General features: G+C 39.9%; 1 long non-coding RNA gene across 1 annotated transcript; it reads left to right on the top strand.

Moving 5' to 3' along the window:
• Nucleotides 1–1,893: 1,893 nt before the first annotated feature.
• On the top strand, nt 1,894–56,176 carry LOC111772718 (uncharacterized). The gene is made up of 3 exons (XR_011437184.1): nt 1,894–1,946; nt 28,321–28,488; nt 56,027–56,176. It is a non-coding gene; the product is annotated as an uncharacterized lncRNA (long non-coding RNA).
• Nucleotides 56,177–144,179: the final 88,003 nt, after the last annotated feature.

A 144,179-nucleotide genomic window follows, 5' to 3' on the forward strand; every position in this document is an offset into this window, starting at 1 on the left:
TCTGATGAACATAGATGCAAAAATTCTCAGCACAATACTAGCAAACTGAATTCAGTAGAACATTAAAAGGTCCATACGCCATGATCAGTGGAATTTATCCCTTGCATCCCATGCAAGGTTGGTTCAACATATGAAAATCAATAGAAGTGATACTCCACATTAATAGGATGAAGGATAAAAATCATATGATTCTCTCAATAGATGTGGAAAAAGCATTTGACAAAATTCATCACACTTTCACGATAAAAGCTCTCAATAAATTGGGTATAGAAGGAACATACTTCAAAATAATAAAGTTTTATATAAAAAACTCATAGCTAACATCATACTCAGTGGTGGAAAGCTGATAGCTTTTCCTCTGGAACTAGGAACAAGACAAAAGTGCACACTCTCACCATTTCTTTCAACAAAATACTGGAAGTCCAAGCCAGAGCCACTTTGATAGCAAAAACCCAAATAATCTGAAGTAAAATAAATAATCCAATTTATTCAGCAGAGGACTTGAATAGGCATTTTTTTCCAAGAAGATATACAAATGGCCAATAGGTACATGAAAAGATGCTCAATATCACTAATCATTAGGGAAATGCAAATCAAAACCACAATAAGATATCTTCTCACAACTGTTAGAATGGGTATTATCAAAAAGGCAGGAGATAACAAGTGTTCTTGAGGATATAGAGAAAAGGGAAACCTAGTGCATTGTTGGTGGGAATGTAAATTCGTGCAACCATTATGGGAAACAGTATGGAGATTCCACAAAAAATTAAAACTAGAGCTACCATATTATCCAGCAATCCCACTTTTGAGTATATAGCTTAAAGAAATGAAATCACTGTCTTGAAGAGATATCTGTACCCCCATGTTTATTGCAGCATTATTCACAATAACGAATGCATGGAAACAACCTAAGTATCCGTCAACAGATGAATAGATAAAGAAAATGTAAGACACACATATATATATACACAATGAAATATTATGCAACAACATGTGTGGACCTTGAGGGCATTATAAGTCAGGCAGAGAAAGACAATTGCTCTATAATCTCTCTTATACGTGGAATCTAAAAAAAAAAAAAAACAAACCCATAGAAACAGAGAGTAGAATGATGGTTGCTAGGGATTGAGGGGTGGGGAAGTGGGAAGATGTTGGTCAAAGAGTGCAAACTTCCAGTTATAAGATGAAGACATTCTGGGGATCTAATACTCAGCATGATGACTATAATTAACAATGCTGTATTATATACTTGAAAGTTGCTAAGAGAGTAAATCTTAATTGTTCTCACTGCAAAAAAAAATTGTAATCATGTGAAGTGATGGTTGTGTTAAATAGCCTTCTCATGGTAATCATTTCACAATATACATAGTGTCAAATTATCACATTGTACACCTTAAACTTACACAATGTGATATGCCAATCACATCTCAATAAAGCTGGAAAAGAAAACAAAGAATGCAGCCCTGCTGACACCTTGATTTCAGACTTGTAAGACTCAGCAGAGAAATCAGCCGAGCCCACTGGACTTCTGACCTACACAACTGTGAGATAATACATTTGTGTTGCTTTCAGCCACTTAATTTCTGGCCATTTGTTTTGGAAACATTAACCAATATAGGGTCCAAACATGAAAGCAGGAATCACTCTTAGTATTTCAAACAAAACAAACTGTATGCTTAGACACTAGGACCCCCTTATCCACAGTTTTGCATTCCACTGTTTCAGTTAGCTGGGGTCAACCATGGTTTAAAAGTATTAAATGGAAAATTCCAGAAATAAAAAATTTGTGAGTTTTAAATTGTGCACTGTTCTGAGTAGCATGATGAAATCTTGTCCCATCCTGCCCTATCCCGCCCAGAACACTATGTCACAATGCCTATGTCATTCGTCTCACTTCATCTCATCGCATAGGCATTGTATCATCTCACATCACGAGGAGAAGAGGGGTGAGTACAGTTCAATAAGATATTTTGAGAGAGAGAGACCACATTCACATAACTTTTATTACAATATATTGTTATAATTGTTCTATTTTATTATTAGTTATTTGTGTTAATCCCTTACTGTGCCTAATTTATAATTAAACTTTATCATAGGTGTGTATGTATAGGAAAAAAACACAGTGTATATAGGGTTTGGTACTATCCTTGGTTTCAGGCGTCCACTGAGGATCCTGGAACGTATCCCCTGCAGATAAGGGGGGACTACCATACTTGGTTACCCTCTCACTGGAAGAGCTGAAAAGCCAAAGAGGAGACAGTGAGGAAAACTCAGAGATTGGCAATAGCAGGAAACAAGTAGCGCCCGTAGGCTGTAGGAACAAAGGGAGGAGGTTGGAGAACTGGAACCATGGGAAGGATAAACAGATGGAACCTGGAACTAGGGTGCAGATGCCGCTGTTGCCGGAGACATGACATTTGGCAGAGAAAGAGAAAGGTGACTTCCCATTGAACAATCGCACAGAAAGCCAGCTGGCATGGGAACCCTGGAGCTGGAGCCTACACTGGAGAGCAGAGCAAGGGTGGGGTGTGCGGGGGTGAAGTGGGGGTGGGAGACAGAGCTCAAGTCAATAGCTCTAGGATTGAAATAATATCTTCCTGATGGGTAGATGGGATGAAGTTTAATTCTGTATTACAGATCATTTTTTCTTGGTATATTTTAGGGCTACGTTATTAGGTCATAGTAGGTTACAGTTATTATATTTTTGAGGTAAACTAAGACATTCCTATGATGTAGCGATCTTCTTTAATTCTAATATTGCTTTTGGCCTTAAAGTCTATTTTTTCCCTGATATCACAAAAAAGCACTTAAAAAAAAATATTCCTGGTATATAGTTTCCTATCTTTTCCCTTTTAACCTGTGTTATTTGATTTTAGCTGTGCTCATATACAACATTTGGCCAGATTTTTAAAAATTCTTATCTAAAAGGCTTTATATTTTAATTGATGAATATAGTCATTTACACTCATTGTGATTGCTGATGTATTTGGTTTAATTTCTACCTCTTATTTGATATTTTTTATTTGTTCTGCTATTTTTATTTTTTTCTGTCTTGACTTCTTCTGGTTTGAAAGTCTTTCACCTTGTTTCTTTTATTCCTACTTGTTACCCATCATATTTTAACATGCGTATCTAGCTTAAAGCCCAAAATTAATCAAATTTGTCCTGAACATTACAAGGGTGCTAGAGATACCTTAATTCTGATAACCTGCCTCTGACCTTACTTGCTATTATTTTCTAGTATTTTATTTCTATCTTGCTTTTTTATAATCTATTTTAAATATTTGATAACATTTGTAAGCTATTAAGACGGAATAATATACTGAACACCATGACGCCACCACCAAATGCACGGTTTAAGCATTACCCTTAAATTATGTGCTTCTCCTTTATCTCATCCCCCTTCATTCCTTCCTGAGGGGGAAACATTATTTTGAATTTTGTTTTTATTAAATTTCTATTTATTAAAAAATCTGTTTAATTGTAGCAGCAACAGAAAACTTAAATAGGTTAAAGTTGTTAAGCAAATTTTGTTAAACAAGTTTAAGGTGTTTAAGAATGTTATGGTCTCTTATGGGACTTACTTTTTTTAACTCAACCTTACATTTCCAAGAAACATATTGTTGTATGTAGCTGCATTTCATCCCTGTTCACTGCTATATAATATTCAATGGTGTAGAATACCATAATTTTTTATCCATTCCCTTGCTGAATGATATTTTCCCCATTTTTTCTATTATGAACAGTGCTGCTGTGAGTGGAGCCTGCAGATCTATGAAACTCATGATTATCTTTTAAGGCAATTGAGCCTCATTGAGGAACTAGCTAACCAATACAAGTAGAGATATTGCTAAGATAACACACATTGTCTGATGTGCAAGAGAGGAAGTACATTATATGATATTGTAAACAATAGTTCATAATGTAAACATCAAATATGGATTTAACCAAAATTGTGATATAACAGGTATGTTGGGAGGATGGGGATGGAACGCGTGTGTTGATGTGTATGCATATGTGTGTGCGTGTTGCTTACAAGGGTAAAATACCCTTCTTCCAAAATAGGAAATTGTGAAAGAAACTGATAATTGCCCATAAATATATGTTCTTTTCTTCCATAGTAAGAGAATTTTAGCTGATAGCATGGCTGCCCAGGGTAAAGCCCAGAGTTCCCAGCCTCCCTGTGGGAGCCATGACAAAAGTTCTGCACATTGGTATTGATATGTACATTTTCTGGGTTGTGCCCTTAAGGGGAAAGAAATGCTCTTGCCTTTCCCTTCTCCCTGTCTCATTGGATGAAATGTGGTCATGATCGCCAGCCATCTGGGATCAGATGAATAAGGGTCTTTCCAACTTGACGCTCTGCCATTTATAAGAGAAAAATAAGCTGCTATTTTAAGGCACTGCCATTTTAGTCTCTGTCACAGTACCCAAACCTATATCCTAGCTCAGAAACCAAAAGATAATGTCTGAAGCTGAACAAATAAGGAATGAGTGCTATAAGGATGTTATTTAGAAATATTGAATTAAATACCAGAAGAAATAGCTGAAAGACTTGAAAGATGTCGCCACCAGGAATCTTGAATTTATAGAGAAAGGTGGAGTAGGGGACCACTATTTGTCCTTTTAAATTGTATATGCATTATTTCTGTTAAATTACATTAAAAATAAGTCTTTCTCACACACAGACACACACAAATTTATAATTTGTGATTGCTGTCACCTTGAATGAAATATGTGTTCACACAGGAGATTGTGATTTAAGGTATTAGAGAAAACAGATATCAAGAGTCTTATCTGAAACCACACAACCGCTGACAAAAGTTTGATCAATGACATCGCTCTCATATTTGTAATCCCATAGCGTAAATATATTATAAGATTAGAGGATAGTTTCAAAACAACCAAACTCCTACATGACAGTCAAGAAATTTGAAAAGAAAAACAAAAGGACATTTACGCCACATCAGGTGTAAATGAAGCAATTACTGCCAAGGACATTGTAAAGCTGTAAACCCATCTTCCTGAAGTGTGATCATGATTTAAGAAAAATGCATGTGATCCACTTGTGACATGGACTGAAAAATGCTGCACTAGCCTCGGCAATGGCATAAGAGATGATACTGTTAACAAGAGAGTTTGCTGATGTCACTGTTTGCAAATTCCAGGGCTAGTCTTGATTTTACTTAAAAACATGCCTAATGGATCCACAGATTTTTATGAGCTTTTAGATAAAATACACATTTAGGAGTTCAAAAATTATCAAGGCAATGTGGACCAATGAATTGGTATTTGGGTCAGAGAAAGAGAATCTGAGAAACTTGCAATATTAGATTTGGAAGGGCCCCTAGAGGTCATTTCCTGCAACTGTCTCACCTTTTATGAGGAAAGAGAGGTCTAGTGACCTTCCTGAGTGGCCCAGAGACACTCTGTGACTTACAGGCACTTCTTCCAGATGAAGGGAGCAAAACACAGAAGCCACAGAGGGATAAGAGGACAAAGTAAAGAAAGAGGAGAAGACCATACTTGTCTCTCTCTCTCTGTATAGACCCTTGGTCCATGAGTCAGGCTTCATCTTAGATGGGGTTGGACAGAGGGGGTAAGGTGGGGAAGAGGAAGAAGATTGAAATTGGGTGGGAGATTGAAGTTGGGATTTTAAAAAGACTGAGCTGAAAGTGAGCCACAGAGAGCTCAATGTGATTGCTCTTGTAACTGAAAGTGGTTTAAAAGACATGCAGCGCGCTTGAAATGTGCTCTGAGGAAAGAAAGAAGGGAGGTCTAACCGGGAGTGGTTGATTTCAGTGATGGGGCAAAAATAAAATGCCTCCTCATTGTACCTCAATGAGTGAAACCTGTTCAATAGGTGATATTTGTCTACACCCCATCTCACTTGTACACCTCTTGGAGAACACTGAGCAGTTGATCCTGGCTTTCACAGAAATAAGCAGGACAAGAGGAGAGAGAGTAGTAAAGTTGAGTTCAGTTTGCTGGTGTTGAGTTTGAGGGACTCAGGGAACATCCGAGAGCAAGTGATGAGAAGGGAGTGTATTCTGACTTTCTTGTGTAAGTCTGAAGCTTAGGAGAAAGATCTGGAATGGAGATAGAATTTGTGAGACATTACATTTTAGATGGTAATTGAAATAACGAGAAGTGATGATGTTTTCCAGGGAGAAGAGAGAAGGGAAGAGGCTGAAGGTAGAGGCCTGGGGGATACAGACATTCAAAGGACAAGTTGAGAAAGAGGAGCCCACAAAGGGAGATGGGAAGGCGTGGCCAGAGATAGAAGGAAAATTGGAAAAACAAATGTCATGGAAGTTAAGGAAAGAGAGCGTTTTAAGAAGGAGGAGTTGTCAATAATGTCAAATGAAGCAAAGAAGTCAAAACTGAAGGCTAGAACTATCCTTCACACTTAGTAAAACAGAAATCATTTGTAATCTTGGTAAGAGAATTGGAGAGAAGTGATGCGGCTGGAGACATCAATACTGAAGATTATATATATACTTATTCTATGATGAGAGTCTTGCGCAGGTTTGAAGCTGCTAGGAAGGGACTTTAGACAGGAAGAGGTTACATAGAAAGTAAGAAGGATTGTAGGAGATGGTATAAAATCCCTGGAAAGGCAGAATGAGATGGGGTTAGGAGCCCAAGGAAGGGATTGACCTTAAATAGTGGGAGGAACGTCTCTACTTAAAACAGGAAAGGGGGAAAGAATGGGTGTAGAGGTATCATGAATACAGTTTAATAAGCTATTAGAAAAACGGATGCATTGGGGCCTCATTATCAGAGGGATGACATCAATATCAAAGGTGGCAACCCCCATGAACTGTGATCTGGCCCAATATTCCAGGCAATGCTGTGTTCAGTCCCTGGGTGGCACAGCTTAAGTGGGAGATGGACCACCTGGAGGGTGTGGTTAGAGAAGGTAAGCCCTGATGATAGTGGCTGAAAATTATCGAACAACAGGGAAGCATTAGCCTGGAGAAATGCAGACTTGGCAGAGAAGTAATCATGGTCTTTAAATATCTGCAAGAGAGATCAGGTTTATTCTGTTTTGGTATTAGAAGGCAGATGTGGGCAATGAGAGGAAGTGATAGGGGACAAATGTTTTTGATAATATAGTGTGACTTGAATTTAAGTATGGACTGACTTTTGTTAAGGAATATTAGGAAAAGTGGTTCATGGGGAAATAGCTGCCTCACAGAGCTTTCCCAGAGAGTTTAGGACTACATAAATGTTTCATTCAAAAAGTATTGAGTTTTCATCATGTGCCAGATATCCTGGGCTCTGGCCAGACAATCTGAATCAGGCAATTAGCCTGGAATCCAGTGTGGGAAACAGACATATAAAAAGATACTTATAATACAGCCAGCTGCACTTGGCATACCACACATCATTCTAGAAGACAGTCATAGCTATTAATACAATATTAATGTGTTCTATTTATTTATTCATATATTTCATCACAAACACAATTAAGAATCTCATTCTTCTGAGATACAACATTTTATGAGCTCAGTGACAGAACTCTTTAAAGAAAATATAGTTGTCCATAACTAATATTAGGTTTTAAAAGGTAGAAGTAGACACGTCAAAAGTTTCTATTCAGCTCCTAGGAGAGGATCAGAAAGAGCACAGGTGCCCTGTATCCAAAATAATTCACTAAGTTAAAAAGGAGATGGAGTAATGGATGTCTAGAAATGCACAAAGGTTGTCTAAATACTCCCTGACCACCTGTCGCCTATTTGTGTCAATATTTATAAGCTAACAGATGAGGCATTCATGTGATGCCTGCATGTTCATTGGTTAAATGCTTGGGAGAAACCAGGCCCAAGTGGATCAGGGACACTCATGTAAGAGTTTTATGTAATGTATCTGAGTTTAGTGCAGAGACAACAACAGATACCTGTGAACTTGAGATCAGAGTGCAGGGGTTCCTAACCCAGGTGTGGGTGTGGGGTACGGAAGGAAGGGGAGTGGTCATGGGAATTAACAACGGCATGGAATGGAACCAGCCCAATGGATGGAAAGGAGACTCCAGCCAAGGCAGACCACAAAAATAAAGTCACACATGGATGAACTGACGTGGGGTGTGTGTATATGTGTGTATGTGCATGCCCTCACACAATGAGCAGTTCAGAAGTGCTTCAGAGCAAAGATGTGAGGTGGTGCCAGTGGTGGGATAGAGAAAAAGGACTTTTGCTCAAGGCTGAAAAAGTTGAGAGGAGCATGGAGACATCAAAGAGTGCTAGACTGGAATCATGGAGAACAGTGGGAGCCTGTGGCCAGCATCCCGGAAGAGGTACCATGTGCCTGTATTACTGCAATGGGCCCAGCATGGGGGAAGAAGATGCCTTTGAGACATCCCTAAGACTTGGTCTGGAAGTTGATATAGGATTTTCCATCTGCAGTAGAGGAAAGAGCCTTGATCAGAGATTTGGGAAATAAATATGGATACCTATGTCCTCTGCGAGCACGTGTGTGCCTTTGGTAAACCCGTTCTTGTGGTGGGCCTCAGTTTTCACATCTGCAAAATGGGGCAGTGAAAGAGATGATGGCAAAGCTTCCTTCAAGCACAACAGTTCATGATTCTCTTGTTTTCAGGCCAGGATGAGCAGAGAATAATGATGTTGTCATTCATACATTCAAGAAATATTTGAGACTGATGAGGTGGCAGACAGTGTGCTACAATAAGCATTTTCCTTCCTTCAGTGGGGAGGATTAGGTCCTGGTCCCCAGAACAAGTTTGTTGGCCTCCCTGCTGGAGAGGAGATTTTCACCTTCATTCTTATTCTCCTAAGAACCAGGCCCATTAAGCATGATTAAAAACAGGTCTTATCTGGAATTGAAGCTGGTGCTCTGAGATGAAAATCCAAGGTACCGTGGACCAAATTTCTTGTAAGGTTACAAAAACTCGCAGGATGCTGGCCTTGCTCTACATAGGTCTGTGCTCATAGTGAGGTATTAAGACTCATCATTTATCTTCATTGTGGTAATTTGTTCTTTTATTAAAAAATTTTTGGATGTGCACTTTTTACCTTACTTTACTCTTAGAAAGCTGGTAGTTTTGACAAATTCACAAAATGTGTTTCTAATTCCATTCTGTTTCTATGCATTCCAGTAATTCTCACATTATTTCTGGAAGATTAGCAGACACACAGTTGTAGTGACATAATTAGTATTCAGAGGAGATAATAATGTCAAGGGATTTTGTTGCTCTTAGAACCTAAACGAAAATTCAAGGATGGTGAAAGTTGGATTTGTGATAATTTCTTGGCATAAATTGGGCGCTTGTTCAAAAAAGTTTTAATGCCATAAATGAGATTGTTTTATGCAAATGTGTTGGATGAATCACTTAGAAGAAAGTAGATTTTTTTTTCTTTGCTTTATCCATAGCCTCCTATCTGTAAGGGAAAAGCATTGCTCTTTCTGTAGAATTCCCTTTCTGCTATGAAATGGTTAATCCTGAGAACTGTTTCAGGCAATAAAACACTGACTGGAATCTTTCCGACAATACTTTCCTTCTTGATCTTTTTTTATGACTAATTGAAATGAAAGCCTTGGGAAGCTTAATGTTAAGGAAACACTCCGCACTCTGTGATGTGATTCTGTGAAGGGGGTGTCTGTGTGGTGGGGAGCTCTCTGCTCTGGAATTTTAAGTTAGAGACCTAACCAAAGAATCAATATTTCAATTAGATGTTGTAGTGGGTTTGGGATTACTGTTACTGTAGCTGGAAGATTACTCGGTCTTTTCTTGGGAGGGGTCATTACTGTGAGCTGTTTTTTATTTTCTTTTTAATCATAACTCTCAGAGTCTGTTTGCTCTGTCTGCATGAACCACTGAAGTGACTAGCTAGAAAAGAGTGAAAAATGTCCATTATTAGTACTTCCCTAAAGGCTGCTAACAGCATGCTCGTTAGTAGCCGCTTGAGAGAAAACAGCCATTATCTCTTATTTTGTAGAGTCCTGGGAGCAGTGACCCTTTGAGTTGGCAGGACCAGTTCCAAATACTCGTGCTTCACTGGTCACCTGGAGGCGTGGTTAGGGAGGAGGTGATGGGGGACACAGTGTGAGTGGGCCTCCAGGACGCTTCCCCCCCCGCCCCCCCGGATTCAGTCAACCAGAGTAGTTACCTCTTGATCTGTTTTATATATTGTTTTATGTGAAATTTTATTTGAAAAATGATTTTTTTATTCATAAACCATGAGCGAAAATGATGCTAAGTCAACCTTCCTGGGCTTTCTCACAGAGCATCATCCAGTTTCTATTGAACCATTTCTGGGGTAGGGCACTCATGACTTTGTCATTTTATGTAAAATCACCATCGGCACCACCTCCACCAAAATGGTTTACTTCTCAGGATTTGAAATATTTGGACCAAGTTCTTATCACCTGCCTTTGAAAGCTTTACCTCAGGGGGCCGGCCCAGTGGAGCAGTAGTTAAGTTTCTGAGCTCTACTTCAGTGACCTGGGATTCCCTGGTTCAGATCCTGGGTAAGGACCTACATACCACTCATCAAGCCATGCTGAGGCAGCATCCCACATAGAAGAACTAGAAGGACCTACAGCTAGGATATACAACTATGTACTGGGGCTTTGGGGAGAAAAAAAATAAAAAAGAGGAAGATTGGCAACAGATGTTAGCTCAGGGCTAATCTTCCTCACCAAAGAAAAGCATATCTAAGACCACATTGGCCATGACTTAAGGATTAAAAATAAAAAAAAGAAAACTTTACCTCATCAGAACCACATTTTGTCACCGGATGCTATTTCACAGTATGGCCAAGAATAGTTGTTATTACAATCCTGGGAATAAATGGAATGTCTTTCCCTCTTCCTTCTGATTTTCCAAAAGAGACTCAGCAACTCCATGAAGTGAGAATTCTTCCAGTCCTTTTTATCTGTGTTTCTCTCAACACTTGCAGCATTTTAATCTGAAATGTGTACCATATAATGTAGAACATGATCTGAAAGAGATATCCAGAAGTATTTATTCTTATTCAACAATCTTATGTTCCCAAACCATCGACTCCATCAGTACTGGTATTGCACCAGGATAGAGAAAGCAAAGAGTGTTGGCTAAGTTATAGAAAAGCATGTCTTTGTGTATGTTTTTCTTACCAGCTCTTTGAGAGCAGAGATTACATTTTCTCCCACTGTCTATCCGCAGCCTCTAGAGCACTGTGTAGCGCACAATAGGTACTGAACAAATGCAATTTGTTTAATCTGGAATCAGAACACCTGTGTTTGAATCTCTTCCAAGTCATTTACTGGCTGTTTGACCTTCAACAAAGCATTTCACTCCTCTGAGCTTCCACGTCCTCAAATGTAATTTAGTAGGAATAAGAATATTATCTCAGATTGTTGAAAGAATTGAATGAAAGACCATGAAACATTGTCAAAAGCCCGAGTGAAGAAATAAACAAATTATTTGAAGGATTTACAGTCTAAGCATTTATCAAGATATTTAAAACTTTGTCTTAGGATCAGATTAAATCATAAGACAGTCGTATACTTGCAACATATTATTTGGCCCCTCACAGACTCTCCTTTGTTAAATTATTTTTAATTAAAATTTTTAATTATTTCAATGTATACTGAAATAGACTATAACAAACAGTTATGAGGATATTACAATTGTATTTCCTGTAGAAATGTTGACAAGGAAAACATTGTACTGCAATGCTCCTAACTCTGTCTATACTCATTTAATGTTTAGTGCTATAAAAAGATTTAATTCTTTTAAAGGACTGGTATGTTTTGATATTTGAAAATGATATAACTATGTTACCATTTTTCCTTTGGCTGCTGGGAAGCTTAGAGCAAAATCTGAGGCTTAATTAGAGGAAATTCAATCACCAAAAACAACAATAAGGTAATTGATGTGGTCGTTCTTTTTGGCTTGTATTACATAGTCTTGATTTATTTTTTAACTTATACTTTTACCTATCCAGGAGTTGATCCACATTTGTGGGAGATATTTTTAAATTGTTTTATTGAATGTGTTTCTCAATTACTTGTGGAACAATTAACTAGAATGATAAATGAAATAGCTGGATATAAAATTACATTTAGTGAAATTTAAACATCTATGGTTGAAATGGCTAGTCCTGGCTCAACTTCTGAAAAATTCAGAACAAAGTTGACATGGACTCTAACAGATGTCTTATTGTTAGAATCTAGAATGAATTTCTGGCTAGCTATAAGATTGATTGAGTTGGACCAAGGAAAACAATTAGTGATAGATCCATGATTCATTAAAGGAAATTAGGGTGCTCTGCCCGCCTGATGAATTACAACCCACTATCACATTCTTAGAGATTAGGGCTCTAGAATAAGGTGTTAAATGTATGAGCTGTGGCTGGAAGAATGTGTATTTCATTGGCTCAGAGTGACAAAAGTTCAGGTGTCGATAACTTCCTTGTAGTGAGCACTGGGGGAGGAAGGGGAGGTGATATTCCATATCTAACTTCTCTTCCTCTCTAGGGATATTCCCATTATGTGTGTAGGTATGGTGGGATGCACACCTCACTCAACTCTGTGTGAAAGATGAAATCTGGGAGATTCTCATGGCATCTTATACTGGCCTAGGGCATGAGTCCCTGACTTAAGTTGATCTAATTTGAATGCAGTTTGAGACTTCAGTTTTATGATTTTAAGAAAAGAAACTCAGAATTTTTTGGATACTGAAGTATATAGAACTTTCACAGCCACAAAGTCCAGCAGAAAATAAATGTGCATACAAGGAGGTGGGAAGTGCTGAGAGAAAGGCAGAAAGTGAATCTAGAGCCCTGATCCTACAGTACCTGAACCCTAATCCATCTTTGAAATTACTAGTTATTGTTTAAATTGTTAGGTTTTATGTTGTTTGCCATCAAAGCACTCTAACTGGTATAACCCTCACCCCCAGGTATGATAGATCTGTGTATCTATGTATGAAGGTCTAGTAGATGCTGTCAATGGTTTAGAGGCTGTATCATATCCGTTATGCTCTACTGAGGAAATCATGAACATCAATGCTAGAAAATCCATTATAATTAGTATGGGAAAAAAGTGTAAAGTGAAAACAACATAGAGCCCGTGAAAATTATCGTAAGCTAAATAATACATCAAAACTTAGAGGAAGCACAGTTGTTGGAAAATGACTTACCACTGGATCCAAAAGAATATTTTAGGAATCATTTTTGAAATCTCAATAATGTCAAGAGAACATGGCCTCTTTGGGAGAACATAAACTGATATGAAAGCTAATAGGATGAGAAATATCACAGTATAAATTTGAAAGTCAAAAGGGTAAGATGTAGGGGCTGGCGTGGTGGTTTAGCAGTTGGATTCGCATGCTCTGCTTTGGCGGCCTGGGGTTGCCAGTTCGGATCCTGGGTGCAGACTTATGCACTGCTAATCAAGCCATGCTGTGGCAGGCGTCCCACATATAAAGTAGAGGAGGATGGACATGGATGTTAGCTCAGGGCCAATCTTCCTCAGCAAAAAGAGGAGGATTGGCAGCAGATATTAGCTCAGGGCTAATCTTCCTCAAAAAAAGAGAAAAGGATAAGATGTAAAGGCAACAAAATGGAATGAGGAGGTAGCTGAGTGAGGAAAAGGAGGATTGAAAGGAAGCTAATATTTCAATCAGAGTATTAAATCTGTATTTGAGGAAGTAAAGAGTAGATTGATCTTAGGAAATCAAATTAGTTATGTGGAAATTAAACTTCAGATGCATTCTGAGAGAGAGAGAGTGAGAAAGGTTATCTATAAATGGAGGAAAATATTTTTCTCTATTTAGTTAGGTGATAGGTAATTTTTTCTTCTTTTGTTTGTTAGTTTTTAAAAACATGTCTTCTTTAATGGATGCATTAAGTTTGAAAGAAAAAAATTTGCTTTTGAAATTGTGTTTTTAATATATATTCCACTCCTAAGTACCTACTCAACCCAATATCCCTTGGTATACAAAAAAACAAACAAACAAACAAACAAAAAACCCCAGGATAATCTTAATTTGCATAGGAAGGAACAATCAAAAGACTGCTACACCATGGTAATACAGATGTTGAAATTATCTAATAAAACTTTAATGCAACTATTGTAAAAATGCCTCAAGAATAATCACAAACACTGCTAAAATGAATAGAAGTATAGACAGTCTCACCAAAAGTGTAAGGTGAAAAGAAGAAGCAAATGAAAATTTTGGAACTGAGAAGCACAAAAACAAAAGTAAAAAAAATTACCTAGATGGGCTCAATAGCAAAATAAATATAATGGAGGAGAAAGTGAATGAACTTGAAGATAGATCAATAGAAAGTATCCATTCTGAACATTATAGGCGGATAATACGAAAAGATCTACTGTTCCTGTCTTTAGAGTTCAAGGAGGAGAGGAGAAAGAGTACAATGCTGATAAAATGTTTGAAGAAATGTGACTGAAAACTTCCCAAAGTTGACAACAGAAGCAAATCTATACATTTAAAAAGAGTAGTAAAGCCAAAGAGGGTAAACCCAAAGAAATCTATGCCCAGACATATCATAATAAAATTGATGAAAACTAAAAATAGAGAAAAAAAATGGAAAGCAGCTGGAGAAAATGGATACTCTACTTGGGATGAGAACAATGATTCAAACGGTAGCAGATTTCTCATTAGAAACCAGAGGGTCCAGAAGGAAGTGACACAACATTTTTAAACTGCTAAACATAAAATGAAATTCTATATCCAGTGAAAATATCCTTCAGCAATTAAGATGAAATAAAGCCATGCTCAGATGAAGGATGTCTAAAAGAATTTGTTCCCAGCAGAACTGCTTTAAAAGAATTGCTACAGGAAATTTCTTTAGACAGAAAGAAAATGATTGCAGAGAGAAACTTGGAGCATCAGGAATAAAGGAAGTACAACAGAAGTTGAAAATATCTGGGTTTATCTGTAATATTTTTATCTATAATAAAAATTATAGACTATCCTTCTCCTCTTGGGTTATTTGAATTGTTTGTTGGTTTAAAGCAAAAATTATAACACTGTCTGATAGGGTATTCAATGTAAATAGATGTAATACGTAAGCCAACAGCATCATAACAGGAAGAGGGTAAAAGGATTTTTATGGTGGTAAAGTTTATACATTCCACATGAATTGATAAAATATTAATTTCAATTAAACTGTTTAAAGTTAAGTATATATATTGTAATACCTAAAGAAACCTAAAAATGCATACAAAGAGATATTTGAAAACACAATAGATAAATTAAAATAGAATACTAAAAATATTCATATAATCCAAAAGAAGGCAGAAAGTGGGAAATAGAGAAAATGAAAAAGAGGAAAAAAACAGAAACAAATAATAAAATGGAAATATTAAACCCAAACATATAAATACTTGCATTAATTGTAAATGGCCTAAACACACCAAGTAAAAGACAGAGATTGTCAGGATGGATTCAAAAGCAGTAGTCAACTATATGATGTCTATGAGAAACTCACTTTAAATATAATGATATAGATATGCTAAGTGTATGTGGAAAGGAGTATAAGGATGGAAAAATATATACCATGCAAACACTAATCAAAAGTGGAGTAGCTATATTTATATCAAAGTAGACTTTTGAGCAAAGAAAATTTTCAGAGATAAATAAGGACATTACATAATGATAAAAGTGCCAATTTGTCAAGAAGACATAGCAATCTTGAATATGCATGCGTCAAAGAAGAGAGCTTCACAATATGCACAGCAACAATCATCAGAATGGAAAGGAGAAATAGATACTTCTATAGTTATAGTTAGAGACTTAAAAACTCCTTTCTCTATAATTGATATAAGTACAGAGAAAAATTTTCAAGTCTATAGAACTGAACACCAGCACCAACCAACTGGATCTAATTGACATTCATAAAATACTTGACCCAACATCAGCAGCTACACCCTTCTTTCCAATTGCACATGGAATATTCCTCAAGATAGATCATAAGAGCTAAAAGAATTTGAATCTTATGTAGTATTTTCTTGGACCTTGATGAAATTAAAGTAGAAATGAATAACAGAAAGGCAACAGGCAAATCTCCAAAAACTATGGGTCAAAGAGGAAATTTTAAGAGAAATTAGAAAATATATTGCACAGAATGAAAATGAAAACAGAACATATCAAAATTTCTGGGATACAGGTAAGCAGTGCTGAAAGGAAACTTTATAGCATTAAATGCTTTTAGAAAAGTCTTAAGTCAATGATCCAAGCTTCCACCTTAAAAAGAAGGTGGGAGAAGAAGAGAAAAAGAAACACAAACCAAGCAGAAGGAAGGAAATTATAAAGAACAGAAATCAATGAAATCAAAAAGAGAAAAACAGTAGAGAAAATTGACTATATGAGAACTGGTTCATTAAAAATATCATAAAGTTAATATAGCTCAAGCAAGCTTGAAAAAGAGAGACAGAGCGAGAGAGAAATAAATTACCAATACCAGAAAGAAAAAATAGGATATCACTTCGGACTCTGCAGACATTAAAACCACAAACAACTCTATACATATAAATGTGATAATTTAAATGAAATAGATCAATTTTTGAAAACCACAAGTTACTGAAACTCATTCTAATTGAAACAGATAATCTAAATAGCCCTATAACTATTACAGAAATTGAATTCATAGTTAAACATCTTCTGAAATAAAATCTTCAAGCCTGGATGATTTCATTGGCAGATTCTATCAAACATCTAAAGAATAAATAACCCCAATTTTAGACAATCTTTTCCAGAAAATAAAAGATGAGGAAATACTTTCCAACTCATTTTACAAGGCCAACATTACCCTACTACCAAAACCAGACAAACACAATACAAGAAAAGAAAATTACAGCCTAATATTCCTTATGAACCTATCACAAAAACCTTCAACAAAAATATTAGACAATGGAATTCATGACTAAATTGGGTATATCCTGAAAATGTAAAGCTGTTTCAATATTCAAAACTCAATCACTGTAACTATGATGGTTAATTTCACGTGTCAACTTCTTGACTGGACCATGGGTGCCCAGATATTTGGTCAAACTTATTCTCAGTATTTCTGTGAAGGTATTTTTGGATGAGATTAGCAGTTAAATCAGTAGACTGAGTAAAGCAGATTGCTCTCTGTAATGTGAGTGGGCCTCATCCAATCAGTTGAAGGCCTGAGTAGAACAAAAGGTTGGTCCTCTGCTGAATAAGAGAGAATTCTCCTGCCTGATGGTTTTTGATCTGGAACATTTGCTCTTCCTGTCTTATGGCCTTCAAACTGGAACACAAGCTCTTCCTGGTTCTACAGCAGTCTGCCAGCCTTCAGACTCAAGCTGGGACACTGGCTCTGCAGATTTTGGACTTGCTAGCTTCCATAATCACATAAGTCAGTTCCTTATTAAATCTCTTGTTTTATATATATATATGTATATATGATTGGCTCTATTTCTCTGGAGAACCTTGACTAATGCAGTAGTACACTATATTAACAACCTACAGAAGAAAACCACATAATTATATCAATTGATACAGAAAAATCTTTGACAAAATTTAACATCCATCCAAGACAGAAACTCTCAATGAAGACAGAACTTCCTCAAACTGATAATGGGCATCTGCCGAAAGCCTACAGGTAACATTATTATTAGTGGTGAAAGACTGAATGCTTTCTGCCTAAAATGAGGAACAGGCACATATGTCTACACAAACCACTTATATTCAACATTGGACTGAAAATTCTGGCAAGTGCAATAAGGCAAGAAAAAGATGTAAAAGTCGTATAGACTAGGAAGAAATAAATAAGACTATTCTTATAGGTAGATGACATGATTATCTATATAGGAAATCCCAGGAAATATACAAAAACACCTTGATAACTAATAAATGAGTTCAGCAAGTTTGCAAGATATAAGATCAACAGAAGAAAAATTGATCTCATTTCTACACACTAACAATGAACATGTGGAAACGGAAATTTAAAAGGCAATACCATTTACAATTGCTCGAAAGAAAATTAAATACTTAGGGATATACTTAACAAAACATGTACAGAATCTGCCTGCTGAAAACTACAAAATATTGATGAAAGAAATTTTAAAAACCTAAATAAGTGGACACGTTATGTTCATGAATTAGAAGACTTAGCATAGATGTCAATTCTCCCCAAAGTGGTCCATGAAGGCAGTGCAATCCCAATAAAAACCCAAGCAGGATTAATTTATACACACACAAAACCGACTTTAAAAATTATAGCAAAAGAGCAAATGACCTATAATAGCCAAAACAACTTTGGAAACAAAGTTGGAGGAATCACACTACCGAATTTTAAGACTTACTATGAAGCTATAGTAATCCTTGGATGTCGTGGGGTGGAAGGAAATGAGCATCAGTAAAAAGTGAGATGCAAAACAGGTTAAAAAGTCTGAAGATATAGGAAAACTCCATTAAAGAGGTTATGAGCTGAAAGATAAACCTCCCATTCAGATTTTGAATAATTAAAATAATACGTCTTGGTAGAGGATGAGCTTAGTGAACCAGAGAGCTTGAGGACACCCAAGTGGCTGATATGAGTTACTATCTTGATTTGCCTCAGAGTTTTCTTAACTTGTGCCTTAGAGTTGGAGAGAAGTGCAGGATCATGCCCTTGACAAGGTCTGCCTGCTGCCACGTGGCCAAGAGTCCCCATACCCCAAAGGCACACAAAGGCCTATGTCTCTTTCTAGCAGGCCCTGTGATTAATCCACAATCCCATGTGCTGAGAACAACTTCTGCCCACTGCCAGGGACCACCTTCTTCATTAGGTACCAGAGGCACAGTGCCTGGGGCCCGTGACATTGAAAGAAGCCCAAGAAAATGTTCTCATTTCTTTTAAAATCAGAATTTTAAAAATGAGTATAATCTAGCTTGAATAATATTCGTTTTATGCCACTGTGACCATAAAATATAATTTTTAATATTTTTTTCTAGAAGAAGGGGCCCATGAAAGTGATAATATGAAAGTCATAATTTTGCTGTGCTCATTACTAATATTAATCATTTTAGATCCTCCTTATAAGAATAAGCAGGAAGTCAAGAATCACCAAATATTTGCGGAAAGTTGTTAACATAAAAAAGCAAACCAATCTGAAAAAATAGATGGGACATTCCAAGGAAATAGAGTTAATGAAAGAAAAGAATACAGAATTTTGAAAATTCTAATTAATACTTTCAAAGAGATTGGAGAGCATTTCACATATATATAAAAAAAGAAGATTCTCTGAAAGTTAATAATTACTGAGCATTTCATTTTAAGCCTTTTCCATGGCTTACCTTATTTAAGCCACCAAAATTCCTATGGACTAAGTAATATTAGGAGTGTCATTTCACAGAAGAGGAAACTAAAGGGAGTTGGGGTAGGGGAAATGGTTGAATGGGGTCAAAAGGTAAAACAAAACAAAAGAAACCTGTACACAAATTTTTGTAGCAACTTTATTCATAATAGTCAAAAACTGGAAACAACCTAGACGTCCTTCATGAGGAAAAAAAATTGAAAATAAAAAAATGAAAAAAAGGGAAACTAAGGCACAGAGAAGTTAAATAACTTGCCCAAGGTCACAGGGGTTATAAATGGCAGAGACTGAATTTGAAGTGGTTTTTGGAATCTCAAAATAGGATTGCTGAAATAAAAGACCCCATAGATAGGCCTAATAATAAAATGATCACGTACACAGCTGAAGATCATGAAAGACTGAGTGAAGGAATTCTTCCAGAATGAATGGAAAAGGACAGTGATATAAAAAATTTAAGATTGAAGTTAAGAAACACGGGGAATAGAATCAACACAGCCAAGACTGATTCATCAGGAGAGAACAGAAAGGCAGAGCAAGGCGCTCACAGTGGAACGTTTCCCTGAGCTGGAGGGAGACATCCATTTTGATAGCAAGGGCCTCCTCTGAGAAGTCATCTGCCATAGACTAATTGTGGTGAAATTTGGGAGCGCCAAGGAAGAGGAAAAGGCATTATAAGCTTCATGAAAGAAAAATAAAGTTTGCTGCAGTAGTCAGGGTTCTCCAGAAAAGTAGAACCAACAGGATGCGTGTATGTTTGTTCATTCATTCATTCATTCATTCATTCGTTTTAAGGATTGTCATTCGTTTTAAGGATTGTCAGGTCCTGGTGGCATAGTCGTTAAGTTTGCATGCTCTGCTTCAATTGCCTGGGGTTCACCAGTTTGGATCCTGGGCACAGACCCACACACAACTCATCAAGCCATACTCTGGTGGAACCCCACATAGAAGAACTAGAAGGACTTACAATTAGGGTATACAACTATGTACTGGGGCTTTGAGGAGAAAAAGAAAAGAGGAAGATTGGCAACAGATGTTAGCTCAGGGCCAATCTTCCTCACCAAAAAAAAAAAAAAATAACCCTTGTGTCCATTTACTCTTACTCCCTGTTTCCACCCCCGCCCAAGGCACCCACTAATCAAAAAAAAAAAAAAAAAGGATTGGCAGGTCCAAAATCTGCAGGTCAGGCTGGCAGTCTGGAGAGCCATGGAAAGGCTGCAGTTTGAGTCCAAAGGACATCTGCTGACAGAATTCTTTCCCATTTGAGAGAAGTCAGTCTGTTCTATTCAGGCCTTCATCTGATTAGATGAGGCCCATCCACATTAGGGAGGGAAGTGTGCTTTACTCAGAGTCTGATTTTTGTATTCGTCTCAACCAACAAAACACATTCTCAGAAACATCCAGAATGTTTGACCAAATATCTGGGCACCCTGGCCTACCAAGTTCACACATAAAATTAACCATCACAGTTGCTCGCCAAGAAACTAGAGTCAGACTGGAGTTAGATCTGTCATTCACAAAAAAACCAAACATTTAATGTGGAAATTCAAGCATGTATAAAAGTTGACAGAAGAATGTAACAAACCATCAGATACCCATCACTGAGTTTAAACAATTAGGGCCAATCTTGTTTCGTCTAACCCTTCCTCACTTTCTTCTTCTCACCAGCTTATTTTGAAACAAATCTCAGGCATCGTTAGTATTTCATTTGCAAATATTTTGTTATATATCTTGAAAAGATAAGGATGCATTTAAAAAGAAACATCCCTGACTTTAAAAATCAACAATTTCTTAACATCATTAAATATCCAATTGGTGTGCAAATTTCCATGACTGTCTCAAGTTATTTCAGAGTTTAATTGTTTGACTAAGAATCAAATAAGGTCTATATTTTGCAATTTACTAGATGTTTCCTCAGTCTTAATTTACAACTTCTCCTTTCTCTCTCTTCTTTTTCAACTGTAATATATATGGAGAAGAAACTGGGTTGTTTGTTCTGTGGGTTTCCCACTGGCTGGATTTTGCTGATACACTCTGCTGGTATCATTTACCTTGTACCTTGTTCCCTGTGCTTCTTGTAAATTGGCAGTTCGACTTCTTTAGAAGCTTATCAAATTCAGATACAATTTCGGGGCAAGAATTTCTCTTATATTGCATTGTGTCTTTCTATCAGGAGGTGCTGACGTCTGATTCTCATTTCGTGACGTGAGGCAGCCATTGACGGTCAATGTCAAGATCCATTACTTCCTTAGGGTTGTAAAATGGTGATGCTTCAACTCAATCATTCTTTCTTCATTTAATAGCTGCAATATTTGTATAAAAAGAAGTTTCCCCTCATCAACCTTTGGGTTACCTTGAAGTGCAGTGTGTACCAAAAAGACAGGATAAATGCTTCTTTCTTTTATAATTATTAACTTTTAGAGTAAATGGTCTGAGCCCTAGCTACTTTCAATGATGATTAACCAAAGTGTTTTCATTTATTTATTTTTGCTTTCTTTTTAAGCACCATTGTGAACTGATAGATTTTAATATATTGATGTGCTTTAATCCATTGCTTTTAATACTGTTCTTCATGTTCAAGTTATTCCATATTTGGCCAGTAGGAGCCTCTTCAAATCCTTTCAGTAGGACCCTAGTAGTCTTTAATTTCCTCTTTGCTTTCTCATTTGACAAAATGTTTTAAGCTTATCCTTTACATTTCTGTCCCAAACCCGGAGTGGGCAAGCTATTTCTCCAGGCGTTCTTGGTTCCTTTCAGTGGGGAATGGTATTGAGACACCATGATATGCACTATTATTTCTCCTCTCTATTTTTAAAAGCTCTCTTGTCTTTGACATTTGCAACCTTTCTCTCCACTTTGTCATTTATCTTTTGATGTTTGTCTTATGATATTTTGATTCCATAAATATTTTTGTTTTCGTGTAGACCTCTCATTTTAAAGACACTGGCTAAATTGGATCAGTGATTAAAAATACATTGTGAGAAAGTATTTATAACTGAGACTGATATGTCTATCCAAAGTATCATTCAATTTTTGAGGATTAAGATATTTTCTAAAATAAAAAACCCTAGTAAGTTTACCACTTATGCATCTTTTTGAGAAAATACAACAAAACAAATGAAGAAAATTTAAAATGTATTATGGCAAACACCATTAGTTTAACAGCCATTCCTGTTTCTTTCTTGCTAGCAGAATTCAGACTTTTGTCCAAGTACCAGACAGGCATATGTTCGGAGGAGGCTGGCTCCTCTTCAGCCATAAGGAATGCATCATGGTTAGGCTAAGCCAACCCAGTGGTCTTATTCTCCTCACCAGGGATGGGAGAGGGGAATTGTGCTGGGGTGCTCCTGGAAAATGTTATCCTTGAGCCCTATGGGAAGAGACATCTTTTCTGTCCCAGATACTGCTTACCTGCAAGTGACACTGGGAAATGCTGTCACCATTTTAAAACCATAAAGGGACTCATTGGTATGCTGAGCCTGACAGAACAGAAAGATGGAGGACATCTGATGTCTTGAAGACATGGTGGAGCTGCTAAATTAATCAACCCTGGAAGGGCCTATGTCCAGGCTTCTAGCTATAAGATAACAAATGCCCACCACCACTGGCGGGGGGAGGTGGGGTGGAGGGAGTGGGATCTGTTCCCTTTGGTTGAAAGCATCTTGATTGGCACATAAACTCCACAGAAGGGGGGTTGGATGCAACACACTGATGAGAAAAGGAACCAGCTGAACTCATAATTAGGCCTAAATAATTGTTATTAATGAGGCTGAAATTAAAGGGAAAGGATTCCCAGAACATAAGAAGCGTAACGTAAAAAAAAAAGAACAAATCTGAAAGAAGTCAAATTCCAGGTGTTTTCAACAAAACTGGGGGGAACAGTGATACAGAGGAGAAATAAATCTATGCTAAAGATTTTGCCCTCTGGGTAGGATCTGGGAGACTCCAGATCAGCAGTTCTCAACCCAGGATGTACATTAACATTACATGTATGTTAGTCCTGACAGTCAGGCCCCACCTTCTAAGAAGGAAATCTCTGACTGTGGTGGCTGGTTATCATGCATTTTTAAATACTTGTTACCTTACATGCTTTTTAAAACAAGATTAACAAATTTACATCAGACAAATGCTAACAAAATAAAGACTGAGTAACAACCTTAATATCAGTCAAAATAGATTCAAGACCAACAGCGTTAAATGAGACACAGAGGGATCTTTTATTCTGATGTAGCAGGCAAGAACTACTTTACAATATTTGGAGTGTAAGCATTTTTATCAATCCAAATTACTTTAATACTTGTTTTAATCCCAGCCATCTGATGGACAGGAAGACCAGTGGGCTCACTCGGGGAATTGGGGGCCCTCATTAGCGTTTCTGAGAACGTTGGAAGACTGAGCAGCCTACAGAGGATGTCCATCCCACTTTGACTCCAAAGCAAGTAGAGCTTGCCCTCTGTATCTCCTCTCTGCAGTTATTTCTCGCTGCTGTGCAATAAGCACAGGGCCCCCTGTGTCCTCCCAATACCGCTGGACCACCCTGGAGCAGTCTCTCTCATGTAGGCTGCTGCTATATCTCATTGGCCCAGCTACCAGCCAAGCCATGTGGCCTTTTGAAGGAAAGCATCTCTACTTACTCAAGGCTGTACTTTATCCTTTCAGACATATACCTATCCCTTCTGAGGTTGTATGCCCCAAATCTATCCATTTTCCTGATAGGAAACTCAAACAGCAATACTCTATAGCTTTTAATTCATCATAGGAGTAATAGAATTTGCTGCATAAGCAACCACCCCAACTCTTACTGGCTTGAAGCAACATCCATTGGTTGTTGCTCAGGAGTCAAGGAGCTGGGTAATTCTGCTGAACTAGGCCAGGATAGCCTGATCCTGGGCTCACTCAGGTATCTATGGTCAGCTGGAAGATCAGGTGGGGTCGACCTGGTCTAGGATGGTCTCTGTTGGAATGGCTTGGCTGTCCTCCCTGTGGTCCCTCATCCTCCAGCAGGCTGTCTCAGCTTGTTCACGTCATGGTGACAGAGTTCCAGGAGCAACAGGGGAAGTGTGCAAGAGCTCTTGAGGCTTAGGCTTAGAATTGACATAATGCCACTTTGAAACATTCTATTAGTGACAGCAAGTTACGAGATGAGTCCAGATTCCAAGGTTGGGGAAATGGACCCCTCCTCTTGGTGAAAAAATCTGCAATGTCTCATTGCAGAGGTGCCTGGGTATGGGGGTGGCAAGTGGAGAGTGTCAATTTTCATCTTTGGGAGCATCAAGACTTGATTCCATCCCTTTCTTGGACCAGAGTCACCACATTTAGTTGCACAGGTGGCATTTTACACTATTCCAGGGGACAGGATTCACACTGTAATTTTGTTCACACACACACACATACACACACACACGCACATACACTGTTCCCAAGGGCAGCTTAATCTACTATAAAATTGATTCCTGGGACATGAAAACAAAGCCTGCTATTCTAAAACGCAGCTAACAACCCTAACGTATTACAGGTTTAAATATACTGATTCTCCTTAACTTCAGCTGTATTACATGGTGTTATTAAACTTGCTTGGGCAACAGAAAAAACTTACCCTGTTGATCCTTTAAAATAAATATTTATAAGTTCCATTTTCAGAAAGAAATTTTTTTGAATCTCTATTGGTTTGTATTATCTATAGCTAAATGTATTCTGCAGGTAGTTTAACATTAAAATTTCCAACCAATAATCCCCAGGCTTAAATATACATTTCTGGTGAGGTTGTGAGATCATTCATGTAAATGAAGAGCCTTGCTTTGTTGCTTGACTTTCTTATTTCAGTGAAAAAGAAGACTTTCATTAGGGCAGAGTTTTCATTTTGAAAAGATGATTCCATTAAGGTGGTTGCATTGCAGGGAGAGTAGCTGAGTATCTATTTCTGTACATTAAGATCCAAATTCCATGTAAGCTGCCTTCTTGAAACTAACGATGCTATTAATAGGTTCCTCCAGTGTTCTGTTCAGTGAGGAAAGTAGGAGTGAGGCTGCGTCTTTAATTTACTGGGGACTGGAACACCTTACACAACTATTATTTCTGGAAGTAACCTTTACCTTTCTGAATGATCTATTTGTGCAAGATGATGGATGTTACAGGTCTGAGTTACCAGAGGTTAGAAATCATTCATTTCTCTAATATCTCTGGTGGGCTGATTGCAAATGCATTTTTTTTTCAGTTCTTTATTGGATTGAACTTGAGGGTTTGTTAATAATCTCAATTTTTAAAAATACTGCATTGACATTGACTGAATCTCACTGAATATATTTATAGCAAAAACTTGTTAATTTGGCCATATTCGCTAGAAATCTGTGATTATTTGGATGAGGCCTGGGTTGAAGTTCATCCGTTAGCGATATTTGAAAGATGGATTAACAGATCATAAAACGATTTGAACACACATCTCCTAAAGAACAGAATCTGCTCTTAAGTCCTTAGAAACACCTATTTGCCGCCAAACAACATAATCGAAGGTCATCTTCACTGGAGCTGGTGTTTGGGTGTGCTAATTATGAAGCATTCTTGCCTTTTTAATGAGGAAAGCCTTGATATGCTTGAAAGAAATAAACCTACAGTTCTGTAAAAATATTATATGATTTAGATCACTTTGAACAATGGTTTTTGCATCAGGGTCAATTCAGTAAAAATAAAATGTTTCAAGCTATGTTTAATTATTTTCTTTTTATTCAAAATGAGATAAGGTCAATGAGAAAATTGACATTGCTTTTCAGCCATGAAAATATTAATATTAGGGGATTGTGAGAAGTAGCAGTAGGATACGGGTTTCTATCTTTACATTTTGAGACCTTTTAGAGTTTAATGAGGAATGTTTGCGTGTACCACTTCATTTTGTGCTCAAGTAATACCCTGAAGTAAGCGCTCATGTTATAGATGGTGACAGAGAAGCTCTCACCTGTCAAGTTACACGGAGGGATGGCCACAGTGCTGGGGTGAAAATGGCCATGTGTGCCACCAGCTGGGGTAGACCATGCCAGACAGAAGGATGCTTCAGACTCGCGCAATGCAATCCCCAACCTCCCATTCCTTTTTCCCGACCACCGCCGCCTCCAGTCCCAGCTCCACCTGTAAATTCTGTGTGAAACTGAAACGTCCTTTCCCTTCCTGAGCTTCAGGTTCCTCATTCATAAAGGAGATGCTTAGACTTGATCCGTGTTTCCAAAATATCATCCTTCAAGTACCATCTGCACTATTTTGGCCATGGCCATCATCCATAGTATTCTTTGTTTGATATTTCTCTATAACTCAGGGGACTTTGTTTTCCTAAATTTTTTTTTTCAGGGAAGGATTCGCCCTGAGCTAACATCTGTTGCTAATCTTCCTCTTTTCTTCTTTTTCTCCAAAGCCCCAGTGCACAGTTGTATATCCTAGTTGTAAGTCCTTCTAGTTCTTCTCTGTGAGCTCCTGCCACAGCATGGTAACTGACAGACGGGTGATGTGTTTCTGTGACCAGGAAATGAAGCTGGGCCACTGAAGCAGTGAGAGTGCCGAACTTTAGCCACTAGGCCATCAGGGCTGGCTCCTAAATGTATTTAAAAGAAAAAAACCCAAAAATTTTCTATCACTACCTTAAATGGAAAACCAGCATCACTCGCTTAGAAGAAACCAAAAAAATAAATATCATGAAACAAAACAATGACAATCAACCGGCATACACACTATTGTCTGCTTCACGTTCTGCCGCTGAAGCCTATTCTCTTTCTGTTACAAAGGGAGATGGGCAAGTGTTAGAGAGCTGGGAAAGACAGTACCTCAGGGAGACTTTCTGCTTGACATGACCAAGTAATAAAATGGAATTGAAAAGGGAATACTTCTTCCCCTTCGCGATCCAAAGTCACTTAATTCAGTGTCTCTGAAGCACCCAAACATTTTCTCTACCAGCAGTGGGCTGAGTCCTGCACTTTGAGAAACACTTAGACAGCACACAGAGAGATGGGTCTCTCAATGTGCTGAGAGTCTATCATTTATCTAATTTTAAAGATCTAAACGGTAGGAATCCAGCAGGGCCCCATGGCAATCAATGCCTCTCCTTACAGCTGTCAGGTACCGGAGTTCTTTTTCTACTTCAACCCCTCCTGCTGTTCTGGAAGCTCAGGTCATATTAGCCAAGCCTCAGTGCAAACAGAGAACAGCTGTTCACCATTTCCCAAACTGCCCTCTGGTGCTTGAAGATTGTTACCGAGTTACCACTTGGACTTCACTTCTCTAAGCCAAATTCTGTCAGGTCCTTAGCTTTCTCCTCTTCCATTCCATTTTCTAATTATTCTTGTGGCTCTCTGATTTCCAGTAAATTCTACATGTGTCTTTTGGCTTCTTGAATTCTTCCTAGTCTCAGGTCACAGAAACACATCACCCGTCTGTCAGTTACCATGCTGTGGCAGGAGCTCACAGAGAAGAACTAGAAGGACTTACAACTAGGATATACAACTGTGCACTGGGGCTTTGGAGAAAAAGAAGAAAAGAGGAAGATTAGCAACAGATGTAAGAACTTTTTTGGAGGTCTGATATCTAACCCCTGTCTTATTTTGAAGCACATTCCCTAACAGAAGCACTAAAAGGTACGACAGACAACAGCTCCTGTCCCTGGAGTGCATTTGCTTTGCTCTCCCCTGCTCCCAGTTCCCTTCTCTAAATCTCTAGACCAGAGGTGTCAAATAGGCTGCCTGAATGCTGGAGTTGGTATGGTTGGCCTCCAGCCCAATGCTGTTCCAGCGTGGTCCCTGGGCTGGCAGCATCAGTTCACCTGGGAGCTTTTAAAAAGATGCGCATTGTCGGATACCACTGAGACCGACTGAAGCAGAAACTCTTGGGGTGGGACCTTAGAATCTGTGTTTTGACAAGCTCTCTAGTTGATGCTTGGGCTCAATGAAGTTTGAGATTTAGCCGGCCCCACATAATCCTTTAAACCTTTTTGCATAAGGCTCTGATTTTTAAAAATTAGATGATTTACATAATAATACAACCTTCCAGCTTCCCTGGAAGAATCATATTATCTGGAAATGCTGAGCTCCACCTCCCTCCTGGAATCCATGCTGTCAGTGTCTCCACCAGCTCTGCCCTGTGATGTCGCCACGTGGAGGTCCGGTGCCACCTGCCATTTTTCATCATGCCTGCATTATTGTTTTCCCTGTAGGAGAGGTAAGGAGAATATAAAATACTTCTTGTACATGTATTGCTATCAAAAATAGTGAAACTGAAGTTAGACCCAGGGGGCCATGTGAGTTGGTTGAAATGAAAAAGAAAGAGAAGATTTCTTAGTGGAAGTGGTCTGGCTTGTTTTAATCCTCTATGTTGCTGTCCTAGCCCTGGAAACATTTGAATATGTGACTCCTACTCTAGACTCTAGATTTTTAAGATTGGTTTGCCTTTTTCAGCTATAGTTCCCTCTTTTGACTATACATATTGTCTTTCTGACCTCTGAGTCCTGCTCAAACTCTCCTACCTACCCAAGCCCTTGGTCCTGGTCTTCTTCATCTCACTCTGTGCCTCTGCTATCCAACTGTGGCATGGCATCGATGTCACAAGTCACTCTCCAATTTATCAACATCCACTCCGCTTTTAGCCCAGGATGTTGATTTGCTCAGAATGTGCTGTGCCACTTAGTATAGAAGAAAAGCCTGGATTTTGGAGACAGGAGGACTGAGTTTGATTTTGAGCTCTGGACTTACTGGGTTGTTATGAGAATTAAGTGAGAAATACATAGAAAGTCCCTATTATAGTGTCTCACACATAGTAAACACAAAGTAAATGGTATGTATGAATAAGAGTTTGGTACTTGTTTATTTAGTAATGATGATAACTTTGTATTTAGTACTTACATTAGGCCAAGGCTGTGCTAACTAGGCATTAAGGTACAAAGAAGTAGTGAGGGATCTGGCACATACATATTGTCATTAAGCGGTTTGTACAAGGTGCTCTGGGACCGTGGTAGGAGGAAGCTTGATGTAGGGGTGGTGGACCAGACCAATAGCCAAGGCTGAGTAAGAATTTTCTAACCAGAGAGGTGAATAAAGGGCTCAGAAGGGCCATTTTGTCTATAAATAATCAGCGATACGAAAGAACATGGTGTGTTCTATGAATCGTACTGAAAAGAATGATTACTTCCGTGTTCCTGGGGTATAGGGTATGCGGAGGGATGGAGAATATATGAGATCACAAAGGTAGATTAGGGTGAGCTGGGAGGCACTTTCCAAAACTAGAAGAGTTAGGACTTTATCCTGGAGTCAGATTTGTGTTTGGCAAAGGCCGTTCTGGTGGCTGAGTCACCCAGAAAAGCTTCAATTAAATTATACTCCATCGATTATGTGAGGAAGACATAGACACAAAAAAAGAATTTTAGAGAGATTTCCATCCAAAATAACGGACAAAATTTTTTAAAGGACTAAAGAGTCAGATTTGTTGGAAACTTACAGAATTTATTCCTCCTGCATTCCAGTGAGTCAAAGTTTTGCCGCATCAGACTTGCAGCCAAGTCAATACGAAGTTTGTGTGATTGAAACTAAAAATTACCAGCGGTGAGAGTTGCTGTTGCCTTGGCAACACTGACAAAGGTCCAGTGAGGGATTCTGGGTAACAGGCTAGGCTGTAGGTAAATTACTACTTGGTCTACTTTGGGCCAGTAAGTTAACACCACAGAAAAACCTAGCTTGGCATTTCCTGACTTGGAAGTGTTTTAATTCGCTCCTTTCGGCAAAGTATACCCATGGGCTTTGCTCTGGGTTGGCCCTTTGTGAGGCAGATGTGTGATTCGATGGGCTTTGACAGGCCTGCCTAGCCAAAAAAATATCTTGCCAGGCCCAACATTCTCACTCTGAGGGTTTTTCCTATTGGTTAACACATTATTTCCAGAAAGCTCTGTCAAAATGTAGATGCGTTACAGGAGAAATATGACACAAGAGGCAAACAGCAAAGAAAAATGCAGGTAGTGTAACAGAGAGAAACTAGATCAGCACGCAGATGGTCTGGATTCTAGCCCTCAACTAACTCTAACACAGCCTTCTGACCTTGGGCAAGCCAGTTATTATTACTATTATTTTTATTTGAATCTCGGTTTCATCATATACACAGATATATTTGTTTGCCTCCCTTGGGCAGTTTTAAGGGTCAGATGATGTGGGAAAGGTGTTTGGTAACAATAAAGTGCTATACAAAAGATAAGGGGCTGTTATTTTAAAGTTTCTGGGAGTGAGACCTAAGACAGTAATATTTTGAGTGGAGTGAGGAGAGAGGGTACAATGACTATAGCCTGGGAAGCAAGAGTGTGACAGAAGAGAAGGGAGGAAGAGGGGTTCCGAGGAGGTCACAGCACCCCTTCCAAGTTTCACTTTCATAGTACCCCAACCCGTCTCTCTGTGTCTCACCCATCCACCCGACAGGTCACACTGTTTCGTGTTTGGGTTTTACAAAGACTGTTCTCTCTGTCTGGATTTCCCTGCTGCATCTCATCCACCTGAATAATTCTCTCTCTTCTTTTAAGATCCACCCGGACAGGTTAGAAGCTCCACTCCCAGAAATGCACAATACCTTCATGGTACTCATTCCACCATATGGCAATTATCTGTACATATTTGACTTTTCTACTTAGATGGCATTATGGACAGAATTGTGTCTGCTGCAAAATTCGTGTGTTGAAGCCCTAACCCCCAGTGTGACTGTATCTGAGATAGGACCATTAGGGAGGTAATTAAGGTCAAACCAAGGTCATAAGGGTGGGACTCTAATCCAATAGGACTGATGTCCTTGTAAGAAGAGGAAGAGACACCAGGAGCACAGATGCAATCAGGAAGGGTCCATGTGAGGACACAGGTGGCCATCTACAACCTAAGGAGGGAAGCCTTGCCAGACACCAACTGTGCTGGCACCTTGGCCTTTGAATTCCAGCATCCAGAACTGTGAGAAAACAAATTTCTGTTGTTTAAACCGCCCTGTCTGTGGTATTTTGTTATGGCAGACCTAGCAGGCTAAAACAGATGGTAAGCACCTTAAGGGCAAAGACTGTATTTTATTCATTTTTGTACAACCAGGGACTGGTGAACAGTAGATGCTGAGTAAATAATTCTTGAATGGATAAACTAATTAACGTAGCTCACCTGGGCCCCACTGAGAGCTCAGATGAGGCCAGGAGCTAAGACCAGTTGTTTACCCCGTGCCAGTGACCATGACCTTGGAGACCTAGAGAATGGACAATAATAGGAACCTAAGCATAGGTCATACATAAAGCCAGGGCAAGCAGATGTAGAACAAGGGAGATCCACAGCAGGTCACAGGATGACGTCCAGGCTGACCCCAAAATAGATATCAGGGAAGTCCAGTATCAAAGAGTCTGGGGCTGTGGGAATAATCACCTAAACTCTCTAAGAACTCCATCCTCTACTGTATGAAGGTCAAGTTTTTGACTTGGTCATTGAGGCACTTTGTGATATGGCTACAACCTACAGTCTCTGCCCACAACAGCCCTGTGGATAGCACAGTAGGTATTCAGTAGGTATTCTAAAACTCCTCTCTCTCTTTCAGCACATTTTGGCTGCCAAACCTTCTGGACTGTCCACACTCTGTGGCATTAAGAGCTGGAAATGTAACTACTTCTCACTTTTGGTGTCTTACTTAAAATGATTAGATGCTAGATTAAACGTAAGGCAGGTTGTGAAAGCATTTTGCAAACTGTGTGCAGCTATACGAACAAGGGGCTTGCTATCATCAATGCGCCCAAATGCATGTTGGAAATGCTGTGATTCTGGAGGCTCTAACTCCCTTCCTTGCCGCCCAGATTGTTTTGGAAGTGAGGAGGTAGCCTAAGCTGGAGGAGGATTTGGGGCCCACCAATTCAACCTGGGAGACCCCTGCCCCACACTTGTGTCAGTGGTATATACTGGAGATCTGCTGCTCAAGGAGGAATTAAAAACCTCTGAGTTCAATCTCCTAATTTTAGAAAAGCACAAACCACAGCCCGGGGACTTCCTGAAGTCACTTAATGGCATAGAGGGACTAAAAGAGGGTCTTTCGATTTCTAATACTGTGTCATGTTGTCTCTAGACTCCATTGTATCTTCAGAACAAGAGAGAAGCCTGAAACCTCTCATATAAAACAATGGCTGCTTCTGACCTGGCAAAAGATACCCAGGGATAGTGCCACCAATGCTCATGCTTCTTTCCCCTCTTCTCCCCAAGAATAGCAAATATGGAGGTTTGGTCGACAGTGATCCCAAACTCTAGTCCCCTTCTGAGACCTCGGACCCAGGCAGCAAGTGTTCTCAGGCACAGGGAAATGGCCACCTGGAGGGATGCGGTGCGTGGGGCAGACCATGGTCTCTCAGTGTCCAGCCGCCTCACATCATTCCAGGGATAACGCTGAAGGGCCTGCTTCGATTTTCTTAGAGAAGGAGGGCTTTCTCAGTAGCCAGCTATGCTGCAAAGTGCTGTGAAGGGGCAAAGATTATTTCTGCGTAGCCCTCATTCCTCAGTCTTACCCTCTACTAGACACGTGAAGACAACTCATTTTATTACCAGGCAGAATGGAATAAGCATTAAGAGAGGTTCAAGCACAACTCTGTGGAAGAAAAGGAGAAAGAGTAGTTAATTCCTTTACCACTAACAAATGTGTGCTGAGCGTCTGCTCTTGCAGGACACTGAGCTAAGTTCTTCACGCAGGAGGAGCCCAACACAGAACTGTTCACTCGTGATGTGGTTTCTCTCTTTGATTGCTCAGAAGACTAGAGCACTTTATAATTACAGACGAGCCTGTAGATAGATTTATCTTTTTTCTACGTGCCAGTGGCAGTCTTTATAAATTAGGAATGTTCACAACTAAACTTCATAGTCATATAATTCTACATATGTGGCCAGATTTATTCACCAAGTCTCATGTAAAGTAGAAATTACAGATGTGATTTTGTATGTGAACAGCTTTCTCTGGGAATGCTGTGAATTTTGTTTCCAGTAAGAGATGAAGTCTCTTGGAATCATGAAAAGTTAGAGCCCCAGAAACTTAGAAATCATATAAGATAACCCATTCATTGCACAGTTGAGGAAACTGAGAATGAGAGGGTGTTTTTCCTTTAAAACTTGCCCAAGTTCTGTATTTGTTGTTAACTAAAGGAAACTGGTGGATTTCCCTCAGCCATTTTGACCAGCCCTCTTTCTCACCCTCTCCAACTCCAGGAAATGCCCTAGACAGTATTATTATGTAATATTAGTAATAATTAGTAACATTATGATGCATAGGTCAGATTTAAAGGCATTTTAATGAGCACTAGTTCCCCTTTGGGATGGTCTTTATTTTGAATGCTCTTCCTACCTGGAACCAAGAGAACAGGAGAGGACTGGGTCTATTCCTTCTAAGGGGAAGGCCTGGCCATCTCTCTTTATTTGGCAACCTCCTTTACCCCCCTTTCTGGCTTTTTAGCTGATCCCTTCTGTATTAGTTTGCTAAGGCTGCTATCACAGTTTAGCCATACCAGGGTTTAGCCAAACTGGGTGGCTAAACCAAAAGAAATTTATTGTCTCACAGCCCTGGAAGCTAGAAGTCCAAAATCAAAATGTCAGTAGGATTGGTTCCAGCCCTTTCTCTTTGGCCTATAGATGATCGTCTTCTCCCTGTATCTCTTCAAATTGTCTTCCCTTTATATTGTCTCTGTGTCTGAATTTCCCCTTTTTATAAGGACACCATTCATATTGGATTAGGGGCCCTGTCATACTCCAATATGACCTTTCTTTAACTAATTATATCTGCAATGATGCTATTTCTAAATAAGGTCACATTTTGAGGTGCTGGGAGTTAAGACTTCAAAATATGAATTCTAGGGGGGAGATACAGTTCAACCCACCACATCTTACAAGCATCTGTGGAAGCAGTATGGTGGTGACTGGAACCTCTTCTTGCATGGGAAGAAGTGCTCTCATCTCCCATCCCTAAACAGTAGAAATACAAAAAGAAATCAGAAAGGTTTAGGGGAAGAAGCCCTCTTTTCTCTGTCTTGTCTAGGCTGAAGAAGTTTTCCTGAGTCTGTACAGTCTATTCCAGCTTCCAGAGCTAGCCGTCCTACTTAAGGCTTTGACATCAGTGCCTCTGTTATAAATATGGACCCCTCCAGAACCTGAAATGATGATAACCAGCAATTGAGGGCAGGACTCATATATCATCCACTTTTCCACAATTTTTACAAGCCTTGATAATTGGCAAGATCACCTATCCAGTCATCCAAATGATAAAACTTAGAGCTAACCATTCATTCACTCATTCATTCGAAGACTATTTACGTGCAGAGCCAATGAGAGTCCTTGTAGATCCAGTGCCGCTTAAGTCCACTTGATTCTCTTCCCTTCAAATCTCTGCTCCATTCCCATCTCTTTTTCCTCACTGTTATTGCCCTAGTTTTGACTTTCATTAAACTTTTTCTTTATTCCTCCTGCCTATCTTCCCCATTCTAATCCATCATGCAGACTGCCAAGAATTATTCTGTCTAAAGTTGATTCTTTTCAATCACTCCCCAAGTGTACCTGGTAAGTCTGATATGATGGAGAACACACTCCTCAGTGCAGTACCCATGACTCTTCAGAATCTGGCCCATGCCCACCTCTCCAGCTGAACCCTTTATCACACTGTCTAAGTAACTTATATCTGGAGTACACTCACCAACCTGCAGTTCCCGACTCAACAGCTGAGTTCACATCTCCATTTCTGTCCTCATTCTGCAAACTCTGATGGGAATTTCCATTTCCACCTATCTGTGTTGCAAGGTTCATCTCTAGTGTTTCTTCCTTTCTGAAGCCTTTCTTGGCTTCTCCACAAGCAGATTTGACCTGTTTTTTTTTTTTTGGTAGAGAATCTTGTAGAGAGCACATCACCAAGATGTGTAAAACTATTTATTACTCTCACTGTCCATCTCCCCAGCGAATCTAGCCTCTTTTAGAGCAGAGGTTTGTTTTATTTAACTTTGTATTTCTCTCACCCAGCAAAAGACTTCACCCACAGAAGATACTCAGTACATGCGAGTTAAATTAGTTGAGGTGAAATGGATTGAACTGCCCGTATCACACAATCCACAAATTTAGACTGGTCAGACTAATACTCTTCTCCCCTCCTTCTCCGTCCCTCCTCACATGCAGTTTATTCTCCTCTGAGACCCTGGAGTTAGCTTTCAAACACACAAAACTTGATTATCAGACATCTATTCCTTCCTCCTATTGCAATGGTTTTCATTGTATTTAAATTAAAATCTGAACTCCTTATGAGTTAGGATGTTCGTATTTAAACTTTTGCCATTCCAATAGTTGTACATGCACGGCCAGACACAGTCATAAAGGATTATAGAAGTTACAGATGATAATTTGTATGTAACTAGATTTCTCTCTTCAGTGTGGCTTACACAGCCCTATATGAGTTGGTCCACGTCACTTCTTCGACTTCATCTGGGCCACGTGCCCCTTTCCAGCCATGCTGATCTTCTTATTTCTCAAGCACACCAAACCCAATCCCATTTCATGGTATTTTGCATTAGGTGTTTCCTCTGTCAGGAACGGTTCTCCCCCAGTTCTCGCATGAGAGACCCTAATGATTCAGGGCTAAGCACAAATGTCACTTCTGAGGGAAGAATTTCCCAATAAATTTATCCCCACTCCAATCACATTACATTGTTTATTTTTGATACCACTTATCACTATTTATAAACATCTTGTTTATTGTTTCTTTGCATGAGAATATAATAACGCTAGCTAAAACCTATATAGTTCATGTTACCTGCTGTGTATCATCATGTAGTTACCCACTTAATTTTTATAAGAGCTGAAGAGGAAAGAACTACTTTAACCCTGTTTGAAAGATGAAAAGACTAAGGCACAGAGGGGTTAAGTAATTTGCCCAAGGTCTCACAGCTGGTAAGTGAATATGTGACGATCTGAACCCAGGTAGAGGGCTCCAAAGTCAGTTCCCTTAATCACTGTGCTGTGCTCTATGTGTAGACGTGGATCTAAAAGATTTTGTTCACTGCTATGTCCTTCATCCTAAAAATATTGTTTACATCCCTGAGACCTAGAAAATGAATGAATGAATGCAGCATTAAATGTGCCGCCTCTCCTTGTTTCACCAAGCACTGGCACTACAGTTCACTGAATGAATCATAAAGAGGCAGATTCAAATGCTTTTTGGTTTAAGTAAATTATCTTCACCCTAATTCTTTTGGCTACACTTTTCTAGACACAAGTCTAAGATCTCCCCACCCCATAGCAACAACAACAACAACAACAACAACAAAACCTTTGTTTAAACTAGAGTGACGGTGGGAAGGTTTGCCGTATGTATTCCTGGGAAGACATAAAACTTCACTTGCTATGGTCCATAAAGTATCCAGAATAATTCTACGCGTAGTCATTAAAGAACTCTATAAAAGGCACTGAATATTGAGACCACTCAAGCAATCTGATTGCTTAATTAAATCTCTAGAAATGCTCAATATGTGCCAATTGAAACTGTATCGCCCATAAAAAAGAGCTACGTGCTTTCTTTTTTTCTTTTCATCTTTAGTTTATAATAGCAGTAACGACCTTGGCTCTGGGCATTTCCTGGAGATTAATGACTGGCTAGGCTTAATGGTCCTCGACTGCCCCTCCGGTGGACTATCAACTCCTCCCAACTTGTCATTCATTCCCTGAAAAGTACCCCGAGTCTCACTCTGGTTTGCTAAGGAATGTCAGTATTCGTCAAAGCTAGTGGGGAGGGTTTGTGGATTCTAGAAGACTTGGAGACAATATTTACGTCTCTGAAGAAGACAGGTTCCTAACTAACCTCAGAGGTGAACACTGTTACACTCAGCGTACGAGTAGGACCTCGCTTTCCTCCGTTCCACATTTCAGTGTGATGGTTTAAAGGGGCTTACGAGGAATTTCTCTGCTGTTGACGTTTTGTTTTCTTGTCTTCTGTTATATGACTTTCTTAAATCTGGCTGTGGGTATAAAACGCTTTGGAATTGAAGACACAGCTTCTTTTGAAATCAAAGATGGTTATGATTGCGTCTAAGGAGGTAATTCTGAATATAGTACACTACAAGCATGTTTAATTTCCTCTACCCCACCTCGGAGAGGCTGCCACTACTCTGGAAGGACCTATAACTGAGTTGCAATTCAATTTCTGCTTTCTTTGCTTCCTGATTGCCAAACGAGACTTAACAAAACAAAGATCACTCTCCCCAGTTCCAGAATGTCAACCTGGCAAATCCTTAGCTAGTGCTTCCCATCTGTCCACAGACATGTCACAGCTTTGTCAACTCGTGTTATCAGTGTGTCCTTGAACTGCTCTGTCTATTGTAACAATGATATGGGCATGGACCCTTTGAACAGGACTTTGGAATTTACAGAGTGCTGTCTAGGGGCACATGAGTAACCTCCTTTTACACAAGAGGAAGCTAGATGTGAGAGAGAAAGTGAGTTGCCCAAGATCATATATCCTATAAGCAGGGGGGTATTACAGATTTTCTGACTCTAAATTCAGTCTCTTTCTCAGTTGTTTCAATTTCCCATCTTCCAAAGAGAGCTCATCATCCACTTTTTTATCCCTTAAATCATTTCTTTCTTGATGTGTCAGAGCAAGTGAATGGACCTTAAACAGGAGCAGTTGCTACTATGCGTTGAGTGATAATATGGACATACATTTCACAAACACCGTTTCATGTTACCTTCCCAACTCAATGATCCGGGAACTATCACCATAGTACAGAGGAGGAGACTGCGGTTCAGAGAGGTCAAGTATCCTACTGGAGTTCATGCTGTGGTAGATCTGACTCCAAATCCTGTGCCTGTCTGGCTGTACTGCCATACCACTCAAAGGGGACTTGTTTTCTGCAGGACTTTTATGGGTTTGGCAAATTTTTCCTGTTGCACAATATTGAATATGGCTATTCAGTGAGCCAAGAACGATATCTTTGAGAGGTCTAGACAAATAATGCTGCTGACCTCAACAAGATGAAAATATCCCCAGGTGCATGGTAGCCAGAATGGAGATCTCTTTAGAGGTGGTATGGTGTAGACTCTGCCTTGAATAAGACAGAAACATTCTGACAAATAACTTCATGTTTTTTATTTTTCTCAACTTTGACTTCAAGTGATATATATATAAGGAACAGGTGGCTAGTTGTCACATCTCTGGACATATGTCTGTAGATTTTGTGATTGCTATGCTTAAATCTTAGGGGCATATTTTATAGCTTCATGGTGCTATAAGGCACCAGAAAAATCATTTACTTCATCCCTTACATGTTTGGTAGTCAGGAAATTAAAACCCAGGAAGGCTAGATGAGTTGCTCCAAGTCTTGAAGCAAGTACTGGGTTCGTTTTGTTTTCCTGTGGTAAGTGGTTGATGGATGGCATATCTGCTGTGTGCCAGGCGCTATTGTAGAGAGTGGAAACACCGCGAGGAATAAGACTGACCCAGGCCCTGCCCTCAAGGTAGCTTAGGGTCTGGCAGTCAGCGATTTGAATCTTTGTTCTGGCATCATTCTATAATCAACTGAGCATGTTACTCATTCGGGAGCTATGCTCATGTCCTTCCTCATCCCAAATCCTTGCCTGGTCAGGGACCACTATGTTCTTGCACTACAGTACAGGGAATACCGGCTCCACATGTGCTATTCCTAGTAAGGGTTTTCTCCTTTTAACCTGATGAACTGGGGTGCAATAAGAGCAGACCTCAAAGGTGCCTTTCATGTACTTCTAGGCAAAAATCAGGTCTGGGCATGCCTGCCACTTCCTCGTTGCTTTCTTTTCCCTTAGAGCTTGATTCTCGTGCTCATCTTCCGCAGGGGGATGAGAAAGGAAAGGAGTCACTACCTCCTTTGAGGGCTCCACTTCCCCCTACTCCCTCCTCTGCCTGTTTCATCTCTTTCACATGAGTTTCATTCTATGGTGGTCCCACTGGGCCATTTTGTTCTTCAAGTGTCCTTGATAGAGATTAGAGCTCCCCCTTAAGGTTAAGGTGAGGAAGGCGGGGATGTGGTCAAAAGTACCTACCAGTGGAGACTGAAGAAAATCTTGAGAAATAAGATTGCTCTGCTAGTTTTCAGGTTGTTTCTTTTATATGATGTTATTACGTAGCCTCAGGAGAACACAAAATCAAAATCAAACAAAAACAAAATAAAAAAAATCGCTCTTGGAACTATTTGGAACTCTAGAGTCCATGGAAATTTGTTTTCTTAGGAAAGCTTTCTCCTCTGCTTCTTCACTCTGGAGAACTTGATTTGACATCAATATTTAAAATGAAAATAAAGTAGTTCTTAAAAAATGAAGATCACTTAAAACATAGTGCTACTTGAATGTCAAGAAGCCATTATGTTTAATAGCATTTTTTAAACTATTAAAGTTGAGTGGTTACTTTTTATTTTGCATTTAGTCACTCATGGGAGACATTTATTTAGTCTTATATGCTACAAATAGTGATGCTGTTAGTAGAGAAGATTCTCCTTTTGAATAATGGTCTCATTTATATAATATCCCTTAGTATAATATATTCATATCTTACAGAGGAATGAAAATGCACAAACTGTTAAGAGAGTGAAAATACTGTGAAACTTATGCCTTTAAAGCTATGGATTTGTGAAATCAAGAAATGTGATAATTATCTGAGTTGGTCAAATGGCACATGCATATATATATATGTGTATAATCTTCATATATATATATCATATATATATTTCAACCACCTTTGGAGGAAGCGGCAACATCAAAAACAAAAAATAGATCAACTTTTTTTGTCAATAAACTTAGGATACAATACCAGCCAGTCCACTACCATGATACATTCTAAAAGCACAAGGACTGAAAAGAAAAATATGGAACATAAATGAGATAATGTTTTTTACTTCTAAATATTATCTTATGAGGCAATTTCTAAATTGCCATCCTGGTTTACATGGGCAGACTGGTAGTCACTTTTAAAAGGAAGATTTAGTGATTTTGTAGAAAACTTTAACCTTTTTCTTTTGCTTTTTCAGTCTCCTATCATGTGAATGGGCTTCTTGATTATATGAGAACTAAACCAGAGAAACTGTAAATTCTGGGCAAAAATGGCATTATTTTTTTGATCTATGTTTTTTTCTGAGTACAAATCAGATGCAGAATGCATTGAGAGCAAAGTAGGGGACATCGGTGTGTGCCGCAGGGAGCTAAAACCTGTAATTCTTGAGTACATAGCATCTGATCCAGGAGTGTTTGGTTATAAACAAGTGGTTATTCTGGGTTTCCCTGGTCCTGGTTCTCACGTGAGTGATAACCTTTAATGAAAATACCAACTACTTATTGGGTGCCCACCGTATGTCAGGCATTGTGTTCCATACTTACCAATTTTATCAATTAAGATTCTTTTGGGCGTGAGTGACAGAAAATCAAGTTGTGAATCATTCCAGGATTCAAACATTATGACCAGGTGTCAGTTTTTCTCCTTCTTAACTCTGCTTCTTTGATGTCGTTAAATGAAACCATGGAGTTAGAGCAGGGTTTGTCAACCTCAGCACTACTGACATTTTGGGACAGAAAATTCTTTATTGTGGGGGGCCATCCTGGGCATTGTAGAATGTTTAGCAGCATCCCTGGTCTCTATCCACAGGATGAGAATAGCAAAACTCCCACCCCCAGTGTTGTGACAACCAAAATGTTTCCATATATTGCCAAATGTCCTCTGGATGGGGGCGGGGGGCAGGAGAGTGTGGGAGGAGGAGAGCGACTCTCCCCTCTCTCCCCTCCAATAAGAACCACTGGGATAAATGAAGACCGCTGCCAAGTGCTGCAGAAGCCATATCTTTCCAGATTTAAACCTAGCAAAGAAAAGTAAGTATTTCTGCCCAGCACTCCTAGGAAAAACATTCTGAGATTCACTCTTATTGGACCTGCTCAGATGGGTGGCCCACCCTTGAAGCAGTCACCTCTGAAGCCAGCTCTGATTGACGGCCCAGGGTCAGGTGCTCCACCGGGGATGGAGACAGAGTCCCGTTCCCACCATCTGGATGAGAGTTGGATGGGGAGAAAATTCTTGAATGAAAACCAGGGATACAGCTGGAAGAGGAGGAGTGGGAACTACCTGATGCAAAGAGCAAACATCTACTGCAGAAAAATTCTCTCATTTATTTTCACAACAACCCTCCAACGCACAGAGAGAATAAGTAAATTGCCCAAGGACACACAGCTAATGAGTGGTCAGATATAAAATCATTTTATTATCTGATACAAAACAAATGGGTAATGAATAACATTAAAAAAATGTCTGTCTTTCTGCAATGGTAGAATTGTCAAGAGTTAAATTCTTAGTATCCAGGTAGGTTTGCTGTACCTTCCTGATGCTCAGTAATTTGTCAATGCTTTAAAGGATCTGGGTGAAGATAGCTGCTCTCACTAGTCTGACTTAAAAATTAGAATATATTTCTCCCCAATTACAGCATCATAAGTGGTCCAACAATATATTTATAATAAGCTACCTTAGTATTAACACTTGCTTCTGGTTCATCATTAGTTAAGTCGGATTTTTTGCTAACTTAAATAGGAAACCAGCTACAATGGATGAAACTGTTTCTATCAGGAAATGCGTTGTGAAGGCTACAGCGTCGGCTCCCCACTGAACCTCTGCGGCGCGGGCCATTTCTAAGCCAGGGTCTGCCTGGGTTATGAAACTGATGCTGTACTTTTAGGTTATTCATTTCTTCCAGGAGACTTGAAGTATTTGTTCAAAGTTGCAGCCTCCTGGTTGAATTTCCAATAATAATGATGACTACACAAATCCCCATGTTACAGACCAGAAAATGACCCAAATCTAGGAATCTATGAAACAATGGAAACTTGCACACTGAACTTGAGGGATTTACCTGTCACAAGCCATCTATATTCCCATTTTTAATCAAAGGTCTTTGTTAATCATATCTGGACAGGTTATAAGTCACTGTATCTTAAGAGATTTCAACTCAGTATGGAGCTCAGAGTTGATTTACTTACATTAGGTGGGAAGGAAATATGATGGGTTTACTTGTGAAATGCAGTCACTTCATTGTAAAGCTGCCTGAATCCGTGACAGCGGAGCTCGCTGCTTTCTCTAGGGACAGCGTTTAGATGTGTCTCTGGAAGCGTGGCTATTGCTGGAAAATTTTCTTCCTTGTGTCCCACCAATATCTTCAACAATGTAACAAATTCTCCTTAAACGGGCTGCCATTTTGCACTGTTCTCATCTACTTCTCAACTTTGAAGCTACCCTTTTGAGTAACATGATGTTAATTATCTGGGGGGAATCCCGTTGCTTAAATTTAGTGAGTTTAGCTCCCGCAGGGGGCCTCTGGTGAGTTATTCTCTTTAAGATGTGATGTGAGAACGTCTATTTAAAACAAAGCTAAGAGCATTACTGCAGTAATTTTTACTTTTTAATTTCCTTCGGAAACACATTTCTATCAAGACGGTTCAAAAATTGAAGAAAACAGCTGCACAGAATCTTGAGAAAAATAGCTTTCTCTTTCTATAATTTTTGCACTAAGGACCGCACTGAAGGAATTTGAAATCAAAATGATTGACATTACTAAGCTTTTTTTATGCTGCACACACGGTCTTTTTTAAAAAGAGTACTCCGTGCACAAAACATAATTGCTCTCTGCTTCTGCAAAGGTTTCGCTGCAATAGAACTGCATTTTCCTGATATAACTGATTAAAATAAATTAAATGAGCCACTCACTTATTCTTCCAGTTTGCAAACTTTGAAATTTTTAACAGGGTTTTTATACAGGCATACATTGTGCAACTCTACATACTATTTAGTAAAGTGTATTATAAGTGCACTTTTGAAAACCCGGATAACAATGTTCCCAGTAAAGAGAAAAGATGACAAAATGTCTGGCCCAGAGACCATCGGCCCTCTGTTCCTTGGCCATCAAGCAGATGATGTTTCAAGATGGCCTGTTCTTGCCGGCTCTGTCTAGGCTCTCTCTAAGATGGGAGCTGCCTTGGGTGAAATGCTATAGTCCTTCCAACTTTCTGCATCATCATTTGGTCAATGTTAATGAGACAGAAGCCAGGTTCTTGGGCTGGGGTACTTTCTATGTCTTTCATCATCATTAGCTTTACTCTTCTAAAAAAAAAGATATTTGTATATGTATATACACATATATGTATACATATATAGTGTAATATAATGTAGTATAGATACATTATGTTACATTATTTTACATTATGTTACATTATATATACATTACAATATATATTACATTATATTACATTATTAATTACATTATATTATGTATATGTGTGTATATATTATAGAGATGAGCTTGCTTCAAGACTTTTTATAGAGAAATCACAACCAAGCTTTCTTGTGATTTATGCCATTTATGGAAGCATGTATTATTTTAGTGGTAAATCGATGTCACTTGCACTACAGAAAATACATTTGAATTTATATAAATGTTGCAAAATAATAGCTACTTGGCTTAACGTAACTTATTGGGTATCTGGCAGTTGTTTTAAAAAAAAGTTGATGCATTGATCCATGGAAGGACTGCAGAGTGACTATAAACCAAAATACGAAGGAAGAAGAGAGATCAGAAATCGTCGTGGAAGACAGTGTAGCAGAAGAAATATCGAAATAACCTACTCATTTTCAGTTTTCTTTCTAAATGAGACCATACCTCATCGTGTCTGTTGTCACTATGTGTCATAAACCTTAAATATGTGGTTTATTATTATTTTTCTCTGAGAAATTTGGGAGGACTAAAGGAGAACAACTAGAATGTAGTCAAGTCTTTAAACATTCTGATCAGGTTTCCCCCAGAGTCTTGCTGCTGGAAGAATGTCTTATGGGTAAATTTCCACTCTCTCAGCGGGGAGTATTTTGCATGAATCGACTCCCAGGAGAAAATGTTATTCCATAGAACAAAGCCCAGGCAGTGACTCATATTAAACTGACCAGGATGGGGGATGGGAAGCATTGACCTGGAGGGAAGGGAAGGGTAGAGGACACAATTTACTTTCTAAAAACTGACTGCGGCTCTCTGGGAAATGAAAAACCTCTGAAGTCTCTGTGTTTCCCTGTGATGCTTTTATATAAAAAGTATTTGCAACGTGTCATAAGGATTTTCTAGGATGAGATCAAAATTCTCAGTGAAGGGAAGAAAAACCAAGAATCTCTTGTAGAAAAAGTAATGCAACTGTCTTTCTCACCTACCGCTGTTTGTTATAATATCAACCATAATTGATAGGCTGGACAGGGCTAATTTAATGAAGCCATTTACTGTCCACCACCAGAAACAAGACTTAAAAAGATACTGATTTTAAAGGAGGACCATTTCTTGCTTGGATTTGCATGTTTCAATATGACACAACCTGAAAATGGATTCTTCTCACATTAGCTAAAACAACTTGCATCTCAAACACCTCTCTTTTCCACAAGGATAAGAGATTCACAGACCATCACTACCCTAGGTTTCCTATTGTTATAAGGCTGCTTCTTGATGAAATGATACAGTTCCGCAATTTGGTCCTTTTAATTATCTTTTTTATTATTACAACATGCACCAGGGTCCTAAACTTCTGAGGATTTATTGATAAGGGCATCTTCCACCAGTGCTGCCTCATTTTATTGCTGTTTTTGGAATGGTTTCTAACTAATAAAATGTTATCTTATTCATTTTGTTTATGTGTAATAAATCAGAAGCCTTTCCCCTTCTGCTATGCAGACATGGGTGTGCGGAGCGGGGAGATTGTCTTCATGTGTTAAACAGATGACGTCTTTTGCATACAAATAGAAATTAGTACAAGAGCATTTCATTAAGGAAAGTATTGCTGTTTCTGCATGACCTAGGGAAAATTAATATTCTAAATACAAAATCATGTAACTTGGGGTTTTTGCCTCTTTCCAGCAACCGGAGCTGTGAAAAGATGTCTGGAATAAAGCCTAGATTTCTTCACTATTCCTAGGAGCAATATTATTTCCTTGATGAAGGAAATAGATTATGATGTTAAAAAAAAAAAAAAACAGTGTGTGCGGTTTTTAGGTAGCTTTAAATCCTGGATGTTATATTCATTCAACAGATATTTGGTGTCAGACACTGTGATAGGTGCCAAGGTGAACAAGAGACATGGTCTCTGTCCCCAGAGAGCTTATATTTTTATGGAGAAATAGACATCAAATGAATGCTTGTACCAATGAATATGTAATATAGCTGTGTTAAGGATTGGGAAGAAAAAGCTTGTAAGTTGAGAGAGTATTTCACATGAGGGTTCATTCACTCCTTATTTTCTTTAGACTCCTGCTGCCCACTTTCCAGGTGCTGGACCTGGCCCATGGGGTGAAGGGCAGGGATGGAGGCTGACCTGTGCAGACAGTTTCACAGTGCTCTATGATGGAGATGCTGGAGAATTGTGGCTGTGGCTGCACCTCACTGATGGAGTGCGGTGGGTGGTAGTGCTGATAGAAGGCTCCCACTCGGAGGCGCCATTCTTACTGAGTGTTGAAAAGCTTTCCAGGCACAGGATGGCGTGGGAAAAGGAAAGGGGGTGAGCAGAGCCATTTAGAGGGGAGTGAATAGTTGTAGGAGCTGAGGACATGGGACATGCGGTGCTTGGAGGTGAGCCTGGAAAGGCTGGTTGAAGGTGACTGGTGAAGGAGATTGTATGCCTTGCCAAGGCATTTGGACTTTGTTCTGAGAGTTGTGGGGAGCCGTTGTGGGATTTTTAAGAGGAGGGGTTATCGGGGACATAGTCAGTTGCCTACAGAGCATCCGCTCTGCCCATTACCCCTTCTTGAGGTAGGAGTACTTCCTGAGGGTTCCCCAATTTACTTTCAGGTATACACCCATCTCCCAGTAGCCTATATGCTCCAGGGGAAGTTGGACCTACCTCCAGATGCAGGGTTACCCTCCACTCCCCCTTGATACTTTCCTGGACCTGTTTAACTGGGTACTTTGGCCAAAGCCAGTCAACTCACATCTTCACTTTGGCCTGTGTGAGAGGAAGAAATTTTCCTCTAGTCTCCTAAGTTCTTCTGGCTGGTCTAAGAATGCTATTGAGACAGATTAATAGGAGAAAGTAAAACTTCATTTTGTACGTATGGGAACCCCACATACACCAGAGAATCAGAGGCCCTACATACGTGAGAGATTCAGGAACAAAAAGGTAAAGTGAGGTATATATGCCATCTTGAGCTAAGGAATGGGATAGGGGCCTGAGGCGTCTGAGGGGAGGAGGGTAGTTCACAAGACTATAAAAAGAACAGATATTCAGTAATTAGAGATTTGCTCTGCCATCCAGATAAGTCATAAAAACTTATTTCTCGTAATAACTCTTATTATGGGGAAGGCCCCAATTTAAGTTCTTTAAGGGAGAGGGAAAAGCTTCTCTCGAGCCCACACGATCTCGATTGCCTTTAGCTCAAAGTATTTCACATGCCAAAGTGGCCCATCTTGGGGAAGCCTGTTTCTGAACCCCTTCAGGGTATAAGGATTAGTTTAGAAATGGGCGTATGACCATTTCCTGCCAATCAGATGCAAAGAGAGGAGTCTGTAGGGGGATTCTGAAAAAGACATTTCTTCTCTCTTAAGACAGAGCCATTGAAAAGTCTGCCCTTTCTTTCTATGGAAGTTGTGCAGTGCAAATGTGAAGCTGTGATTGCTACAGCCAGCATACTCCCTGGGGCAAAGTCAACCTAGAGATGGAACCCTCACCCCACGTAAGGTGCAGGCTGCACAGGTTTGTTCCTAACTATGCCCCCTACTCCCATGTGATCCTAGGCAAAGTACCTCTCTCAGCCACAGTGCTCACAATGGAGATGATAACAGTCCTTATCTCTTGAGAGTTTGACAGAGTGCTTGGCTCATGGTAAGTGCTTAATAAATATTAGTTATTTTTGTCCATTCATTAAATATTTACTGAGAGCCCACTATGGGCCAAGCACTGTGAGGCACTAAGAATATAAGGTGAGCAAGAAAGACACAATCCTTGCCTTCAAAGACATTAAATGACATGAAGGAGATTATATACAGAACCCAGTGCATTGCTGAAAGAAAGGGGCTGCTCAATAAATTATGGTTATTTATTATTGAGGTATTTCCCTGGCATGAAATTTACTTTGTAATTATTTGGGCATTTTATTTTAGCTGGTGTCATGGGCTGTAGTCATTTTTGTTGCCCAGCTCCTGAACACTTTCCTATTTAAGCAGAAGCCCAAGGAGGGGGCAGGTATTTTCTATCTCCACCCATTAATGACTAGATCATAGACCAAAACATGTGTGACCTATCAGAAGCTTCTGCTCAGGAAGTTTATTTGAAGAAATGATAAAAGAGATAGGAACTATTAGACAGTATTCATGGTAGCTATGCTGGACTCAAGAGTTCACCAGTGTAGGGGTGAGTGCCCAGGGCAACTGGGCTCAGCTGTGTGGTGGGGGGTGGGAGGAATGTGGCCTGTGGTGATGGGGTGGGATCCTGGCTGTACTCAACCTCCTTTAGTACTTCCTGAGCCTAGTTCTTCAGCCTTTGGATCTATTCCTTGAACCTCCCAATACCCTCCTATAAATTCCCTTCCCATTTACATCAATCAAAGTTGACTTCTGTTGTTTGCAACCAATGATCCTGGTAGAACAACAAATGTTAGAATTTCTAAATGAGAAATTTGAGTTTTATACTTTTATGCCATTGGTGGAAAACCTCATGGGCTACCGAAGGTTATTTGTGTTATTAAAAAGTAAACTTGAAAAAAAATCAATATGAAACCCTCTCTCTTACTCTTCCTAAACCATCAAAAGCCAGATATGCAGTGGTGGGTCTACCATATAAAACAACTTTATTCTATATTCCTTGAGCTTGGCTAAAATCCAGACATGATATTACTCAAATAATATTATTTTCAAGGTGTCATCTTATTTCATGGCAATCTTCACGGTATGCGTAACTCAAGAAAATGTTGACTACAAGCCAATCCATGAGGCCAATACTTTAAATCTAAACTCTGTCCCAACTTTTTACTTTGGCTTGCTTTTGCAACACAGTCTCTGTAATAAGTATTGTCTTACTCTTATATAAGGGAATCTTTTTATCAACAATATTTAGATAATTTGGAGTTAAAACATTTTTTTTTTTAATCTGGAAGGTAGTTTTAATAGAGGACTCTATAAGGATAAACCCAGAGTCTTGAGGCTACCTGGTTTTTACGCCACTGCTTTCAAGGAAGATTGGAAGCTTTCATTGCTCTTGGTCTTTTACTGTGCTAAACAATATACACGGCAAGATAGAAACAATGATGAATTTATGGACAGAAATAGATTTGTGACATTAGAGATTATCTAGTCTAGAGAAGTAAAGAGCCTTTCTCGTGCATGCCAAGTTTAATCAATGGGTGGGGATGCATGGAGCGCTGTTGAGAATATTTATGAAGCTGCATCCAAGTTCAGTATGAAAGAACACTATGTCAATGAGTAATGTCTGTCATAGGAGCTGACACGGAGAGTGGTGGTGCATGTGCCAATTATTTGCACTCTGGTCTAGTCTAATCCCTTCATCTCACTGGTGAAGAACAGAAGCCCAGAAAGGGGAGGGGACTCTCCACAGCTTATTAGCTTAAGGTGTTCCTTTTTCAGATAAATGCTTCAATTCCTCAGTGATTTTTTACAGAATGTGATTTCAAGTTCCCAGTCCACACTTTCCTCTGCATACAATCCAGTCTGTTCTGTGAGGATGGCATGGTATCCTGAAACCCATCGGCTGTGCAGTCAAGACACACCTGGGTTTGAATCCTGGCTCGTCTACTCCTTAACACCTTTGAAACTTAGCTTCATCTTAAAACAAGATAATTATTCCACTCCCATTGAGTTTTAAAGATTCATTCATTCATTTCACAAATAGTCCTTGTCCTCTTGCCATGTGCAAGGCATTGAGGACAGAACAGTGAACAAAACAGGCAAAAACCTTTGCCCTCATGGAACTAACTTCCTGGTGAGTTATGTGAGATTTTATTTATGTGTGTGTGCATTGGGTGTGTGTGGTGTGTGTGTCTGTCTCCATGAACACGTATCTGCTACGTAGAAGATGCCTAATAATCACCAGTTCCCTTTCACCCTTTGCTGGCCCTCAACTCTGTGCACTGCTCCAATGTGGTCTGACATGGGCAAAGCAGCTGGGCCTAACAATAAACTTCCTCCTTAGGGACACAAGCTAAATTTGGTTAAGAGGAGCCTAAGTTCACAAGAGCTTTTGGGGGACAACTCTTTTGCTCTGAGTTTCCTTTCTGGCTTGAGTAGGGCATCACTTGCAACCAGGGGTGGCCACTGATCATAGCTTCCCTCTCCCCAAATGGTGAGTCCAGCCAAGTCCTCTCCTGCACAAGCCTTGGACATTAATTTCTCTGTCTCTCCTTCTCCTACTCTCCTCATCCCTCGCCTCTTTCCCACACACGCACAACAAGAGAGGAATGAAACTCATGAAGGACAAAGCCTGTCAGCTCTCAGGAAACAACTTCTCTCTCTCTCTCTTTCATCTGCGGAGGGAAGAAGGACTCTAAAATCTAGCTGCTCACATCCCTTTGTTGAGCTTTAATAGGATTCTATTTGGAACAGAAGTGAGGGTAGCAGCCTCCCATACTCACCTGCCGATCTTATAGCTGTGATTTGCACATCTCCTTCCAATTCCTATCCTGGAAACTTTAGGAAAATCAAAAGTAGCTATTCATCAAGAAAAAACTAGGCAGTTAACAAACATTCAGTTTTGTTGGAAAAAAAGAAACCTAAATACAATGAATGAAAATGTCAAAAGATTTCAGTGGATGATTCCTAGAATCTGGAGAAATACATTTATAGAAACAGTTCTGGCAATGTGACCCAGAATTGGATTTCACTCCTTCCCTCTTAAATTTGATCATTTTCCCCAGGTGGCCCACACTCTTACAACATGAGGAAAAGCTACAAGCCAAGGGAAATTTTTGGTTCCCTCTCTTTCCTACTTGGTTTTGGGTGTGCCATGGAAAACAGTGCTTGTGGAAAATTCTGTTGTGTTCTGTTACCTATGGCTCACAGTCCAAGAGAAACCAACAGGAAATTAGATTTCTATTCAGAGATATGTATAGAATTTTGCTTTTCTCCAGTGCAAAGATAATGATGCTCTTGGTTTAAAAGTTGGAGGAAGTTTTCTGGGCATAATAATTTAGGGGCAGGCATGGTGTCTGGGAGCTGTTTCCACATCTGCTTTTCACTTCTCAGTTGTGTAAACAAAGAAAGTCTTAGGGTAGATACCTCCAACACACACAATATCTTACACATGTGGAAAACTTCGTAAGCTTTCAAAATGTTTCACTGCTATCAGCATATTTTGAACCCTGTAGCAGCCTTGTGAAGCAAGCTGGGCAGAGCTTATTTTTCCTACCTAGTATTTGAGAAAATTGAGACACAGTAGAGAAAAGTATCTAGCTCATGCTCATGGAAAAAGACAGGGCAGGACCAGGGCTAGAACCCACATCTCCTGCACCTAGATCACACCTCATTTGGCCTCTACCTGTTGCTGCTGGCCACACTTGTCAGGAGTCTAGAAGCCACAGAGCTCTTGACAGTTGACTGAACTGCTGGTCCCAGTCTTGGGTAGTTTCCCATCCAGTTGAAGGGCTCAAAATCTGCAACTATTGCAAGTACCTAGAGCTGGGCCAAACATGGACTTTTCTGACTTTTCCCACCCAAGTCCACAAACAAAAGGAGTCATTTGAGCTTTAAGTCACATTGATCACAGAATCATAAGACCTGGCTCTTCCACTCACTAACTGGTGATCTCATGTAAGTCAACTTGTTGGAGCCACAGTTTTATCATACATAAAGTAGAGATGAGAACTGTTTGCCTCATGGAGTTTTCATGATAACTAAGGGAGAAAATTAATGTGAAAGTGCTTTGTAAAGGATAAAGTACTGCATAAATGTAATCTATTCATGTATTACATAGCAGTTACTGTGAGCCAAGCCCTGTTTCAGAAGCTTTACAAATATTAGTTCAAGTAATCTTCACACTAACCCTATGAGGTAAGTTTTATTATTATAATGATCTTCATTTTGCAGATGTGGAAATTGCTTGTCCACATCACACAGTTGGCAAAGGTAGAGCTGGGATGTGAACCCAGGCAATTGGCACCAGACCAGAGTCTCTTTGGTCATGACCCCATGCTGCTGTGATATGTGATTATTAATATTATGAATAGAGATGTGGATAGATTGGTGTTAACTATAAAAGGCACAAACAGATCTCACTTTTTTCTCTTTTAAAGACCTGTGAAAATAAAATTAAATTAATCAAAGAACAAAGCAAGGGATGCTGAGGATAAAAGCAGAAATTAATAAGTTGTGAAAGAAAAAGATGCAGAAATGATAGATACTTCAAGAGCTAGTTCTTTGAAAAGATCCATGAAAGAAGGAAGGTTCTTGAAGTCCAAGAAAGAAAAAGAATAAGCAAAAGCACAACCAGAAACACTGGGAATGATCAAAAATATGATCACAGATAGGAAGGAAGCAACCAACGTGTAAGAGTACATGATCTATAGTTCTATAGCACGACATGGGAAGATGATGTTCCTAGAGCATTTTCCTAAGTTTATTTTGATAATTTAGATTTTCTTAGGAAACTGATCTAGGTACATTTTTTTCGCATTGTGACACAGAACATCGAGCACAATCCTTAGCTGTAAAACTTAAAGAGATTTCCCTGAATGTGAATATATCCACTATCGTCACTATATTTCAACCTGGATCTGGCAATGAGATAAGGAAAAGAAATGAAGCAGAATTTTTGGAGGAGACAAAGCTATTTGTGATGATGTTCTTAATGATGTAAGAATCTCAACCTAAGAACCAAATTAATAAGAATTCAGCATAATAAACATCCAGAATTTAGGTTCCTGCATATTAGCAATAAATAATTTTTAAATGACATGTGAAATAGCACCCAAATCATAATATCAACCAAAATTATAGAATAGTTATGAGTAAATAAGAAATGTACAAGGTATATGAACTAAACTTCAAAACCAGCCTATTAAAAACATTAACACTTTCCCCAGTGTGGCAGCCATAGAGGGTCACCACTCGCCTCTTCCTCAGCTCTTTACATGCTGGAGCCTGCAGCTCCCACACTGCTGGCTCCATTGCAATCTACCACGCAAAGGCCACAGCCCCTGGCTGCTCCCAACCAGGGAGAGAAAGCAGCAGGGCCCTAGATTTAGCACAAGGCTCTTTGCCAGATGCAGGAATGCACTAAAGAGCAGTGCTTGTGTTGAGGCTCCATCAGCCCCACTGAGACTTTCTCAAAGCTACACAGCAGTCACAGGCTTTTTTGTTAACCCATTCCCTCCCTCATCTCCACTTCTCCTTCTTTCTCTGTCTTTTTTATGGGTGTCAGACTTTCATTGGTGTCTGAGGGTGCTTCTGCCTTTTCTTGCTCCTGTATCCTTCACAGGCTTTCCTCCCAATGAATCTCCTGCTGTCTGATTCTCTTAGCATCTGCTTTCAGGAGAACATGGCTCAAAACGACCAAAAATGATATTCCACATCCCCCTTCCCAGCTTTATTTTTTCTGTTTAGCTCTTACTGCTGTCTGACACGGTCTGTCGTACTCATTTATCTTGTTCATTGTCTTTCTCTTCTCTATTTAGAATATGAACTCCAGGGCGGCCCGGTGGCGCAGAGGTTAAGTTTGCATGTTGCCCTTCAGCAGCCTGGGGTTCGTGGCCCAGATCCCGGGTGCAGACATGGCACCACTTAGCAAGCCATGCTGTGGTAGGCGTCCCACATATAAAGTAGAGGAAGATGGGCTTGGATGTTAGCTCAGGGACAGTCTTCCTCAGCAAAAAGAGGAGGATTGGCAGCAGATGTTAGCTCAGGGCTAATCTTCCTCAAAAAAAAAAAAAAACCCCAAAACAACATGAACTCCACTGGCAAGGAATTCTGTTTGCTCTCCATTGTATCCCCAGTGCCTAGAATGATTCCTGGCTCATAGTAAGTGCTCAATAAATATTTGTTGAATGAATTAATGAAGAAAAGGACATAAATAAGGCTTGAATAATGTTCCTGGAAAAGATGAAAAGCCAGGTGGAATTTTTGGAAGTTCAGCTTGAACAATAAGTACTTAAAAATAGGAAAGGAAATGACAAAAAAGAATAGCAATATATGATATGAGATATTGAAGAATATAAATATACAATAAGTAAAGTAGTCAGGTACCAATTTAGACATAGATCAGTTAATAGGACAGAAGTCCAGTCTCAAAGTATTTCTGAGAACTTGGTATATGGATAAACATGGCATTTAAAACTTTTACAGAAAGGAAATATTAGTCAATAAGCATTGTTAGGAAAACCAGCCATCTGGGAAAAAAATAGACCTTAACTTTATGCCATATATAATTTATCTACCATATGGATCAAAGATTTAAGTATAAAAACAAAACCATAAAATACTATAAAAATATGTGAGGATTTATACTTGGAGGATGAAGAAGATATTTTCAACATGTTACTAAAGACAAAAACCTTAAAGAAAAATATTAATAGATTTGATAACCTGACAAAACAAAAAACAATCAACATACCTGTAAAATTAAAAAATGTAACAGTGGAATGTTTCCCACCAAATTGATGCTTGGAAAAAATATATGCCATGCATACAACAAAGGTTAATTCTTAATGAATGTATCATTGTTTCACTAATTAAATTCTTGTATCAGTGTTATCATGTATCAATAATTAAATTCCTAACAAATAGAGGGATCTTAAGAAATCAATAAAGAAATGATGAAAAGATTCACAAAAGAGGAAATACAAATAACCTGTACAATTATTAAAAAATATTTAACTCATAGAATTTCAATTAAAAACCATAGGGCACCATTTTCATCTTTAAAAGATAGAATATTTATATCAAATACAGAAATCATCTATTCTTTATGCCATTGATGATTCTGTCAACAGTCTTTTTATGTGATGATTCAGCACTATATTTTAAAAAATTTTTGGTTTTATATACCATTATATATCGTTGAACTATCACTTTCCCTTCTATGATTGCACCTTAAGGAAATAACCATAAATATCAGCAAAATATAAATAAAAATGTGTTCCTTATAATATTGCTTATAAATTGGAAGTAATTTAAATATTCAACAATAAGAGACTAGCTGAATAAATTATGATGAAATGTAATTCAGCCTTTAATGATTTTTTTAGAATAATGTTTAGTGTCAGAACAATGCTAAAGATTGTATCAATCAGAATAAACTGCAGTGACAGCCCCAAAAGTTTTCAGAGTCTTACACAAAGACACATGTAGAGCTGGTGACTCTCCAGGGCAGCTCCCCTCCATGTGTTGGTTTAGTATTTCAGAGCATTTCCATCTTAATGACACCTTCTTGTCACAGCAGATTTGGAAATTAAATGCTTTCACCTCAAAGTGACATATGTCACTTCAGCTCACATTTTATTTGCCAAAGTCAATGGCCACATGTCAAGCTCAAAGGACAGGGAAGTCAGTCATCTAGTGGGCCTGAGGAAGAGGAGAACTGGATATTGATGAATGGTAGTACTGTTCTCCACAAAGATACATTGTTAAGAATTTAAAGTGATAATACAATTTGTAAAAATCGTTTGTTTCGTGTGTGTCTGTGTAGATAGATAGATGATAGATAGATATAGACAGATGCGTCTATGCATATTTAAATTCAACAAAGAATCTCAGGGTGGCAAGACTATGGAGGATTTTAATTTTCTCCTCTTTTCTTCTTTGTGTTTTCTAAGTTTTCTACAATGAGCGAATTATTGTAAGAAACCAAATTATGACATTAAAAACAAACAATAACAAAGAAACTTGGATTTCTTTTCTTTTCCTTAGTAAACGTACATAATAGGTCTATAAACTGTTTGAAGCCCAGATTTTATGGGTCTTTTAAGAAAATAAAATTCTTTTTTATCCTCTGCCATTTTGGATTACCTCTATCTTTTCAGTACTACTTTGCTCAGATCCTTAAGCAGAAGAAATTGTTAAACTTTTGTTTGAGATGATTGTCTTTAATTTCCATCCCATTCCAATAAGATAGTGCTCAGCTCATGTGATTGAATTCTGATTACAACAGCATTACTCCTCTTAAGGAGACACAAGAAAAGGACAGATGGAGTTAAGTGTATTCTGGTGGCATGTGAGCAATTGTCACTAAAGAGATTTAAGATATGACCTTTTCTCTCTTGTTCTCAGCCACAAGTGTTCTTAAAGGGGCGTGGGGGGAGTGAAGGAAAAAATAGAAAGAGAAAAAGAAGTTTGTGCATTTTGATTATCATAGCTCCTGACCCCATTTTGCTTAACAAAGAATTTTGAAGTTTGAAATGTAACCCTTGTAACCGTATTTCATTCTTGCCCATTAGAATTCATGTGTCTGTGAAAGTGATGGTCCTGCTTGAGTTACGTGTCCTATGACTTCAGCTGAGAGGGCCTCTTCAGAGGCTGCTGGCCATTTCCCTGAGCTTACAGACCTGTTCTGCACTCTGTAAGGATGCTGCCTATTGTATAACATTGAGATTAATGAGTTGAATCTGCCCTTGATGACAGGGTCTCCGGCAAGCATCCAGACAAGACTGCACACAGGACTGGAGAGTAGAAAGCTGACTCTCCAGAGAGATGAATTTGGACTTCACACGTTCTGACGAGATCCTTTCTCTCTTTCAGACTTGGGGATCCAGAAGAGGACTTTATGGTTTGGCAGCTTGCATCTCAGTCACTCCTGGAGAATGTTGCTGATCTGTCTACTGTGAATCTTGACTTGATTAACTTGTTTTCTGAGTCTTTAAAATAAACAATTTTATTTAGTTTACCCAAGCAACGTGTGTGCCTATCAGTCCTTTAGTTTGAGCCAACTATTTACATTTATCAATATGGAGGCCTTGAAGGAACAGAAATCAACTTGAGCTCACTTACACAGAAAAATATTTGCTTTAAGGATATATACAGAGACACCCCAGATCTGTGCTCCAGTTCTGGGATAGAGAATCAGAATGGTGTTTCTTGGGTCAGGGGAATTAGGACCCCATGTCCGATAAACTACAGCCTTGGGACATTGTCATGAATACAGATGTATCCGCTGATACCTCCAAGTGGGTGGTGTGAGGCACTTTTCATGGAAGAGTAATTGCGGATTTCTAGTAAATTATTATACAGTGAGGCATGTTATTGAAAACTTTCTAGAGGTTCCCGTGGTAGGCATACCATGTCCATCAAGGTCTAATTCTTTTTCTATTCCTGGTGCGCAGAGTACTGCATTCCTCAGCTCCCTTGCAGTTAAGTGAGGCCATGTGATTAGTTCTGTGGATGAAGTGAAAGATGTTACTTCTGGGTGGAGGCACTAAAAGGGCCATATGTCATTATCCAGTCTTGCTCTTCCCTACTGAATTAACCAAGGAGGCTGCACAGAATGGTGGCATTTCTAGCAGCCTGGTGCTTGAGGTCACCCCATTGAGAATGACTGCCCTGGATCAGCAGCTGAATTTTCAGGAGTGAGAAATGCAGCTTTGCAGTGTTAAGCCACTCAGATTTTGAGGTTGTTACCACAGCAAAACCAGTCTATTCTGACTGATTTACTCTGTACATTGCTTCAAATCCATCTCTAGGCTGGACCCAAGTCTGGCTTTGTGTCCTCTTTGATCTGGCTCCTAGTTCAGGCCATTGATGAATGTTGACCACTGCTCTAGTTGTCCATTCGACACTGGGTCTTCCAAATCACTCTTACTCACCAAAGGACTATATCCCATCCCTAAGCCCTGTAAACCAAAGAGCTGCTCTGAGGAAGCCATCCACTGTGCCACTCTTCAGATGTGCCCTTTCTCCCTGAAATCTTTATTCTATAAAATGTTTAAGAGAATTGGTTTTGGATTCAGATGAACTTGGGTACAAATGGAGTTTCAACCTTTTCTAGCCAAAAGAATGGAAGAAATAAGAAAGTTGCTTAGTCCCTAAAAGCTTTGTTTCCTTATCTGTAAAATAGAGATGGCAATAGTGTTTACTCAAAGGACTGTTGAGAAGGTAAAATGAGATAGCTACATCATTGAGTTAAGGTGAGGATCAAATAAGACAACTCATATACCACACTTAGCATGGAAAGGTAACTGTTGTTAAAATAGCCTTCCCGTTCCAGGGTCATTAGTCAGACATCCACAGTGTACTTTTACCCATGAAGGAAAGTCTCATTTTGCCCTGGATATTCCTCGTCATATTTCATTTCCATTTTTGAAGTCCTAGAGAACCTATCTTTGAATGGTAACTTTTGTACTTCCTGTCCCATCTAGAAAGACCTCTTCTTCCAAGGAACTTTTGAGTGGCCATCACTCTTATGGAATATACCAGTTTTTAGTGCACATATTAACATTTCAGAAATGTCTTCATTATCAACTAAATTGTTAGCTCCTCAGTAATGGGGCCATGATCTAAAGCCTTTTGTCTCTAGCAGCTAGCGTAATACAGTGTCTTAAAAGAACAAGAGCTCAAATATATTCTGGTTCTGATGATGATGACAATTGCTTTCCCTTGACAGTGACTTTCTAGAGAAGGAGCCTGTGGTTGCTCTCATATTCCTAGGCCTATGTAGTGTCATGATTTCCAAACTTTGATTTTTGGCAGCGGACCCTTTTGGAAACACAATATTACAAAACCCCAGTAGACGTTACAGATCAGAGCTAGCTTCTCTGGCTGAAGTAGGGAGGGAGCCCACAATGGACCACTTTTCATCTCTCCATCCCCTATTGACAGAGCAACAGGAGGCTGGGAGTCAAAAGAGCTGGCACAGAGTCCTCCTCAAAGCTTCGGTAGGTGAAGATCTCGGTCATGTCACTTAAACCCTCGTGATGCTCAGCTGCCTCATCTACAAAACAGAGAATTGTTTGCAAAATGGAGGTGAAGAGACAATACAAAAATATTGGTGTTAATGCTGTTGCTTTATCTTTTACAGTGAGACCAGGTCTCCCCTGTCCTGTATCCTTTGTCCTCAAATGTTTGTAATATGAGAGAGGTCCATGGTCTAGGACTGAGATAACTGTTAGAAGTAAAAATTGACAGTGTCCCGGTAAAAAAAATAAATAAATAAAATCCATAGGGAGGAGGCAGAGGCTCAAAAGAGCTGATTTGGCCTTATGTGTAGGAAAGAGGAGAGGAGTGGACTGGGGACGTCATGTCTAGAAGTCTGGGAATTGGCCTATAAACCTTCCTTCTCTCTCTTCCCCTCTCCCCCTAATGTTCTACCACGTCCTCCTACTCTCCTCATTATGCTTCCTCCCCTCCCATTCTAAAAGGGCTCCCATACTGACCTTAGGGGAAGTACTCATGACTAATGCAGTGGATAATTCCTTGAATACTTCTCAAGGTGTAAATGATCCCATTTCAAGTGTTTTCATATACAGAGAAATACCAAATGCAGGTGTTGTCCTCATCAACGTAGAGCTATCCATGAGGGCAGAATTGTTGAAAGCAACCAATGGAAAGATCACAGGGTTTTGTAAATAGTAAAGTCCAGTGTGAGTGTAAGGTACCATCAAGGAATCTTTGGAAGATCTGAGTTGGCCTTTTCAGTCCCATCTGGTTCACCATGCTTTCTCAGGCTGGGCCCTGAATAATAAGCTAATATCCTTGTCATCTCCTTCAGGGAGGACGTCTGAAGAAAGGCAGAACTCCTCGTTGGTGGCCTAGAGCATTTTCTTCCACTTGCTTTCCTTCACTCTCACAGAGCGGGAAAAGCATGTTCTATCTTATTAGATTTCAGAGGCTTGGACATGGTGCAATATTCCTGATTCAAAACTGTCAGCTAAAAAGAGAGGACTGAAGTCTTGGGTTAATAATTTGAAAAGATATTGAGTGAAGAGGGAAGAAAATTGTTGCAAGGCCTAGAGAAAGATTCTCTGCTCAGAAAGATCTCTGTATTTCTTAACCATTATCCTTATTAAAAAATGCTTTGACTAGGCCTCTTAATATTCTCAGTGGGAAGATCATTGACATGACAGGTATGAATGGAACCAGCTCAGGGTTTTTCTCGGAGTCAGGCAAAGAGAAAGAGGCAGAGAGGGATGGGGGCAAGGACTACCTGCATTTACATTAGGAAGAAAAGTCATTTAAGATCTTGATGTATAAATAAGGGCAAAGGAAATGAATGAAAAATTCACACTAGAGGAAATTTAAATAGTAAATGCACTAGAGAGTGTTCATCTTGTCTTATGTAGCCCACATAGCGGTGGGAATGAAAAGGTTAAACTGCTGTGCAGATGGGGAGGACATTGAATGGTTCTGGGGAAGTGCCCCTGGGATCCACATTTCCACCTAGTTCAGGTTCATCTGAGAGTTGCCTCTTCTATCTTCTTCCTTTGGACCTGGGGCTACTGTCCTCTGGCAACTCCCACTATTTGAAACCAATTTGCCACTTGGAACTCTCCTTCCATTGCAAGTAAACTCTAAATAATTACAGCTCTCATTCTGGGGCAGATATCATGTACCAGGCATTTTTTTTAACCATTTCTGTGTTAATTAAACTTGGCTGCACTTTATGATATAAACCTCCTTCTCCTTCCCCTTCTCCCTCTCCTCCTGCATCTCCTCCTCCTCCATCTTCTTCTTCTAAAGGTCAGTACACTGAGGCATCGAGAGCAAATAGTCTGCCCAGAGTTGTAGAGCTGGGAAGTGCCTGACCTGGGATTCAAAACCAGCCGGGCTGACTTTGGATGCCATACTGTACCTCTGCGTATTCAACCTCTTTTGCCTCCTTATCTTCCTCCATTATGTCCTTCTGGTTTATCAGGGACCAACCTCCAATATTTGTTCTACCTTCCAAGGCAATCAGTTTCAGGAGGGAATGCTTATAGTAAATTTCTTTCTCTAATCAGAATATCACAGATTAACATTTTCAGGCTTTTACTTTCCTCAGTAAGCTTCATTCATTCATTCATTCACTCATGAAGCCTCTTTCTTCCTTCTTAACTGAGTTTTTCCCACTGGCCATAGAACGCCTATTTTGTGAGGTTTTAGTCGGTATCCTCCTGGGACAATAATTCACTGGGCAAACACATCTGAAAATATTAGCATAAAACATGTTTCTACTCGGCAAGATTTCTTGAATCTTTTAGAACATGATTCTCCTAGAGGAGGCTATATCATGCAGTATATCTCAAACTTATCATGAAATCTTTTATGTTATGTTATTTGGTTGTGCGGGAGCTACTGTGTGCAGGATACAACTGAGGACACAACTTTACCTAAATAGCAGCTGGACCTGAGCAGACACTCACTTCCTCTCTGGCTGGAGGCTGAGTTTCCTCCCACATTTCATGTCTCCTGGGGATGCAGGCTTGGGGGAAGCTCTCTGAGCTGCTTCCGGACCATTACTCTTTGCTCTGCATGGAAATAAAAGCCCTCTTCCTTTGAGGCTAATGACATTCATCCATACCACTCGTTACTACTTCTCATTGCCTTTATTTGCTTGCCTCCTGACCTCTTCCCTTGTTCACTCAAGACTTTGGCAATTGCACAGCTGTTTTCCTCTCCACCCCAATTCCCTTCAATTGTCATGGGCAACATCTACGTGGGTAAACCACCCAACAGCCAGACCTTGAAACACCTTTGTTTTTGTGACTCCCCATGATCCTTACTCCCTTTCAAACACCTACACATATGGTTATTGCCAGGAATCCTCCGCTGATAAGAATGTAAACTTCTATATCCCACAATGGTCTAAATTCCCCTCCTTCCGGGTTTCTCCCTTCTTTACAGTGCTTCTGATTCTTCACCACACCAAGACCGCCACGCTCCCAACTTCCCTTTGCCATGTGGCCCATCTCCCTGTTTGCAATGCTTTCCTGTCTTTCCTGCCCAGTTTAGATCCTTTGTGCACAACTCCAACAATGTTGCTGGCATCCTCAAATTTCTCATCTTCTTATTCTTTTGCTAGGCCTTGTACATCTGTGTGGTCATGCTTTCATTCCTGATACCAAATGTCCTCTTCTCAGTCTAGTAACTTCTACTGCTTGGAATAAAGAAGGAAGAGGATGTTTATCATGCTTTATCTCCAAACAGAGTTGCTCTTCTACTTCCTTTTCCAGTCTATACAAGCAATACTGCTTTACTCTCATCTTTCCCTCCTCATCTTCCTCCATTATTGCCTTCCAGGTTTATCAAGGAGCAACCTCCAATATTTGTTTTACCTTCCGATACAATCAGTTTCAGGAGTGAATGTTTATAATAAAATTCTTTCTGTAATCAGAATATCACAGATTAACATTTTCAGGCTTCTACTTCCTTTAGTAAGCTTCATATTTTCAACATCACTTTTCATTACAGTTGTCAATGACTTGAGCCTGTCCCTTCCACAAACGTCCATATTGCAGAACAATTTCTGTTCCTCTTAACACCTTTTGTTGCAAGCCAATTTAGGCCAAATTAGATTTCTTCTGATTTAATTAAAATTCCTGCTGTTCAGAAGACATTTTGTGATGTGCAGCCAGCATACCCTGCAGAAAGCCGTGTGTGTGTGTGTGTAGGGTGCTATCATGATTTATCCCTTCTGGGTGCTAGGCTCTTGACCTAACAAAAATTGTGTAGTGTCCTCCTGGGACTGATATCTGAATACAGCAATACCAGGACAGGTTCTTTACTCCAGGACCTTATAAAGATGATAAATGATTAGCTGAGCAAGCCTAATCCTTTACTATGGAAAGAGAACCACATATAGGTGATTAGACAGAAGTACTTACAACAGTCATGAGCACAAAGATGTCCTAACGTCACTGTGCAGGTCCTCCTCTGTAAGGAACCAGAGGTAACCCTGATCCGGTTGGACCAAGAAAACACCTCTTATCCAGGCCCGGTCTAGCTTTCTTCTGCTGCTTTTTCCTCTCCTCCAGCTGATCTCCAGGTGCGTGCCCTACACCATCTTATCCCACTGATTTTACTCTCAGCCATTACTTCTGTGATTAATCATTCTTCACTTTAAGCAAAGTCTGTATCAAATTATTTTTATTGCAATTCTGCTTGCTTTTGACATGCTCTGTAAAATCTTGGGTGCCTGCTTTTTTGCTAACTCTCGGGAAGGCTTTTGTTTGCTTGCTTGGTGTTGCAAATCTTCTCCATAATCTGTGTGCTGGGTCCTACCCAAGTTCACTGTCATGTGGGGCTGAAGTGGGTGGGCATTTATTCTCATTTGTTGGGTAGGAGAGCTCTTTGAGATGTGAGCTTAGTGGACCCCATATAGTTCAGAGCAAGGAAAGACACTTGCTGAGCAGTAGTACTGTAGCAGACACTGTCAGTGCTCCGCCCATACCTCTCTCCCTCTGCCTGCCTGCCAGTATTGCATCTCTGTGCCTGGGACCTTTGCCTTTCTCCTCCCAAGTGCAACTGTCAGAGTGGGAGACAAGTATGCAGTGTCCAGATAGTTACAACCCCCCAGTAACCCTCAATCAATGACTCTTAGGTGTGGCTGTATAAAGACCCCAGCTCCCTCACTTCTTGAGCAGGATGTTTGCGAGGAGTGCATTTTGCATCACTTGCCAGAGTTTCCCCTGGGATGAAGTTCCACTCACCCACCAGGGTGGCTGGCTTAATAGCACACTTTTTGTCAACTGCCTTCTCTTCTCTGTATTATTTCCCCTGGTCCCCTACTGGGATTCCCAGCACATCCCAAATAAACTGTCTCCCTCAAATCCTTGCCTCAGAGTCTGCTTCTGAGTTGATCAAAATTAAAACAAGCATTATACGTTGTTTGAACAGCAATAACTCAAGGGCATTCCATTTAACCATTTTACACACTCTACTGTGAGCTATACCGGCCAAGGACCTGAATTTCATTTTTCCTTATTGTGATAAAGTAGACATAACATAAAATGCACCATCTTAATCATTTTTAAATGTACGGTCCAATGGTATTAAGTACATTCATATTGTTGCGCAACCAGCACTGCATCCAACTCCAGAGCTCTTTTCTTCTTATAAAACTGAAACTCTCACATTAAACAGTAACTCCTTATGACTCCCTCCCTCAACCCCTGGCAACTGCCATTCTACTTTTTTTTTTTTTTTTTAAATCTCCCTGTTTTGTCCAAGCCTCTGGTAACTACTCTTCTACTCTCTGTTACTATGAGTTCAGCTTTTATTTTTTTAATTCCATGTATAGATGAGATCATAGACATCAAAAATTTAAGTTCTCCATAAAGTAGCTCAAGAACAATTCTACCTAAGGAAGGGCTATGTTTCTCTAGGGGTTTCAGGGTCTGCCCACCCCTCTTAAGTAGGTTTCTCAGGCCATGAAATACACCACTATTCCTGGAATAACAACAGTGGGTTTAATTCTTAGGAGAAAAAGGAAGCCAAGAAGATGATATCCAATGATACTGAGATGATTAGAAGATAGTAGCAGGGTGAACTTTTTGAAATGTGGTTTATTAATGCATTATAAACTTAAAACAATTTATTGAATTATATTCTGAGAAGCCGAAAAGTAAACATGTTCAGTATGATTAGAGCAGCTTCTCACTGGTCCAGAAGAGTGTATTCAAATGCTTCGTGCTAGTAGAGAAAGTCTTCAAATGTAATATGTTAATGCATGCATTCATTTATCTATTCTGCCAAAAATATTATTGGGCACTTACCATGAGGAACATACTGTGTTAAGAATTTGAAATATGGAGATGAAATTTGAGATTCCCTCCTCTCAAGATGCTCAGCATCAAATGTGATACACAAGAAGTAATCAAGTACAGTTGAGAATAGAACGATGTAGGAGAGAAGTAAAGACAGAAGAAGGATCTCCTTCCAGATTGGGTATTTATGTGGGGTTTCCTGGAGCAGTGATGTCCAAGGTCAGTCTTGAAGGACACATGAGAGATAACAGGAAGAAGAGAAGGCAGACACTCCAGGAAGAGGTATCATTTAGAGGAAACACCTGCAGACTGCCTCTTCACGGGGCCTGCAAGGGCTTCTCTAAGGCTGGCTCCTAGGGTATAAGGGTGATGCCTCAGGAAAGATGAGGCTGGAGAATTGGCCAAATAAGTTTGCATGAGATACCAACATGTCCGTGTTTACATGGTAATTCATGGGGAATCAATGAAAAGTTTTAAGCATGGGAAATATATAATCAGAATTTTAGGAAACTATCTCAAGCCATGGTGTGATTTTTTTCACATTTTAAGTTTATTCTTAAGGATAAATATAGTGATAAAGGAATAAAGTCTTCTCATCCACCACGAAGAGGAGCCAGATTGCCCATGTAATGTAAAGTATATTGCTCCAAAGAAAGGCAAAGCCCCATCTCCAAACACTCTCTATCTTGTTCCTTCCACAAAGCCCCCTTGATCTTGGTTTTTCTCAAACAAAGCTAGCTTATTGCACTTGCCGTTCCTTCTTGCTGGAATTTTCTTCCCTCAGATCCTGACAAGGCCAGCACTCCCTATTCATTCAGATCTTCTCCCAGAAAGGCCATCCCTCAATCAGCACCTGCTCCTGCCACTGTCTCCATCCCCTTGTCCTGCTTTGTTTTCTTTGTTGCACTTGCTGCTACCTGATGCCTATCTATGTATTTACCTGTTCATTTTCTCTCTCTCCCATGAGAATGTAAGCTCCATGCAGGTGGGCAGGAGATTTGTATCTTTCATAGCTTTATCTTCAGCTCCTCTAACAGTGCCTGACACTGTTCAATATCTGTTGAATAAATAAGTGAATAAAATCCAAGCTCTTCACAAGCCCAGAGACATGTAACTGACTGAACGGACCTGAAAATTCTGGCAAAATGGGTCGTCATAATTTCATGACTCTTCTTAGAATTAAATTGGCTTGACAATTTTATGTTCATAAAAAATCACTAGCGATTTCCATAACAAAGCCATTTTTCATGGACACATGCTTTTTGCTTGGTCTTGTGGGCTGGTTACAATAAGCATAATTAAAATGATAAATAAGAATGTCATTAACCACATGGGACCCAGAACTCAATCCTAAGGGGATTCCATGGGTTCTGACCCTTGTTTCACTAAAGTTTCACTTAAATGAGGAAGGAAAGTACTTACAAATAATGAATAAGTAGATGTGTGTCCACTGGCTGCTGTTCTCCGTGATTCAAGGCCACAGTTTTTCTGAGATACAGGTCCTTCTGCTCCATGTATCTGAAGGTGATGCTCAGCGTGTTGTTTCCAGAGACCAAAGCTCTTTGCAATTTGTCTCTTGTGAGTGGTTCACTTCCAGCCATAGAACTGGTTCATCTCCTGAGTGCTGACGCCTACAGTGGATGTTGGGAGACAATTTTCAACAGAGCTCTTGCAAGTAGAGGTGTTGATAACCTTTTGTTCAGAACAATCTTTCTGAGTAAATTTGTATAACAAATGGCCTTGGAAGATAGAGATAATGCCTCCCTTTGGAGCAAAGATTGGGCAGGTTTGCTTGCAGCCCCTTTGAAAAGATGGGGTTTCCTAATCTTGCGTTTCCTCTTCTATAATGCAAGCCGCTGTGAATTCAGGTATTGTGTGGCCCTCTTTGTATCTCTCTGGGAGAACTTGGCTTGAGAAACTGATAGATACAATGAAATGCTGATACTTCAGCCATTGCTATTGCTGTCCTTGTCTCTGTCCCAGGAATCTTGTGTCTTTAGCCAAGATCCATCACTGTGGCAGGCTAACTTGTTTACTTGCAGAGAATGTAAAATTTTATACCTTTACAGTCTTTCCAGTTGGCATTTGGTACATTTTTGTTGATTAGGCAGAATCTGTATGATAAAAAAAAGAAAGGCTGGTGACCAGGATGATGAAGTATCTGAAAACCACATCTCATGAAGATGCAAAGAGTTGGGTCTTGAAAGGACCCAAAGAGTTCAGCCTAAGAACAAAAGGCCAAGGGAGGGCATGACAGTGGTCTTCTACTCTTTGAAGAGTAATGTGGAAGAAAGAACGCTCTTTTCCTGGGCTGCTACAAACAATGCTGTCCAAACCAACATGAGGAAGACATATCAAAGCAGATTTCAGCCAATGGGTAAGGAGATATTCCCTTACCTGCAAGGAGCTGCAACTAACACACCTGAACTGATTGGATTTTACCATAAAGATCTAAATTATTTGGCTCAAACTCTAAGTACGCATACTCAATAATGGAATAGCTTTCCTCAATGGGTCCTGTGTTCTTGGATGTAGAAGGTATTTATACACATCTCTGGGATCATGTATGAAGAACCCACTCTTCACTAGATGAGAGATTGTTTCAGATGATGTCTTAGATTTCTTGAATAAGTTCAGATTCTAGAAAGTCTTGGTTATTTTTCTGCTGATGAATCCTTTCTAGACCATAGATCCAGGGGGGTTGGAATGCAGTTTTCTGTGTGGATGGGCCTGGAGCTTTAAGCCACTATATACACTTCTTTCCATACTATTCTGCTGACATCTTATAAAAGCAGAACTCCAGTCTAGAAAAGAACTGGAAACAGGTATGGGAAACCTGAGGCAGGTACAAAGTCACACTGTCTGCTTCACTATTTATTCATTCATTTAATGCATAATTATTTAGCAGGTACTAGACCCTGTACTGGGTATGGAGAATATGGCAAAAAGTCAAACACAGCTCCTTGTCCTTGAAGAATTCACATCCAGTTGGGTACACATATAAGTAAATCAACAATTAGAGCATATTTTCCTTAGTGCTAAGAAAGATGTGTCCCATAAAAGCAGATAGGAGGAGCAGATGAAGCAGCCTTAGGGATAGAAGGAGTTAGGGAAGGCCCCCAGAAGAGACTATACGTGGACTGAATCTTGAGGAACAAAGAAGAATTGAGCAGTTATAGAAGTGAGGCTAGGGTGTAACCTGCAGAAGGAAGAGCATGTCCTGAGGCACAGCATTGTGAAACAGACTGCCATTTCCAAGGAACTAAAAACAGTAGGGTCTGTCCAAAGCAAAGGGTGCACGTGGAAGAATGAACAGGCTAGAGAATTAAGCAGGAGCCAGATCACAAAAGGCCTTGTGGGCCAGAGACCAGTAGACATGAACATGGACAGACATAGCTAGAATTTCCTTTCACAAAGATGACTCTGGCTGCAATGAGCAGGATGGACTGGAGGACGAAAAGACTTAGGGCCAGGAAATCAGTGAGTTGGTGGTTACAGTAATTAATTCAGGAGAGAAATGTTGAAGGTTAAACAACTGTGATTAGGGTACATTCTGATTTACAGGCATAAAAGTCTCCTGGATTTGCCTTAGAAACTTATGTGCCAAGAGTAATTCCAGGGTTCTGAATCTTGGATGCTACAGTCTGCCCAAAGCAGGACTCCATGACAAAATGAGCAGGGGCTGGTCCCACAGGTGGAGGCATCAGGTAAACCGGGTTGAGAGGGCAGGGACCATCCTCTCCCTCCTCATGAGTTTGGGCTTTTCCAGTTCCTCCAAAAGGCATTATGGGCCCTGGGTGCATCCTCCTGTGTCCATGGAGAACATTTGAAGACAGGCTGCAGAAATACTTCTGAAAGGGCAAGGGTTTGGTTGCTAGGAAACCAATGGCCGCTATTAACCACACCTACAGGGCAGCTCCAGATGAAGTCCTTTCTTTTTAGAAAGGAATTTCTAATTCCTCCCTTCAACTGCCAGTGCCTACATATTTAATTTCCTTTTGGGGTACAGCAGCCATCTGGCCCACTAACAAAGGGTTTCTAACTGATTATGCAAAGTGTTCAGAGCTAAAACTTGGCCAGATGTGAGACTTTCTTTTCTTCACCCCTCCTCTGAAATCAGAAAAAAAATTGGGCAGGTTTTATCTTTCTTTCTTTGGGGCTAAGAACAAATAACATTTTGACAGTATCTTTTAAAATTTTCACTTGCATTTCTTTTTCTAAATGAATTTCATTGAGCACTCACAACTTGAAGCAAAGAACTGGACTAAGTATGGAGGTGGATAAGACAAAAATATGGAAATTTCCCCCTAATAGGTCATGATCAGGTTGGAGAGAGATGTCAGGCAGGAAACAAAAGTGGTAAGGGTCAGGCTGGGCTGGCTTTCCTTGTACTCATGTGGTCCAGCGCCAAGCACAACAGCACAGTGCCTTGTCCTTAGTGGGTGCTCAATACAAATTTAGAGCAGAAAACGAATCTCTGTTGAATCAGAGCTCATAGTACCCAATATCCCTTTGCACACACCATGGGTTCCTAACACACTGAACAAATAGTCAAAGCAATTCAACCACAGCCCAATGACATAAGCCCAGGAAAGAAACAGAAACTCAGGAGGGTAACCACATGAGGGAGCACCATGGTGAAGCTCCCAGCTGCGTTCTCACCCCTAGAGCTGTAACCAGGAAGTCAATCAAACCCGGAAAATCATTCTGGGTTGACTCGTGTCCCCTAAAAATTCATATGTGGAAGTCCAAACCCCAAGGACCTCAGAATGTGACCTTATTTGGAGATAAGGTCTTTGAAGAGGCGATTAAGTTAAAATGAGGCTGGTAGGGTGGTGCCCTAATCTAATATGACTGACTGGTGTCCTTTTAAGAAGAGAAAGGACAGCATGGTGCTTGTGCACAGAGAAAAGGCCATGTGAGGACAAGTGAGAAGGCAGCCTTCTGCATGCCAAGGAGAGACGCCTCATAAGACGCCAACCCTGCTGGCACCTTGATCTTGGACTTCTGGCCTCCAGAATGGTGAGAAAATATCTGTTGATTAAACCATCGTCTGCAGTATTCTATTATGGCAGCTGAAGCAACTCCTATAAGAATTCTTATACAGACCATTAAAATCTGGAGAGAAGCACACTTAATCTTATCCTTTTCCTCTTCTAATTGGAAATTAGTGGAAACCGCTTGTAGGGTAAGACTGGTGAGATGTGGGAAGGGAAGGAGTCAGGAAGAGCACTGTGCTCCCATCAAGTGAAGACTCTAGGGTGCCCTGCTGAGTCAGAGTGATGAAGCCAAACGTACGTCCCTTCCTCCCTGGAGTTGCTTACTCTCCCTTACCCTCCAAGTAAGTAAACACCAGAAGAGGACATTTAACATAATCTCAGAAGTGAGAGCAGCCAGGAATTCTAATGGAGCTTTGTCTAATAGAAGTTTGCACATCAGCCAGCTGAGGTCCCTCCCTCTCTATCCCCGCCCCTTCTCCCTGCCCATCACCATTCAAGACCTCAGGATCCGGGAAAGATATACCAAAAGGAACACTCACTAGCCATTCTCAAAGATGACTCTGAGGAAAATAAGTCACTAGTAAAATATCAAAGCAAAGAGAAGTTTTGTCCAGAGCTAGTCAGTAAGAAAAAGATAAATAAAGAACAAAAAAGTGTATGGTAACTATACAAACTACAGAAAAAAAAAGAGAAATAAAAATACGTATAAAACATAGACAGAGAACCCAGTCTGGAAGAAAACATAACCCAAGGAACAGAAGGCAATTCCCCACCAGTGTTTCTAGTTATTGGACAACTAATAAGAGTGTGAATTCAATAAAAACAAGTGCTCAAAGATGAGATGATAAAGCAGTAGAACATGATGGAAAGGGACATTGCAGCCCTAAAGAAGAGAAATGGCTGAATAAAATACTTTCATTACAGAACTAAAAAATAAAACTAGAAAAGTAAGGAAGGGAACAGACATTGCTGAAAATTCAATTACTGAAATGTGAAAATGTGAAAAGAAAATGCAATGAAGGCAGATTACGAAGAGCAAAGAAAGTAATCAGATAGTTGCTAATAGATTGGGAGGGCAGGAAAAGATAAATCTGACATTCATTTGTTACACTTCTGTGTGGATAGGCTCTGTCTTCAATGTGTTTACAGACAATAAACAAACAAACAAGTCAGTATGTCAAAAGGTGATAGGTGCTAAGGAGAAACTGAAAGCAAGGTATAAAGCAGGCGAGTATGGTGGTGGAGGTGTTGCTCAGTGAAGGCCTCTTGCATAGGGTGACCCTAGGGTGAGACCTGAATGAAGACAGGGAACCAACCCCAAGGATATTTAGGGAAAGGGAGCTCTAGGGAGAGAGAAGACAAGTGTGGAGGCCCTAGGGTGAGAGCACGTCTGATATGTTTGGGGAGCAGCAAGGGAGACAGTGGGACTGGAATGGAGTCAGCAATGGGGAGGGTGCCAGGAGATGAGGCCAGAGAAGTGACAGGAGCCAGATTTGCAAGACCTTGTAGGCCATCATGGAGATTTGGGTGTGTATTCCATGGACTGTTTTGAGCAGAGGAAGGACAGGATCACTCTGGCTGATGTCTAGGGAAGAGACTATTGCGGATTGAGCATAAAAGCAGTGACATTAGTTCAGAAGCTATTGTAATAATTGAAACAGAGACGATGGTGGTTAGACCAGGGTAGAAGGGGAGATTGGTAAGAAGTGGTCAGATTCTGCATATATTGAAGGAAGAGATAAAGAATTTGCAGAAGGATCAGATATGGGATATGGAAGCAAGAGAGAAGCCAAGGATAACTCTAAGGTTTTTGGCCTCAACATCTGGAAGGATAAAGTTCCCATTTATGAGATTCAGAAGACTGTGGTAGGAGCAGGTTTGCAGTGGGACCCAGAGTTTTGGATATGTTGGTTTTGGATATGTCAAGTTTGTCTCTTAATTCAAGAGGAGAGACAAGGAGGCGGTTGATATCTAATTCTGGAATTCCAAAGAGAGGTCTGCTTAAAGATATAAATGTGAGAGTTATCAGTGCATAGTTGAAGTCCTTGAGGTGGAGCATACAACAAATAGAACTAAAAAATTATTCAAGGATGTAATGACATAAAAAAATTCATGGCTCTGCAGATTGAGAACTTGCTCTGCTTCAAGAGAATTTGATGCAGAGCGCCTAAGTGGAAAGAGAATGCAACGCCGAGACATGTCCTGCTTCAGTTGTTGAAGTTCAAGAATAAAAAGCGAACTTTTCAGGCATCCAGGAAGAACAGATAAGTCACAGAGGAAGGAGACAGAAGGTTGACCACAGCATTATTCAATAGTCAAAGGTAATAGACCAATGTCTACATTTTCTGGAGTTTGTGATTTGAGAATGTCAGATATAACTAAGATGTTGTTCAAGAGCAAGTCAGTAGGCAGATATTCTTAAATAACTCACATAACTCAGGAAATATTGCACCCATGAGCTCTTACTGGAAAAAAAGTTGCTTGAAAATGAAATCAAGTCACTTAAGAAATGAATCAAAGTACAGAACTCAGGAATGGAGGATGTGGTAAAAACTAGCATTGAGTCAATTTATATATAGACCTGATACTAAATAATGGTGGGAATTATTATTACAAAGCAGAATGCAAATATAAAAACCTTGACAGTGTAAAAATGATGCTCTAACTAACAAAAATCAGGAGGTGGTGGGAGGAAGCAGGAGGGCGCTAATGGCTTTGTCGTCTATGGGAGTCAATCGATGCTGCCTAAAATCGAAACTTGTAGTTTGAAAACATCTAATGCCTCTAATTATGATCTTATTAATTTTATTTCTTAACATGAGAATATTTTTAACTGTCTCTTATGGTAAAGATTCATTTCAGGATTAGCAATTCCTTTCATTTCATTTTAATTACTTTGTTTTGAAAAACAAATAAAATTAAGCACTTTTAATGAAAAATAGTGCTAAGAGTATGATTTTATTTTTAGGAAAACATCTGCCAATCTATCATCTATCTATATTTATGTATAGAAAAACATGTGGAATAATATTGACCTAAAAATATTGATGGCTAGTTTGGGGTGGGATGATTTGAGGTGATATTTTAATTTTTTTGTGTGCTTTTCTGCATTGCTTGAATTCACAATGAACATATATTTTTTTTACAAAAATAATATCGTATATTTCTTTAAGAAAAAAAAAAAGTAACCATGAGAGATTTCTTGCTTGTGGCTGCCAGAATGAGCAAGAAAGGAGATTCTTGTGGGATTGGTCAGTAGGAAGGCTTCTTGGAGGAGTGGATTTAGCATTTTCCAATGGGAAAGAGCTGGACTTGCCTAAGGAAAGGAAGAGTGTATGAAGCTGTGGAATCATATAGTGTATGTGTAGTAAAGGGTTAACTCAGCAGACTCAGGGTGTTCAAATTCTGCATGTTCCAAAGAAAGGACTGGCCCTCGACCGGCTTCTGGGAGATAATCTCTGAATCCTTGGAAGATCCTGCCTAGTAAGAGTGTCTGTGTACCTGGGCCTTGGCCCATACCAGAGAGTTCAAATAGCTTATGTTAACAATGTGATTTATGTTGAACACCTGTTTTTGTTCTGCTGGGCCTATCCTGTATGAGTTCGACCTCTGAGGGGGCCTGAAGACTGAGCAAAGATCAGTCACATGGGTACTCCATGACTGGCATTAGTCTATGTGACTGGCCCCCAGTAAAAACCCTGGACACCAAGGCTTGGGTGAGCTTCTCTGGTTGGCAATAACTTGTACATGTTGTCACACACCATTGCTGGGAAATTTAAGTGCTTTCTGTATGAGTCCACTGAGAGAGGACAACGGGAACATGGCATTGTCTCTCTTGGACTTTACCCTAAGTATCTTTTTCCTTTGGCGATTTTAATCTGTATCCTTTCACTGTAATAAACTATAACCATGAGTAAAACAGCTTTTCCGAGTTCTGTGAGTCCTTCTAGTGAATCATCAAACCTAAGGGTGGTCTTGAGGACCTCCCACAGGACATCCCCCCACCCCCCCGACCCATTACAGATGAGAAACTGAAGCTCAGAGGATTTATGTGACTTGCTCATGATCACACTGCCAGTAAGTAAAAGAGCCAGGACTTAACCCCTGGTCTTCCTGGCTATAAAGCCTTACCTTTTCCCCTACAATAGAGATTTGCAAACTATTTTTGTTTTTAGTACTTTTTAATACTCTGGGATATGTATACATGAAAATTTAACAGAACTCCAAATATACAAGATAATTACTAAAAATATGGTACCTTCTTTGAAATGTAGGTGAAAGGTTTTGAGTTGTATTTCTATTGGGTGGGAAAGTTTGTGTTATATCGTCTGGTCCCACGCACCCACCCCCCCTGGCAGCCAATGAAGCATTATCATGCTAAACTAGACCTCTGGGGATGAGGCTGTAAACCTACACCAGGCATATTTTCTTCCTTTAGACTGACCACCTTCTGTAGCCTTCTCTAACTGCCTAACTCCTTTACTGTCATCTCAGGCTTCATGTGTTCCTGAAAGTTACTCTTTATCCCTCAGGCCATAGTTCAGTGGCCCTCTGTTTGGGATAATTAAATGTTCTGGTTTGCCTGAGGCTGTCCTGTTTTTTAGGACTGCAAGTCCCATGTCCCAGGAAACCCCTTAGTTTCACATAAATTGGGATGGTTGGCTACCTACTTCAGTCTTCTGTCACAGTACCCCTCAAACATGAGTTTTGGGACACTAGTTTTGTCCAGGTGGGCATGAGTCACTTGGGATCTTGTTAAAATACAGACTTTGATTAAGCAGGCCTGGTGGGGCCTGAGATTCTGCATTTCTCACATGTTCCCAGGAGATGCTGCTGCTGGTCCTGCTGGTGGCAGGACCACACTTTGAGTGGTGAGGGATGGAAGCACAGTTTGCTTTCTGTATCTCAGCAATTACTGCAGTGGATTGTAATTTCCTGTTTGTTGGTTTCCTCCATTAACCTGTGAATTCCCCAAGGAAAGAACTGTGTCCTAAGCCTCCGTATTCCTGATCCTAGCAGAGGACCCAGAACAAAGTTGGTGCTCAGAAGATTCCTTTTGGACGTGTAGAGAAGAGAATAAAATTCCATAAGAGGGGCCCAGGATTCATGTCTGAGGATCAGCAAGGACCAGTATGAATCCAATTATCTAAAGACCCTTGTATGGGACCATGAAAGAACCCAATGGCCGGCTAAGGACGGAATTCTTGATCTAGCCTGATGTCTGCCGTGTCCTCACACTGAGTTACACCCTGAAAGACACCACTGGAGCGCATGACCAGGGTCTAGAGGACAAGAGGGAGCACACAGGTCTGAGATGGGATGAGTTAACTTCGTTTGAATGCTCTGAAAAAATGGATGCTAGGAAATGCACCCTGGACTGTGCTATTAAATACACTGGGGCACAAACTGTTTTCTCAAGACCACTCCTCACACTCTGAGATGCTGCTTTGTGGAAAGGAAATGGAGCCTGGGCTATTTTGACTCTGTAATTCCAAACTGGCCCATTAATAAATCCTATATTGTCTTGATGATTTGTGTCAGGTAGAAACCACACAGCCCTTCATGAGATGGCTTATTCTACAGAGGAGGGAAAGGCTCCGAGAAGTTAAGCAACTTGCCTAAGGTCACACAGAGAACAAGTTGTGCCTTTCAATTGCAACACTTCAAATCCCAGATTAAAAAGCCATTGTGTGCCAACCAAGGGGCATGTGCATTGTGTTCCCATTGCGGTATTTTCAGGGTATCTGGGAAATGGCATTGTTCCACTGTAAACAGAACTATCAAAAGCTTAGAAAAATTGAGCTTCACAGAATGCTAAAAGAAATGGCCATTTGGCCAATGACCTCTGAATTGAGCTGATTGAATCTGCGGGGGGCATTGCCTGGAGCCGGCAGGACTGCAGCCTGACATAATTCCTCATCTGTTCAAGGGATAAAGGGAAAAGCAAAATTGCCCCTTATCTGGGAATCCCCCTTATACGGAGGATTTTGACTAGACCTTGATGTTAATTAAATTGTTTCTAGGGCCTAATGTATTATATGTAATGTTTGCTTTCTAATGACCACCAGATGGTTTTCCAGTGCTAATGAGGGGTGTGTAATGATTCCCAGATTCCTAGTAGAAGCTGTAGAAGTCAGCATGCTGTCAACCAAATGGATGCTCTGGGTAGACTTAGCGCTCCCCAGGGCCAGCCACCAAGCCAGGACTTGGGCAGCAATGGGCCTGGGGATTTGCCACACTACTGGTGTTCAAGTTAGGCTCATGGCAAATGAGGGTGTACTCAGATGACACAGACTTCACCATCAGCACGCAGTAGGTAATGGATGGAGCATGCTTGTTGAATTCCTAAAAGGATGTCATAGTTGGAATGGATCTTAGAGTCCAGATTTGCCTATCTTTAATGACTATGAGAATCTCCTTTTATTATTTAAGAAATAATAAAATTATTATTTTTTTACATTATCATTGAAGTCATATCTCTGCAGAAAAAATAGAAGGTATAGAGAAGCAAGAAGAAAAGGAGGAAGAAAGAATGAAACGAAAGAGGCAGAAAAAGAGACAAGAAAAGTAGAATAGGAAAAGAAAGGAAAAAATAGATCAATTTGTCTAAATCTGATTTGGCTGAAACAAGTTCATTCATGAGTCATTTGCCATTTCACATGTTTGTCTTAAATTCAATATCTTTTGTGTCTTTTTGGACCTTACTCTTTGTCCTCCCATCTTTTTGGTGTTTAAGTATTCTTAACAAAAAGGCACTTCTAACTTAAGAGCAATTTTGACTTATTTTCATATATCTAGTTAGGATTTACCAAGATTGCAATGTCTTATAAATAATAAGCATCTGAAAGAGGGGTAATTTTAGCAAACTACTTGTAGATATTTAGAGAACTGGTCCTTAGGAAAATTGATTTTAGATGAAGTGGCTGTTATCAAGCCCATTACCTATGTGACAAATCTCCGTATTTGGTTTCTGTCTGTTCAGTCTTTTTTAATTTTTTTTTAGGACGATCAGCCCTGAGCTAACATCTGAAGCCAATCCTCCTCTTTTTGCTGAGGAAGACTGGCCCTGAGCTAACATCCATGCCCATCTTCCTCTACTTTATATGTGGGATGCCTGCCACAGCATGGCTTGCCAAGTGGTGCATAGGTCCGCACTTGGGATCCGAAACAGCGAGCCCTGGGCCACCAAAGCGGAGTGTGCAAACTTAACCACTGCACCTCTGGGCCGGCCCCTGTCCAGTCTTTTTGACATGGGTTTTCCCATGTCACTGTAGAGTATTGTGTATTTATATATATATATTCACGCCTATATGTATATTCATACATATTAAATGTATGTTACACGCATATTTTATACAGCTATATTTAAACAAACATGAGATTTTAATTTAAAGCCTACTCAACTAAAGGAAACTATATGTCACTAGAAATTCTGTTATAGTGTTACTTTAAATACTTGCGTAGTATTTGAGTCCGCTGATAGGCTCCTGTTGCATATTACAGTTATTTCCAATGTTCTGCTCTTACAAACAGTATGCTCTATTGCTTGTGTTTTTTTTCCCCTTAAAATATATCTCAAGCATCTTTTTGTTTTTAAATTTTTTTCCGTTTTTTTTTTTTTTTGAGGAAGATTAGCCCTGAGCTAACATCCACTGCCAATCCTCCTCCTTTTGCTGAGGACGACTGGCCCTGAGCTAAACATTCATGCCCATCTCTCTCTACTTTATATGTGGGATGCCTGCCACAGCATGGCTTGACAAGCCGTGTGTAGGTCCATGCCCAGGATCTGAACCAGCGAACCCTGGGCCACTGAAGCAGAGCATGCAAACTTAACTGCTGCGCCCCCAGGCTGAGCCCTCAGGCATCTTTTAATGACAGAATGTACAGATGATTCTATTGGACAGTTACATAGTAGTCTACAGAGAGGATGGGCCATAATCTTTTAAATCTATTCCTCATTCCTTGAGATTAAACTTGTGCGCATGCAGAATATTTCCTCAGATTCAATTCCTAGAGGTAGTATGCATATTTTTAAAGCCTGTGACACACATATTCCCACAGTTCCCTCCAGAAAGGTTGTGCCAATTCCTTTTTCCCCCAGTGGGTATGATAATCACATTTTCCTATGTTGTTCTCAACTCTGGGTTGTTCATTCTTTTTTTTCCCCTTTAATTCCAAAACAATACATGCTCATTTTTAAAACAAAACAAAACAACCTAAGAATACAGATTTATAGAGAACAAAAAGGACAAAAGTGCCTTCCTTCCCTGCATTTCTTCCCCTAACTCCCAATCCAATTTCCCTTCCAAGAGGGACTTCTCTTCAAATTTGGCAGACGTGCTTCCACAACATGATCTTAAGCATTTACACTGCAGGTAGCTGATCATGAATCGAATCAGATGATATATATATTCTATTGCTTGCTTTCCTTTCTTCACCTAACAATATATCTCAAACATCTTTCCATGATAGTATGGATCAACGATTCTTTTGAAGAATTACATAATATTTTACAGAATGGATGTGCCACAAGTTGTTAAAACTATTCCTTTAGCGTCCATATATTCATTATTTCTATCATTTAAAAAAGTGGCCAATTTGATAAATAGAAAATTTATGTTACTTTTTTCTTCATGCATATTTCCTTAATTTCCAATTTTGGTAAACATTTCTGATGTACTTATTGACCATTTGTATTTCTCTTGTAAATTGTCAAGTCACATGTTGAGGCAGACATTTCTAATAATATGTTAGACTACTTTTTCTGGATCTTTTGCTTTCTAAGTGGGGCTGAATGGCTGTTTCTTGCCCACTGAATGCGAATGAAGGAAACGTGTATCGCTCCCAGGATGAGGTGGTTAAGAGTGGATGTGCCCCAGAATACAGTGGAGACACGTGTTGGAAGGCCTGGGTTCCTGAGCAACTGTGGAGAGCAGAGGCCCCCTATCGACTCACATCGGACTGTGATAGAAGTGAGGAATAAATTTAGTGTTAAACCACTGAGATGGGGCTTGTTTATTACAGGAACTAGAATTACTTACCCTGAAAAACATACATATGGGCTTTTTCTATTTTCAAAAATTATCCCCGGCCCTCAAATAATAGCAGTTTTATTTTTAGTGTTTAGGAATAAACATGTTTAAATCCAATAGCCTTGGGGGATTTTCACTGCTTTCCCTGCTGAGAACATTTCTCCTACACAGCTGGCTGGCTCCTTTTCATCTCTCAGGTCTCAGTTTAATCATTACTACCTCAGAGAGGCCTCCCCTGACCACCAATCTGAGAAAATCACCTCCCCGTCTTTAGTGTCACTCGTGGAGAGCTGGCCTTCTTCACAGCACTCCCAGCAATTGTTAGCTTTACATTTACCTATGTGCTCACGTCTTTCTCCTGCTCTCCATGGTAAGTCCCTGAAGGAAGGGCTGGTGACTGGGTTGCTCTCCTCTGTGCATCAAGCACTTAGCAGAAGGAATGGGCTACACTAGATGCTCAGTAAACATTTGTTGGGGAATGAAGGATTCACAGCATTCTCGACATACATTCAAAAATAGCACTGCATATAGGCAGACGTCCTCAGAGAATGCTTGGTATACAGATGGACTTATTGATTTCTTACGGTGATTCCATGGCTTCCAGGAATTTTGAGTCCATGGCTAAAGCCATTGATATGATCAGACAAATTCATTTGGCAAATGGCAAAACTGAGACCCAGAAAGAAGTGACTTGTCCAAGGTCACCAAGAGAGTGATTGCTTAGCCAGAACTAGAATCTGATTCTTCTAATATCTACGGTGGTACAGTGCAGTGGTTAAAATGCGCGATATAGACACTTGACTTCAAGCCCCAGCACTGTCATTTACTTCTCATGTGGCCTTAGTAACTTGTCTGGGTCTCTGTCTTTCCTCTTTGTAAAAAGGGGACAATAATACCTCAGCATCATTGAAAAGTTTAAACAGATCATGTATATAAGGTTATCATGATTAAAGGGTTCCTCTCTGAATAAGCGGTCAATAAACAATTATAATGATTATAATGGTTTGTATTAAGAAGACTTGACACATAATTCACTTATTTTCTCATTCATTTATTGACCTGCTTTTGTTTTATTGCCAGATCCTTACTGGGCGCTGGGACACCAAAGATGTCCATTATCTTTGACCTTGAGAGTGTCAGGGTCTAGTGGCCTGAGAAAGACTCCTGAGCAGATGGTTTGACAAAGCAGGATGGATGCTGTATATGGGTATAGGCAAAGGCAGTGCGGGGCTCTGCCTGAGGTGGGACTGTAGGGCAGAGAGAATGTTCCTTGATTTTCTTCTCTAGACAGTAGATACTGTGTCTCTACAAATGAATAGGTGAATAATGTAGGATCAGGAGCACATAAAGGCACAGAGATGTGACAGTGTGATTTGAGGGAACATGGAAATTTGGAGTCTCTAGATACACCTTTATACACATACACACAAACACACACACACACACATGCACACTCCCTCTCTCTTCATATCACTGCTGCAGCTAAGCATTCTCAAACTTGATTGTGCATCAGAGTTACCTGGAAGGCTTGTTAAAACACAGACTGCTGGGCCCACCCCCAGAGTTTCTGGTTCAGTGGGTTGGGTAAGGCTCAAGAATTTTCATTTCTAATAATTCCTGGGCGATGCTGATGTTGTTTGTGAGGAAACCACACTTTGAGAACAACTGGTCTACTACAATGGCTCTCATCCTGGCTGCACGTTAGAATCATCTTGAAAACTTTAAGTAATAGCAACACCAGGACCCCACTTCTCAAATATTTTATTTCATTTGATCTAGGATGGAGCTCAGATGCAGGTAATTTTAAAAAGTTTTCTGGGTGATCCTAATACACATCAAGACTGAGTATTATTGCTCTGCCAGCTCATGGCTTGGCTTCTTTCAGGAAACGCAAGCAAGACAAGATTGGAACCATTGCATAATATTTATTCAACTTGTATCACTTTATTAGTTTGCCCAAACTTCCACCCTCTTTCAGGCTACCGGCCAATATGAGCAGAGTAATGCATTTTCACAAGGTCAAACTGTAATCTCAGGCAAATCATCTCTCTATATCACATCTCAAGAGGTGAAAATGTTAAGTGCACGCGGATGAATCTGATAGGGCTGGGACCTCCCATTGCAGGAGATGTCTGTGTCCTAGAACTCTGGGTGAAGTTATTAGCTCTCTCCTTACAAAGATCAGGATTGGTTCTACAAACTGGGGTGGTATGAAAATTGGGTGCAGGAGACTAGGCACCACCTGATTCTCTGCTCTTCTTTCTCCTAAACTGTAAACACGGAAATGTCAAAGTCACTGCCGGCTCTGCAATTCCTGGATTGTATGTCGAGTTCCTAGTCATGAATGTAGCTACTGGTGCTTGAGTTCCGGCCATGTGTTAGGGCTTGTGTGTGCATTCCTTCATTGAACCTCACGACTCTTTTTTTCTTTTTTTTTTAAAGATTGGCGCCTGGGCTAACATCTGTTGCCAGTATTCTTTTTTTTTTTTTCTCTTCTTCTTCTTCTCCCCAAACCTCTCCAGTACATAGTTGTATATTCTAGTGGTAAGTACTTCTGGTTGTGCTATGTGGGATGCTGCCTCAGCATGGTCTGATGAGCAGCACCACATCCGTGCCCAGGATCTGAACCAGCGAAACCCTGGGTGTTGCGAACTTAACCTCTCGGCCATGGGGCTGGCCTCAATCTCACAACTCTTAAATAGGATATTCTCACTCTTTTTTTCACAGATGAAAAACTGAGGCTCAGATAAATTAAGTATTTTCTAAAGAGTAGTGGTTGCCTAGCTGAGATTCCATCATGCTGCCGGTCAGTGCCTTTACCTTGCTTTTGGCCCAACAACCCCTTAGAACCCCGCCCCCACCTGGTGCCCTATGACAGTGAGCTTAGTTGGACATTGCTGGGCTGCATTAGCAGCTCTGCTTGAGGTTCAAGTCCATGAATTCAATGAGACCTGCCAGCACTGTTATATTTTTCTCTTGAATGTTCAGCTATGTGGGTGTAAGCTTACAGCAGGAAGAACAGTGGATGTAACCAGCACTGGGGTTTTGCCAGGCTTAAGACAATGAAAGGAGCGTGAGTAAGGGAATTGAGGAAATATGCAAGAGGAAGAGTCTGATTATTGGCCATGGTATCGAGCTTAGAGAACCCATTTGTGAGGGTGAAAGAGAATAAAAAAGAGATAGGATCAATGGATTGGAGGTTTCCATAGGGTTGAAGAGTTGTTGGAGTTTGAGTACTAGAGAGAATGATCTGGAAAGTTAGAAGTGGGGGCTGGAGAATGGGATAGAAACATTATGATTGTGGAGAAGGTGCAATTATTGGTAAGGACAGAGTCTCGGAGGGTATAACCAGTGGTATAAAGCATTAGTGGGGGGAATTGATCATCTAAAGAGAGTAGGTCAAGGAATTCAGAGACCAGCCAACTGAAGACTCATATGCAACTGCACCTCTTAAACTTTAGTCTGGAAGGCTTCTCCATCCCTGCGTCTTGCCCACATCTGCTGCAGTACAAGAATTTGCACTCCCAACATGTCCTCGTGGAATCATGATGCTGCTCTCCCAGCACCACACTTTGAGAATTACTGATCTACAATGATATTGAAATCACAAAGAATCATGTCAGGAGTAGAATCTTAACCACCAAGGAATCAGCTAGAGGGCCTTTGCCAGAATATGTTTTTATTACCAAATAGAGGGAAATATGGTATAGGACAATAACTCTCAGCCTTCATTGTGCATCACATTTATCTGGGGAGCTTGTGAAAAATACGAAGTACTGGAGAATCCCAGAGATGCTGAATCCATAGATTTAGGGCGAGATTCAGAAACATGTATTTTAACAAATGCCGAGAGTTTCTAAGTCAAGTGGTCAAAGGACCACACTTTAGAAACACTGGTACAGAGTTAAGTATGCAACTCAGCTGTCTGCCTGGGGCCTATTTATTGACTTCTCTGAGCTGTAGTTTTCTTGTCTGTAAAATGGGAATAAGTAATTGGCCTGCAAAATGGTTGTGAAGATGCAGTGGAATAAATGTGAAAGCCTTTTACAAACATTAACTCTCTATCAACTGTTTACTTTTTATTACTGTAAATAATTATTTCATTGGCAGACCTTTCTCACTCTGTCGAGTGTATCAGTTCTATATGGAGGAGAAGTGAGAAGAAAAAGAGAATTTGCATTTGTCGATTTCCCACTATGTGCAAGGAACTGCACTGGGCATCTTACTTAGGTTTTTTAGGTTTATTCTGACAGCAAACAATTTTCAAGTAAGGAATCTCTTGGGGTTTGTCATGGGAGTAATGACTCAGACTATTCTTCCTTTCGAGTTTTTAACCAATTGAGAAATAAACACAGAAGTCACATAAGAATCAAATGCCTTAATAATGGTAAAATTGGACTAGAAATAGAGGTGAACTTCCTACCCTCTACTGCTATTTCGCACACACACATATACACACACACCTGTGCCAGTTATTTTGCTATTGCTCCTTGGCTCCAAATCCGCCCTTTTATACTCAGCTCTGTGATGCTGGGGCTGGGGCTCTGCATTTCTGCTTAATTGGCTGTTCTCTGTTAGGATCTGCCAATAGGGGGCACTAGAGAGAGAGAGAGTAGGAGGCTGGATGGAAAGGGAGGCAGCTCTCTTAGTTTCCTGTCTTCTTCCTATTCCTGTGATCATCACCCAACCTCGCTTCTTCATCCCAGCAGTGGAGGGGCCTTCCTACAGCATCAGTTGAATCTGGTTTGCAGCTTTTTCAACACTTGCAGAACCAGCCTCATCACCCTCACCCCTCCCCAGAGGCCTGGGTCCCAACTCCATGGGCCCTTCTCCAGCTTCTGTTTTAATAATTCCAATCTCTTCCTCCTGTTCCCCCAGCCCTATGGGTGGTAGCTGCTTCTGGCAGTTACTGTCTCTGCGATACTCTTGAGTTCTCTTTTATGCTTTCAGTTTCCTAGGTAACAACTTTATACCTAGTTAACAATTCTTTATATTAAATTCCCTCTTTTCAAATAACTGGTGTGATTTCTGTCCCCTGAATGCACTTTGACTGATACACACTCTCACACACACATGGCAGAGCAGATAAACAACTGCAGACCTCCTCGCTCTATTCCCTCAATCCCAGGGGTCAAGGCCTGCCCCAGACAGCTCACCACGTGGGGGAAGGAGAGTGTGTGTGTATGGGGACCTTAATCCCTTATTCCAAAGAGGAAGAGGGAGCCAAAAGGAACAGAACTATGCATGCCCAGTTTCCTGTTGAGGACACCATTGATGGTTAAGCCACTCTTCCACTGGTGGATTTTTTCCAACTTTGAAGTCTTCACTCAGTACTATCCTTACCCAGCCTTTCACTACCCTCTCCTCTGGAAATTAATGCAGTGACATAAAAGTCATACTCCTTAGCAAAGACTTACTCAGACTTACTTACCTCATCTACCCAAAACCTCTATGTAAGTGACCAGCTCAGGCTCTGTCTGTCTGATGCAGAGTCCTATTTTTCCCATCACGTGATGTGGCCTTTCTCACCAACCTAACTCATATAAATAGGGCCAGGGACCATGTTTCAACCCACAACTCCATGTTGTTGCTTTGTCCTTAGGCCCAGCTTTTTCAAAGAGAGCTACTTCTGATTATTCAGTGGGAGGGCAGGGGGAGACATTACGCTGGTCATTGAGGTTCTCATCTTTTCCTCTCTTCTTCCCCCACTCTCGACTACACAGACTTAGTTATTCATCCCTATGTGACAGCAGGACTCCATATGTCCCTCTAGGCCTGACTTACATTATTTCCATCTTTGTAAACCTTTTGCCCTACACTCTCAGCCAGTTCAATGCAGTTCAGCATCTGATAGAATCGCTTGTTCACGTATCTTTGCCTCTCACTGGAATGTAATTTCTTCGGGGACAGAGACCACATTTTACTCATCTGTGTATCTCTCCAACCCAAGAGTTCTTAACTAGGGTTGAAATTCACGGGTCTGGGAATTTGACTAGAAACAGAATACGTCTTTATTTTCACTAACCTCTAACAGAAATTTGGCACGTCCTCCAATCTTGAATGTAGGTAACAGCCACGATAGAATCATAGTACCTGTGACTTTGCCACCAACAGAAATCCCAGATGTTTTTATATCACAGTACAGGCTATTGCAGGCATCTCAAAATATCTTAGGCTCATCACCGCTCTGAAACTATGGTAGTTATTAGACTTGCTGCTAGATTGTGTGATGATGTTTAAATAAAGAAACACTTTTATTACTGTGTCACAATTTTTAAAAGGTATTTTGAAAACTGTATTTCAATATAATTGGTTTCCTTTGTAATCCTATATTTTTATTTTCTTCATTTGCACACATTATTCTAAAAAAGGAATCCATAGACTTCACCAAACTGACAAAAAAATTCCTGTCTTAGCATCTAACTCAGTGTCTTGTTCCAAGTTTGGTGAATGAAATATATGGCGAAATGAAAGAATTAGATTAAGTAATTTTTGTCTCAAGAGAGAATATTTGGTCCAAATTAATACATAATGCTGGCATAACAGAAATAACTTGGCAAATAAATCCATTTAAATTCATAGGTATTACAGTATATCAAAACAAATTCTAATGAATTAAAGAGTTAAATATATAGTAAAAATTAATTAGATTTATTTATTTGTTGACTATTTATTGGATGCTTGCTACACGCCAGACACAGTTCTAAGCAATAGGATACAGCAATAAATAGAAACAAATTCTTAGTCACAATTGGTGCTAGAATAATTGGACAAGCAGACAATGGACCCCAATCCATATCTTGTACCATATACAATAATTAACCCCAAATGGATGATACTCGTAAAATTAAATCCTAAATGTATAAACTTTGAAAAGAACACATGGTAGAAAGTCTTTATAACCTTAGGTTAGGCAAAGATTCATTAGATACAACACTAAAACAATCCATAAAAAAATTGAATAATTGGACTTTATCAAAGTTAAGAACTTCTGCTCTTAGACAGTCACTATTAAGAGAATAAGAGACAAGCCCCAGACTGGGAGAATATTTGCAAATCATATATTTGATAAAATATGTGTCTAGAATATATAAAGAGCTCTCAAAACTCATAATAATAAGGAAATAAACATCCTAATAAAAATTGGCATGCATTTAAACAGATATCTCATCAAAGAACATAATTGGATGGGAAATATGTTCATAAAAGAGGCTTAGCATAATCTGTCATTAGGGAAATGGAAATTAAAACCATGACAAAATACCGCCACTTGCCTATTGAAATAGCAAACAGAAGAAAACAAAACAGAACAAACCAAACTCTGATAAGTGACAACTGATAATACCAAGTGCTGGCGAGGATGTGGAGCAACTGGAACTCTCATACATTGCTACTGAGAGTGCAAAATAGTCCAGCAATTCTGGAAAGCAATTTGACACTTTCTTACATAATTAAACATATGCTTAATATATGATTTAGCAATCTCACTCCTAGGTATTTACCAAAGAGAAATGAAAGCGTATGTTTTTGTTTTCACAAAACAATGTGTAGGCAAATATTCACCCAGCTTTATTTATCATAGCCAAAAACTGAAAACAACCCAAACGTTCTTAAACCAATGAATGAATAAACAAACTGTGGTATAATCTGTACAACGTCTTACTTCTTAGCATTAAAAAAGGAACAAATTACCTATACATGCAACAACACGGATGAATCTCCAATGTCTTATGTTATGTGAAAGAAGACGTAAAGGCTACCGGCTACATGACTGCGTTTTTATCCTAATTCTGGAAAAGGTAAAACTAGAGGTACAGAAAATGGGTCGGTGGTTGCCAGGGACTGGTGGAGGGAGAGGGGCTGGCTACAAAGGGGCGCAGGGAGGTTTGTTGGGCGATGGAACTGTTTTATATCTTGAATGTGGTAGTGGTCACATGACTATGCATTTGTCAAAACTCGTTGAAGGCTGTACTAAAAAAGATAAATTTTGCTGTATGTAAATTACACTTTAATAAAAAATTAAAAAATTTAGGCAAAAAACAAAACAAACAACTTCCCAGCTCTTGTGGGGATTACAGATTTAAAATACATCCACAAATAGACAGAAGTCAGTTGATGCTCAGGACTACGAAGAACAGAGGAGCACGAGGGCATGAGGGCTGAGGGGACGCGTGTGTCAGTTCGTAGAGGCTGGTTGGGGAGGCCTCTCTGATAATTTAAGTCTAGAACAAGGACTTGGACAGAGTTAATTGTACTTTAACAATTTTGGAAAGAGAGAAGAGAATATTTGTTAAACCTCTGCAACGGTGATGATTTTCTAAACTCTATAACGGCAGAAAAAATGAAAAAGATAAGTAGATTTTTCTTTCCAGTATTTAAGAAATTCTGGAAAAGCAATCCCTTAAAATGTTGTAGAAGATAATATCTGGAGCAGTTGGAGCAGAGGCATAGTGAATGATTTAGATTCTGGCCTGAGAGTGGGTCTTAAGCAGAAGATGAACGGCCATGAGGATGAAGAGGAGGGGGCTGTAGGGACGAAGAGCACCAAGATGGAATCTTTGGAAGGTCCTCTGCTGTGCCCTCACCCAGGGATGTGGCCCCCAGGCACAGGGCCCGCCATCAGAGCCTCTGCACCCTCCTCTCTCTGATTCGAGTTCAGGAGGTTAAACGAGTAATTTCTTTTTGCAGGTGCTGTGATCAGGTGTTCTTGTTCTATATATAAAACGCTGGTGCTCATGTGCAGATATCCAGAAAGCTCAATTAATCCCAAACATCCCTTCCCACAGAGATATCCCAAAATAAAATCTTCAGCACATTTAAAGTGGCTTAACTGTTTCCTTGTCTTAATGACTGAACTGAAGTTTATGAAGGGTTTTTATGAGGAGGATGCTGAGCTTTACTCCCCAGGTTCATGGGCAGCTGAGCAAGAAGACAGGAGCTCAAATTAAAGCTGGAGAGTTTGTGGTTGGACAAAAAGAACTTCTTAACCCACTGAGAGATTAAATGTGAGAACTGGCTATATGGAGCAATAAGGGAAGTTCTATCTCTACTGATATTCAAGGAGAAAGGGGTCATGGCAATTGTCTCATTGACATTTGTTGATGGGGCAGAAAATATATTATATTAATCTTTAAGCCTATATATCTAGCAAAGTATTTGGTGCATAGTAGACAAACCTGCTTGAAAAATAGATAAAAGAATAAGTGAATAAGTGAACGAACTAGTGAACTAATGCCAATGATGTGGTAGATATAAACAATAATAAGATTTGATCATTCCCTACAGCATTTACCTCAGGGTTTTGGGGACAGACTAACGCTGCATGACAGTCACAAAGCCTTAGAGGCATAGAGCAGTAGATGTTTAATTCTGCTAAAGAATTAGTGGGTTAGCTAAGTGGTTTGGCTGATTCTGCCCTGGGCCTTTGCTGGGACTACCAAGATAATTCAACTCTGCTCCATGAGGTCTCTCATCCGCCGTCCGCCATGCTCATTCCTGTGGCAGACTCAAGGGTCAAAAGAGCAGAAGTAAGCAAGAACTCCATCTCTTCTGCCACATTCTACTGGCCAAAGTAAATACAAATCTAGTCCAGATTTAAGGTGTTGGGAAATAGACTCTGCCTCTTGATGAGAGGGGCCACTGAGTCACATTGCAAAGCTTGGATTGGGGTGAGGGGTGGGTTAACAAGTTGGGGACATTTTTTGCAATCGCTCTGCAGCATCTTCTTTCTAGCCACTCTCTACTAAGAAACGGACAAACAGGGGCCAGCCCAGTGATGTAGTGGTTAAATTCACATGCTCCGCTTTGGGAACCTGGGGTTCATGGGTTCAGATCCCCGGCATGGATCTATACACTGTTCATCAAGCCATGCTGTGGTGGCATGCCAGGTACAAAATAGAGGAAGATTGGCACAGATATTAGCTCAGGGACAATCTTCCTCAAGCAAAAAGAGGAAAATTGGCAATGGATGTTAGCTCAGGGCCAATCTTCCTCACCAAAACAAAAGTAAAAAAGACCATAACAGAAATTTTAAATGTAATGGGGCATATATAAGGGCATAATTACATTGAGTTAAGAAGGAAATTCACATAGGAGAATGGACTGTGCCTTAAAAGATAAATATGTTTTGCAAAGTAGAGATGAGTCACAGACATTTCAGACAAAGGAATGAACAGGGACATAGGCACAAAGATGGAAAAAAACCATGATATACCTGGGGGTGTAGAGAAATGGGGCCCAGGTAAACAGCTTACAGGGCAGAAGTTGTGAGAGGAGAAGTTAGCATAAGACTGGACCATGAAAATATTTGGCTTATTTACACCTCCTTGCTTGTCATCCATCTTCTCTCTAGAATGTAGGCTCTATGAAAGCAGAGACCATGATTTTCCCAGCACATAGAACTCTGTGCGGCACATAGTAGGGCTCAATAAATACTTAATGATTGAATGGATGAAGAGTGGCCTTGTTGGCCTTGTGAGGGGAATTGGACTTTAACTCAGGAGTATTGGGAGAGGGCTTAATCTGTTGACAAGCGGGTGAAGGTTGTGGTCAGAGCTGAGTTTCAAGAAGATAACTCCAATGCTAAAGGAAATGATGAAGAAGCACGAAGAATGGAGTCACAGCAATGGTACTAGAGGCAGGGCAGCAGGAAACTAGCTCAGAGTTTCATAAAAGAAAAGGCTGCAGACCCATGCTCTCCAGAACAGGAGTGACCCTGAGAGCTGAAGGGACAGCGTATGGACTTTCAAATTGCTAAGGCATTTGAGGAATTGCTGATCTGCTCAAGATTTTGCAGAGAAATTCGGTATGAACTGTTGGTTGAGGTTTTCCCTGTGTTGAAGACTTATCATTCAACACTTATTATTCATTTAGCATGATGTAGAGACTGCTGCAATATGCAGTTCTTGTTCCTCAATCTGCATAGAATTTTCTATGTGTGCGTATTTTCTCAGTGTTGATGATATGCCTGTAAGCTGGGTGTGCACAGTCATAGGAGCACTGAAGTCGGAAGGTCTGCTTTCAAGTGCTGGCTTGGTACTCATCCGCATGTGACTCTGAGTAGGGTACTTTCCTCCAGCTTCATCTTCCTCGTTTATGAAACACAGTTAATTGATCACATCTGTCTACTTCAGATGCTGATTACAATAATCCTATTCGATAATGTAGGGAAAAGACCTAGTATTTATTAAATGCCAGGTATACTGCTAAGCACTTGACATGCATATTTTCATTTAATCCCTGTAAAAATCTAGGAAGATTAAGGTTCAGTTCTCAATTTACAGATTTCATAGCTGAGGCTGAGAGATCAATTACACCTAGTGCTGTTTCATAAACTGTAAAGTGCTATTAAAAAGATAGTGTCAGTATGATTACTACCTTCACTGTAGGGGGAAAATATGCAGAATTTTCAATATGCAGACCTTACCTTCTGAGATTTGAGCGACTGTGTGAATAATTGAAGAAAACAAAACAAAACAAAAAACGAACAGCAGCAAAACAGGCAAAGCAGCGTTCTGTGCAGAGTGAGGCTACTCTCAGGTCTTGGAGCAAGACAGAGAGTGAAAAGGGGCATTCAGAAAAGACATCTGTAAACAACTGTTGTAATGGAGGCATTCATTGGCAGAGAGAGAGAGATATGTCCCTAGATCGTTTATCCATCGCCTGCCACCTTGGAATGCTCAGGCTTGGCTGGAGTCTGGTCTGCAGCTTCTCTCTAGTCCTCCTCCAAAATGGCTGCCAGGAGGACCTCAAGGCCCCTGGAGCATGAAAGCAAAAGCCCTGCTCTGGATGTTTTTCCTGCGATGAGGAGCACTCCCACTAGGGTCTTGGGGCTGCTTCTAGCCCCAGAGAGAATGCTAAGGAGTCAGATAGTATTCCCTGGTGTATTAGTCAGGGTTTTCTAAGAAACAGAACCAATAAGATATATATACATATACATCCTGGAGAGAGAGAAAGAGAGAGAGAGCGAGATAGGTTAATTTATTTTAAGGAATTGGCTCATGCGATTATGGAGGCTAGCAAAAGGCCAAAATCCACATGGTGGGCCAGCAGGCTGGAGACCCAGGGGAGAGCTGGTATTTCAGTTCAAGTCCAAAAGCTGTCTGCTGGTGGAATTTCCTCTTGCTTGGGGGAGGTCAGTCTTCATTTTTCTATTCAAGTCTTCAACTGATTGGATGAAGCCCACTCATATTATGGAGGGTAATCTGTTTTACGTAAATCCTACGGATTTAAATTTTAGTCTCATCCAAAAATACCCTCACAGAAACATCCAGAATAATGTTTGACCAAATATCTGGGCACCGAGGCCCAGCCAAATTGACACATAAAATTAACCATCACACTGACTTTCGACCCAGACTTTGTAGTTGCAACAGCTCAGTTGCTGAAAGACCGTTAAACGCTAGGCTTGGCGCTGGGTTAAAGCAGGGCCGAGAAGAATCAGCTCATCGCTGGGAAAAGTCAACAATGGTCAAGAGGCCCTACTGGCTTTCTAAAGCCTTCTCACCCGAGTGTCTGGTGTGGGCAATGAGGAGGAGGCTGGTCTGGGTGAGGACAAGGCTCCACACCACCTGGCTGCAGGCCCGGATCTCCCTGCTCAGCCCCTTTACTCCTTCTTCACACCCTGCTGGAAAGGACGTGCTAAAATTGGAATCTGTCCTGGTACACTCCATGCTGTAACCCTTCAAGAGGACATTCCCACATCCTACAAACCCAGCCACAATCCTATCTCCCTCTCCAGCCTCCTTGCTGGCTTCATCTCCCACTTTGCGCCATAGGAAATCCTGAAGCATGACAACTCCGTGCCTTTGCTGGTGCTGTTTCCTCTGCCTGGACTGGCTTTGATCATTTGGCAGGACCCTCCCCTGGTTTTGGGGCTCACCCTAAGTGCTTCTTTTTCTACAATCTTTTCAAATTTCCCTTGTCATCCTCCTCCTCTGAACATACAGTGGGCTGGCCTCCCCTTTATAGAACCTATGACACTTTATTGTAGTTATTCATTTGTTTATGTGTCTGTCTCACCCTCTGACTGAGAATTATACTTGGCACATAAGTGGTGCTCAATGCTTGTTTACAAAATGCAGAATGAATGAATAGGTGAGCAGGCAGGAATGAACGATGTCCAAGCTTATACCACTTGCAGGGACGGAGCTGAGATCTGAACCCACATTTCTCTGACTACAAAGTCGCTGATGTTTACCTTAAAACAAAGACTCCATAATGACAGTCTGCAGATGGTGCCAGGTTGACTATATCTGAATCTCTAGGGCAGGTACTTGGTGAAAAAATATAGATTCCTGGGCACTATCCAGATCCAATAAATCACATCTCTTGGTGGACTGAGTTAGAAAAGAAAGGAAGGGGTTAGGATGCCTGGTTTAAAAATCCCACTTGGAGTTGTACTTCCAGGAGTCTGTCCTCCAGGAACAAGGCACGGATGCACATGGATGAGTACATAGATGCTCTTGCCACTTTCTTTAAGATAAAAATAAAAAATTAGAACCATCTACATTTTCATCAAAAGAGATAATGTGGCCAAGTGAATTATGTTATATTGATGCTCTGGAATACTAGGCAGACAGCACAAGGAGAAAAGTGAACTGACGTGAAAAGATCTCTGAGACACATTTTTAACCAAGAAAGGCAGGTCATGGGAGAGAATGTATGCTATGGTCCCATTTATTTTAAAATAAAAAATCTGACATATAGATAGCTGTTATTTACTTATGTATGTAAGTGTGTAAATGCATTGATAAAAGTATGGAAAAATATACTCAATACTGTTAGCAGTGGTTTCCTCTGTAATTTGAGAATAAAGTGATTTAAATTCAAAATCAAAATTAGAAGGTTTCCAGGCATGAGGGAATATTTTAGGGTGACAGAAATGCCACAACTGAATTGTGATAGTTTCACAATTATATAAATTCACTGAAGATTATTAAAGCGTACTCTTAAAAGGAGTGAATTTTATGGTATGTAAAATATACCTCAATAAAAGCTGTTCTAAAAACAAGCTTTCCCAGTAATTTTGATGTGAACCAAATTTGGGGAACTCCAGATCTAAACACTTTTTCTCCTCCTTCTCTTTTTCCTGAATCCTGTCTTCCTTTCTTAAATGAATGTGTTTATCCTTCGTCAGGAAAGGTGATAATAAAATCAAGAACAAGTAGTAAAAGTCAAAATGTCATAAACACTTCTTACAGAGTTTCTATTACCTTGCATATTTAAGGAATAGCAAAATGAAAACTCCTCAAAGTTAGAGTCCCTTAGAGAATTCTAACTCTTCTCAAGTTTAAATTCAACGCAATGTCTGGCCTTGGGTCTTACCATTGGAGTCTATGGCTAACCATCATCCTTGAATAGACCATGCCTACAAGGATGCATTTTGAAACACAGAACTTAATAATACCTATCTCACAGGGCTGTGTAAGATAAAATGAAGTAATATTTATGTTAGAGGGCACTCTACTGTATTCTGCATACCTGCTCTGCTCTGGTCCCCACTCAGGAAAGCTGACTCTGGGATCTCCCTCTCTAGACCTCAGTGTGTTGATCAGGCCACTGGAAGCTGACTTAGAGGTTGACAAGAGCTTGTGTGGTCACTGGCTAAAGTAAGAGTTTTGACTTCCAAGACCCATGTGGACCCACCGAACCAGTGAGATTCTTTCTAGTGGTGTTTGATGGCATCTAACTGCAACGAGAATCAATTCATTGTCCTAACAGTGGAGCACCACTGGGAATGGTAGACTATGCACTCAGTCATGACTGTCACCAGATGACAAAGGTTAGTGTTTCCCATGTGTTGAAGTTGAACAATATTCCGGTCTTCTTGTGGTCTGGCTGAGCACCTAGGCTCTGCTCTTCCTCATTTTATGGAAAACGTCTTTATCTTGCTGGAACCAGAAGTGGGCTCTGCATCTTACAGATGAAGCAGCCTAGTTTACCCAGCCCAAGAAGTGGCCCAAGAGCACACAAGAAGGGTTTCTGTCAATCCTGCTGCCCTTGATATGTGCGCCAGGGCATATTCGAAATACTCTGCAAGCATCAACTCCTTGACTCCTCCCTGCCCACTTGAAGCGGGCACTATTTTGAAGATCATTCTCATTTTAGAGATGAAGCAACTGAGACATAGTAGGGTTGGTCACATAGTTAGGAAGTGGGGCTGGGAAGTGAATGTGGGCAATCTGGAGCTACAACGCTTGTCCTAACCACTGTGCCATTTTGCTCTCAATCAACACTGATTCTCTTCCTAGTTTTTCTTCATAACACAATTCCTTAAGAGTCTTCCATTTGCTTGCAAGGTCAAACTAAGGCGCTGCCTAATCTTTCTATTTACCTTAAAGCCCAATGATTCAAGAACCTCCACCATAGCAAATTCTGCCTTTTTTCTTGCTCACTCTTTCCCTCTGTCATTTGCATAACAGAGTGTCTCACGTTTCTTGTGCCTTAACTCAAGGGAGCTAAATGTGCTGTGCAGTAGAAAGAGGCATAAAATAGAAGGAAATGTAGTAGAAGGAAGATAACTTCAGTAACTGACCTATTTTTCTTTTTGGTTTAGAAACTGATATGACTTTAGAAGTACAAAGTATAACTTGAGGGACCACGGAAACTTTAATCATTCTGGTACAATTCTTCAGACAATTCTTCCAATAGAAACTATTTTCTTTACCTTGAACGTGAACTTTTCTTTTCTTTTAAAATTCAAATGTCTATGAAAAAGAAATGCACATGACAGAGTGTGAACGAATTTATTTCTGGTACAAAGAGATACTCAGAGTTAGAGGATCTTGGTTTCTAGTCTGTTCTGCCATTTGCTGGCTGAGTGGCTTTTGGTAGGTTACTAGGTTTTCCTGAGGTTCACATCCTTCATATGTAAGATGCCTTCCTTGTGGGACTGAAAGGATGATACACCATGTGTACAAAGTACCTCACACATGATTAGACATACCAGTGTGACACTAAATAGTATCTATTATTGAGAGCAGAAATAGTAGTACATTCCTGGGCATTATTCTTGCTTCACCTTCATAAGCTGTGAAATCTCCTCATCTGGAGAAAAATCTCACGTTCTTTGGGAGATTCTTCTAAGGATTAAATAATGATGTAAAAAGACTGTGAAGATTTATGTTGCTAGTAAAGGATCATAGGTTCTATACTAATCGTTCATTCCAAAGATATGTCTTGAGTAGAAAACATGCTATTGTCAGAGAGGGCATCATGATTGCTATCGTTGTAACTATATTGTGGGGACAGATATGACAGTGGTAAGGAATGCTAATGACTCCCAAAGGAAGTAAGGGTAGTCTGGGAGGTGAGGGTAGTCAGGGATAGATGAGGATAGTGGAAGGTAGACAAGGGTAACTAAGGGTAAGTGAGGAAGATTTGAAATGGGGTGGGGGAGCATCAACTGAACAAGGGAGGAAAAGGCATCATTGTGTTTAGTGACTAGAGTGAGGCTATGATAGTGGTGCCTTCAGTGAGGTGAGATGGAGTTCATTGTTGTTGAGGAGGTCAAGGAACTAGGGGGCTAAGATTTGACTAGTGCAAATGACGTCAGCATCATGGTGGAGTGAGTTGTTCCCTTTGTCTCTCCCCTCTAACTTACAAGTAAACAGACATTCATTAACCAACAGAGATTCCCTATACAGCACAAAAGGATGCCTGAGAGGTCCACACAGCCGTACATCTGAAGGTTGGTGGACTGGATCCCCAGGAAGTGGTGCAACTGGGTGAGTGGACACCTCCACCTCCCTGGTGGCAGCAATCTAGGTCACAGGTCCTTACAGAGCAGCTGGTATGACTCAAAGAAGAGGTGGGGGCAGCCTGGCCTGGGCATGAATGCTTTCAGGATGGTGGCCTGGCCTGTGGCAGAAACCACCATGCTGGAGTGGCCCTACCTGTGGGAATACTCTCTGCCAAGTGGCAATGGCTCAGTCTCTGTGAGGGAGCCTCACCCACCAAGTGCGGTGGCTCAGCTGAGCCACTCATGAGTGCAGAGCTGGCCAGCATGCAAAAGAAATCATTGCTACCCTCCTGCCTAGCACAGCAGCTTGACTGATCCCCTGCTGAGCACAGCAGTCCTGATGGCATGAGAGCAACACATTGGTGGGGCACAGAGCCCCCACCTGTGCATGCATGACCTACCAAGCAGCTGAGGTCAGGATGCACAAATACAGAGCACCCAAAAAGGCACTACTCCCAGCAGATGGGGCAGGATCAGAAAACACAACTCCTGTCCCCAACCCCCAGGAGTGGCAGGTGGAATCTGTGACCTGATACTGCTACAAATGTGCCAGCAAAGGATCAATTCATCAAACACCGTGAAGAACTGCAGCAACACTTCAGAGAAAAAGGAAAATGACAACTGTCCAGAAACCAATCCTGAAGTCACAGAAATTTACAATCTGAATGACAGAGAATTCAAAATATTTGTCATAAAGAAACTCAATGAGTTACAAGAAAACTCAGAGAGACAGTTTGATGAGCTCAGGAATGAAACTAATGAGCAAAAGGATTTCTTCACTGAAGAGATTAAAGCTCTAAAAAACCCAAACAGAACTTCTGGGTGTGAAGATCCCAATTAATGAGATAAACAAAAATCTAGAAACCATAAAAAATAAATCTGACATTATGGAGGACAGAATTAGTGATTTAGAGGATAGAAATATAGAAATCCTTCAGGCGGAGGAAAAGAGAGATTTAAGATTTAAGAAAAATGAAGAAATTCTTTGAGAAATATCTGACTCAGTTAGGAAAAGCAACACAAGGATTACAAGTACTCCAGAGTCAGAAGAGAGGGATAAAGGAAGAGAGAGCTTGTTCAAAGGAGTAATAGCTGAGAACTTCCCAAACCTGGGGATGGAAATGGACTTAGGAGTACATGAAACCAATAGAACTCCTAATTGCATCAATGAAAAGAGACCTTTTCCAAGGCATATAATATTAAAATTGGCAAAGCCAATGACAAAGAAAAAATACTGCAGGCAGCAAGGCAGAAGAAAATAACCTAGAAAGGAACCACATCAGAATTTCAGCTGATTTCTCAGCAGAAACTGTACAGGCTAGGAGAGAATGGAATGATATATTCAAAATACTGAAGGAAGAAACCTTCAGCCAAGAATACCCTATCAGGTGAAACTATCCTTCAGATGTGATGGAGAAATAAAAGCTTTCCCAGATAAACAAAAGCTGATGGAGTTCATTGTCAGTAGACTCCCTTACCAGAAACAATAAACAAAGCCCGAATACCTGAAAAAAAAAGGCAAAGGTATACAAAGCTTTGAGCAAGGAGATAGACAGACAAAATCAGAAAACTGCAGCTCTCTATCAGAATAGGTTAGCAAACAATTATAAAATATACAGGGAAGGAAAATATCAAAAATAACTATAAACACTTCAAATTAGTCACAAACTCACAACACAAAACAGAATTTGTGACAACATTAACTCAGAAGGGGAAGAGGAAAGGGATGAACTTGCTTAGGCTAATGGAGATAAGATGCTATCAGAAAATGGACTATCTCATCTATGAGATCTTTTACACAAACCTCACAGTAACCACTAAACAAAAAGTCAAAACAGAGCTACAAATCAAAAATAAAGAGAAAATTGAGAAAACCACTGCAGAAAACCACCAAACTGAAATGGCAATCAGAAGTACAAGGGAAGAGAAAAAATGGAAATATATAACAACCAGAAAATAAGAGATAAAATGGCAGTATTAAGCCCTCATATATCAATAATCACTCTAAATGTAAATGGATTGAATTCTCCAATCAAGAGACACAAAGTAGCTGAATGAATTAAAAACCAAGACCCTCAAATATACTGTATCCAGGAAATACATCACAGCTCTAAAGACAAACATAGGCTCAGAGTGAAGGGATGGAAGATGATACACCAAGAAAATGGCAAACGAAAGAAAGTAGGTGTGCTGTATTTATGTCAGACAAAGCAGATTTCAAGACAAAAAAGACAATGAGAGACAGAGAGGGGTCGTATGTAATGATAAAAGGGACTTTCCACCAAGAGGACATAACACTTATGAATATATATGCACCTAACACAGGAGCACCAAAGTATTTATAAAGCAACTCTTAACAGACCTAAAGGGAGAAATTGGCAGCAACACAATAATAGTAGGGGACCTCCACTCTACACTTACACCAATGAACAGACCACCCAGACAGAAAGTAAACAAGCAAATAGTAGATTGAAATGAAACACTTGATCCGATGGACTTAATAGACATATATAGAACTTTCCATCCCCAAACAGCAGAATACACATTCTTCTCAAGTACACATAGAACTTTCTTAAGGAAGACCATATTTTTGGAAACTAGGCAAGCCTCAATAAATTTAAGAAGATTGAAATAATATCAAGCATCTTTTCTGACCATAATGCCATGAAACTAGAAATCAACTACAAAAAAAAAAAGCTGGGAAAGGGACAAAGATGTGGAGACTAAACAACATGCTACTGAAGAACCATTGGATCAATGAGGAAATCAAAGGATAAATTTAAAAATACCTGGAGGCAAATGAAAGTGGAGACAGAACATACCAACTCTGATGGGATGCAGCAAAAGCAGTTCTAAGAGGGAAATTCATAGCAATACAGGCCAGCCTCACAAACAAGAAAAATCTCAAATAAGGAATCTTAAACTACACCTAACAGAACTAGAGAAAGAAGAACAAAGTCCAAAGTCAGCAGAAGGAGAGAAATAATAAAAATTAGAGCAGAAACAAATGAAATAGAGACTAAGAAACCAGTAGAAATGATCAATGAAACAAAGAGAGGATTCTTAGAGGAGATAAACAGAACTGACAAACCCTTAGCCAGACTTACTAAGAAAAAAAAGACAGAAGGCTCAAATAAAGAAAATTAGAAATGAAAGAGGAGAAATTACATTGGGTACTGTGAAAATACAAAGAATTATAAGAGAATACTATGAAAAACTATACGCCAACAAATTGGATAACCGAGAAGAAATGGATAAATTGTTAGACTCATACAACCTCCCCAAACTGAATTAAGAAGAAATAGGGAATATGAATAGACCAATCACAAGTAAAACGATTGAAACGGTAATCAAAAACCTCCCAAAAAACAAAAGTTCAGGACCCAATGGCTTCTCTGGAGAATTCTTCTGAACATTCAAAGAAGATTTAATATTTATCCTTCTCAAGCTATTCAAAAAAATTGAAGAAGACAGAATACTTCCTAGCTCATTCTGTGAGGCCAACATTACCTTGATACCAAAACTAGATAATGATCACACAAAGAAGGAAAATTGCAGGCCACATCACTGATGAACATAGATGTAAAATTCCCCACCAAAATATTGGCAAATCATATACAGCAATATATTAAAAGGATCATACACCATGATCAAGTGGGATTTATATCAGGGACACAGGGATGGTTGAACATCCGCAAATCAATCAATGTGACATACCACATGGAGAAAATGAGGAACAAAAATCACAGGATCATCTCAATAGATGCAGAGAAAGCATTTGACAAGATCCAACATCCATTTATGATAATAGCTCTCAATAATATGGGTATAGAAGGAAAGTATATCAACATAATAAAGGCCATATATGACAAACCCACAGCCAATATCATACTTAATGGTGAAAAACTGAAAGCCATCCCTCTGAGAACAGGAACAAGACCAGGGTGCTCACTCTCACCACTCCTATTCAACATAGTACCGGAGGTCTTGGCCAGAGCAATTAGACAAGAAAAAGAAATAAAAGGTATACAAATTGGAAAGGAAGAAGTAAAACTCTTGCTGTTTGCAGGTGGTATTATTCTATATATAGAAAACCCTAAAGAATCAACCAGAAAACTATGAGAAGTAATCAACAACTACAGCAAAGTTGTAGGGTACAAAATCAACTTACAAAAATCAGTTGCATTTCTATACACTAATAATGAACTAGCAGAAAGTGAAGTCAAGACTAAAATCTCGTTTATAATCACAACAAAAAGAATAAAATATCTAGGAATAAATTTAACTGAGGAGATGAAGGACTTATACACTGAAAACTATAAGACATTATTGACAGAAATTGAAGAAGACATAAAGAAGTGGAAAGATACTCAATGCTCATGGATTGGAAGAATAATTATTAAAACGTCCATATTACCTAAAGCAATCTACAGATTCAATGCAATCTCAATCAGAATCCCAATGACATTCTTCATGGAAATAGAACAAAGAACCTAAAATTTATATGGAACAACAAAAGACCCTGAACAGCCAAACAATCCTACGAAAAAACCAAAGCTGGTGGCATCAGAATTCCTGACTTGAAAATATGCTACAAAGCTATAGTAATCAAAACAGTATGGTACTGGTACAAAAACAGGCACACAGATCAATGGAACAGAATTGAAAGCCCAGAAATAAAACCACACAACTGTGGACAGCTCGTGTTTGACAAGGGAGCCAAGAAATGCAATGGAAAAAGGAAAGTCTTCTCAATAAAAAGTGTTGGCAAAACTGGACAGCCACAGGCAAAAGAATGAAAGTAGGCCATTATCTTGTACTATACACAAAAATTAACTCAAAATGGATTAAAGATTGAATGTAAGACCCGAAACCGTAAAACTCCTTGAAGAAAATATAGGCAGTATGTTCTTTGACATCTGTCTTGGCAGCATCATTTTGAATATCATGTCTCACCAGGCAAGGGAAACAAAAGGAAAAATAAACAAATGGGACTACATCAGACTAAATAGCTTCTGCAAGGCAAAGGAAACCTTGAACAAAACAAAAAGACAACCCACTAACTGGGAGAAAATATCTGCAAATCATATATCCAACAAGGGGTTAATTGCTGAAATATGTAAAGAACTCATACAACTCAACAACAAAGAAGCAAACAACCCAATAAAAAAATAGGCAGAGGAGATGAGCAGACATTTTTCCAAAGAAGATATACAGATGGCCAAGAGCCCCATGGAAAGATGTTCAACATCATTTATTATTAGGGAAATGCAAGTCAAAAATACAATGAGATACGATCTTACACCTGTCAGAATGGCTATAATTAGCAAGACAAAAAATAACAAATCTTGGAGAAGATGTGGAGAAAATGGAACTAATACACTGCTAGTGGGAATGCAAACTGGAATAGCCATGGTGGAAAACAGCATGGAGATTTCTCAAAAAATTAAAAATAGAAATACCATATGATCCAGCTATCCCACTACTGGATATTCATCCAAAGAACATGAAATCACCATACAAAGAGATTTATGAACCCCTATATTCACCAAAGGATTATTCACAATAGCCAAGATGTGGAAGCAACTGAAGTGCACAGTGATGAATGAATAAAGATGTGGTATTTGTATAGAATGGAATAATAGGCATAAAAAAGACAAAATCGTCCCATTTGCAACAACATGGTTGGCCCCTGAAGATATTATGTTAAGTGAAATAAGCCAGACAGGGAAAGACACACACTGTATGATTTCACTCATATGTGGAAGATAAACAAACACATCGACAAAGAGAACAGATTAGTCATTACCAAAGAGGAAAGGCATGAGAGGTTGGGTGAAGGGGGTAGAGGGGCACATATGTATGGTGGCAGAGAAAACCTAGACTATTGGTGGTGAGCACGATGGAGTCTATACAGAAACTGATATATAATAATGTGCACCAGAAATTACACAGTTATAAAGCAATATGACCTCAATAAAATAATTTAAAATAATAGACACGCACACACAAAGAAAAGTGCTCAAAAAATGTTTGTTAAGTAAAAAAACAAAACAAAAAAATGTTTTAGATGCTTCATTTATGTTGCCTGCAGCCACCGCCACACTTATACTCCATTAAGCATGCTTTTTGCCCCAAGCTTCATGCCTCAGGGGCTGTGCACTTTGGAGTGCTTCCTCAAAATTTTCTAAGTTCCCCTCCAGTTCTTAGTCCCCATTTCTCCCTTCCAGGGCGTGCTCCAACCCTTTACTCCACACACATAGTTGACCAGATGCTCTGAGGAGCGCTAGATCGCCTATAAATTTGTCCTGGGGTCTTGCAACCTGTCCCCAGTTCTAGGAGAGTGCATAGCCAGCGGATTGCTCCTGCTTGCTGTTGTGATATTTCTTTCACAGGGTTGAACAAGATTGGCTCCCAGAATGGTGTTGACCCACTGGTGTGCATGACTCTCATATGTACTGATTGGACAACAAATACATAGGGACGTCTTCTCTACCCATTACTCTAAATCTTTATCAATAAATCACCATAATGCGATGAGCCCATTTTTTTTTTAAAAAAATATATATTTTAAAATAAATTTATTTATATGGACAGAGGCCACACAAAAACCTTTGCCCAGGGCCCTGCATTCCTTAAAGGAGGCCCTACTTCCCACACTCTCTAAACCCTTCTAATGAAGATTTCTTACTAAGGGATACAAAAGTTTTTTAAAACATTTTTTTCTTTTCCTGCAGACAGGGGCCCATGTTCAGTACCATGCAACCACTCCTCAGCCATGATGATTTGACCAGAAATAGTCACCCAACCCAAGGCACAGTGAAAAAATAGGATGATGATTCAGATACTTTGGTAGAAAAATATGGCAGCTAATTCTTCAACACCTACCCATAAAAGAGAGAGGCCTGTGTCTCCTCTCTTTGACTCTCTGACTGTTTAACCAAAAGAATACTATGGGAATGGTGCTGTACCTGACTCCAGACTTAGGCCTTACAAGATTGGCAGCCTCTACTTCTTGCATCTTGGAATACCAGTCGCCGTGTTGTGGAGAGGCCCAAGTAGCCATGTGGAGATGCCCATGTAGAAAGAAACCAAGGTACCAGCTAGCAGCCTCAACTGAGCTCCTGGCCAATAACCAGCATCAACCTTCTAGGTATGTGGGTGAGCTATCTTGGCATCAGATCCTCCAGCCCCATTTGAGCTCCCGCAGCTGATGCCACACGAAGCACAGATGAGCTGATCCACTGAGCCCTGCCCATGCTGCAGGTTTGTTACACTGCAATAGATAACCAGAACTCCTACTTTCTCAGTCTCTGCCTCTCAGACATTATAATGTGTGCTGGCACAAAAACTTTCCAGAAGAAGGGAGCTATTGGTCCCATTAGATTCTTGCTATTAGGAATTTAAACTGGAAAAGATGGAGAAATGTGTCAGCAGTAGCAAGAGAAGTTAAAAGTCTATGAAATTGGGAAAGAGGCCATGAAAGGGAGAGGCCATAAACCAGGAAGCTTCCTGAAGGAACTGGTGGAGTCGAGTTTAACCCCAACCCCTGTATTGTCACATGTATATTTATATTAATCTTTCCTTACATAAATAAGGGCATGGTTTCACTGGTAGTCAGCATATCAAAGCTCTTGGGATAAAAGTAGTCTTGAAAACCACCTAGTTAAGAGGGGAAATAACTTGTTATTTCACTCATTAGTGGTTTATGAGTATCTCTGTACTTACCAAAAAGTATGTGAAAAATTTTCAAATCAAGAGAAAGAAAATAGAACTTCGATAAGTGTATTAGTTTTCTATTGCTGTGTAATACATTACCACAAACTCAGTGGATTAAAATCTCAGAAATTTGTTATCTCACAGTTTCAGTGGGTTAGCAGACTGGGCATTGGTCAACCGACTTCTCTGTTTAAGGTCTCACAAGACTGAAATCAAGGTATTGATTGGGCTGCATTTTTATCTAAGGCTCAGGTCATCTTCCAAACTCACTGGTTGTGAGCAGAATTCATTTCCTTGTGTCCACATAAATGGGTTCACCATTTCTTCCTAGTGGTTGGCTGGGGCCTGCTCTCAGATTGTTGTCATGTGGGCCCCTCCATAGGTCTCGCAATGTGGCAATGTGGCAATGTGGCTATGTGGCAGTCTGCTTCTTCAAGACCAGCCAGAGAATCTCTCACACGCCAAATCTTTTCTTTCAAGAAAGGACAGTCTCTTTTAAGGGCTCACCCAGTTAAGTCACATCTACCCAGGACAATCTCCTTTTTGATTAATTGAAGGTCAACCCATTTGACACCTTAAGTACATTTGCAAAATCCCTTCACTTATGTCACATAACCTAATCACAGGAGTGAAATCCATCATATTGAGTCTTACTCACACTCAAGAGGAGAGTCTATACAACAGGGTTGTGAAAATCTTGGGGGTCATCTTAGAAGGCTGCCTTCCACAGTAGGATTATCAGATATAGCATAGGACACCAAGTTAAATTTGAACTTAAGATAAACAACAAATAATGTTTTAGTATGATTTTTTCCCCAATCCTAGTCTTTAGAATCTTCTAGTCTCTAAAACAGGATCACAAGATCAAATGTTCACAAGGACCATACAGGTGATGTAAGTGAATAGAGTGAGCCAGGTAGGAGATGTGGCAAAATGAGACACTCATACCCCAGGTACAGTGGGCCAGATTCTACAGCTACAGCTGGCTGTTGCCATTAAGACTCATAGGCCAAGTGGCAGAAACTTATGATTGTTTTTCAAGGGATAGCACTTTTACTTGAATTTCTACTTGAATCCTCCCAGTCACGACAGTAATCCAAACTTTTAAAAAACATTTCATGAGCCATACAAAACATGTTTATAGACTGTATTTTGGCCCTCAGAAGCCAGTTTGTGACACATAAGGTCTGTAATCACCAAAACAGAAAACTGCGAAAACTTTGGTTCTCGCAGCGTGAAGGTAAGGCTTTCATTGGCCCTATTCATGACACTCTTCTGTCTAAAGCTCACAGTATTTATGTTGCTTTACTTCTCTACTTCATTTAGCCTCTGAACTTCATCTTTAAAACAAAATTGATTTGCCACATCAGAAAACTGATTTATGAGTCCTACAAGGCAGCCATAATGTCAACAAATCAAGAGCCAGATTGACAAATCCTCCAAAATATACAATAAATGCCAAATAAAAACTTCCAATTTACCAATCTTTATTTGTTGGAAGCATAAATCAGGGACGAGGATGGAATGACACTGGCATTATTATGATTAAGTTTTGAAATTCTGATTTTTTTTGGTTTATATTTCCTTCAAATTTCATCTTCTATTTATAAGTGGACTTCTGATTTTAATCACCATTTAAAAATAATAGCCTTATTTGCAGCTTAAAAAAGAGGCTCAGCTGATGGAGGCTAAGGGTAGGTATTAAAGTCCATGGTATTTTTAATTTGGAGATTTAAAAAGAACTTTTGGGGATCATTTCTGGCCAGTTGTTCATATACCAAGACTACGTCCTGGACACAGGCCTTGGTTAGCTGGGCAAGGCCCAGAACATCCCATCCCAAAGTCCTTCACCTTGCTTAGCTTGTTTTCTTGTGGAATTTAATACTGGTTTATCATGGGGCTTGACTTTAAGGTGCATTTCCTTTGGAGAAAATCCCCAGTCTTTGGCTCAGAAGCCATTAAGGATCTAACTTCTGCTGGGGCAAGGTAAAAGCATTACAGGTGACAGGCACTCTGGGTGATTAGCAACTCTGGTGGTGGTGATTGGGACAGATAGATGCTTATTTATAGGACTCCCCTAGACATGATGGAGCAGGAGCCTCTAATGTTTCTACCTCAGCTCTCTTTCCATCATTAAAAATGGCTAATTCAACATACTGGTAATTTTGAGAGGCTTGGGGCAGCCTGTGACATCAGCAAATGATTTAAGGGGAAGGAAAATGGCAGACAAAAACAGAAATGAGGAGCTCAAAGCAGACCTTCTCCACTCTCTTACCTTAGGTACCTCACAGCTGAAAGCACAAAATCTCATGGCACAGGGATCACAAAGGGCATCTAACCACCTTGTCTGCTGCTCTGGCGTCTCACAGCCTTCCTCTCTTCTACTGTCACCATCAACTATGTGGTGAGGGGAGAAAAAGAGGAGTCTGAGGCTGAGGCTGAGAAAAATGAGAGGCAATTGAAGCATCAGGATTCTTGGGGTGAAGGAGGGGCTGACAGAGGTACAGAAAAGGTAGGGGAGCAAGAGGAGAAGAAGGAAGTGTGTTTACAACAGTGGGCCCAAAACTTGCCAGAATGAAGAGCTCTCCCTTTCATAAGGGGGGAGGGGAAACCTTTCTAAATTAGAAAGAAGAAAGATTCTTAAAGCAACGTCTGTTCATTACAGAAATGTAGACAAGTAGAAAGGAAGCCCATGAAGTATACCCATAACTTGTCCCATTCAAAGATGATAGCTGGATAGACCCCCATGAAAGGGATCAAATAGACTAAAGGGATATAATATCACATATAATATCATCATGTCATATCCCTTCACAAAAGAAAAGTTGTTTTGTTACTGTTTGTTGGTCATGAAAATTCAGAGAGACAAACAGCTACTGTTTGTTTACCATCTATACACGTTTGAAACATAGTAGTGTGTATGTGTAAGTGACTTATTTGGACTATAGGTTAAATTTTGTGCACATGTCTTCTTACTTTGAAATATCCCCTCTCCACCTGTCCATCCACACACACAGTTGGTTGTTCCACTAACACAATTAGGAATACATAGGTACAATAATTTACTAAAAATATTTATCATGCAGAGAGTGGCGTCAGCAACATGGCAGGGTGAGCTGTTCCCTATGTCTCTCCCCCTTCGAAGTACAACTAAATGGACATTCATTGAGCAGTGGAAGATACCCACACAGCACATCAGGACACCTGAGAGACCCTTGCTCCTGTACATGTGAAGGTGGATAGACTACCCCCAGGGGGTAGAGATAGGTGAGCACTCTCTGGCCCCCAGGCAGCCCAGTACCCATATGCAACTCCTTTCCCAGCTGAAGTGCTCATAGCACTGAGTGCCCCCAAGAGTGGACATGTGACTTGGTGTGACTGTGGAAACAGGTGATTGCAGCCCTGAGACACCATGTGATATTTTCCCTATCCAGTGGGAGAGTCCACAGGGCCACGAGGTCCACAGGGAGTGGCTCAGGCTCAGACACAGTGGGGAGACCCCACCCACCAAGCAGAAAGGCTGGTGTGACCTAGGAGCAGATGGCAGAGGAGCTGTGAGCCCAGGTGAACAAGCAATTGGCTGCCTTGAATTCCCATAGTACCACTGCAGTCCCAAAGAAGGGAGTGTGACTCAGTGGGACTGTGGGAGCAGGAAGCAGCAGTCCTGAGCCCCCAGTGGAATGCTCTCTGGTCTGGTGGGAAAGCCCACAGTTCCACCATGGTCCCAGGGAGTAGCTCTAGCTTGGACCCAGAGGGACGGCCCCACCCACCAACCACAACAGCTAGTGCAACCTAGGAACAGACCTAGGAGCAGATGGAGGTGTATCTGTGGCCCAGGTGAATGAGCTCCCAGCTGCCACAAATGCCCACAGTACCACTGCAGCCCTGAATGGGGGGAGTGTGACTTGGCGGGACTGTGGGAGCAGGTAGCAGCAGGCCTGAGCCCCCATGTGATCACTCTCACAACCAGTGGGAGAGTTCACAGTCCCAAAATGGTCCCAGGGAGGGGCTCTGGCTCAGACCCAGTGGGAAGGCCCCACCCATCAAGCACAATAGCTGGTACAACCTAGGACCAGATGGTGGCAGAACTATGAGTCCAAGTGAAAGAGCTCCTGGCTGCTGTGAATGCCCATAGTACCACTGTGCTCCCCAAGCTGGGAGTGCATCTGGGCGAGGCTGTGGGAGCAGCCAGCAGTAGCCCAGAGACTCCCGTGTGACTGCTTTCCCAATTGCTGGGAAACCCCACAGGGCCACTGTGATCACAAGGAGTAGCCCAGGCTCAGATAGGCACAGCTGATGGGGATCCTGGTGGGCTCAGATTACACAGCTCCTGCCCCCTCCTCCTAGTGGTGGCAGATGGAAGCTGTGATCAAATAGCATCTCTGTGCAGAGGCACAAATCTATGCTGTCAAGCAGTATGAAAAAATATATTAAATATCCAGACCAGAAGGAAAATGAGAAGTACCCAGAAATTGATCCTAAAGGCACAGAAATTTATAATATAACTATATATATAATATATATGACAGAGAATTATATATATATAATATATGACAGAGAATTCAAAATAGCTATCATAAAAAAACCTCAATGAGTTAAAACAAAATACAGATACACAATTCAATGAAATCAGGAATAAATTTAATTAACAGAGGTAATTCTTCAGAAAAGAGATTGAAATTATAAAGTAGAACCAATCAGAAATGTTGGAGATGAAAAACACAATGGATGAGATAAAGAAAAATCTGGACTCTCTGAACAATAGAGCTGATATTATGGAGGAACGAATCAATGGTCTTGGGGACAGAAATATAGAAATGCTTGAGATGGAGGAGGAGGAGAGAGAACTAAGACTAAAAAGAAGTGAAGATATTCTCCAAGAAATCTGTGACTCAATTAGGAAAAGCAACAAAAGGATTATAGGTATTCCAGAGGGAGAAGAGGAGAATGAAGCAGAAATCTTGTTCAAAGAAATCATAGCTGAGAACTTCACAAATCTGGATAAGGAGATGGAAATACATGTGACAGAAACAAATAGATCTCCAAACTATATCAACGTAAAAAGACCTTCTCCAAGGCATATAGTAGTAAAGCTGCAAAAGTCATTGACAAAGAAAAAGTATTAAGGGCAGCAAGGCAGAAGAAAATAACTTACAAAGGAACCCCTATCAGGCTATCAGTGGATTTCTAAGTAGAAACTTTACAGGCTAGGAGAGAGTGGAATGATATATTCAAAATTCTGAAAGACAAAAACTTTCAGCCAAGAATATTCTATCCAGTGAAAATATCCTTCAGTTATGATGGAGAAATAAAAACTTTCCCAGATAAACAAAAGCTAAGGGAGTTCATCACCACAAGACCCCCCTAAAAGAAATCCTCAAGAAGGCCCTCATAACTGAAAAAAAAGTGTGTACAAAACCCTGAGCAAGGAGATAAATAGATAGACAAAATCAGAAATTTGCAGCTTTCTATCAGAACAGGTTAGCAAACACTTAATTATAACATTAAAGATAAAGGGAAGGAAAATACCAAAAGTAAATATAATCTTATCATTTTAACCACAAACTCACAACACAAGGTGGACTAAGATGTGACAATAACAACTTAGGAAGGGAAGAGGAAAGTGATGTAAGTGGCCTAGTCTAAGGAAGTAAGAGGCTATCAGGAAAAGGACTTCTACGAGATTTTTTTATACAAACTTCATGGTAACCACTAAGCAGATAATTAGAACAGAGACACAAATGATAAATAAGAAGAAAACAAGCATAGAAAACTACCTAACCAAATTGGTAGTTGGAAGTACATGTGAGGAGAAACAAGGGGAATGCAGAAGAACCAGAAAATGAGCGATAAAATGGCAGCATTAAGCCCTCATATATAAATAATCACTCTAAATGTGTATGGATTGAATTCTCCAATCAAAAGACACAGAGTGGCTGGATGGATTAAAAAACAAAACCCAACAATATGTTGCCTTCAGGAAACACATGTCAGCTCCAAAGACAAACACAAGCTCAGAATAAAGGGATGGAAGATGATACTCCAAGGTAATGGCAAGCAAAAGAAAGCAGGTGCTGCCATACTTATATCAGACAAAGTAGACTTCAAGAGAAAAAGATAAAGAGAGACAAAGAAGAGCAATATGTAATGATCAAAGGGACAGTCCACCAAGAATACATAACACATAAATCTGTATGCATCCAACACAGGAGCACCAAAATACATAAAGGAACTATTTACAAACCTGAAAGGAGGTATTAACTACAACACAATAATAGTAGGGGACCTCAAATCTCCACTTACACCAATGAACAGATCATCCAGACAGAAAGTCAACAAGGAAACAGTGGAATTAAATGAAATCTAGACCAGATGGACTTCATAGATATAGGCCCAAATAAAGAAAATTAGGAATGAAAGAGGAGAAATTACAATGGATACCACAGAAATACAAAGGATTATAATACACTACCATGAAAAACCATATGCCAATGAATTGGACAATCTAGAAGAAATGGATAAATTCTTAGACTCATACAACCTCCCAAAACTGAATCAAGAAGAAATAGAGAATCTGAATAGACTAATCACAAATAAAGAGATTGAAAGAGCAATCAAAAACCTCCTAAAAAATAAAAGTCCAGGATGAGATGGCTTCTTTGGAGAATTCTACCGAACATTCAAAGAAGATTTATTACCTATCCTTCTCAAACTATTCCAAAAATTGAGGAAGATGGACTACTTCCTAACACATTCTACAGGGCCAACATCACCCTGATACCAAAACCACACAGGGACAACACAAAGAAGGAAAATCGCAGGCCAATATTGCTGATGAACACAGATGCAAAAATCCTCAGCAAAATATTGGAAAATCAAATATAGTAACACATTAAAAAGATCATCCACCATGATCAAGTGGGATTTATACCAGGGACATAGGGATGGTTTAACATCTGCAAATCAATCAATGTGATACACCACATTAACAAAATGAGGAACAAAAACCACGTGATCATCTCGATAGATGCAGAGAAAGCATTTGACAAGATCCAACATCCATTTATGATAATAGCTCTCAATAATATGGGTAAAGAAGGAAAGTATCTCAACATAATAAAGGCCAAAGATGACAAACCCACAGCCAACATCATACTCAACAGGGAAAAACTGAAAGCCATCCCTCTGAGAACAGGAATAAGACTAGGGTACCTACTCTTACCACTCTTATTCAACATAGACCTGGAGGTTTTGGCCAGAGCAATTAGGCAAGAAAAAGAAATAAAAGGAATCCAAATAGGCAATGAGCAAGTGAAACTCGTGCTGTTTGCAGACAACATGATTTTATATACAGAAAACCTTAAAGAATCCAATGGAAAACTAGCAGACATAATCAACAACTACAGCAAAGTTACAGGGTACAAAATCAACTTACAAAAATCAGTTACATTTCTATACTCTAACAACGAACTAACAGAAAGGGAACTCAAGAACACAATCCCATTTACAATTAGAATAAAATGATTAAAATATCTGGGAATAAATTTAACCAAGGAGGTGAAAGACCTATACAATGAAAGTGATGAAACATTACTTGAAGAAACTGATGATGACATAAAAAATTGGAAAGATATTCTATGCACATGGTTTGGAAGAATAAACATAGTTAAAATGTTCATACTATCTAAATAATCTACAGATTCAATGCAATCCCAATCAGAATCCCAATGACATTCTTCACAGAAATAGAACAAAGAATCCTAAAACTCATATGGAGCAAGAAAAGACCCTGAATAGCTAGAGCAATCTTGAGAGAAAAGAACAAAGCTGGAGGCATCACACTCCCTGACTTCAAAATATACTACAAAGCTATAGTAATCAAAGAAGCATGGTACTGATACAAAAACAGGCACACAGATCAATGGAACAGAATTGAAAGGCCAAAAATAAAACCACACATCTACGGACAGCAAATCTTTGATAAAGGTGCTAAGAATATACAATGGAGAAAGGAAATTCTCTTCAATAAATGGTATTGGCAAAACTGGACAGCCACATGCCAAAAAATGAAAGTAGACCATTATCTTATGTCATACACAAAAACAAATTCAAAATGGATCAAAGACTTGAATGTAAAACCTGAAATCATAAAACTTGTAGAAGAAAATATAGGCAGTACACACTTTGACATCCATCTCAAAAGGATCTTTTTGAATACCGTGCCTACTCAGACAAGGGAAACAAAATAAAAAATAAACAAGTAGGACTTCATCAGACTGAAGAGCTACCACAAGGCAAGGGAAGCCAGGATCATAATGAAAGGCAACCTGTCAAGTGGGAGAAAATATTTGTAAGTCATATATCCAACAAGGGGTTAATCTCCATAATATATAAAGAACACACACAACTGAACAACAGAAAAACAAACAACCCGATCAAAAAATGGGGAGAGAATATGAACAGGCATTTTTCCAAAGAAGATATACAGATGGCCAATAAACACATGAAAAGCTGTTCAACATCACTCATCATCAGGGAAATGAAATCAAAACAAATCAAAACTATGCTAAGACATCACCTGACACCTGTTAGAATGGCTATAATCACGAAGACAAAAAATAACAAATGTTGGAGAGGTTGCGGAGAAAAGGGAACCGGCATCTACTGCTGGCAGGAAGGCAACCTGGTGCAGCCACTATGGAAAACAGCATGGAGAGTTCTCAAAAAATTAAAAACAGAAATACCATACGACCCAGCCATCCCACTACTGGGTATTTATCCAAAGAACTTGAAATCAACAATAAAAAGAAACTTATGCACCCCTCTGTTCATTGCAGCATTATTCACAGTAGCCAAGATGTGGAAGCAACCCCAGTGCCCTCAGCTGATGATTGGATAAAGAAGATGTGGTATATTTATACAATGGAATACTACTCAGCCATAAAAAAGACAAAATTGTCCCATTTGCAACCACATGGAAGGGCCCTGAGGGTATTAAGTTAAGTGAAATAAGCCAGGCAGAGAAAGATGGACACCATCTGATTTTACTCACATGTGGAAGATAAACAAACACCTAGACAAAGAGAACTGTTTAGTGGTTACGGGGGGAGGGGGTTGGTGCATGGGCACAAAGGGCCAAGGGGCGCACTTATATGGTGACAGACAAATAATAACGTACAACGGAAATTTCACAATGTTGTGAACTATCATAACCTCAACAAAAAAATTACCATGCATCTACCATGTTTAAGGCCCAGTGCCCAGGTACCGGACATGTACTCGTGAAACTGAAAAAAAAGAAAACAACAGATATAATCTCTGTTTTCTTGGAGCTTTTATTTTAGTGGAGGAAAACTGACTCAGTTGTGAGAGGTTTCATGTGTGAAATTTTTTACAAAAGCCTAATTTTTAAAATTTGCAAAGGGTTCTGTTTTTAAGTAATGAAGTAGAGTGGATGCAACTTTATTCTTTGGTAATATCACTCTCACTGCCACTTGGAATTTGCTGTCTTGGCTGAGAGAAAATGGGACAGAGTTGTGAGCAGAATTTGGGAAATTGTAGATAGTAACCTTGTGTTTCTCCAAGGTAGAGTATTGCCTATATTTTCTGTCATAACTCTCTGCTATAACTGACCAGGAAACAGCAAGAAGCACTGCTTTGTAGAATTCACATAGCAGGTGGTTCTGTGGGCAGGCATAGTACCCACGAAACGAGCTATGAAGCGTCTTCAAATACCTGCTGTTGCAGTTCTTGAAAGTAAAATGATCCCCATTGCTATTGGGAAAGGAGGAAAGGAACAGGTGTGATTGAATGTGCTTGTAACAAGTACAGCAAACCTTTGCTGAAAGGATCCTTGTGCTGGGCACTGGGATACAGATAGGGATCAGATTGCCCCAAACCTCATGAGAGCTCATGGCTGGGGGGAAGCAGAAAGTGGTCAAAGTGATCCACAGTTACAGTATGATACATCCAGCTCACAGTTAGATCAACCATTTGAGGGAATAATAATCACTTTGCACAGTTTCATCAATGGGATGAATATTTAGGGTAAGGATGGTTTGTCCAATAAAGAAGGAAGTGGGGGAATGTCATTCCAGGCAGAGGAACAACATGTGCAAAGGCATCTGTGTATGTGTGAAGAATTCAAGGAATCTGAAGAACCAACTGGAGAGAGACAGGGTCAGACAGGTACACTGGGGCCAGATTAAGAAGAATCTGATGTGACCTTATGTTCGGACTTAATCCTGAGAGCTAGTGTTCCCAAAGAAGAGCATGTATACCCTTGTTGGCACACCAGATCATTTTAGAAATGTTTTTAAAATCATTATTTACTTATTTTAATTTTCCTTCATGTTTAATGAAAAAAAAAAAAACAACACCAAAAACCCTAGCACATAGAAATTGAAATTTAATGAAGTTTGTTGCTTAGGACAAGGGTAAGTTTAAAAAAAGAATAAGTGGGGGCTGGCCCCGTGGCCGAGTGGTTAAGTTCGCGCGCTCCGCTGCAGGCGGCCCAGTGTTTCGTCGGTTCGAATCCTGGGCGCGGACATGGCACTGCTCGTCAGACCACGCTGAGGCAGCGTCCCACATGCCACAACTAGAGGAACCCACAACGAAGAATACACAACTATGTACCGGGGGGCTTTGGGGAGAAAAAGGAAAAAATAAAAAAAAAAAAAAAAAAAAGAATAAGTGAATTTAAAGAAAATATTGAGGAAGTATTGTGAAAATGATACAAAAATACAGCAAAAAAATCATAAAGTTGGGAGGCAAATGATAGAAGTGTGAGGAATATTGTTATAGAGTTAGATATGGGAACCACAGGTGTGACATGATGGAATTTGCAGGGCATTGTTTGTGGTCTGTGCTGTGCTTTCTAGAAGATTCTCAAGCAGCAGAGTGGAGGATGAGCTAAAGCAAGGGGAGGGTGGGGGTGAGACTCTGGTTTGGGAGACTGAAGAGAGTCCAAGAAGAAGATTGTGAGGACTGAAACTATAGCAGTGATGGTGTTGATAGAGATCGGGGATAGATTCCAATATGTCTCTCCTGCTTCCTGTCAAAATAAGCACAGCTGGCAAACAGGCAGGAAATGAGGAGGAGGAGATGACTTTTTCCCAGATTATTATTATTTATGCTTCCTTTAGCATTTATTGGTGTTAAAATCATAATGTCATGTGATGGCGATGTTTTCTCCCAGTGCCCGGAAGCTGCAATTCTAAGTGCTCATAAATATCTTTGGGAATGGAAGAAATAGTATGAAAATGGACTTTCTGAGTTAGTCATTACAGCATTTGGGCTTAACTTCCAGCCACTTAGGACTGGTCACATGCAAAGAAATGCCACTTTGAAGTTCATTAGTTGCCATCAAATATAAAAGAGGAGCCAATTTACACCAGGTGGGTTGATGGTTCTTTTAGTCTTCTCTTATTTGATGGCCTGAGTGGCTCAAGATTCAATCGTTTCAAGAGACAGTGGTGATGGTGGAGAGATGGGAACATGGTGGGCAACATTTCAATTGTGCCTGCTTGGTGTCCATCTTCATTTCCTCTCCTATCAGCACCCAAATTTTCCTCAAAAAGCCACCTTCTCCCATTTTAATCTTTGAATGTGGATGTGTCTAACCCTACCTCTTGCCTTCCAGTCAGATACGAGTCTCAGGTTTGGCTAATTAGAGTATTCCGTCCCCATGGCCAGAGTGACTGGTTCAGAAACAGGCACATCAAGCCCAGTCAAGCAGACTCAGTCCCAGCATGCTTTGCTGGAACTAGTTGATAGAGAAGCACTTGCCCTCCTACTTGGATGTAAACCTGAAGTGCTGGAGGGCCACTGTGGGGAGAGACCGAACCCCTCCCAGAGAGAAATGGACCTTAGGAGACAAAGTATCTATATGTCAATGTCGTTATTTGGTTTTTTGAATAGTTTCTCTCCCCAAACTTGACAGTTTTGTGGGAAAATACTGCCCCCCTTCCCGCATTTTTTTCCTCTTCAGGGCAATGTGAATTAGGTTTCTGTCACCCATGACCAAAATTCATTATGCAAACCCTCTGCTCTCAATGTCCTAAAAAACCCAGCTCAGTAAGTCCAAATACAACTGGGATGGGATGGGGGAACAGCAGTGGAAAGGAGGCAAGCATTGTGGGGAAAAGATATAAGCGTGTCTTAGCTCGCATTTTAATTCAATTCTGCCCATGCGCAACATCAACACCCTGGACCCCTCTGGCTTTTGTGGCTGTGCATCTCCTTCTTCCTGCCTTGGAAAACCTTTTCTCCAGCTTCCCTTGCCTGGCGGTTGAATTCCTAGTGTGCCTTTCCAAATTGAAGGACACATATTTAAGGCTCTTCCTCTGAAACTAAAATCCTGGATAGGTGAGCATACTGGGAAAGAAGGTCTTTCCATCTTGAACATACTGCCTAGTGATTCATCAAGCAAGCTGATTTGAGAGAAACTGTCAGAAACGTCTGTGAAAAACAAGAGCTGGAAAATAAAATAATGATGATTGCAATTCTCATTAAGATTAAGAGCAGTGCAGAAACCCAACATGGCCAGTCCTGCACTTGTGGCCTGGAGATGGGGATGTGTGTACATGGGAGCTTTGATAGACAAAAACCTAAGCTGCCACCTCAAATGCTTTGTCAGAAGTAGGAACATATAAGTTGTAGGAACACATAAGTTGCAAATTAATATTAAGCTCAAATTCACATCTGCTTTTATAAAGACTCATCAGCCAAACTATTACCTGAGCCCAGACAGAAAAAGGCATTGGATCACTAGAGGCTGACAACCCCTGGGGATGGAGTGAACTGTCCTGTAAAGGGTGTGTCAAAGGATAACCATGAAGCCCCGTGAAGAGGCTCATTCAGGAGGGAGGCAAAAGGATGGGGCAGGAAATCGCATGGACTGGCAGTTGATCCAGGAACCAGAGTAGGAGTATGAGACAGGAAGAATGGGAGAGAAATGGAACGAGGTAGTCTGGGGTCAGGCAATACTATTTTAGGGAATTTGAACTTTATTTAGAAGCAGTGAGGTGCCGTGGAAGGTTTCAGAGCAGAGAGTGCTGCTCTCAGATCTATGCTTTTTGAAAAGTCACTTTTGAGGCTTAATCTTAGCATGAAGCCCAGAGTAAGCCCATCAGAAAATTAACCTTTCTAAGATTATCTGTTCTAAACTTTTACGGGAAATTGGCTATTCTTGGTATGGCAGAAGCACCAAGCACCTTCACAGAGAGGAACCCCTCTCTCTCCATCTCTTTCGCTCATTCCCTCATCTGTCGTCATTGCACTGTCCTGAGCTTGTCCGCAGAGGGGAGAGGTCTTCTGTTGTAGACCCACCTTCGAAGTAACCACAGCCATGGCCTATTGTCTACCCAGACTCCTCCTCTGGGGAGAGCTGCCTGTTTATCATATCAGAGGCTCAGATAGCTATTTCTAGAAAAATCATACTCTTCCTCCTTCTCATAGTCCAGACAAGAGGTAGGTCAATCTACAATAGCACACAAAATTTAAATAAAGGCAAAAAGAAAAATCAGCTCCTTTTTGGTGCTTGTAGCATAACAAAGTGATCCAACCTTGCTTAGGATCAGAATCTAGCTTTTGCAACCTCCCTTGCTCTCAGGCTCAGAGTCCTGGATGTCTTAGTCGGTTCAGGCTGCTGTAACAGAATACTGTAGACTGGGTGGCTTAAAGAACAGACATTTATTTCTCACAGCTCTGGAGGATGAGAAGTCTAAGATCAAGATGCCAGCAGATTTGGTGTCTTGTGAGGGTTCATAGATGACCATCTTTTTGCTTTGTCCTCATACGGTAGAAGGGACTAGGGAGCTCAGTGGGTCTCTTTTATAAGGGCACTAAACCCAATCATGAGAGCTCTGCCCTCATGGCCTAAACAGCTCCCAAAGGCCCCACCTTTAAATATCATCCCATTGGGGAATAGGTTTCAACATATGAATTTGGTGGGGTTGAGGACACAAACAGTCTATAGCACGGGTCAAATATTTTTTTAAAAGAATTATTTTGTTCAGGTCATATTGTTTTATAACTGTGTAATTTCAGGTGTTCAGTGTTATATATCAGTTTCTGTATAGACAGCCTTGTGCTCACCACCAATAGTCTAATTTTTATCTGCCATCATACATATGTGCCCTTTTACCCCTTTCACCCAACCCACTACCCTCTTCCTTTCTGCTTACTACTAATCTGTTCTCTTTATCCATGTGTTTGTTTATCGCCCATATATGAGTGAAATCATACGGTGTATGTCTTTCTCTGTATGGTTTATTTCGCTTAACCTAATACCCTCAAGTTCCACCTATGTTGTTGTAAATGGGATGATTTTGTCTTTTTTATGGCTGAGTAGTATTCCATTGTGTATATACATATATATACCACATCTTCTTTATTCATTCGTCAGTGGGCACTTGGGTTACTTCCACATCTCAGCTATTGTGAATAATCCCTCAGTGAACGTACGGGTGCATAAACCTCTTTGTATTGTTGATTTCATGTTCTTCAGATAAATACCTAGTAGTGGGATAGTTGGATCGTATGGTATTTCTATTTTTAACTTTTTTCAGGAATCTCCATACTGTTTTCCATAGTGGCTGCACCAGTTTGCATCCCCACCATCAGTGTATGAGGGTTTCCTTTTCTCCACAAACTCTCCAATATTTACTGATTTTTGTCTTGTTAACTATCGCCATTCTGACAGATGTGAGGTGATATCTCATTGTAGTTTTGATTTGAATTTCCCTAATAATTAGTGATATTGAACATCTTTTCATGTGCCTCTTGGGCATCTGTGTATCTTCTTTGGAAAAATGTCTGTTCAAATCCTCTGCCCATTTTTTATTGGGTTGTCTTATTCTTTGTTGTTGAGTTGTATGAGTTCTTCATATATTTTGGAGATTAACCCCTTGTCAGATACATGATTTTCAGATATTTTCTCCCATTTGGTGGCTTGTCTTTTCATTTTGTTCCAGGTTTCCTTTGCCTCGCAGAAGCTATTTAGTCTGATGTAGTCCCACTTGTTTATTTTTCCTTGTTTTTCCCTTGCCTGGTGAGACATGGTATTTGAAAAGATGCTGGTAAGACCGATGTCAAAGAGTGCACTGCCTATATTTTCTTCAAGGAATTTTATGGTTCCAGGTCTTACATTGAAGTCTTTAATCTATTTTGAGTTAATTTTTGTGTATGGTGTAAGATAATGACCTACTTTCATTCTTTTGCATGTGGCTGTCTGGTTTTGCCAACACCATTTATTGAAGAGACTTTCCTTTCTCCATTGTATGTTCTTGGTTCCTTTGTTGAAGATTAGCTCTGCATAGATCTGCTGTTTTATTTTTGGGTTTTCACTTCTGTTCCATTGATCTATGTGCCTGTTTTTGTACCAGTACCATCCTGTTTTGATTACTATAACTTTGTAGTATATTTTGAAGTCAAGGATTGTGATCCCTCCAGTTTTGTTCTTTTTTCTCAGGATTGCTTTGGCTATTTGGCATCTTTTGTTGTTCCATATAAATTTTAGGAGTTTTTGTTCTATTTCTGTGAAGAATGTCATTGGTATTCTGATTGGGATTGCATTGAATCTGTAGATTGCTTTAGGTAATATGGACATTTTAACAATGTTTATTCTTCCAGTCCATGAGCATGGACTATCTTTCCATTTCTTTATATCTTTGATCTCTTTCAATAATGTCTTATAGTTTTCAGTGTATAGTTCTTTCACCTCCTTGGTTAAATTTATTCCTAGATATTTTACTCTTTTTGTTGCGATTATAAATGGGATTGTATTCTTGACTTCTCTTTCTGCTAGTTTATTATTAGTGTATAGAAATGCTACTGGTTTTTGGAAGTTGATTTTGTACCCTGTAACCTTGCTGTAGTTGTTATTTTTCACAGTTTTCTGATGGATTCTTTAGGGTTTTATATATATAGAATCATGTTATCTGCAAACAGAGTTTTACTCCTTCCTTTCCAATTTGTATACCTTTTATTTCTTTTACTTGCCTAATTGCCCCAGCAAAGACCTCCAGTACTATATTGAATAGGAGTGGTGAGAGCGAGCACCCTTGTCGTGTTCCTGTTCTCACAGGGATGGCTTTCAGTTTTTCACCATTAAGTATGATGTTGGCTGTGAGTTTGTCATATATGGCCTTTATTATGTTGAGGTACTTTCCTTCTTTACCGACTTTATTGAGAGCTTTTGTCATAAATGGATGTTGGATCTAGTCCAATGCTTTTTCTGCCTCTATTGAAATGATCCTGTGGGTTTTATTCCTCATTTTGTTAATTTGGTATATTACATTGATTGATTTGCATATCTTGAACCATCCGTGCATCGCTGGAATAATTCTCACTTGATCGTAGTGTATGATCCTTTTATTGTATTTCTGTTTTCGATTTGCCAATATTTTGTCAAGGATTTTTGCATTTATGTTCAGCAGTGATATTGGCCTGTAATTTTCCTTCTTTGTATTGTTCTTGTCTTATTTTGGTACCAGGGTGATGCTGACCTTGTCCATCTGGTCTAGTATTTCATTCAAGCCACTGCCTCCTTGTTGACTTTCTGTATGGATGATCTATCCATTGATGTAAGTGGGTGTTGAGGTCCCCTACTATTATTGTGTTGCTGTCAATTTCTCCTTTTAGGTTTGTTAGTAGTTGTTTTATATACTTTGGTGCTTCTGTGTTAGGTGAACATATAGTCATAAGTGTTATGTCCTCTTGGTGGAAAGTCCCTTTTATCATTATATATTGCCCCTCTTTGTCTCTCATTGTCTTTTTTATCTTGAGGTCTGCTTTGTTGGACATAAGTATGGCAACATCTGCTTTGTTTGTCTTGCCATTTGCTTGGAGTATTGTCTTACCTTCCTTCACTCTGAGCCTATGTTTGTCTTTAGAGCTGAGATGTGTTTCCTGGAGAGAGCATATTGTTGGGTCTTGTTTTTTAATCCTTCCAGCTACTTTGTATCTTTTGAGTGGAGAATTCAAACCATTTACATTTAGAGTGATTATTGATTTATGAGGGCTTAATATTGCCATTTTATTTTTGTTTTCCAGTTGTTCTATCTTCCCTTGTATTTCTGATTTCCATTTCAGTTTGGTAATTTTCTCAGTTTTCTCTTTATTTATGAATTGTGGCTCCACTCTGATTTTTTTGTTTAATGGTTACCTTGAGGTTTGTATACAAGATCTTAGTCAATTTTCCCATAGCCTCTTATCTCTATTAGTCTTAGCAGGATCCATCCCTCTTCTCTTCCCCTTCTGAGTTATTCACAAATTATTCATTTTTGTGTTGTGACTAAATTTAAGTGTTTATAGTTATTTTTGATGCTCTCCTTCCCTTTATCTTTTATGTTGCAATTAAGAGTTTACTAACCTATTCTGACATAGAGCTGCAATTTTCTGATTCTATCTGCCTGTTTATCTCCTTGCTAAAGGTTTTGTAAAGCTGTGATTTTTAGTTTCAGATGGGAGGGCTCCTTTCAATGTTTTTTGTAAGGCAGGCCTAATGGTGATGAACTCCCTCAGCTTTTGTTTATCCATGAGAGCTTTTATTTCTCCATTGTATCTGAAGGATAGTTTCACTGGATAGAGTATTCTTAGCTGAAGCCTTTTGTCTTTCAGTAGTTTGACTATATCATTCCATTCTCTCCTAGCCTGTAAGGTTTCTGCTGAGAAATCCACTGAAATGCTGACATAGGTTCCTTTGTAGATTATTTTCTTCTGCCTTGCTGCCCTTAAGATTTTTTCTTTGTCATTAACTTTTGCCAGTTTTAATATTATATGCCTTAAAGAAGATCTTTTTGCAATGATGTAATTAAGAGTTCTATTGCTTCATGTACTTGTAAGTCCATTCCTTTCCCCACTTTTGGGAAGTTCTCTGCTATTATTTCTTTGAACTAACTCTCTGCTCCTTTCTCCCTCCCTTCTCCCTCTGGAATACCTGTAATCCTTATGTTGCTTTTCCTAGTTGAGTCAGATATTTCCTGAAGAATTTCTTCAGTTTTTAAAAATCTTTGCTCTTTGTCTTCCTCCACCTGATGCATTTCTATATTTTATCCTCTCAATCACTAATTCTGTCCTTCATAATATCAGTTCTATTTTTTTATGGTTTCTGGGTTATTTTTTATCTTATCAATTGTGTTCCTCATATACAGAATTTCTGTTTGGGTTTTTCTAGAGTTTCAGTCTCTGGTGAAGAATTTATTTTGCTCATTAATTTTATTCCTGAGCTCATTAAACTGTCTTTCTCAGTTTTCTTGTACCTCGTTGAACCTCTTTATGACAACTAGTTTGAATTCTCTGTCATTTAGATTGCAAATATCTATGACTTCAGGATTGGTTTCTGGAGAGTTGTCATTTTGCTTCTGCTCTGACGTGTTACTGTAGTTCTTCTTGGAGTTTGATGAATTGATCCTTTGCTTGCACATGTGTGGTAGTATCAGGTCACAGATTGCACCTAACACCTCTGGGAGGATGGCAGCAGTTGTGTTTTCTGATCTGCCCCATCTGTTGGAAGTTGTGTTGGTAGGGCTGCTCTACATTTGCACAGCCTGGCTTCAGCCACTTGGTGGATCACACATGCACCAGTGGGGCCTCTGTGCCCCGCCAATGGGTTGCTCTCTGGCAGGTAGGACCACTGCACATGGCAGGGGACTGGCTGTACTGCTGCACTAGGTGGAAGGGGCATTTTTTTTGGGGTGCTGGCCAGCTCTGTGCTCTCTGGTGGCTTGGTGGCTCAGCTGAGCTGCTGTGCTTCATGGGTGGGGCTCCCTTGCAGGAGCTGAGCCACTGCCACTCAGTAAGGAGCATTTCCATGGGCAGGGCCACTACTCCAAAGCATTCATACACAGGCCAGGCTGCCTTTCTCTCTTCTTACAGTTTCCCTGGCCGCTGTGTGAGGACTCATGACCTGGATCACTGCCGTCAGGAGGGGGAGGGGTCTGCTCACCCAGTTCCACTGCTTCCTAGGGATCCAGTCCACCCACCTTCAGGTGTATGGCTGAGTGGATTTCTCCGGCCTCCTGTTGTGCTGTGTAGGGAATTCTCTGTGGGTTAATGAGTGCCCATTTAGTTGTAACTTAGAGGGGAGAGACAAAGGGAACAACTCACTGTGCTGTGATGCTGATGTCACTCCCCATTCTAACCCTAGAACATTTTAAAAAAATTATTAAGCAAATGAGACAATAAAATGCATTTGCCAACAATCAGGCTTATTATGTATGGTGACAGACAGATGTTGCTTTTATGTGTCTAGTACTCCACACCACCTTCTTCAAGCAGACACAAACTCTATTAAGGGAATTCCATTCTTCATATTTTAGAAAAGACTTCCCTGACCTGGGCCTTGGGTCACAGTAGTGGTCTCATGAGCCCAGCTTGCTTACTTCCTGTGTCACCTGGCCATGATAATTCATTTAGAGGTGGGCATTGAGTCAGACAGAATATTCTTTGAAATTTTATATGTGGCTACTCAAAGAAAGAGTTTGTTCCTACTGGGCTCACAAGAAGTAAAAATGTAGTAATTTAAAGCTGTCTACAGACACCTTTCTGTGCCCAGTGAAGGAAATCACTAACAATAGAGAAGAACAAGACCACTATGCAAAGGAAAACAGAAAGCAGCAGAGAACGGGGATAAATGGAAAGATGACACCATCTGAGCCCCTGGATTCAGCTGTGCCTAAAACTATCATAAACTCAAGGTGCCTCAGGCTACTCTTAGACTTTTCAGTTATGTGGACCCATAAATTATCTTTTGTACTAAGCTATTCTGAGATGGGTTCTGACTTTAACAATCAAGAGCCTTAAATACATTTATCTATATAAGGAAAAGAAGACTAAATTCTTTCTCCTATACACATACCCATATCATTCCAACAAACTTTAATACAATTAAATTCAACAAAATGGTACCATGTTCTATTATGTTACAATCTTTGTGCTCGACATTTTGTGATACAGATCTTAGTAAATAACTGTGTTAGGTCAGGTTCCATAGAATCAGTGCCTGAGAGAGGAATTCATGTGTAAGTGATTTATTGAGAGAATGCTCTCATGAGAGCCCTGTGAGGGAGTGAGGAAAGAAGGATAGGGAAGTAGAAGATACCAAGCAAGGTCAAGTCTAACCTCAGTCTTAACATAGGGGGAGCTCAGGACTGTAATTTGCACCACAGAATTTGTCCAGCTTCAAGGCAAGAGGCTTTTGTACCCCTGCATCAGTCAGTCATTGGCTGCTCCGTGGGAGACAGAAACTCCAAGGCAGTTCGAATTGCCCATGGGCTACCCTCCAGAGAGGACTGCAAATGTGAGCCCTGAACAGCAGTGCTGACAGCAGCTGGGGGATGGGCACACTCAACCTGTAAAAGGAATCCCAGGGGATCCCTTAAGACACCAATAGCATCTGATATAAGAACAGTCCTTGCCTTCTAGGTACTTACAATTTGGAAAATATTGGTAAACTTAATAGAAATATCTTAGTCAATTTTTTTTTTCCTGAGGAAGATTCACCCTGAGCTAACATCTATTGCCAATCTTCTTCTATTTTATATGTGAGCTGCCACCACAACATGGCCACTGATGGAAGAGTGGTGTAGGTCCACGCCCTGGAACTGAACCCAGGATGCTGAAGTGGAGCACACCAAACTTAACCACTAGGCCACTGGAGCTGACTTGACAAATTTTCTTTAAAGGTGCTTAATAGCGATCATTTTGTGGGAATGCAAGGAAGGAAAGAAATGGGGAAGGAGGGACTAAAATTTTGAGTAAAACTATGTGTAAGACACTGGGGCATATGTGCCAATCAAATCTCATGTTTATTTCCTTCCTGAGCTCCTTCTAGTATATCTCTGTGTCTCTTCTCTCTACTATGTCTGTGTGTCTGTTTTGAGAAAGGTAGGCTTTGTTTGGAAACGTTTTCATGAAAATACTGAGTTGGGCCTTCAAGAATAAAGGCTTTGACAGAGAAAGAGGAAATAGAAGGAAGTAGACATTTAGTAGAAGAAACTATTTGGGGAAAATTTCTGGCATTTGGGTTGCAAGTAGAACTAGAGCATAAAAATCCAGGACAAGGAGCATGGGGTGACTGGATTATGTATTTAGTGAGTGATCTTGAAATGCCACCTAATGACACTGCAAAGCAAAGTTAAATTTTTTTCTTTATTAAAAAATATAATAAGATAATCTGTCTTTTTTTTTTTTTTTAAAGATTTTATTTTTTCCTTTTTCTCCCCAAAGCCCCCCCGGTACATAGTTGTGTATTCTTCGTTGTGGGTTCTTCTAGTTGTGGCATGTGGGACGCTGCCTCAGTGTGGTCTGATGAGCAGTGCCATGTCCGCGCCCAGGATTCGAACTAACAAAACACTGGGCCGCCTGCAGCGGAGCGCGCGAACTTAACCACTCGGCCACGGGGCCAGCCCCCAAGATAATCTGTCTTTTAAGATTTCTTCCCAGTGTGCAAAAAGTGGATTGAATATAATCCTTGGTTATGTCACATTATCATCTTTGGTCCATGCATGGACCACGGCTAATTAATTATGTTTTACTTCTTTATGCCTCAGTTCCCTTTTCCTTACAGTGTTTTGCACCTTCCAAATATAGTACAATATTAGGGTACCCTAATAACATAAACATGTAGTTCATTACTTTTCATTGCTGTATGAAAGTGTATTTTGTGACTATACCACAGTTTATCTATTTTGTTGGCAGTGAACATTTGGATCATTTCCAATTTTTTGCTATTGAATAGCATAACTAAGAACATCCTTGTACACATCTCCTGGTACACGTGTGAAAGAATTTCTCTTGGGTATATGCCAAGAAGGGAAATTGCTAGTTGGTGAGTATGCAAATGTTTATTTTATCTTTACAAGAGAATGCCACGTGACTTTCCAAAGTTGTTATACAAGTTTTGATCTGAATAGCTATGTTTAAGAGTTCCCTTTGATCCACATCTCCAAAATTTGGCATTATTCAAACTTTAAAATTTTTGCCCATTACAAATTTGTTCAAAAAACTGATTGTTGACCAATTGGGTGTAAAATGATATTTTCATATTTATTTGCATTTTCCCAATTACTATGGAGACTGAGCATCTCTTTGTATTATTTTTAAACAGTTATGTTTTTGTTTCTATTTCATCCCCATTGATACTTTCTAAGCCCATTTTTTATTTGAGCAGTTTGTCTTTTTATTATGCATCTAGAAGAGCTTTTCATCTACTCTTTATTCTAGTCATTTGTGAATTATTGTGTTGCAAATGCATTTTTCTAGTTGATAATTTGTTGTTTCACTTTCTTTGCAGTGTCTTTGATGGATGATTAAAAACATCATAAGTTTCTTCCCCATTTTCTATAATAAATACACATTTGTTTTAAAATAGAAAAAAGCTTTAAAAAAGTCTCAGGTGATGGATTTAATATAGATTTCACTTTAAAAATGTGTGTGAAAATGTATGTCGTTTATTTGGAAGAGCATATGCAAAATTTTAATATTTATTATAAAAATTAAGACTATAAATATTAAGTATCTTCATATTTTTGTATGTTTAATATTATGCAATGAATATTAATGTTTGGAAATCAATAAAAAAGATTAGAGAAATTTGAGAAAAGTTTAAAATCTAACAAAGAAAGGAAAAAGAATGCTTTCTATACCAAAAATGAGGTGATTCTAACACATGCACAAAGGGAAATAATTAACTACATCTAAGAGTTCACGTATTGAGGCGATGGGCCATTTATTTCAAATCTAAAACATGTAAATTGCTTTAATTTCTTAAAATATATAGCTCCAGAAAAACTTTAAAAATAACATAATCATTATCTTTAATTAGAATTATCATTACTGAATCAAAGAAGCCAAAGTCCAATACGAGGGCTTTATGATGGAAGCCAACACAAGATAAGTCACACCCACTTCCTAGGCCCCACTGTAACAAGGCTGAGTAAAACTTTATCCAGGGCCAGACACACAGCTTATTCTAGGCCACAGGTAGAAAGCTCATTACTAAATTCATACTTGAAGAAGCAAATGGACAGCAGTAGGCTTGGTATTTCTGTCTCAGCACTTAGAAGTACGACAGGGAAATTTCTGAGGCTAATCACAACCCTTAAATCACACATCACGGTATTAGGGGAGAGTGTGTCAAAAACTAATTCAGCAAAAATTGGAATATATTGAGTTCAGCATTTCTTAGAACTTTAAATAGTAGCCTGCATTGATTTTGTTGCTGGAAGGATAGTACTTATATTGTATATTTTTAAAATGTAACCATTGATGAAAAGAAAGACCAGATAGGAGTTACAAATTTGATTTAAATTTTCCTATATGATAAGAACTACTGTTTGTGTAATCCATCAAGGTTTTAAAATTACTTGCACCTTCATTAATTCACTTGATCCCCATGATAACTTGTGGAGCACAGGAGACAGAAATCATTAGTTCCAATGAAGCAATCAATTCTCAGAAGGTGCACATGTCCAAGGAAACATAATGGGCAAGGGATTAAGCCAGGATCAACGCCAGATCGTTTTTCACCAGTTTCAGTAGTTTTTCCTATCGCAGAACGGGACCTAGAAAATATGGCCACTCAGTAATAACTGCCAGGGATATCTGTTTCTCCATTTCCTAGATGTAGTTGAGAAATTAATCTGTTTTACAAGAGAAAATGCATTCCATTATGAAATAATTAAATCAGCTCCCCTCTTCCAGGCAAGAAAGGAAAGCAGCTACTCAGAGAAACCAAATGAGATGTAGAGGAAAATGAAAGCCAAGGAGCCAGTTGGAGAAGCCCTAAAGAGTAACACAGGTGTCAAAATACAGACACATCAGGGGAAAAGAATGCAAGACCCCTGCCAGGCTCTACCTTAATTAAACGCAGTTATACACATGGGTCTTTTGGTTGCAGGATAAGTGGAGTCAGGGGAGAGGCAATATCATCAGATTAAATCTAGGGTGTCTAGTTTCATGGAGCAAGTTGGGAAGGGGGTGAGGGAGGGAATGTTAACTGCATGAGTAAAGACTTACGGTTGATTGGGTCACTTGAGGAGCTATGTGGGGGCATGATGAATTATGAACTTTAATACAGAAAGTAAAGGCCTTGAAAGAGGAGGATCCTTATTGAAATAGATTTGATATGGTTTATAACCAAAAGCAGATGAATGGGGGTCCTTCATTCACTTGTTCATTCAGAGAACAAACATAAATCCAGTGTTGGACGCTTTGGTTAGGAAATATTGAGTTAAAAAATGGGCAATTAAAAAAAACACCAAACTGTTACTGAATATGCAACTTTGTTAAGCAAAATCATTTGATATTATTGGAAAGAGGCACTTGAATTCGACCCAGATTACAGAAATCAGTGGGACAGAAACCAAAGTGCATCAGATTTCAACCTACCTCGAGAGAGAGTGACCAGTTTAGCACCGTTAATTTCTGAGACTCTGGGAACTCCATTGCCCCAAATATGTTTTCTCTATGTAACATCAAATATCCCAATATCATAACTTAAGGATGACAATGTCTTCAGGAAAATAAAATAAGACTCATGAATTTTATACCTAGGTCAGATACACAAAAACACCAAAAAACATTTCTGAATGTGTAGTTCCTATGAGTCCTTCTTGAAGAAACTACTGGAGTATGATTTTTACCCAACAAAGAGATGTTAGTTCACAGCAAGGAAATCCATTAAAAAAACCCTGATAGTTAGTATTGCACTCAGAAGTGGAATAAAGACTAAATGAATATAAGTATTTTAGGGATGAGAATAGAATATAAATGCCATAAATATGAACAATGTAGAAATTACGCAATTATAATATTTGGGAGAGAAGGGTAAGAAAAAATGATGTATGCTTATGTCCTTATCCTTTTTAACCAGAAGTAAAAAAGAAGTCACTTAAAGATGAAAATTCATGGAAAATCATATAATTAACTAAAATTGGAGGATGGAGCAAGGGAAGATGTGGACATGTATCAATTTTGTGACCATTATAGAAATTCAATTCAAACTGTCTAAAGAAAGATAGGCTTAAATGTACTATGTTTTTATGATTATAAAGAAATTATCTAGAAGAAATATGTAAATCTTGCAAATAAAAGAAAGACAACACACACTTTACAGTGAAAGATTTTTAAAAAGTAAAGAAAATCTATGTGAACAGAAAGCATACTATGATGCCAACATTAAGACTAAACATATTTGACATGTCAGTAATGGGCCAAATACCATCGTTTGAAAAACACTATTGGATTACAAAGCAAAACTCAATCATATGCTGAGAGAAGAGACACATTTAAAAGAAACAATGGTTGAAAATAAAAGAATTAGAAAAAGCATACCAAACAAAAGACTAAATAAAAATAAAAGCACAGAGTTATTAACTGAAAACAATTACTGACTGATAAACAACAGCTGAGGGGCTGGCCTGGCGGTGTAGTGGTTAAGTCTGCAGGCTCTTCTTCAGGGTCCTGGGGTTCACGGGTTAGGATCCCAGGGGCAGACCTACACACTACTCATCAAGCCACACTGTGACTGCATCCCACATACAAAAAAATAGAGGAAGATTGGCTCAGATGTTAGCTCAGGGACAATCTTCCTCACCAAAAAAAATAAATAAATAAAATTTAAAAAAATTAAAAAAATAAAAGCTGAGCTTTTAAGGGAGAGGAGCACAATAAATAGACAAACTCTGTTGGATCACCTAATCAGGAAAAACAGAAAGAACACACAAATTCAATTATAATAGGTAAATAATTACAGACAGAAAAAGGGAAAGAATAATGAGACTACTTTGCTTAGTGATATGGAAATAAATTAGAAAAGGTGAATAAAATGAATGTAATGAATGATTATCTAGAAAAACATAGATAACTAAAACTAACCCCAGAAGAAATAGAAAATCTAAAAAGACCAAAGACCGTAAGAGGCAGATGTGTGTGTTTACATATACAAACACACACACATAAGAGCTGAAACAGATTCTGATCTTTTGGGTCTCAACGCATAAACAATTTTGCCACCCTATTCATAAACAAAAAATTAGCAAAGTGAATGTATATTTGGAACGCAAAAGAAAAAAGGAAAGTTTACAAACACCAAACACAAACGCATATATTACAAAACTCAGGTAAATAATATAATATTTTAATTAATCTGCTTATCTATAATACATTTTTTTCTACAGTTCTCAGCGACATACTTTGTGATCTCTTCATTTAACAATGATTTTTGAGCATCATTCTCTACAGAAAGGTGAGAAAGGCAATTTGTTCTTTCCTCTAGCAATGTTAATCAAAATTTGTTTTTCATTATTGTCTTTTTCAGTGTCTTTCAACTTCACGGCTCATTATCAATGATTTAGAAATATTTTAGGATTGTTGGCAAATTTAGGCAAAGCACTGTTAAGTTTCTTTCATGTATGAGATACGTATTTTCAGATATTTTAAGTTTTCTGGTGCAGTGTTTAATCCTAAGTACTGTTCGAATCGACGTCACTCATTACCTAGAGCGATTCAAATGCACTTTTAAAATTATTGTTATGTTACATTGAGCTGCATAATTGTGTAATCAAATTACTCATAAGCTACATTTACAAACATGTTGATAAATATGTGTGGTTTTGTCACCGGAATGCTTGTTTATTTAGACACTTTTAGCTTTTGGAGGTAATTTGGCATTCCATTTGTCTGGAGGCTCCCAAACTTGCTAAGGTGCAACTCAATATACAGGAGTATAAAAAAGAAAACAAAACAAAAACATGTGACTTCACACACTGATGTACTTGCTATTTTCAGTACAGCCCTACACATGAAAATTCTAAGTGATAAGTTCTAGTTCTCACAATTTCTTAAAAAAAAGTGTGGTGCTTTTATAAATGTATGTACTACATTATTGAGTATTTTCCTTCCAGAAGAAATCTTTCATTTTGACTGGGTAGTGATTGGAAATGAATCCTTTGCTTACATGGTTATATGTGTGACAACTGGAAGACTTTTCTTCAAATTAGCTTCTAATTCCATACACTTCAAACTTTGTTTCTCCTCCATCCCAGGTACTTCCAGACCTAGACAGCACAGGACAAGTTCATATTTCAGTGTAACCTCTGCTGCATTTTCATGTCGTGATGCCAGGTCAGTAAATATAGTTGAAGTAAGAGTACTCTGGAAGCCATTCCTACTCACCATACCAGCTAATTACACCATATTAGTACACAAAGTTACTGAAGACCTTTGTGTGTGTGTATATGTGTGTGTGTTGTATCCCATTAAAACCAAACTAAATATATACCCAACTCAATTTTCCTATTGCAGGTTAGATTCTCCAAAAGCAGATGCAGTTTGGGGTGCAAGATGTTCAGTTGGATCAATGAACCACCTGTGGTGGGAAGGAGAGGAGACAGGATGGCACAGAGCCTAGAACACAGACAGCCCTAGAGTCAGAGAGCTCTGCATTGGGCTGAAATGATTGGGCCTTCATATGCCTCCTCACTCAGTCACCAGAGGAGAGGGTGGCCCTGGGAAGGGTGTGACCTCAGGATAGGTGGCTCTCTACAGCTAAAGTAGACCCCAAAGAAGCTGATGGCTAGAGACTGTCTTCTGATGACACTTCCCTCAGGTGAGATGCAAGCCTGTTCTTGAAGGGGGATTTGGGTGGCACATCTCCAAGGCTACCATGTTCCCTCAGCCAAATCTCCCAAAATGTCTAAAGCCACACCAACATCACCTGACAAAACCAGAAGAGAGACATAGAAATTAGGAGGGAAAGAGACCATGGCCTTAGCCAATTGTCATTAAGAACATCTTACTTGCAGATTTCAAAAGAACATATGACTGCATGGACAAATTTCCAGGGCCCTTCCTGGGCCTTGTTAGGGTCCCCTGCAAGGGGTCTAGAAGCTTAAGTGTCATTCACGTACATTAAACCTGTGAGTATAGTCAAAGTGTTAATACCCCAGATAGGTTCACAGAGTAATTCCACCAAACTTGTAATCCAGTGCAACTTAAACTGTTCCAGAACACAGAAATACAAAGAAGTTTTTGATATTCTCTTTTTATGAGGTTAGCATCACATTTGAAACCTAAACCCAACAGAGAAAGAGACAAAAAGTAAATTGAAGACCAAACTAATTTACAGACATTGATAACTGCTAGGGACTGAATTGTACCCCCTCTCCGCCCCCAGATTTGAAGTCCTACCCCCAGTGTGGTGGTATTTGGAAGTAGGGTCTTTGGGAAGTGATTAGGTTTAGATGAGGTCACGGGGGTGAGGCCCTTCTGATGGGATTAGTGCCCTGTAAGAAGAGATACGAGAGAGTTCTTTCTCTCTCTCTCTTCACCATGTGAGTACACAGTGAGAAGGCAGCTGTCTAGAAGCCAGGAACTGAGTTAGCTGGCACATTGATCTGGGACTTTCCAGCCTCTAGAACTATGAGAAATAAATATTGTTTAAACTACTCAGTCTTTGGTGTTTTATCATAGCTGCCCAAGCTTACTGAGACAATAGCAAACAGAATCCAGAAGCACATTTAAAGAGTAATATCCTAGAACTAACTTGGGATTTAATTCCAGGTTGTTGAAGTGTTAAAAAATCCATCCATCTAATTCATCATAGAAATAAGTCAAAAGAGAAAAATTCTATGATCATCTTTAAAGATGATAAAGAGATTGGATAAAATTCAGTTAATCATCTTAATAAAAACTTGAATAAAAAGAAAAGATGAATATTTATTTGTATCATATACAGCTACATGAATATATATTTTAAATAAACCTTACCCTCAAAATCAACATCATGCTTCATGAAAAACAATAGAATAATTCCCATTAAATTAAATTCAAACAGGATTTTTGGTGGAATCTAGATCAATTGAATGGTTAATTAATACGGAAATCAAATAAGCAATTAGAGTCAAGAAAATGCAGGAAAAGAAGAGTACAAGGGGGAATCTAGGTTTTGCGGGAAGTAAAACATATTATACATCTACACTAGTTCAAACGGTGTGGTATTGCTACCGGAATAGATAGACAGATTAGTGAAATATATCAGGATTCCTAGACTATAAACCCCAATATGTATGAGGACTTAAAATATGAAAAAAGGATAAAGAAAATTGTTCAAAAAATGGAGTTGGGAAAATTGAGTAGCCTCTTAAAAAATGTATATAGCTGGCTCCTGACCTCATCTCACACATGAAAATGAACTCCATATTTTTAAAAGATTCAATATAAATTGAAAACAGAAAATACTAGAAGAGGATAAAGAAGAATTCCTTAAAAATAATCTTGAAGAGAGGAGTCATTTCTTATCATAACACGAAACCAACATGAAAAACTTATAAATTTAAAAGTAGAATTCTGCAAAAAAACCCCACAAATCATAAAGTCAAAAGACAACTCTCAAGGAGGGAGCAAATATTTGTAACTCATATTGCAAATATAGGGATCATTTCTTTTATAGAGAATGATTTCTTTTATAGAGAATCAACAAGAAAAAGACAAAAATCTAAAAGAAAAAGAGACAAAAGATTTCAATCGACAGTTCACAAAATCAGAAATATAAACAGTTCCTCTACATATAAAAAGAAGCTCAGCATAATAATAAAAGAAATGCAAATTCAAGCTACAAAGAGATACCATTTCCTACCTATCAGATTGCTAAAGTTGACAATATTTAATAACATTCTGTGCCAGCAGTGTGTGTGGAGAAATAGGAACCATCATATACTGGGTACATAATGGGCACATCCTCCTTGGAGGGCAATTTGGCAATATCAATTGTCTTTACAAATATCCATCTCCTTTAATCCAGGAATTTCACTTCCAGAAATTTATCCTTTTAATGCAAAGTAGTTTGAACAAAATGAAACTGTTGATAAGGTAGGCCAAAAATGGTTCACTATCTGGAATTTTATATGATCCAACTCAATACTTGAAAATGATCAAAATAATGAGTATACAAAGAAAACATACAATAGAAACAACCTATGTATCCATCAACAGGGGACTAGTTAAGTCAATTATGATACACGCTTTCATTGGAAGACCAAGCAAATATTTTTTAAATGAAGTACTTTTGTTTATATTAATATGGAATAATTCCACATTACATTGTTTTGTTAGCAAAATAGTATGCATAGTATGCCACCATTTGAGTAAAACTGTAAAAAAGAATATATTCATGCATATTGTCCTGTATATGAAAAAAGTATTGTTGGTAAAATACATAAGAAAACCTTTATACTGCCTGCTTTTGGGGAGGAATGCCATGAGACTGGGGACAGGAGTGCAGAACAGCTCTTTTTATATTTTTTGTGAAAAAGATTGGCCCTAAGCTAACATCTGTTGCCAATCTTCCTCTTTTTGTTCAAGGAAGATTGTCCCTGAGCTAACATCCTTACCAATCTTCCTCTACTTTGTATATGGGACACAGCCACAACATGGCTTGATGGGCCGTGTGTAGGTCCATGCCAAGGATCTGAACCCACCGACCCCAAGCTGCTGAAGCGAAGCCTGCAAACTTAACCACTATGCCACTGGGCCAGCCCCTGAGAAGCACTCTTGTAACTTTTGCAAAAAAAAAAAAAATTGCCAAAAAAACTAATCTAAGATATGAACTTTGGTAAAATGTAAATCTATTTTTTCATTAACTAGATCTGTGTTGAGCAGTTACTCTATGCTAGCCATAGTTTGAGTTGCCAGGTGGCAGCCTTGAACAAAATAGACAAATTCCCTGCTCGCCTGGTGCTTACATTCTAGGAGGGGGAGAAAGACAATAGACAAATAAGCATATACACTTTATAAGCGTATAAAGAGGTGAAAAGCACCATTAAGTAAAATAGAGCAAAGTTGGGAACTAGGAAATATGCTGGGTGGTCAGACAATTTCTGTCTAGGAGGGCAACATGTGAGCAAAAGCTGCCAGGAGGTGTGGGAGCTGCAAGAATGCCTGGGGGATGATAATTCCAGACACTTCCAAATGCAAAAGCCCTGAGCATGAGTTGCCTGGTGTGTTTGAGGAACAGCAAGGAGACCAGTGTGGCTGGACTGCAAGGAACATGGGGAAGGAATGAGAGGAACTAAGGGCAGAATGCTGGTGGGGGCAAATCATGTTGGCCTTTAGGCCCGAGTAAGGACGGTGAATGTAATAGACATTTACTCGAGTTTCAGCCCTTGAGAAGGAACAGAGCTTAATGGAAAGCAAGATGCAGAGATCAGGGGGCCCAGGGCCCAGAAAGGAAAAAGCAGAAGGAGCCCCTGGGAGAGAAGAGGACACAGAACTGGAGGCTGGGCTGCCAGCAAGGAGCCCGCTGTGTCTTTTGAAGAATGATTGAAGTACCAGAAGTGGTCAGTCAGGAAGAGAGAGAACTTAGGCTAGGACTCAAATGCTTAAACCGTGGTTATGCGAATGAGAAAATAGGAAAATACACCCCCTTTGTGTATTCATGTGAAAATCATCCCCCACGTAATCAATAGGTTCACATCTATTTTTTCTAGAAGTTAAATTTTTAACTAACAAAGAGATTGTTGATGTTCACCTGCTCTGGATAAGCCCTGTGGCTCTTTATAGACCTTGAGTATCTTACTCAGCTCTACAAATATTGGAAACCCTTTTATAGATCCTAAACATTTCATTGAGTAGGGATTGGGACCTGCTCAAATATGTTATCAGCCTCCTTACAAGTTGCCTTTTTGAAGTTTGCTAATTTGAGGCCCCACATCTCTCCTTGCTAAGAATCGAAATGTCATCTCTCCTTGCTGAGCATCTTCCCTATGTATGTGACTTGAGACCCCTCCTCTATTGAGAGAGAACAAGGCAAATATTGGAGAGGTCTTGGATTAAACTCAAGTGTAAAAGAAAACTTCTAAAAGTTTAATGTCAAGGAACTGTGCTGTGGCAGGCCTACTGCATGGTGCCACTCATCTCCTTCTTCCTGTAGTTCTTATAACCAGCAAAGACTTTGTGCTTTAAGTGGGTAGCATTCATGGGGGATAGATTGACTCAGTGTAAAATTAAACTTTCTAACAGAACTATTCAACAACGGGAGGTGGTGTCTTAAAAAGTAGAGAATATTCCAAAAGAATCTAAGTAACCACTTTCCAGAGATGTTGAAGATGGAATTCATGAGTAGGTAGAATTTTGGTTTAAATATCTTTGGGTTTCTTCCAACTCTGAGATGCTATGAACGTGTCATGCTAAAATTCTACCTTTGCTTTTGCATTCTGCATTTAGTATTTTGTCAGATCCATCTAGATCCTACTCATGGAGCCAGAACTATCTAAAAATTTCACTTCTCATAGGAGTGTCCCCTGAATTAGAGATAGGTTATCTCTCCAGGCCCTCCCAAGCTAACATAGCTAGGATAAGAACCTAGATCACAGACAAAGGAGGATATAAAGGGTGTCCTAGGCTGAGTTTGCCAGAGCAAGCCCTGAGATAAGGTAGTATTCCTAGGATATGGTGGTAAGGGAGTGGGGAAGCAGGACAGGAAGTGGAACCAGGCAAGGACGCTGTTTCAGGCAGAGTCTCAGCCTCAGTCTAATCCCATAGGGGACCTCTGGACTATGAATTACTTTCAGAGTTTGCCCCAACTTAAGGCAAGGGAGCTAGGCTTTCATATTCCAACAGCAGTCAGGCACTGGCTAAGAGCCACATGGGAGGATGTAAACTCTTAGGCTCTCTGGGTAACTCAAGGGAGGAACTCCAAAGAGAGTCGCAAATGTGGATCTTTAGAAGCAAAATCACACAAAATCCCTGGAAAGGACACGCAGTACAGTTAGAAGGATCCAAGTGGATCTGTTAGCTGAACGCTAACAAATGCCTCCTACAAAGGTCATAGCAAAGAATACAGAATCCAACTTGAAGTCCAAATCCTAAAACCATAAAAATGGTTAGAAGCAAATGTATCGGAAGCAAGTTCAGACACTGGGTACAAAATGGGTGCAAGTGGTTCAGGGCTGCAGAAGTTAATTTTGTGAGAGTGATGGATGTTTAAATTTATGTAGGATATCAGACAAGGTTCTCCAAGGAAAGGGATGTACATATATATGATCTATATACATATATATAGTATGCATATGTATATACATATATCACACATGTATATATGTATTATGTGTGTATGTATACATGGAGAGATATATGATATATATATAATATATTAGATTTATTTTAAGGAATTGGCTTACATTATGTGGGCACTGGCAAGTTCAAAATTTATAGGACAGGCTGTGATGCTGGAAACACAGGTAGGGGTTGATGTTGCAGTCTTGAGGCAGAATTTCTTCTTCTCTGAGAAACCTTAGTTTTTGCTTTTAAAGCTTTCAACTGATTGGATCGGGCCCACCCACATTATCAAGGATAATCTTCTTTCTTTAAGGTCCACTGATTATAGACGGTAACCACTTCTACAAAGTACCTTCAGGCAAACACCTAGATTAGTGTTTGGTTAAATCCCTCGGTACTATAGCCTGGCCACACTGACACAGAAAACTGACCTTCACAGGGAGTATTGTGCCCATCACTAAGGGTCTTCCTAAAAGTTAAGGAGATTTTGTGGATTTTAGCAATGCATGCTAGAAATTTTGGGGAGTGAGTGTTTTAGCCAACTTTTCTGGTTGCTAATTACTCATCTGCTGTGTAGACTTAGGATCCAAACTTATTTATCTGCTTATTCATACTTGGATTAAGAATCTTATCATAGGATGTGGCTTCAAGCATGGCATTTAGCAAATGAACACATGATGCTATGTTTATGTTATGGAATAAAGAACAAATTCATTATTGAGAGCCTGCTTATAGTTTTTTCTGGAATGAATAATCAACTGTTGGCTCAAGGAAGACTTTATGCCTATCTGGGAATTTTCATGATGTGACAACATTGATTGAGGGCCTCTCCTGGAACACAACACCCACAGATCACAGGAACTTGTGAGCATTGTCATTTGTTTCCTTAGTGTCTGGCAGGCATGGCTATAGGAACACACAGGAGTTCTCTATTTCCAACAAACAATGGTTATATTTGACAATAAAATCTTATCTCTGACTTTATTTAGGTGGATGGTCCTCAATTTTTCCCACCCAATGAACGTGGAGGATACAACTTTCTCTCATTAGCAAGAGGGGCTCTTTACAGAGGTGATGAGGGAAACATCTCCCACAGTATCTTAGTGCAGAGGGAGGAGGGGAGTTACTTAGCCTGGTTCTGCTCTGTTTCCCTAGCATATACTCCCATTGAGAATTGTCCCTCCAAGTAACAAAATTGTGCTTGGTAATTTGTCCAACATACAATAGATAGTCAATATATATGTCTTGTGTTAAAGAAACAATTATTCTGAAACTTGTTAAAAATGGAGAGGCAGACTTGATTCAGGACTCCTGTGATAGATGTAGGGACCACTGCAATGGGGTTTTGTAGTCGAGGAGAGAGATTGGGCTCACCTCCAAATTCAATAAGGAAAAGTGGGGATTTATAGCCAAGGAGCAGAGTGGGAGCCAGTGGAGGGAAAATTATTAAGAGGAAATGTCAAGGATAGGGAGATTCTTGCTAAACCAACTCAAGAGGATTCTTGCTGAAGGCAGATCAGGGTGACCAGACATCACCTGGGGGATGGTGGGAGTGAGGAAATTTCATCAGATATTGAGGGCGATCAGATATCGAGAGTGGGAGATTCTCTCTAAACTGACTTGGCAGGATTCTTGCTAAAAATGGACTCTACGAGGAAGCAAATGGAAGGCCCAGTTTGGATGTAGTGGAGCAGAGGGCTCAGTGACGGTTGACTAAAGTTTGGTCAAAGTGAGAATCTTTGTTACCCTAGAGGAATTGAATGAATGGAATGTGCTAGAACTTCTATTTAAGATAGAATAGGCAGGCTAGACAAGCTTTAAGATTCCTTCTCTCCACCCTCTACCATAAGCCCTGTGACATGACCTACAGATGGTGCTGTCATTAATAAATTTATTCTTAGAAATCTAGAGTGAAGCGGTAACTTCTATAAGCTCTCTATATATCCATGTCTACAATAATGCTACATGATAAACAGCCACAAATCCTCTGTGGCAACAACAACAAGTGTATGTTTGGCTTGTGAGTCTTCAGGGTTCATCTGGTCTAGGCTGTGGTCAGCTGGTCTTGGCTGGGTTTGCTCATGTATCTGCAGACAGTTACATGTCAGCTTCATGGTTCTGCTGATCTGGGCTGGGCATACTCCAAGTCTGACAGTTGGCTGGCTGTTGGCTGATCTTGGACGGCCTCATCTGGGGTGACAAAGACAACTCAGCTCTGCTCCGTGTATCTCCTCTAGGGAGCTAGCCAGGCATGTTGTCATTGCAGTTCCTAAGCGCAAGAATGGCAGAAACGGCCAAAGCCTCCTAAGGCCCAAGCTCAGAACTGAAAGATGGTCACCTCTGCTGCTTTCTGTTGGCCTTAGCAAGTCGCAAGGCCAACCCATATTCGAGGTGTGAGGAAATGGGTTTCAGCTCTTTAGTGAGAAGAACTGCAAAGTCACATGGCAAACGGAATGGGGACATCAAGAATGACAAAAGGGGCCATGATTCCAATCATTCTATCGTGGGCTCCAGATTATTATCATGAAATCAAATTCCAGCAGGCCTGTGTTCTAGTCCACTCACATTAGCTGGCTGTCTTTCCTAGTAGTAAGTCAAGAAAAAAGTAGCAGGCACTACTTTCCTTTATCCCTAACTGAGAACTCAGATAGTTCAAGGTGGTTTTTATCAGCCAGAGTTGGTCCAAACTCAACTGATCATCTGGGGCGTTGGGAGCAAGACTGAACTACCCCAACTCCTCTCCCTCCCTGTGTCTTTCAAGTCTGGGTCATAGGTTGTCCTGCCTTAGTGTACCGTTTTATTCTTCATGTTTTATTAACATCATACTTTAATTAGTAGAATAATCTCCAGGCTTTGCAATTGCCTGTCACTTCGTAAGAGCTCAATACACGGTAGCAATCATCATTATAGTGCAGATACTCAGAATAAGGTGCTATATTTTGGAACTGATCCAAACTTCCTCAGTTAGTAAAGTACAAAAAGGGCCTTATTAGAAGCCCACCTGACCCATTAAGAGTGGTCTCCCAGGACTGCAATGGGAAATGCCGAGATAGGCGCTCCATTGCAAGAGTTGCCTATTGGAAAAATCATCCAGCTTTTAGTTGTGAGAGAACTACACGCGTGCATTTGTGACTGTTCATTTTATTTAACTTTCACACCTCCACAAACTTAATCCCATGTCCTTTTCCTATGAGACTCTTTTAGAAGTGGGAAGAAGGTACATGGAACAAACAAGAACTCCTAAGTTTTTCCAGCCATTAGGCATTAATTTATCAGTGCTCTCATGCATAATGAATGGTCTCGCACAGCTTGTGACAGCCAGTTTGTTACAGCCAAAACCAACCTTACTAAGTTAAGATTTGGAGATTTGCCACAAGAGGCTAGTTAAACCTGTCACTAACTCCTCATTTAATATTTTAATAGGCTTTTCTGGCATTGGAACCATTTGCCCAGACTCGCTTTGCTCTCAGTGTAAAAAGGCGTGAATTCAGCTTCATCACTCTACATATCCTCCTCTTGTCTCGAACTCTCAGAGAACGGGGCTTTGAAAAGGTCAAATCAACACAGAAGAGAAGTTTATGTTAAAGCTCAAATAAAAACAGGATGGAAGTGAACAGAGACAGCGTTTAGTATTGGCAGCTCATAAAATGAAACCACGTTGTTAACTGGTCCGAATATCAACAAGTCCTTTCCCAAAACGTGCCAAAGAATAGAAGATTAGAAATAGCCATTGAAGATATGGTTGGTGTCATCTCACTGTTTGTATGCATGGCAGTGTGAATCTGGTCTCTTCTGAGGGAAGCAAAGAGAATTCCAAGGTATTGAGCTCCTACTCCATCTTGTGTCCCATATCATTGATCTCATTTGTTCTTGGCAAAAGCTTGTTTGCTCTGCAATGCTGTGATTACTAGCCCCATGATAAAAGGGAGAAACTGAGGCTCCAAAAGAGGAAGTGATTGACCCAATGTCACATGGCTTCTTGAGGTAGAGTCAGACTTTGAACTCAAGTGTGCCTAATTCCAAGACCCATCACGCAAATCTTCTTCACTCTACAGAGGGGTAATTCAGTCTACATCAGGAATTTAGAATTCAAGTGGGTTTTTAAAAATTGAGGTATAATAAACATATAACATTGTATTAGTTTCAGATGTACAACATAACTATTCAATATTTGTATATGTTGCAAAATGATCACCACAATAGGTCTAGTTAACATTCATCACCATACATAGTTACACATTCTTTTTCTTGTGAGGAGAACTTTTAAGATTTACTCTTTTAGCAACTTTCAAACATGCAATACAGTACTGTTAACTATAGCCACCATGGTATACATTTATATCTCTATGATTTGTTTATTTTATAACTGGAAGTTTGTACCTTTGTAAGAAGGTCTTTATGTTTACATTGATGGCTGTAATTCTGATTCTGATACCAATTCTGATATGTGGGTTTTTTTCCCCATACCAAGCAATTCCCTGACACCAGCTGGGTGTCCTACAGTTCAACTCAATTCTGATATGATATACCTGGAGGTAGCATCAGATCCCACAGGTTAAGGGCTCAGTCCCACAAATTGCCCCCACTTCAGTGGCCAATTGCAAGTCCAGGCGGTTACCTGTCCTTCTGACCGACTAGCCGTAAATCAGAGGTTCCCATGATCCCCTGCCTGGGCGGCTCACAGAAGCAAGGAAACCAGTTACACGAATCAACAGCCAGATGAAGAGATCCCTAGGGCGAGGTCCTGCACGCAGGGGTTTCTGTCTCCATGGACTTGGGGCCCAGCATAGTGGCAAGTAAATGTGTTCTGGTTCACAAACCTGGAAGCTCTCCAAACACTGTCCTTTTGGGGTTTTGTGGAGGTTTCATCACTTAGCCATGATTGATTAAATCATTGGCCACTGATGATTGACCTCAATCTCCAGCCTCGTTGCCCTCTCTGGAGGTTGGGGTGGTACTAAAATTTCCAACTCTCTAATCACCTGGCAACCAGCCCCCATCCTTAGGTCACCTAGGGGCTTTCCAAAAATTACCTCATTAACATAAGCAAAGACACTTTTATCTTTCTTCTATTAGGAAATTCCAAGGATTTTAGGAGCTCTGTGCTAGGAATGGGGACGAAGACCAAAAACATATTTCTCGTTATAAATTGCAATATCACAGCGGTAAATGGTACTTCAAACACATACAACTGTAAATGATATTTCTTTATAGCCTAGCGCTGGATGGGAGCGGTCAGCTAAAAATTCACCAGTGAATTCTCTCTGATGTCGCTTGTCCTGCTACCTGAGAGAAAGCTCTGTTTGGATATGGAAACAAGCCAGGCAGAAACAGTCCTTCCAATTGCTCCCAAGTGCCTTATTAAGTACGTATCATTTGCCAGCAACTACACTAGGCAATCTTTATAGGGGATGCTATTTTCATCTTCACAACAACTCTTGTTGGTAATTTTTGGTACCCTCAGTATTACATATTTTGAAATTGAGACTTAACTTCAGAGATGTGAGTAACTTGCTCAAGGACACACAGCTAGTGAGCAGCTATTCCAGCATTCAATTCAGTTCTGTCTGACCCCTAAACCCATGTTGTTTTGATTTTACGTATTTTCCACTAATTTCTTATGCAACTAAGATGAATGCCTTGATCTTGCCTATTTGTCTGAGAAAATACACCTAGAGCCGGCAGCAGAGAGTGAGTCTCTTTTATCGGGGACAAATTTCCTGACATTTGGTTTTAGCTAGAAAGGGTTCAGATCTCCTGGATGAGCCTGCAGAAGTATGGTTTGAGTCCAAGGTGGGAAGAGGAGGTGGCTTTATGAAGATCATCCTGGGAAGCCTCAGGTTCTATGAAGAATCGTGGTCTGGCTCTTAGCTTCCTGGAGGCAGGAGCCCTGACTGTCTCTGCTTCGGGTTTCCAAACTCAGGAAGAACGGGACAAAATAAGGGTAGAGTGGTGGATTCGTGTGTGTAGGACCCAACTCCCCCACCTCCCAAATGATCTTAGGTTATCAATATCTGACGGCAAGTTCCATTCTTTTACCCATATTTAGTCACCTTGAGCCAGGGGACTGCTTCAAATGCATGTCACTCGTGACTTAGCAGATCCCGTAGCAAAGGCCTATTGAAACCTCCTAACATGGCATAAAATGCTCCAAGAGAGTAGCAGAGACCGTGTGAACCTGAGTGGGTGTGTGATTTGGGATGATTAGTCCATTCAGAGCAGAAGGTCAACCGGGTCAGGAGACTAGAGCGCCAGCCCTGGAGTGGAGGGTCTTGGTTGGCAAGAAACGGCTAGACAGTCTGTGGAGATCCTGGTTAACTGGACAGCGTCCTGGCCAGAGCTCTGGTCTCAGTGGGGACTTGAATTCAGGTCAGCTGTCAGCCTTTGTGGGAATTAGGAAAAAGGCAACTTTCCTGGGTGGATGAAGAGCTAAACGGGCTTCTTCCTCTAGGTGATTGTCAGCCTGAGCCAGGTCTCACAGTGTGGCGTGGGATTTTGGCCCTGATTCATCCCCTAAGGCAGGCATATTTGGGCAGTGCATGAACTGCATCCGTCTACATGACAGCCCTGGTTGAACAGGGATGGAAAATGGAGGTAGAATCCTTTTATGTTATGGACATTATAAAAATAATAATAGTAATAAAGTTTTTATGAGGATCGAAGGAGATATAATAACAATATATAATATAATATAATACAATACAATACAATAGCCTGGCACATACTAAGTGTTAGATCAGAGTTTGTAAACTAATTAAATCCCAAACTGGGTCAATTTGGCAGCTTCCTTCTGTACAGTGCTTATAAAACCACTAAACTGAGTTTTCCGTTTTTATGTCTGTCACTACTCAGAGTTCACTGTTGAGAGTGCAAAGATCACCACACAACTTGAAAGGTCATCTACAGCTCTTAAGTTTTCTTCATTATTTATTGGTTCATCATCTAATCGCTTTTCCTTTTTCTGGTGGTCTTAACGATTTTATAAATCCTTAGCCCTTTAGACTGCAGATGCCCAGTTACGAAATTCATCCAATAAGAGTCCCTCTTTAAGACTTATCTCTCACGAGACAAGAAAAGAATATCTTGTGGTGTGATGTTGCTGGAAAAATGTTTGCCTTCTCAAATGTCTAACATCTAAGTACTATTTATCACCACAAGCTGTTAGCAATGACCTTCCTTTTCGTTGCGTCATCAGCCTCCTAAGTGGTCCTGGCTCCACTTCATGCCAGTAATCTGCACGTGCTGCACCCTTTCTTCCTCTGCATCCAGGAATCTCCTCAGACCCTTTTCCTAGACTACATCTTCCTTAGTTCTTGCCTAAACCACTGTAATTGTCTCCTAATGGATCTTTTGCCACCAAATCATATATCTCTAATCCATTTTCCTAACTGCCAGAAGGAGCTTTCTTAAATTAAAATCTTATCACAAAATTATTGAATGTCTCCCCATTGCTGTAGAGGGAACAAAACACTCTTACTTAATAAGGCACTTGAAGATCTCTCCATGGTCTGGCCCCAGTCTAACTTCACATCCTCATCCCTAGCTGCTTCCCCCTGGACAGTCCGCACTAAGCCTGATGAACTGGACATAGGTCTCTACGTTATTTCAGACCTTCATGTCTTTGCTGATTCAAAGAGAGAATTTCTTTGAGTATATGTACATCCTTCTGTCGCCCAAGTGATGATCTACTCATCCTTCAAGAAAAAGATGCAAATGTTTCTCCTAGTTGATGATTTCTTTGGTCCCTCCACTATGCCTAATTCCTCTCTTTCTCTGTTAAACATGACATCCACCCCCTGGATTGTAATCATGCACCTGCCTGTTATCATACTAAGAATTTATGGAGAGCAGAAGGGTGCAGGATATTTTCCATTTATCCCTCCAATTCTACTCTCCACACTTTTCTACTCTGACCTGTGTCCAGGGCTACGTCTGGACTGCATCCCTGAGACCTCTTGTCCCAGGCCTCCAGATGGTTTCAGCCAATGGGAGACACTGGTGGGAAATGTGAGGGAGGGAAGAGAGTGAGATTGGAATATTTTCCCTTAGCTCCTCACCTCCCATAACCAAGTTGTGCCTTGGCTGTATCCCCTACCAGAGATCACAGCTCCTGTCTAGTCACTCTGGGATCCAGTGATCTTTGATTCCCCTTATCCATTCAGGCTTAGAGGAGGTAACAGCTCCTCACTGTTGCTAGCACCAGGGTACTAAACCATCCCATGTTGCTGCTTATACTTTTGAAAATGGTCCCTTCCTCAAAGTTGCCTTCATTAACAAGTATGTGTAGGCCATCTCTTTCCTTCCAGCCCCTGAGAGATACACGGACTACGTCTTTTTCATCTTGGTATCTCCAGAGTTTAGCACAAATCCTGGACACCTGGTGCTGCACTATACACTGATTAAGAGCTCAGGCTCTGGGGTCAGACAGACCCGGTGCTAATCCCAGCTCCACCAGTATGCAATACTGGGCTAGTTGCTCTAAGCCTTTGTTTCCTCGTTAAATGATGAGAATAATACTACTTACTCATAGATTCATGAGGATGAAATGAGATAATGAATACAAAGAGCACATCACAGGGGTTTGTGTAGTAAAGAGTTTGACCTTGCCCAAGAGAAGTCTGGCCTTTGTCTCTGGCTCCTGGGAGGCGACCTCTAAATCCTTGGACT

The sequence above is a fragment of the Equus caballus genome, chromosome 3 (genome assembly GCF_041296265.1).
Source record: "Equus caballus isolate H_3958 breed thoroughbred chromosome 3, TB-T2T, whole genome shotgun sequence".
NCBI lineage: Eukaryota > Metazoa > Chordata > Mammalia > Perissodactyla > Equidae > Equus > Equus caballus.